General features: G+C 55.1%; 2 protein-coding genes and 1 long non-coding RNA gene across 4 annotated transcripts; all 3 read right to left on the bottom strand.

Annotated features, from left to right (window-relative positions):
* Positions 1-15,144: 15,144 nt before the first annotated feature.
* Positions 15,145-16,747, bottom strand: MGAT3 (beta-1,4-mannosyl-glycoprotein 4-beta-N-acetylglucosaminyltransferase). Its single transcript, XM_047067378.1, is given in 2 exon segments — positions 15,145-15,999; positions 16,001-16,747. Coding segments are annotated over 2 exon segments (1,602 nt in total).
* A 37,551-nt stretch (positions 16,748-54,298) lies between these two features.
* LOC124502708 (uncharacterized) lies at positions 54,299-67,156 on the bottom strand. Its single transcript, XR_006959984.1, has 3 exons — positions 67,088-67,156; positions 66,587-66,773; positions 54,299-54,758 (listed from the first exon to the last, which is right to left on the bottom strand). It is a non-coding gene; the product is annotated as an uncharacterized LOC124502708 (long non-coding RNA).
* A 6,812-nt stretch (positions 67,157-73,968) lies between these two features.
* Positions 73,969-106,867, bottom strand: TAB1 (TGF-beta activated kinase 1 (MAP3K7) binding protein 1). Of its 2 annotated transcripts, none has more exons than XM_047064990.1 (11): positions 106,813-106,867; positions 91,861-91,997; positions 91,360-91,513; positions 85,292-85,378; positions 84,614-84,752; positions 83,695-83,808; positions 82,989-83,100; positions 80,667-80,811; positions 78,880-79,102; positions 77,669-77,831; positions 73,969-75,787 (listed from the first exon to the last, which is right to left on the bottom strand). In XM_047064990.1, exons 1-11 carry the CDS (start codon positions 106,843-106,845, stop codon positions 75,580-75,582), a joined length of 1,515 nt encoding a protein of 504 aa, XP_046920946.1. In that variant the 5' UTR covers positions 106,846-106,867; the 3' UTR covers positions 73,969-75,579. The 2 variants fall into 2 exon arrangements, with proteins under 2 accessions (XP_046920946.1, XP_046920947.1); XM_047064991.1 differs by having other exon boundaries at positions 77,669-77,825.
* Between the last annotated feature and the right edge of the window lie 16,519 nt (positions 106,868-123,386).

Here is a 123,386-nt window from a genome sequence, read left to right as displayed (position 1 = left end):
AATGAACAAAACGTTTTTGCTGAGTGACCGTGAGAATCAACACTGTTGTTCCCAAGCAGTCTATTGTTCAGCATTTAGTGAGCACCTAGCGTGAGCCAGGGTTAGAGGTGGGGATGCAGATGTAAAACACGCAGTTCCTGTCCTCAAGAAGGCGGGGGGGGGGGCAGGGGGGTGGAGACAGACAGGTACGCAGGTGCTAGGAGAGAAGCCTTCACAGGTGCTCTGGGAACCAGAAGATCCTGTGACCCAGTGAAGAAGCAAGGTTGGGTGAGCACCCACTGGCTACGGAAGCGAAGGGTTGAGACCCAAAGCTGGACCGTGAGCATGCTAAGGTTTCTCGGAAAGGAAGTGATAGCCGGTGAGGCGTGCTTCAGGCACTGGCACCGTTAGTCTGGAGTCGGCCACGGGTTCAAGTCCCAGCTCTGCTACCTGACCGCTGGGTGTCCTTCAGCAACGTGCTCAACCTCTCTGAGTCTTGGTTTCTACACTCCAAAATGGGGACTCATTAAAGTACCTAAGCAATCAGACCTTGAAAGTGACTCATGCTAAGATGGAGAAAGAGAGAAGCAGTGTATATCTGTGTATATATTAAGTGTGTATCTGCAATGAGAATTAAAACTATGGCTAAGGCCTTAGGGAGTCCAGGTGATGGTAGGGGGGCAGGAGTGGTCCGGGCAGAGGATGGAGTCTCGGCCCATTGCAGAGTTCAAAGGACTAGAGCCAGAGAACTCAGGAGAGGCCCGAGATGAGGCTGGGGAGGAAGGCAGCAGGCCACAGCCAGGAATTTGACCCTGAGCCAACAGCAAGGGAAAGTCCCAGCCACGATCAGACTTCCGTCTTAGAAAGAGCTGCCTGGCCCTTTTACGGGGACTAGATTGACAGGCTGAGACCTGCAGGAGCTGGGCCCCAGGCCACTTCGGCGCCCCTTGAGAGAGCCATCAGCGGACGGTAGGAGTGAGCCCAATGCTTCCTGTGTGCCGACATCTCTTGCACACACAACCCCTAACCCTCATCACAGCCGTGTGAGGATGAGAATGTCCCTGTGCCAGGTACATCCAAGGAGGCAGGACCTTAAAAAGCCATAAGCAGCAGGACTAGGATCTGAACTCCGCTCTGGGGCTTGAACCGTCCCGGGATAGATGAAGTGACTAGAGGCAAGGGTGGAGGAAGAAGACAAGGACAAGGAGCCCCTGGGGACACTGACAGCTAAGGCCCAGGAAGCAAAGGACACTGCAGAAGACGGGGGTGTCATGGAGGCCTGGGGAGAGGAGAGGGTGGCCACGGAGGCCAGGGCCCCAGCCAGTTTGCCCAGTTAGGTGCTGGTCTCAGACCGGTTCACTGAGAACCCAGGGGCTATAGAGAGTAATTGGGGAGGTGGAAAGGGAGACCGTGACTTTGCTGGCAGGAGAAAGGGTGAGATGAGAGGACAGTTGAAGAAAAAGCGGTGGGGTTGGGCTGGGGGTGTGCTGGTACCGGTCCAGCCTGGGGAGGGGAAGAGAGGAGCCAGTTGAGGCAGAGGAGTTGGAAGTGCCAGAGGGAGTGAGCCCTCAAGGGAGTGAATTCCCCGAGGCTGCTTACTGAGGGGGGTGGGGAGGGGAGGGGGCACGCAGGGCAGCTCCAGGCTCCCCTGCTGGAGGCAGAGAGGGTGAGTGCCTGCAGCCTGGGTCTTTCCAGCCTCCAGCCCTTTGCTTTGCCCAGCAATGTAGTAAGGCACACAACATTGCGACCCTCTTTAAATGCTGGGTGCGGGGCGCCTGGGTGGCGCAGTCGGTTGAACGTCCGACTTCAGCCAGGTCACGATCTCGCGGTCCGTGAGTTCGAGCCCCGCGTCAGGCTCTGGGCTGATGGCTCAGAGCCTGGAGCCTGTTTCCGATTCTGTGTCTCCCTCTCTCTCTGCCCCTCCCCCGTTCATGCTCTGTCTCTCTCTGTCCCCAAAAAAATAAATAAACGTTGAAAAAAAAATTTGAAAAAAATAAATGCTGGGTGCTTTGAATGGGAGGGAAATGGCTACTGAATGACAAGACGGAAAGCTCACCCCAGCCCACCCCCCCTCCACCTCCCAACCTTGCCAGGGGAGGACCCAGGGTGGAGTAAGGGTGCAGACACTCCTTTTACCCGCTCTGCTGGAGTAATGGAGGAGTTGGCAGTAACCGTAACGGATCAGCGAAGCTCTGGGACGTGAGCCTGCCAGGGACCTGGAAATCTCTCAGAGCGAGCCGCCTCCCTCCCGATGGAGTTTGCTGTCATCAGATGTCATCGATCCTGTATTCACCGAACCAAAACCTGATATCCCTGGCCAGGAGTGAGATTCCCCCATTAGCCTGTGAAATCTTTGCTGCCCACATAGTGCCAGGTGGTGTTGAGAAGGGCACAGAGACTGTAAGCTCATTCACGGAATACCCTCCCCTTGGCAGGCAGCAGGAGTGGGGGCCAGGACTGGCAGATGGGCAGGCTTAGAGCCCAGCTCCCAGCTCCCCCACTTGCCACGTGTACCACCTCTGTGAGGTTCAGAACGTAGGAGAAGGGTGGGGAGGCTGAGTACAGTGTCCAGCCCAGGGCAGTCGCTCAGTGAATCTCAGCCAGTGTCCCTTTACATCCTTTCTACCCATTGACCCACTGGATACCAGTGACCCACTTTACAGATGAGGCAGCACCACTCAGGCTGATTACAGCCTCCGTCTCCTCCAGGGGCAAACAGGTGTATGTGCGGGACTGTTCTCGCCCCACAAAGAGCTTTGTAAGACCCAGAAAATTATAAGAGCTTTCCGCATTTGCTTAAATGCTTAAGACATCTGGCAGCGTTGGGCTCCCCAGCCCCCTCTTCTGCTAAGGAGCAGCTAATCCCTTTGGACAGTTTGCACAGCAGCCTGTGTGGGCTGGCAGTGCAGTGGCCCTGCCCGGAGGGTGGATTGGCGGGGGAGGCTGGAAGAGGGAGAAGGGAGAGCAAGGTATGATTTCCAGGTCAGAGTCTGGGACGTACGGCAACACAGTAATTAAGACAAGATATACTCCAGAGGTTGCGCAGAGCTTGGGATGACGCTGAGTGTGGTTTGGAGGAGTCGTGATGTTTGCACATGCTCTTGGTCCTTTGAGTCTTAGAACTTGACCCGCCGATGTCCTTGGGCTGGGCTGATTGGCAGAACAGCCTTTCCTCCCCCAGGTGTCTCGGCAATTCCACAGCTGGTACGGGCGGGAGGATGGGAGGACCCTCTCTAAATACGGCGCCATGATGGGAAAGCCAGTCTCACATCCGAGGATGGTCAGAGGAGGAAACCGGCCAGGAGAGCAGGCAGAAACAGGAGGCCTGAGGCCCCTCTTCTCAGATCAGTGAGGTGAAACCCAGGACCAGATTGGTGAAACCCAGGACAGCCTGGTCCTGTTCTTTTTCTTTAACGCTGTTTTTTAATGTCTATTTTTCAGAGAGAGAAAAAGAGTGCGAGCAGGGGAGGGGCAGAGAGAGACACAGGATCTGAAGCAGGCTCCAGGCTCCGAGCTGTCAGCACAAAGCGCAACACGAGGCTCGAACCCACGAACCGTGAGATCGTGACCAAAGCTGAAATTGGATGCTTAACTGACTGAGCCACCTCGGCACCCCCCCTTTTTTTTTATGTTTTCTTATTATTTTGAGAGAGAGAGAGAAAGAGAAGAGAGTGCATGGGGGAGTGGGGAAGGGGCAGAGAGAGGGAGACAGAGAATCCCAAGCAGGCTCCCTGCTGTCAGCGCAGAGCCCGAAACGCAGCTCGATCCCACGAACCTGTGAGATCCTGACATGAGCTGAAACCAAGAACATGCTCAGGAACTTCCAAGAGTGTTGACGACGCCACCCGGCAAAGCCTCCCGCTGACGCAGAGCCGTGGGCCTCTGCCCTCAGTGACTCCGAGGGGGACGAATGGACCCTAAGGAAGGTGGCGGCCCTGGTCTGCCAGAGTGAGGGGGTCTCTGGGGCCTGACTGGGGACGTGCCGGTGGGTGGATATCAACGTCAGCCACCACTACTGACGCAAGTGGGGCTGGGAGCCGGCCGCCCGAGGAGGGATGAGCTGTTACGCGCCCGCCGTGTCACTACAGCTCAACAGGATCCGGTGAGCGCCACGGGGCCCCAGCGGAAGTCACACCCAGCCCCACCAGGTAGGGAACAGACGCTCCAGAGGTGTTCACCTTCCGGGCTCCGCCACGTCCTGTGCAGGCTCTGGAACCTTCCTTTCCTCGTCTGCCGAAGGGGGAGAAGAGCACGTCGCCCTTTGCGCCACATGCCTTCACCACACGGATGTCCCCCTCGCGTGGCCTTCATCATTCTGTGTATTTCCTGGTCTCGGTTTTCCTTTCTCTTCATAATGTTCTGTGATTCTATTATATATACACACACATGTATGTGTATATACATCCTTCCATTCTGCGGCGTCTGCTTTATACGCCCTCTGAAATCCCACCTGGCGTCCAGTTGGGTAAAAGAAAGGAAGGAAAGGAGGGAAGGCCGGCCCGCACCGCCGGTTGTGGACATGCCTGGCTCTCCCACTAGGAGGCAGCACAGCACCGTGCGAAGGGTGGTGGAGGCCCTCGTCCTCTAAGTCCCATGGGGAGCTGTGTGGCTTTCAGCAATTTATACCCTTAATCTCCCCGGATCCTAGCCTCCCCACCCCTACAACCTTGCAGGCTGGTAAGGCGTAACCCCCTCCCCCCCGCCCCCAGATGCCACATAGATTACATGAAGTAACGTATGGAAAGTGCCTGATTCCACTTCCAGGGGGCATTTAACGATGTCTGGAGACACGCGTGGTTGTCACACTCGGGGGAGCGGATTCATCCGGTAAGTAGGGGCCAGGGATGCTGCTAACACCCTGCAATGCATCGGGACAGGCCCCCCAACACAGAATCATCTGGCCACGAGGTCACTAGCGCCGAGGTCGAGAAACCGTGGCCTTACTTGCAAGTCGATTTTCAGCTCCTAGAGGGCAGCAAGTGTGTCTTCTCCGTTTCTGTATCTTCCTTGGGGCCTGTCATACGGCGTGCAGTCAGTGAGCGAGTGCAGGGTTGAGCTGAAAGGTTAAGTACTGGCAGAAGAGGTGGCATGGGTACAGTGGGTGGGAAGAGGGGTGACCGACTAGAAAAACTCACTGTCATGGAGTGGGGTTGCACACCTAACTGCATTAGCATGGCGGCTTCCTGAGAGATGAGTCTGATTTGCAAAAATGAAATTGGTTCTAAGCATCCTAATCAGGTTGTTTTAAATGCTGGCGATCGAGGGGACTCTTCGAGAACTTTCTAATTTTTTTTTAATGTTTGTTTATTTTTGAGAGAGAGAGAGAGAGCAGGGGAGGGGCAGAGAGAGAGGGAGACACAGAATCTGAAACAGGCTCCAGGCTCTGAGCTGCCGGCACAGGGCTCGAACTCACGAACTGCGAGATCACGACCTGAGCCGAAGCTGGATGCTTAACCGACTGAGCCCCCCCAGGTGTCCCTCAAGAGCGTTCTAGAACTGAGCGACCCCGTTTGGAGCCTCTGCCCCAGGACACTGTCACAATGGGCTGGAATGACAGAGTCAGGTTTCCTGCCTCCTACAAATCTCAAGAATGTTGTTTCTTTTTCCCACCACCAACCTGCACCCCAGACCCTGGCCAATATTTACAGAACCAAATGGCAAAGAGTCTGAAAGTCTCATTACTGGACAGCAGTGGACTGGCTGGCAGAGCAGATCAGGGAGCGGAGACAGCTATTTTTGACTAGTTGATGGGCGGTCACGTGGATAAGGGCCTGGCCGTGTCCCATGTGAACTTCTAGAAGGCAGAGCATCCAAACTGGGGCCTGGCATGAGGCATCCTGGGTCTTCGGAAAGGTCGCTGCATGGGACATGCTGAATGTTCTCATTATGGCATGGGGACTGATCCAGTGTGATATCAAAGGAAGTGGCAAATCTTGGCCAAGAGGCGTGGCCACAGCTAATCCTGTGGGCAAGGCCCTTCAGGGGAGGAAGCTTGGGCCATAGAACACCTACTGCCCTCAGATGGCAGGTTGTATGTGACAGGACCCCAGTGCTTGGGCAGGCAGAGTGGGGTGTTCAGGGAGCAGGGTCTCTGGTGGGTGTTGGACAGCGTAGGAGACAGTCCTGGGTTCAAATCCCAGTGCCTCCACTTATTAGTGGCACTCGCCTGTTAGTTGCTCATTCCCCAAATAGATGTTGAGTCGTGCTAGGAACTGTTTGCTCCCAAGCGTGGGAGACCACACCCAAAAGCAGGCAATCCTAAGACCACGTGGAAAGGGCAGCACTGGAGACGTCCGAGGCATAATGGGAGCCCAGAGGATCAGCACCTAATCTGGGTGTGGGGAGGTAGAGGTGGGGCCGTCCTAGCAAGGCCTCCTGGAGAACCTGACACCTGAGCCTGAAAGAGTGAGCAAGCGTTAGAAACAAAATGGCAGCAGAAGGTTCTGGGCTAAGAGAACAGTGTGCCTGAACTCAGAGAAGAAGGTTTTCTTGAGAGGAGTTAGAATGTTTTCCGCTGTAAATAGCAGAAAGCCCAGCTCAAAGTGTCTTTCACAAAGGGAATGTATTGGCTCGTGTAATTGAGAAGTCCTAACAGTGTGGCTTTTAGGGAAGGTTCCACACACCAGCTAGTGCTATCAGCTGTATGCTCCTCCCTCTCCTTTTATTTCTGGTGGTGAGGGCTCTTTCCCCTTTCCTCATCAAATTTTAAAAAAAAAATAGTTATTTATTTGGGGGAGAGCGCAAGCGGGGGACGGGCGGAGAGAGGGGGACAGGCAGAGGGACAGGGGGACAGAGGATCCGAAGCGGGCTCTGTGCTGACAGCGGCCAGCCCGATGCAGGGCTCGAACTCACGAACCATGAGAACATGACCTGAGCCAAAGTCGGACGCTCAACCGACGGAGCCACGCAGGCGCCCCTCCCCATCATTCTTTTTTTTTTTAATTTTTTTTCAATGTTTATTTATTTTGGGACAGAGAGAGACAGAGCATGAACGGGGGAGGGGCAGAGAGAGAGGAAGACACAGAATCGGAAACAGGCTCCAGGCTCCGAGCCATCAGCCCAGAGCCCGACGCGGGGCTCGAACTCACGGACCGCGAGATCGTGACCTGGCTGAAGTCGGACGCTTAACCGACTGCGCCACCCAGGCGCCCCAATCTCCCCATCATTCTTGAAGAAAAGAACTTCTTTTCCAGAAGCTTCCAGCAGTTTTTTTTCTTCTGTATCACTAGTCTGGATTGGGCCACTCGTCCATCCCTAAAGTAATCGCCCTGACCAGGCAGTGGGTTGTACAAACTGGCGGAGCCTTTCAGGGCTACCTTAGGAGCTGGGTGTGTGCATGTGTGAGTGTGCACGTGTGTCCGTGTCAATCCCCACCAAAGCACACGATCGAGAAATTCTGGTAGGAAGAGATGCCGAGAAGAGGAACCGTAAATGTCCACTGCAGCCAGCATTTACTGAGTGCCTACTGTGTGCCCAGCTCTCTGGAGCTGCTTTTCGTTTGAGGTGACCTTGACACCTTGGGGACTCATCTAATGAGCAGTTGGATCCATGGGCTCTATGCTCACCAGGGAGGACTCTGGAGAGGCTGGGCCAGCCCTACCTCTGCAGGAGTCCAGAACAGTAGGCAGAGCAGTGGGCCCAGGATGAGGCCCTGGGGAGCCCCCTTATTGAAGGGGCGCATGGGGTAAAAGGATGCCAGGAAGGCACCCGAGAAGGAACATCAAGAAGGAGGTAGAGGAAGTCACAGCGGCTGAGGAAGGGGGTGTGGAGAAGGGATGCGTGACCCGTGTGTCAGGTGCACCACGTGAGGAAATGGGGGGTGCGGCCAGAGTCATGATGACCGCTCCCACTTTTGAAGCTCTCCCGATTCTCCAGGCTCTGTTCCAAGTTCTGAGTGCCCTCACAACCGCTCTAGAGTCTGTCCCATGAAGGTCTTTGTTTCACAGACAAGGATGCGGGAGACCGACTTGGCCAGGGGCCGGTGAAAGACCTGATGGAGGCAACTAAGGTTGTGCCAGTGGTGACCTTGATGCCCCCCATTTCTTTTGGGCATCCTCCTTCCTCTGGTCGAAGAAGGCTAATGAGCATAGCCCGCCCAGCCCCTCAGTCTCACTGATTGGCCCCGGGATGATCACATGACTTTATCCAAGTCAATGGCCTGCAGGCCCGGGACTTTTAGGGGAGAGGAGCTCTATTTCTTCTGTGCTAAGTACCCAAGATGGGATGCCGCGAGGCCTGGAGCTGCTGCAGCCATCTTGCAGGCATGAGGGTTTTAAGGCTGTCGGAGAATAGGGACAACACAGGATAGGAAGTGGAGCTGAGCCGAGCCACAGAGAGAGCTGGACGACAGTGTGGGAGTGAGCTCCACCTCCAGCTGTAGCTGAAGCCTTTCTTGTTACTAAACTAACATGTCAGCGAGCCAATAAACTCCGCTGCTTGCCTCGTTTGGGTCGGGCTTTCGTCATTAACTGAAAGCCAACTGCGTCCGTCACCTATGGCCACAATCAGGCTGCGTAACAAACCACCCCCGGTGGCTAAAGCAATTGAGCTCACGAGACTGGATTTATGTTTAGGTTGAACTGGGCTGGGAAGCTCTTCTGGTCTTGGCTGGGCTCACACAACACGTTGGGCGGCCGGGATGACGGGAACAATGAGGCCACACGCCGAGGCCCCGGTGGAAGGACTTGTGCCACTGTTGATGGTTTGCCGCAGTAGCTTTCAGCAGTCTAGGATAGGTGTCTGAGAGGTGGTTTGTGGTACCGATGTAGGGTCGGACTTTTCCTACAAACGCAGGAAACGAGGAGCATACGAGAGGTCAGGTTTGCGGGCGGATTGTCCCTCCACTTGAATTTGCGTGATGCTTCCCTGAGGTGAGATTCAAGCAATGTTTTTATGGCAGGAGGCAGGGGGCCTGTTTGTGTGAAGCCCTGTGTGTCTCCTGCATAAGCACTGACTGGCTGACAGGCTCATTCTTTTGTGAATTATCCCTTCCTCTGTCACCAATAATCCAGGTCAGGCCTGAGCAGGTGGGCACATCCTTGAAGCAGCTGCCCACGTGCTGCCAGGCAGAAGAACCGTTCAGTTGAGCCTAGATCGAATTGTGGAACCGTCAGCAAATCAATTGTTGTGTTAGATTTCAGGGTGGTTTGTGTTGAAGCAGTAAATATTTGATGGGGTAAACTACAAAATGAAACTTAAAAAAATTATTGTAATTTAAAAGCATTAGTTTCCTGCTATAACTGAGTGTCTGGGAATTCACTAGAACAGCACAGGAGGGGTCGAGGATGCTGGCCAGAGAGCTGGCCCCAGGGGAAGGCTTTTCACTGCTGTGAATGGTAACCACAGATGCGTGGATGTTCCATGATGTGGGGTGCCCAGGTGGGGACTCCCAGTGGGCTCCAGGATGTCAGGGCTTCAGGGTTTGTTTTTGTTTTTTAATGTTTATTTATTTGAGAGAGAGAGAGAGAGGCAGATTGTGAGTAGGGGAGGGGCAGAGAGTGAGGGAGACACAGAATCCGAAGCAGGCTCCAGGCTCCGAGCTGTCAGCACCGAGCCCGACGCGGGGCTTGAACTCACAAACCACAAGATCATGACCAGAGCCAGAGTCAGACACTTAACCAACTGAGCCACCCAGGCGCCCCTGTTTTTGTTTTTTTTTTAAGTTTATTTACTTATTTTGATGGGGAGGGCGGGAAGGGAAGAGAGAAGGAGGGAGAATCCCAAGCAGGCTCCACACTGTCAGCACAGAGCCCGACGTAGGGCTCAAACCCACAAACCATGAGATCATGACCTGAGTCGAAGTCAAGTTGGACTGAACCACCCAGGCGCCCCAGGGCTTGGGAGTTTCAACTGCCCACAGCTCAAGCCCCGAGCTGGAGGGCAACTCTAGAAGCACTTCAGTGGTTGCTGTTACCCAGTCACCGGGCTTGCTCTGGTCTCCCCCATCCTGATGGAGCTTTACAGGTTGTAAACCACTTCCCTTTCTTTTATGTTGTCCTCTAGATGCAGTAAAGCTCTCTATGGACCATTTTTATAAGCAGATTGCGTCTGGAGAGAATAGGTGTCCCCCCCCAAGGCCGCGGAGCCCGCCAGAACAGTACATCCAGCTCCCTGGATGGCCCGTGGAGGAAGACAGTCGTATCTGATGTGCACAGCCGCTCACAGCCGGCTTCCTCGGCTCTGACGACTTCACGCCAGCCCTCACCTCACCGCACTGACGTGGCGCTTACCTGTTGGTGTTTCCCACTGTCCGTAATCCTCCTGACAGCAGGGACTGCCTTCGCTCGGCGTCCCCTCACCCGGCACCACGCCTGGCTTGATTAGGAGCTCGGATGGTGTTTGAACATCAGTGTGGAACGTCACGAGCATCCTCACGCCTCCTGCCTTCATCTTCCTTCCCCCCCCCGCCCCCCGCCACGGACGCTGACACAGGGAGGGGCGCGTGGCATTCACTGCCTTAACGTACCCAAGCCTCCCTCCCCACAGCTGTAAAATGGGAGTGATGGGGAGGGAGATCTCTTAGCCCAGAGCCTGGCACAGAATAGGCGCTTAATAAATAACGTCTGTAAAAGTCTATGATGAGGACGATTCATTCTGGGACATGATTTAAGGGTTATACACTTGATCTCAAGTGGAGAGGGGTTACCGTCACCCCCTTTTGGCTAGGTGGGATGTCTGTATCTCCTCCACTCCCCCCCCAAGCCTGTGGAATTACACTCCCCACCCCCCCCCCAACCCCGCAAGCACCTGCAGCAGGTGCCTTCCTGGGCATTGGCAGCACGGCCGGAGGCCACGTATCTGAGTTATGCATGTGACACCCTGCGCACCTTGTGGCTGCTCAGGGGACATCAGCCCCTGCCGTGGCCACCGACACTTCTGTCTCTCCTCCCTGTCTCCAGCCTCCGTCTCCCCATCTAACAGGGAGGCCGCACAGCCACCCCACGGGGGACTGAGGCCGAGTTCAAAGTGTGCCTGCTATCACCATCTGAGACCCTCCTTGGAAAATACCCAGAGGGTTCCTTCCCGAGGACGATACCATCGTCCATGGGCTTGATGGAAGCCTCCAGGAAGGCCCCCGCATTCCCTGGCTCCAGGCACCATCTGAGCATAAGTCCATGGGAGAGACAGTGCCGTCTTCACGTGCTCCAAAGGGCTGGCGACAGGACCAGTGCCGGGAATCCAGGTGCGGTCCCTCTTCTGCCACCAAGTGGCTGTGTGACCTTAGAACCTGTGACAGGGAAGCACCTGGATGGCTTAGTGGGTGGAACTTGTGAATCTTGATCTTGGGGTGGTAGGTTTGAGCCCCACATTGGGTGTAGATTACTTTTTTAAAAATCCTGAAAGAAAAAGAAGAAAGAAAGAAAGACAGAAAGAAAGAAAGAAAGAAAGACAGAAAGAAAAAGAAAGAAAGGGAAAGAAGGGAAGGAAAGGAAGGAAGGAAGAAAAGAAAGAGAAAAAGAAAAAGAAAGGAAGGAAAGAAGAAAAGTGAAAGAAAGAACGAACCTGTGACAGGCAAAGAGGGGAAGAACACTGAAGCGGGAGGGTTTGTCCGGACACCCTGAGGTCAGGACTGAGAACCGCTCTCCTTTGGGGGTAGACACGAGAACCTTCATCTGGCGCTCCGGCGAGGTACAGGTCCACCCCGGGGAGGGGGTGTGTGTGTGGCCAGTCCTGGACCTACCTCGTCTTTCTGCGCCCCTCCTTCCAGCTGGTTCCACCAGGTGGGGTGGGGAAGGGGAGGATGCGCCCCTGGTTGTGCGTGGGTGCGTGCACTCCTCGGTGAGGGGCTCGGCACGCCCCACTCCTGCCCAGCGTCCGTCCGTCTGTGGGGAGGCTCACACCCCGTGGGCCCGGCGCTGGCGGCGAGGAAGTTTTTAGGAAGACCTGAGCCACCCCCTCGCACCCCTCCCTGACCCAGAGCACCCCCAAACTGGCCCCGCACGCGCACCTTTCAGACTTTGTAGCTGTTTTTATTATTAATATTATCTTTTCCTTTAAGCATCCCTTTAAGGGTGAAATGAAATCCAACCATTTACAGAGAAAATGATTTCAGAATGTACATATTGATTTTCCCTTACAAAAAAAATAATACTATTATCATTGGCGTCCTTAAATTATACATTTCCCAGGGCCTTGCCTTCTGCTTGGGGAAGTCCTGTATCCCCTCCCCAACCGTCACCCTTGCCCCCAAAGCTCTCCCACACCCGCCCCTGGGAATGGACATGACCTGTGGGCCGGCTGAGCCTCCTGAGTCTAGAGGTCGTAGGGCCAGTGGTTCCCAGGGAAAGACACCTGGTTATGGCGACAGGGCCAGCAGTGCGCCCGCCCTCACACATTCACAGTTTGGTTTCCTTTCATACTGGGGGAGTGGCCCGGGGCTCCCCTGCCCGCCCCCCGACCCCCCACCCCCCAGAATTCCCAGTGTATGAATGTGAGTATATGTGAAACTCTTCAACCCCACGCCTTGCCCCCCGCCCCCCCCCCTCCACTGATGGCTGCTGTCTCCACCCAATGGCCAGGTCTCCACTCGGCAGTGACCGCGAACAGGGTTCTGGGTCTGAGAGGGAAGGTGGGTCCTGGCAGATCTGAGCTCCTCCCCTCTTCCTTCCCCTGCCCCGGAGCTGGTGAACTGGAGGCCAGGGACCCCTGCCAGCCTGGGGAGGGGGCATGCCCATAGCAGCCGAGGGTGCCAGGGGCACGAGGTGAGGAAGCCCTCAGGAGGGAGGCCCTGGGCTGGGACTCAGGCCCGATTCAGGAGCCCCCAGAGACTGCCTGTCCGGGGGGTGAGCAGAGGTGGCTGGGAAGACAGGCCCCGGTCTGGGTTGGCCCAGAGCCACAGGGACATCCTGATTTCTTTTGCCACTTCTCCGATCCAAGAGGGACTAGGGGGACTGCTGTAACTCCAAGGGAGGGGTTCCCTCAGGGCACCCTAAAGACTTGCTTGGGGTGGGAGACTGGAGGCCATAGGGCCCTGCCACCTGATTCATGCCTGCCGGCCGGACGCTGCCCTGCGGCCAGCTCCCCAGACCACACCCACGCCAGACAGTTCTCTGGACAGAGCTGAGGCAGGGGAGACCCCCTCCCCTTCTGGCCCGTCAGGAAACCCCAACGAGACCCCCAGAGACAGTCCTGGCTGGAGGCTGGGTGGGATGGGATGGAAGGATATGGTGGGGACCAAAACAGGCCGGGGAGGTAGTGAGCTCTCAGCTGTTCAGCCCTCGGGCCCGGAGGATTCTCATTCCTTGGACTGAAAGACAGACAGACAGACAGACCCCGCATCCCCCTTTAGCCTTGCTTGCTAGGCTCCCCGAGGGCTTTGCGCCTCAGTCACTTTGGGGGAGCTGTGAGGGGCTGTGGCCACAGTCTCCAGGTCCCGGGGAAGGGGAGGCCTGGGCCCTGTCCCCACATCCATACAGAAGCATCTATTTACAGGGACACCCCAATACAGACACACACAAGTACACACCAAACATGCACACATGCCCATAAATACACACACGCACACACAAACGTGTCCCGCTCGACAGGCAGGCTCTGCATCCTGGCACGGCTGGGTGAACATCTGTGGGGGCCTCAGGAGGGCGGTGTCTCACCCCTCCTTCAACTGCAGGCTCTCACTGCCCGCCCCCCCCCAGCTCTGGACTGGCAGTGAATGGGGGCAGGAGCAGGTGCGTCTAAGAGCTCTGAACTTGAGAGGAGGATCCCAGGACTGTGTTAGTCATTCTGACGCTCTCTCCCCATGGCCCTCCCTCTGTGCCAAAGATGCTCCTGGTCTCCGTGCTCTCCTCCTTCCTTTACTAAGAGGACTCTCAAGCTGAGGCTGGGCACGTGGCTGAACACGCCCTTTCCCAGCTTCCCTTGCAGCTGCTTGTGACCACGTGACTAAGACCCGGCCAGTGAGATGCGATCGGAAGTGACCATGCCATGCTGGCTCATGCCCTTAACGGGAAAGGACATGTGCTTCTCTTGCCCTTCTCTGCTTCTCCCAGGCTGGGATGCACATGTGAGGGTGGGAGCTGAAGCCACCGCTCTGTCCAGAACTGGAAGGTGTGTATGCGGGAAAAAGCAGAGCTGCCCTACTGGATCTGGACCATCTCCCTCTGGACAGTTAAGCTAGAAACAAGCTTGTCTTGCTTCAACCATTGTGTTTGGGGGCCTCTTAATGGCAGCAGCTTAGAATCTAACCGATACATCCCCTGCCCCCATGAGATAAACTGAGGGGAATGAGATGACATAACTGACCTCAAAGTCCTTCCTGGTCCCAGGCAGCCTGTGGGCCCTTCCTGGCTCTAGCCAGCCCCGAGCAGGGGCACAAGGGTGACTCTATCAGAGACGGTGGAGGGCTGGGGCTGTGGGTCCCAGTGGGAAGGCGTGATGGGGAACCTCTGCCTCCCCTAGGCCCCCTCCCAGGCCGGCCTGACGGTCCAGCCTCCGGCTCCCATCCCACCCCGAGAACTGGAGTCTTGGCCTTGCGAGGGCTGAGCGGGCAGCCCACAAGACGACAGTATAAAAAGAAAGACGGAATGTCAAGGCCAGGTTTGGAACCAAAAGCAAGACTCCCCGGGCTTCGGCAGACTCCAGGCCCTACCCCACGGGTGCTATCCAGCGCAGGGGTGTCCTGCGGGCAGAGCTCTCTGCTCCCTCCGGCTCAGCCCTTCCGAGGACACTGCGCTTCCTCCCAGCTGGACGCTCCTTTACATCCCTCCCACCTTGCTGTCCCCTCTTCCTCCTGCACCCGGATGCACCCATTTACAGAGCCCCAGGACCTCCCGGCCTGCCCACCTTCCCGCTGCAGGTCCAAAGCCCCAGGAGGCCCAACGGCAGGTTTCTCCCCGGCCGGGGCCGCACCTCCCACGTGGCTGGCCTGGGGAGCTTCTCCTGCGGGTCCCCTTCCCCGACCCTGCCCGCCCTCCCTGGCTGCCCAGTAACCGTCATGCACTCTCCGTTGGCACCTCCTGGCCACAGCACTCTGGGTGGACGGAAGGGCTGGACTCCCCTCTCCCGACGAGGAAGGATGCTTTGTGAGCTCACAGGCCTGGCCCTGGGTTCCCAAGGGCTCGGTCGTCTCGGGAACCAGGCAGCCGGCAGAGGGAGGCAGGGAAACAGCGGGAGGGGCTGCCGCCATCCCCCCGCCCCGCCCGCCGGCTCTTTGAAGATCTCGCAGCCTTAGCCTTCCACCACATCCGATCTGCCCCTGGCGGGCGGCCTTCCCTCGGGCCCCCTGTTCCGCCGCCCACCTTCCGCTGTGCCCTTGGGCTCCCGGTAGGGGTTGTCCAGCAGGTAGCGGAACTGGGCGTAGTTGCTGAGCAGGTACTTAGGGGCGTACATGTGTTCGCTGGGGTCGGCCGGCGGGTACTCCTGCCGCGTGCCGTCGAACCAGCCGCCCGTGCGGATCAGGCTCCGGATGTAATTGAGGTCCCGCTTGTCCTCGTAGTCGCCCCAGCGGGGGAAGTCGCCGTTCTGGGCGGACACGAGCTTGAAGTAGATGCCCTCGGGCGTGAAGCACCAGGAGCAGTGCCAGCCGGCGAAGTGCAGGGGGCTGCCCAGCGACCACTGCACCAGGATGTGGCCGGTGCGGTTCTCGTACTGGCGGAAGTTGGGCATGGTGTAGTACTGGCGGCGGCGCAGGCGGATGCCGTCCAGCCCGTACACCGTCTGCAGCATGTCCACGGTGCAGCCCGACACCACCTCCAGGGTGCCCGGCTGCTTCCAGAAGAAGCCGTAGAGCGACTTGCGCATGTGGAAGGCGAAGGGCTCCGTCCAGCCGTCGTACAGCTTGAGGAAGAGCACGCCGTCGCGCGCGGGGATCTCGTCGGCGTCGTCGATGATGAAGACGTCGTCGGGCCGCAGGTTGCGCAGCCGCGACACGCCGTCCTGCGTCAGGAAGGTGCGCAGGTAGTCGTCGGCGATCCAGCCGTCCTGCCGCCCGCCCGGCGGGAAGTGGTCCAGGAAGACGTAGAGCACCTTGTGCCGGATGTACTCGAAGGTGCCGTTGGTCAGCATCTCGCGGAACTTGAGCGGCCCGCGGCTCCCCGTACGCCGTGAAGTTGGACTCGCACACCACGAACGCGTCCACCACGTCGCCCAGCTCGTGGAAGCGCACGTCCAGCAGGTCGAACTCGTGGTTGACGTTGATGGCGTTGATGACCCGCCGCGGCACCTCCCGGGGCACCAGGCGCTCCTTGGTGGGCAGGTTGGAGTACTGCACCACGGTGGGCACGCCGCAGCTGGGCCCGTGCCAGCCCGGGAGGCACACGCACTCCACCCACTTGCGCCGCGCGCCGCGGGCCCCCGGGCGCTCGCGGGTGCTCAGCAGGTGCCGCGCGGGGCCCCGGGCCGAGGAGCCGTCGGCGCCCTCGGCCTTCTCGTCGGGCCGCCCCGAGGGGGGCTTCTCCAGCATCTTGGTGCCCGGTTTGAAGCAGACGCCGCCGGCCTTGGTGCGGACGAAATACTCGGTGGTGTCCTCGGGCAGCACGAAGTCCACCCGGTGGAGCTCCTCGGTGGCCTTGCTCGGCGACAGGGGCTGGAGCAGGGGCGAGTGGGAATAGAGCGGCGTTCGCAGCAGGTCGGGGCTACCCGGCTCCGGGCTGGCCTGGGGCGTGACGGGGGCATTGTTCCAGAAGAAGCTGGACACGAGGTTCGGGCTGAGGGAGGCCAGTTCCCGGGGGAAGGTGACATAGGACAGGGTCTTAAAGAAGTGCAGGAAGGAGATGAGGCACAGGCCGGCCATACAGAACATGAGAAAGAGCTTGTAGCGTCTCATCTTCATTCTGCAGTAAAGAGGGAGACAGCAGACGGGTCAGGGGGTCTGCAGACCCGGGTGACCAGAGCCCGAGGCCCCTCTCCTAAGGAAGGGAGCCTGAGGAAGCCTTTGCCGCCACCGTGTCTGTGAACGTCCTGGCCAGTGCCTGGCGCCCTTGCATGAGGTCACTTCCTGTCCCCCAGAAGTCTAGCCCGGGAATCCCACTCTGTACCAAGTACCCCTGGAAGCCCCCCAGCCCCACCCCGTCAAGGAAATTCCCCTCCTGGCTCAGGACCTCCTCCCTGTTGGCTCAGCCCTGCCCCCCCAGAGACTGCCAGGTCAAACACCCCCCCTCCTCCCCTGAAGTCTGATCTTCTACCCCGCCTGCCCACCCTGACCCGACCAGCTGCACCGCTAGGCTTTGCTCCAGCAGCAACAACACCCGGCAGGGCTGAACTTGCCCCGGGGGGCTCCCAGGCCCCAAGGGAGGGAGTGCGGCCGCCGACTTGCCCCCCACCCCGCCCTGCCCCGGAACCGCCCAGGGTGCTGTTCTTTTTTCCGTTGATGTGGATATGTTGACACATCTAGTTCCTTTTCACTGAAAAATATTCACAGGCCTCAAGGAAACACATTGAACTCTAACACACTTAAGAGTAAGTACAGGTGCCCGTTTCACTCCCCCCTCTCCAGACCGGTCTCCCCACACAGCTTGACCTGTCTGACGTGTGTTGCTGGGTTTTATAGGCAACAATTCTGTTCTTGGTTTCCTATTTTTCGTAAATAGTATCATACTGGACACTAAGCGCACTCGAGTTGTTTTCCCCAATCAATGACAGATGAAACAGACTTTCGTATCAGTAGTAATAAATCTGCCGTTTCCTTTTAAATCCCACATAATATTCCACGGTTATTTTGAATGAATCACTGTCTATTCATGAGTGAGTCATGACTACAACCATTCTCTATTCATTTATGCAGTGTGATTTATCGATTCGTTTGCTTTTATTTATTTATTTATTTAGGAGAGAGAGAGAGAGAGAGAGAGAGAGCGCGCACCAGCAGGGAAGAGGAGCAGAGGGGCAGCGGGGGGAGAAAGAAAGAAAGAGAATCTTAAGCAGGCTCCTCCTTCAGTCGGGGCTCGATCCCATGACCCTGGGATCGTGACCTGGGCCTAAATCAAGAGTGGGACGGTCAACGGACTGGGCCACCCGGGTGCCCCAATTTTATCAATTAGTTGATGGCTGTGGAATGGACAGCCTTGTATACTGTCTTTTACAGTTTAAGTAAATGTTCCAGACACTCCTCACTCGGTCTCCCCTAGGGCTAATGTCTTATATATCACCATGGTACATTTGTCATAACTAAAAAATGGAAATGGCCACATTACTATTAACTAAAGCCCACACTTTATTCAGATGTGCTACTTATCTCGTGAATGAGCCTGTGTAGCGAGACGGCACTTCTGACTGTAAGCGTCCAGCTCACTTTGTCCCGGGGCCCAGGGAGACGGGCAGGCAGGCTGGAGGCTACACCCATTTGGCCGAGTAGGACCAACGACTTGGTTGGATGACCTACAGGGTCGCTGGAGGGGCTAGGACAGAAACCGGGCTTTGGCATCTGGTGTTTTCATTTCCCCTTCCGTAGATCCCTATGAGTGAGACACTGCCCTTCCACCTAGAACATTCTTTCCCTGAAAATGTTCCTTTCTGTGGCTTCTCTTCCCGTCTCCGGGTCATTTGGGCGCCTTCCTGCCATACTCTGCCCTCCACTTCCTAACTCTGAAGACAGCAGGGTAGAAAGAGGCACACTTGTCTTCAAACTTCTGTGACCTCAAGAACAGCTCACCATCCTAAACGTCAGTTTCTACACCTGTGAAATGGGTACAGTGTTCCTGGTGGGCAGCAGGTGCTCAATAAACTTCCATGCTTTCAATGCTGGAAGATTCCAACGTTAATTTTCTCTAAGCTGCGTGGTCATAACGCACAGAATCATGACATGTTTGACCTAGAAAACATTTTAAGAATCACCTCCTTCAATCCTTTAATTTTCTAGAGGAGGAAACCAGGACCTAGGGGGCTTCAGGGACCTGCCTGAGGTTACAAAGCAGGGGCAGGAACCCGGGTGGCTTGACTCCCGTGCTACACCCCCTTCCCGGCCTCACCTTGGCGAGGAGTCCTGAGCAAGCTAGTGAGAACAGTGGGGTCGCCAATCCCACTGGCCAGGGTACTTGTGCTGTCGGGTCCAAGGGGACCCACCTCCTCTAGTTTGAACGCCTGGGCGCTCTTGGAGCCTGCCCAAGGGTGGCCTGCACAGCTGACTGCAGACAGGCAGGACAATCGGGGGTGGGGGCCTGACCTCTGCTAAATGTCAGCTTGCCCTAGGGCCAGGGTGGGAGGGGCCGGTCTCCACTGGCTTTTGGGAAGACAGGAGGGAGGGGCTGCCCCTTGGCAACCTTCTGAAGCAGGTCGTCTTGGCTCCTCTCTCTATCCAGCCCTACTCTGGCAAAGTGAGACCAGGTAGACCAGGCCAGCAGGGTGGGTGCAGGGGCACAGGGGTGAGGCCCGATACAGGCGGGTAGATAGGAGTTCTTGCTGTGGCGGACACCGGGCAGAAGGCAACACTGAAGACTGATGTCAGCACAGCGGAAGCCTCCACGGTGACCCGCCAGAGGGCTTTGAGGACCTACTCAGGCAGCCCTGATCCTTCCGGCAGGCTATTTCCACCCCCGCCTTGGAACCTGCCTCCGTGGAGCACACCCCGATCCTGGCCCCCGCTGGACTGAGCTGGCCCATGAGCCGTGGAGGGCAGGGTCAGGCTACCACTCAGACTAATTCCTGCAGCCGAGGTCACACTGACCCAGCTGCCCCTCGGTTCCCGGGCCAGGCTGGCTTTCAGGATCTCGTTACGCCTGGCCAGACGTGCCCTGCGGAAGACAGACTCACCTGTGCCTGGGATCCCCCTTTCATGGGGGCTTTCAGCGGGCGGCCCCCTGATGAGGCCCGGGCCTGGCTTGCTGCTGGGCATGAAGGAGCCGAGTGGGGCTCCCGTGTTGCTCCGGCGGCTGGGGAGACTCAGGTGGTCGGCCTGGAGCAAGTCAGTGCCTCACAGACCAGACTTCCTGCGGGCGCCTTCGCTTCTGGCTTCGCTCTTACTCTTCTTGTCCTGATCCCTTCTTACCTGATCTTCATGTATTTTGATAAGTGCTCCAAATACATTTTTTTTTTTTTGACTGAGTGGCATATAAATAGGAAACTGAATAAATAAAGCATCGGCACCTGTGGTCTCCTGTCTCATCCACCCTGGGAGGCTACTGTAACCACCCATTTCACAGATGGGGAAACAGACTCGGAAAGGTGACGAGACTTTTCCCAAAGGACATTAAGCAGGTGGCGACGTCAGGACCCGCACCCACTTCCGCTCTCATGCCAGCACCTCTCTCCCTCCTTACAGCCAAGGCTAGATCCCTCCAGGTGGCCCAGCTGTGAGCGAAATCCACGGAACCAAACCAGGCCCCAGCTGACAGCATTTCTACCTCTGTCCGAACGCCTCCTCGAGAAACACCCAGCGGTAACAATAAAGCCGATGGTCGCTGACGCTTACAAGCCAGCGATTGTCCCGAGCACATTACACACTTGACCTCACTGGATCCTCTCAACAGGAAGCAGGTGCTATGCTATTGCCATCCCCATTTTACAGATGAAGAGACTGGGGAGAGAGAGATGATATAATTTGCCCACCGTCACACAATTAGGGAGGGTCAGGCTCTGTGGGATCAGCTATGGTAAACCTGTCCTGAGCCTCCTCCATCTGCCACACTCAACCCAAGGAGGGTGACACTCATGAAGAGTCTACTGGTGACCAGGGAGGACAACCCAGTGGATGGAACAGGCACCGTCGCAACTGACCCACACGCTACCCCACGGGCTGCTCACCCAACCCATATCTTCCATTCATTCAGCAACTGCTTATCAAGAGCCCGCTATGTCCCAGGCACCGTGCAAGGCCCTGGGGACACAGGGGACAAGGCAGACGAGGACCCTCACCTCCATGCAGCACACATGGGGGTGAGTTAGGCAAGGGACTGCAATAAACTAGAAATCAACGAGTCAGGTAATAACTTTAGCAAGGGTAGTGCTCTGGAGAAAAAGCAGGGTAAAGGATTAGGAGGTCACATGGCTTCACTGACAAACGGGGGCCAGTGCAGGCCTCACTGAGAAGAGGAGACTTAAGGAAGAGAAAGACTTGAAGACGACAAGAGAGCAGGGGATGAAGGTTCTGGGCAGAAGGAACAGCCGGCGCTCAGGAGGGAGGGATGCGCCCAGATCACACACAGCCTGGGGCCACAGCAGGAAATGTCGCTTTCACGGAAGGATTCTGATCAGAGGAGGAACATGACCCGACTTGGGTCTGAGGAGGCTCACTCGGGCTGCTCTTTTGAGAACACACTGTTGCCTGAAGAATGGAGCGGGGAGAATAATGAAGAGGCCCCAGCACTGCCCAGGCAAGACAAGAGTGGCTTTCACCAGGGTGGGGGAGAGGGCTGCAGAAAGTGCTCAGATTCTGCTGGATTTGCCAAAGACCTGGATGTGAAGTGTGAGCAAGGGGTCAGGACCTAGAAGGATGGGGTAGTCTTTGACGGGGGTGGGGGCCACCCCTCAACAGCCTTCATGGAGATGGTAAACGGCAGAGCTGGGCTTTGAGACGGGCTGTCTCTGCAGGGTCCTCGCTCTAACCCTCACCACGGCATCCTGCCCAGCAGATGCAAACATGGAGGCTGAGTGAGGGGCGTGGCCAGTCACACAGCTGGCTAATGGCAGAGTCTGGCTGTTGACCTTGGTCTCTGGACCCAAATCTCATGTCCTTTCCATAGTATGCTTGGTCTAGAAGCTTCACGGTTTGGATGGGAGTGGAGGTGAGCAATACTTTGGATCTGGGAGTAGGAGCTGGGCTGGGGGGCACTGTCCAGCTCACCGCTCTCCAACCTCTACTCCTGCCTCCTGGCATGTTTGAGTGCCTCTAAGAACTCAGGACTCCAAGAGGGGTGTGGTGGTCAGGACCTGTCTGGAGAAACAAGTTTAACTGAGGAAGGACTTGGGGTCTCTAATGGGCTCGCCCATGGCCCTCCAAGGCCCTGGGCACACAGCTCCCTGAGGGCAAAACCCCTGTCTGAGTCCCTCCTCCTACAGAGAATGATCTTAGGCAACTCAGAGGCCACAACTTAGGCCCTTACTCATCTCAGTGAAATTCACCCAATACTTCTCAGGTGCTTGCTGTGTGTCAGGGCTGGCCTCGCTTGAAACCAAGTGCCTCCTGTCCCAGGTCAGAACCTGGAGGAACCATCCCGAGCTCTCCCAACCCTCTTCCCGACTCCCTGCATCAGCCTCTGGGCTCATAAAGCCACTGTGAACCCGAGCCTCAACTCCCTGATCTACGAAATGGATATAAGCATTCCTGTCCTGCCCACTTTTCTGTTTGTGGCTTAAGCAACAGAAATTTATTTTCAGTTCTTGAGGCCAGAAGTCTGAGACCAAAGTGTCAGCAGACTTGATTCCTTCTGAAGAGGGAGAATCTGCTTCATGCCTCTCCTCTAGCGTCTGGTGGTTTCGCTGGTCATCTCTGGCATCCTTAGCTTGTAGAAGCATCACCCCATCTCTGCCTTCACCGTCCCATGGTATCCTCCCTGTGTGCACGTCTATGTGCACAAATTTCTCCTATCAGGACACTAGTCATATTGGATTAGGGGCCCACTCTGCTCTAATATGACCTCATCTCAATTTGACTAATTACAGCTGTACTGAACCCATTTCTGTCCTGCCCACTTCAAATGAGACACCAAATCGGGGAGACCAATCCATAGCCCTGTCCTGTTCGCAACGCTCACCACGCTGGGCTCACCTCCCCTGACATCTGTCTCCCCAGCGGGACTACCAGCTCCCTGGGGCAGGGAGCTGTACAAAAAGCTCAAACAAAAAGCACCCTGCATTGAGGTCTCCTCAGTGTGTTCACCATCACTTCCGTGCACACAGACTCTGGAACCAGACTGCCTGGTCCAAATCCTGGCTCTGCCATCCCCTATCTGTGCAGCCTTGGGCAAGTTCACAACTTTCCTCCTTTTTCATCTGTAAAGTGAGGGTTCAGTAATACTCCATGTAAAGCACTTGGCACATAGTGAGTGCTAAATAAACTTTAACTCTTCTTACTCCCATTGCTATGCCCCAGCCTGGCAGAGAGCAGAGAGAACCTTCGGGTAAGGGCGTGGCTGGAGCAAAGGCTTGGAGGTGAGCCTCTGGCAAAGCCTGGGCCCTGGTGGGTGCTGTCGTGTCCCAGAGGGGAACGGAGCAGGGCAGGGGCTCAGTAAGTGAAGCCTAGGCTGAACCTGAGCCTGACAGTGGAGGGGCTGAGAAGCAGCTCCCCACTTCCCGGGATGCTGGGGAAAGGAGGAAGAAAGAACTTCTGTCAGGCTCTCTAGGAGCTTCCCCAGGCCGCCCCCCACCCCCAACCCCATACACACATACTCCATGAGTTGTACCCAGCCCCAAGGAGCCTGGGTCTCCTGCATGAAGTTGGCAGGGGATGGGCTGGATGCTTCCTGGTAGCCAGATAATCAGGGACAGGGGAGGCTAAGGCTGATCTTGACCCAGGACAGTGACAGGATCAGCCCAACCTGGGCCTCCTCTTCTTGTGCTGACTTGTGGCTGTAGCCATGCCCCAGAAGGTACCCCTGGGCAGGTTTTCTTCTTTCCCTCCCTCTTCCCACGTCTTCCTTCTCCTCCTTGTGCCCCCTTTCTTTGGGCTCTGCTTAGAAGGTTGATTGGGTGAGGGAGGGAATCAGATGAACTCAAACCCCACAACCCAGCAACGACCTCAGGGTCAGGGCTCAGGCTGAGTCCAGTGGGGGCTCTTGGCCAGAGAGAAGACAGGTGCTCCCTGGAGACCACAAGCTACATCTGTGGGCCTTACCAGGCTGGCAGCAGCCTCCTGGGTGCAGACACACCCTGACAACTGTCATCGGGTGATGAGAGGTTCCCATGGAGCTCTCCATGGTCCTGAGCTTGCCTGCGCTGACCAGGGTCCTAGCTCAGCCCTGGGAATGCCCTCTGCCAGCCTCTCACTGGCCCCTGCCAGCCTCCTCTGTGGTTCAGTGGCTCATGTCCTAATGGTCACTTGCCTTGCCCACCATCCTCTGACCCCCTTCCCTGCCTGCCTCATGACACCCGATCCCTGGTGTCCTCAGTTCTGGAACAGCCATGGGGCACTCAACTCCTACAACTGGAAGAAGGGACCAGCTGCACTCTATGTCCAGCAGCAGAGAGATCTGACACCTAGTAGGTGTTCAGGACGCTCTGGGAAATGTCCACTGGGGAAACCTTGGAGGTTCCACAGCCCACCTTGTCTCCACTCTTGGGCAGGAACTGGCCCATCTAAAACCCCCGGCCTGGGAGCACCTTTGAATGCAACCTCACGGCCTCTCCAGGAATTGGTGCATCTGCTTGAAAGGGCATCTTGATTTTGCGCTGAAGTCTGCCTCCCTGTGCTCACCTCTACCCTACATTCTAGTCCTACCCCATGTGACCCAAGGGCTCCGCCCATCTCCATGGGGGAGGCAGGAGGTGTATCTTTGCATCAAACTGCCTAAGACACAGAGCAGGCACGGCGGTTGTGATGTCAGATCTGAACACTGCCTATGATTTTGACAAGTTATCTTACCTCTCCCTGCCTCAGTTCCCCTTCTCTGTAAAACGGAGGTGTAATACTCCCTACCTCATAAGGCTGTTTTGAGAATCAAATGAGTTAATCCATGCAAAGGACTAGTAACTGTGCCTAAGCATACAGTTAGTGCTCAGTGAGCAGTGGCCTCCATTGTTACTGGAAGTCAGAAAGATTTCATTTGAATCCCAAAGCTGTAATTTCCTGTGTGCTCTTAAGCAAGTTACTTAGCTTCTCTGAGCCTCAGTCTTAGATGAAGAAGGAAGACATCCTCTCCCATGCAGTCCTGTGGGAGATCTGGATGAGCCATGGTGTCCAAGCATCCTGCAAGGAGCCTAGCAACTGGTAGATGCTCTAAAAATGCCTGTCTCTTTTCTTCAGTTTGGCTTTCCTGCCAGACAACCAAATGGAGATGATACAACTGAACATGCCAGGCCTTGCTCCTGGCCAGCTTTGTTAAAGGACTGGGCCAATTGGAAGGCTGCTTACTACTGACTGGCACCCAACACCCTACAAGGCATTCTCAGTGACTCATCTGGCTTTCGGAACCCAGGGAATGTGGAGCCCACAGAGGTCCAGACTCCTCTCCCAGGGTCAGAAGGGTCCCGGTGTAAGAATATTGGCCACACCCTCACCCGAGGCTCATGCCAAGTGCCCATCTGGCCTCTGCTTGTCCAATTCTTAGCACCACCCATTCCAAGCACGTTGGGCTGCTAGAAATCTTCCTTCTGTTGACCTAAATCAGCTTCCCTGGAGCTGCTGCTACTGCTTCCGGGTCCTTCCTTGGGGTTAAGCAGAGCAAGTCAGCGCCGCAGGGATCAGAAGACTCTGGGACTAAATAAGTGTCCTTCCAATATGAGGTTCCATGATCCCACATAGGGAGACGGGCAGAGGAGGCAGCTACGGAGTACAACCACTTCCGGAGTCCTGGCAAGATGTGAGAAACGGCTGACGCTGTATCTATTTCTTTACCCCTCATTTTATCCATTTCTTCGGCTCATGTCCATCAGGCAAAGCTCCATAAGGATCAAGCCGACACGCGAGGGTCACCCTACAGCCAGCACATCATCCAGGCCACTGGTGAGCATTTACCAAGACCTTGCAGTGTGCCGGGCACTGCCTCCGCAATGGCTGGAGAAATTGGGGCCCGATTCCTGGGGCCAACCCTGGAGGAAGGTACGTGAGTCTTCACTTTATAAATGAGGAAATGGATGCTTCAGGAGGTTAAGCTACTCGCTCAGGTACACAAGGCTGGTGGGAATGAAGCAGATGGAAACCAAGATTCCCCAAGCCTCCTGCACCTGCTGACAGGCAGACCTGGGACCCAGTGGGGCTGCAGATTTGGGGATTCTGCCCCAGGCTAAACACAAATGGCTTGGCTGAGGGAGGGTCTGGTGTATCATGACGCCCAGTCCCCAGGACTTCTACTCCCCGGTCTCTCCAGGGAGAAGTCAGCTTAAAGGGCCAGCCCTGGCCAAGGACCCCATCTGCCCAGCAACTAGAAAGTCCTGGCAAACCTTGTTCACCATGGGGCAGGTGGGAGAGCTGCTGCTCCTATCCACAGATAAGGAAACCAAGGCCCGAAGGAGATGCACAGCTACGATGGGAGCCAGTTCTTGACCAGCCAGATGGGGCACCCAGGCCACTCCCCTGGGCACAAAGATCCGGGCCCTACTCTTTCTGCTGGTACAGCTCCAGAGCAGGGGCCCGGCTGAAAGCTCAGCCAATGCCCATGCCCAGGAGCTCTTTCCGTGATGAACCCTCCCCCTCCCCATACTCCACAATGAGCCAGCGTGCCCTGGGCCTCTCTCCTTCCTCCAAACCCCTCCTCTCCAGAACTCCGCCTGGTCCCAGCCCCCTGCCAGCTGCTGGAGAACTTTCCCACGGTGTGGTTAGCATGTGCCTGAGAAAGTTAGTTCCCAAGGCTGGGACCTGCCCTCAGCGACCTGGGGCCTCCTCTTTCCCCACTGGTCATTGGCCCACCGAGAATATCAGTGTCTGCTCCCCAGAGGCCCATGGGTAGTGAAGATATAGAACATTTCCACCATCGCGGCATGTTCTATTGGATAGCACCGAGGCTAAACAGATCAGTCATCCTCAGGCATCAGCCAATGGGGTGGCTTTGCTCAGAAGCCTGCAGTGGTTCCCAGTGCCCAGCACTGAGGCTCGTGGCTGTTGTGACCCCTGCCTCCTGAGATCTGCCCCTACCTTCCCTCATTCATGTTAACATGGTGGTCACCACTTATCACGTGCTTAAATAACGTGCCAGCTGTCAGCTGGGGGTTTTACACATACTTGACCCTCCCAGCCATCATGGGGGTAGGACTTATTATCCCCGCTTTACCCAGGAAGAAACTGGAGCTCAGAGGGCAAAGCCACCTGCAGAACATTCCTCTGCCCACCTGTACACATCCACTGCTCTGTAGGGCCTGAGAGCCACACAGCCTCCACTTACAGTGGGGGGGCGGGGGTGGAGATGTTGGCCTCATCCCCAGGCCACTGAAGGCTCTGAGTGGGGCAACCCCCTAAGCCTGTGCCTGAGGGTGGCCCATGTCAGCTTCCAGAGCCATCCAAGAGCACACTCTGCGCTGTCCAACACACCCGCCATTAGCCCCATGTGGCTGCCGAGCACTTGAAATTGACTGGGAGACTGAGGAGCTAATTTACAACGTAACTTAATTTGAATTTTAGGTTAATAGCCGCGTGTGCTAACAGCTACTGCATTGGAGCCCACAGGTTTGGACCAGACTGGGGAGAACAGGGCAGGGAGATGGGATGACAGCACCAGCCCTGTGGGAATGGGGGGGTTGGCCACGGGAGGGGGCAGCGTGATCGGAGGAGAGGATGCTCATCGGGACAGCTGCGGTGCAGGAGGCGAGGACGCAGCCTGTGGCCTCCGGCCTGGGACACAGGACCAGGGTGGGGAGGGGTAGCGAGCTGCCGTGACAAAGTGACAGAGGGAGTGAGCAGCAGGAGGGTCACGGCCTCACGGGCAAGAGGTGGGCTGGAGGTAGGACCTGGGGAAAGTCTGGGAAGGAGGAAAGGGAGGAAGAGAGCCACAGTGCCTGGGGGTGGAGGGATGGGAGGGAGGGGGCTGGGCCTCATTCTGCCGAGGCGGCTGGAGGCACTGCGACGGAGCTGTGGTGTTCAGGTCACAAGGCTGTGGTGAAGATCTCACTTTATTTTTTAAAGCTTATTTATTTTGAGAGAGAGAGAGAGAGAGACAGAGAGAGCCTGCATATGTGAGTGGGGGAGGGGCAGAGAGCGAGAATCCCGAGCAGGCTCCATGCTGTCCGTGCAGAGCCTGACGTGGGGCTCGAACACACGAACTGATCATGACCCGGGCCAAAATCAAGAGTGGGACGCTTAAATGACTGCACCGCCCAGGCGCCCCAGGATTTTAAATACAAGTGCCTGCAGCACTGCCTGGAAGAGAGACCACCAGGTAGGTGCTTGTGAAACAACATCTGATGAGGGGCATGTGATGAATGTCACAGGAGGGAGACTGAGGCATCTGTCTCTGGGAAGCAGACTCTTGGTGGGTGGCTTTGGGGAGGAGAAGATGGGAATAGACACAGACATACACAAACATCGCACGTAAAGGGCTATGTGGGCACTGAGAACAGGTGTTCCCAAATCAGGTTCCGTGGAACCTCACGGAGTCCTCCTGGGACCAGAGAATGAGGTGAGGGGGGGAGAGGAGAGAGGTAACAAAGCCAGGGACAACCCCCCCCCCAAAAAAAAACCATCAAAAAGATGCTCTCTCAACTTCTCAATTTCATACATTGGCGTTCCTCGTAAGATTTTGTTTGCGGAAAACTTTTCTACACCAAAAACCGGTCTGAAAACCCCAGCCAGGCAGAGAAGGAACCGTGTGAACCTCAAAGGGCAGAGCACTGATGAGTGCCCACCCACGGTGGTGGTGGGCATGCATTTCAGAAGCCCCCCTCCCCGCCCCTGCCCGGGGGGGCTCTGATGGCCTCACACACACAGCCTGGAAAGGAAAGTCACCAATTGGGCCTGGAGGAACAGCCATCCCAGGAGTGGGGAGTGGTTTTGCCCGAGTCCCCTTAGCGGTCCAGGGAGGGAAGGTGGACGGGTCCCAGCAGGAGTGCAGGCACTGTCGGGCCGGGGTAGGAGGAGCAGGTGGCGGCCACCCAAGTATGACCGCCAGCCACTGTGCCAGGGGCCATGTCTCCGCCAACCCCTGCTTCTGCCCCGTCACAGCAAACCTCAGCAGTGTTCGGTCTTGTCCCCTGCCCTGTTCATTCCATTCCCACACTGTGCGCGCTCCAAGTCAGGCTGACCCTGTGTTCCCGGCGCCCAGCACGGGGCCCAGCCCAGACGTTCAGTGGATGTTTGGGACAAGCCAGAGGGGTGAGCACTAAGGTAGAACGGGGATCTGGCTGTGTCCCCGTCAGCAGGGCCACATCCAGTCACGGGCTTGCCCGGTGAAGAATCAAGGGGCATAGCTACCCTGGTGGGGACTGGGCCGGGGTGGAGGGAAGGCGCCCAGGGGCTGGGAGGACCACAGTCAGTCACGGCGCTTGTGTCCTTCCCTAGGGTCGGTGGAGAGAGCAGATCGGTCCTGGCTTTTGGAGTTGGGGTTGCAGCGGGGCTCGGGATACACAGATGAAGTCCCGCCCCTAGAGCTCAGTCCGGTGGCGGGACAGAGGACGAATGATGAAAACGAACGACAGATGCCAGGTGTCAGGGGGGACCTCCCGAAGACAGGACGTTTCAGCTGAGACCCAAGAAGGAGCCACCTCACAGAGTGGGAACAGCATGTCAGGCAGAAGGCTGACAAAGGCCTGTGGGTTGGAAACTCCCAGTGCAGTGACAGCAAAGGCGGGGGGGGGGGGGTGTTTGAGTCCTTGAAGAGCATGTGGAGCCCAAGGGGGTGACAAGGACCCCCGGCGCTTCGGGGACTGCTTGGGCAGAAGCCTGACACCCCTTCTCATCCCTCTTGAGTCAGTAATCTGGATGCAGCGAAACCCTCTAACTGGGCAGGGCTGGACAGGTCTGGGGAGCAGTTGGCCCGGAACATTCCTTCCAGAAGATGGCGCCTCCATCATCATCACCTTCATGGCAGCTGGCACGTTCTGAGTGGCCTAGGTGCCTTCCTCCATTTGTCCTCACAGCCACCGGGTGGTGAGGAGACAGGCACAGGGGGTGAGGGACCTGCCTGAGACTCACGCCCACTCACCACCTCTGGGGGTCCTCACTCTGGAGGCAAGGTCTAGACCGCTGCCTTCAGCCTTGCCCAGAGCAAGGAGCCCTCTCACCTCCACCTTAGCCCCCGGCGGGAGCCCGCAGGCCTGCCATTTGTGAGTCCCCAGCCTCCCTGGTTCCAGCAGGTGACTGGATCTGTTACGAGAGCGCTGGGCCCAGGAGAGCCGCATCGCCAAAATCCTTTCTGTCTGAGGCTCCCCTCCACCTGGGGCCCCCCCAGGGCAGCGCTCTGGCTGCAGAACAGTGACGTAAACCCACAAAGCCCAGGGGTTCACAAAGCCCAGGGTTTCCTGAAAGCCCGCAGGAGCCCCAGGGCCCCTTCCCTCTCCCCACCTGGTGACAGCAGAAACAGATCACCCTGGACAGGGTCCGGTGTAGGGATCTCCAGGTCTCACCTGGAGATCTCACCAGGAGACCTCCCTGGTGAGGCGTGGACTTCAGAAGGTTCTAGGGGGCCTGAAGTCCCTCAGGGAACCCGGCTCATGCCTGTACTGCAGACCCCCCGCCCATGAGTACTGTCCTCCTAAGACTCACAATGTTTTCCCTAGTCCTGCTGGCCTGGAACTTCTGGAATTCTCAATCATCTTGGGAGGGTCCCATGCCAGCCGCACCCATACTCCGGGGGTTTCTGTCTACTAGCTGTTTGCCCCACCCCTCAGCGGCCTGTCACCACACAGGGGGAAAGAGAGGGCATGCCTGAGGCCCGTCCCGGCGCTGCCCTCTGGCAGAATGCTAATTGCTTCAGCTCCCTTCTCGAATTGCATCCCTATATCAGCCCCTTGGCTGTTACAGACAGGAAACAGGTTCGGAGGGTCTGAGTGACCAGCCTGGCTGGCCCTGTGAGTGGCAGCAGTGTGTCTGACCCAACCCTAGGGCCTCCCGCTCCCCACCACGCCACCCTGCCTCGGTCCCCGCCTGGCCTCTCCCTGCCGGGGCCCATCTTGCCCTCCCCTGACCCGGTACCTGCCTCGGGTCCCCGAGGTGGCACACCACAGGTGAGGCACAGTGTCCCGTTCCAGCTGCCACAACCCGTGCCGGGCCGCTGTGGCTCGATGACAGCGGTTTCCTCGCTGGAGGCTGTCTCCTGCCCCCAGGCTGAGCACAAGCGGCAGTTAGGTGGCCATGTCCCGGGGACAGCCAAACTTGGCCCGGCCTCAGCTCTGGCCTTCACCTGGGCAGGTTTCCCGGCCCCACCTCTCCCCAGCTGGGTCACCTCGCTCAGGGCTCCAGTCCCCTCATCTGTACAAGGTAGAAACAGGTGGCCCAGGGGCAGTGAGGGCAGCCCCACCCCGCTGGAGCTGCTCTAAAGTGCCGGGTGCCGGGGCACATGGGTGCCGGGACGTGGGCGCGCTCTCAGTTTCCACCTTACTTACAGGGTGAGGGGCCTGGTAAACCACGTGCCTGTCTCCTCTTGGAGCCTCGCCTGCTCCCTCTGGGTGGCAGGTCACCCTGAACGGTTCCCATACTCCCAAGGCACTGCTGGGCATTTTTGGTAGGGCACTGATGGGCAGTGGAGGAGTGGGGTACAGGTGGAAAAGGTTGGACGTGCTCTCTACCGGGGGGAACCCGGTGTCCCAAACCCAGTGTGGGCGTCGGGTGGCCAGAAGCGGAGCCTGAATCCTGACTGTCCCCAGAAACCCTGCACCGTTCACCTGCGAGTGGGCTCAGTACTCAACAGCCCGTGGCCCGGATGAGACACTGGGGGCCCAGAGGAGACCAACTGTCCAGCCTGGCCCCGGGCCCAAGTCCAGCATTGCAAGGCGTTCATTCCTGGCGGTGGGGATGACCCTCTCCGGGCTCCTTCTGAAGAGGGTGAAGACAGAAATCAGAGCCTGGCCGAGAAGAGCTCTGGGGGACTCCTCCTCCTTCACACCCAGCTTAGCCCTTGCCTCCCCTGGGGAGCTGCCCTCAAGCCCAGCAAACTCAGAAGCCCGCCATCAGCCTGCAGAGAAACGTCCCGTCGGCCGGCCGTGCGGGCTGAGAGGGCCTGAGTCCCGCTCTCGGTGCCTGACAGTGAACGTCAGCTGAGAGGATGCCAGTGTGGGAGGACCGCCCTGTCATCTCCGCGGTGCGGGCCGGCTGGGTGGGGCAGGGGTGGGTCCTGGGTGCCAGGAGGGGGAAGGAATGAGAAAAAGAGAAGCGCAGGGTCCAGCCAGGGTGAGGCCAAGGGGGCGGGGGGCGGGGGAGGGGGCACGAGCCTGTAACGACTCATCGGGCAGATCATTAACACGCACGGAGCAGCCAATTAGAGGAAAGTCAAAAACCCAGCTTCTTCTAATCCATGAACAGAATATGGTGCCAGTCCTTCCACAAAGTTCACTGACCCAGACCCCACGCAGGCTCATTGCTCACGCCCCTGTGGGGCCTGCTGAGGCTCCTGCACTTCTGCCTTGCGGCTCCCTGCCCAGCTCCTGGCCCCTCAGCCTCCGAGACCCAAATAACCCACCCACTGGGGGAGAGCAGACAAGCCCGGGAGGCAGGGGCGGGGAGCGGCTCTGCCCGCCTCCTCCCCTGCCACGTCTGTGGATTGGCGATCACCATGAGAAAAGCGAGGCCCGCGAGGCTGGGGCTGGCCTCCCCGAGAAAGGAAACTCCCTCGAAGGCCGGAGATGCTGTTCAAGAGTCCCCAGCCCCACCTCTCAGGGCACCACAATGGGCAGCAACTCCCTGGAATCTGGACTCAAATCCTGCCTGTGCCCCCGCCCCATGTGATCTTGGGCAGGTGGCTTAATATCCCTAGGCCTCCGAGTCCCCATCTGCACTGTGGGACCACCCCAGCCCCTCACCCCATGACGAATGACTTAACAGGGTCACATCCAAAGAGCCTCAGCACCGACCAGTCCTCTGAGCTCCTCCTGAGCTGAAAAGTTCACCCTGTGCCACCCAACCATGGCCTCACCATGTGCCTGGTGTCATGGGCAAGGCCCGCCGGAGTGTCCTTCCAAAATGCACCCGGAACTCAGCCCCGCTCCTCCTCCTCACTGGCCTCCCTCCTGCCCCCTTTTTTCTCCGTCTTGAAATTATTTTTGAACAAGGGGCCCTATATTTTCTTTTCATTATTTTCTTTTATTTTTTTTAATGTTTATTTTTGAGAGAGAGAGAGACCGAGCGTGAGCAGGGGAGGGGCAGAGAGAGAGAGGGAAACGCGGAATCCGAAGCAGGCTCCAGGCTCTGAGCTGTCAGCACAGAGCCCGACGCGGGGCTCGAACTCACGAACTTGGAGATCGTGACCTGAGCCGAAGTGGTCAACCAAGTGAGCCACCCAAGTGCCCCTATTTTATTTTATTTGAGACAGAGAGAGCGAGAGAGAAAGAGAGCACACAAGAGTGGGGGGGGGGGGCAGAGGGAGAGAGAGAAGAGAATCTTAAGCAAGCTTCGGGCCAGACGCAGGGCTCAATCCCATAACCCTGGACTCCTGACCTGAGCAGAAATCAAGAGTCGCAGGCTTAACTCACTGAGCCACCCAGGCGCCCCTCGGGGCCCCACATTCTCATTTGGCACTGGGCCCCACAAATTCTGTCACTGCAAAGTCCCCACCAGGCCATGTCCCCCCTCCCCGCACCCCACTCAACCTCCTTCCACAAGACCCTCCCCCCCGACCCCACCCGCACACCGGTCTCGCTCAGAATGAAATCCACACTCCTCTCTGGGCCCACAGGCCCCGCCAATCTGGTCCCCGAATCTTTGCTGCCCTCGCCTCCCTCGTCCACTCGGCTCCAGTCACAGTCCCCACCTTTCCGTCTCAGGGTCCTCCCACTGGCTGACTCCTCGGCCTGGAATGTGGCTGCCCGCTCAGAGGGGCCCTCCTGGCCCTCCAGCTAGAGCGGCTGTCCCCTGCCCAGGTCGTCTGCTCCCCAGCACTCACAGCGGAAGCTAGCCGGCTCCTCTCCTTGTTTACGTGTTCGTGGCCTGTCTCCCCCACCCACACCCCGGGGCTCAGAATGTCAACAGGAGAGCAGGGTCATCTAAGCCTGTAAGCCTCGGTCACCGGTCACGGCTGCTCCCCACCCCCTAGGACAAAGCCTGGCCCGGAGCAGACGCTCCATAAACAACTGGTGCGCGACGACGGACCTTGCCTGAGAAGTGATGACAGACTCTGAGTGACAAGTACCGTCTAGTGTGGGGCGGCAGGCCCGGCCAGTGCGAGCCCATACCCGGCAGGGTGTTCTCCCCTGATCCCAGGCCCAGAGAACCCGCCCCCCCCACCTGGATCCTCAGTGCCGCTGAGATCAGCACAGGGTGTTGGGCAGTGCCAGCCCCTCCCACCAGGCTCCCCCCTCCCCCAGGGGGACAATGTACAAAGGGCCACTTCAGCACGGAGCTGCGTCTCTAGCCCACAGGCCTGAGGTGGGGGAGGGGAGGGGAGGGCGTGCGCCAGCCCTCGGCTGTCCTCATGGAGCCTGCTCTAGCACAGGGCCAGGAGGGTGACAGATTCAGAGAGGCTTTGTTCCAGGAGCTGCGCCTTGAGACGTGGGGGAGATGCCCTTGCACAGCGCGGGGACGAGACACATCAATGCACGGGGTCGGCGTGCCCGGGCAGAGGGCGGTCCCCGTGGACCCAGGCAGCAGGAGTGGAGTGGCGCTCCCCCACGTGGACAGGGCACAGTTGCGAGGTGCAACAGGGCACTCAAGAGGCTAAAGTGCCCGCGGGGTTAAGGGAGAGAGAGGAGCAGACCCGGCGGGGTCTGGGCCAGGCTGGAGGGCAGAGGCCTGGGCTCAGAGTCGGCTCCCATCCTGCCTGGGACCCTCCGCCGCAAAACCAGGCACAAAGAACTCGCTCAAATAGTGGTTCCGGAAACCTGAGCTGATAACCCGAGATGTGACCATCCACCCAGTCTCCCAGGCCAGGAGCCCGGCAGTCATCCTGAATCTGGCTTCGCGCTGACCTCGCGCTCCCCATCGCCAGGCCCGTCTCTTCCACGCCCCGGTACTTGTCCCACCCGGCCCCCTGTGCCACTGCCCCACGCTGCCTGTGCCACCATCCACGCTCACCTGGACAACAGCAGCAGCCTTGCCAGGGAAGGGGCTCCTGGCTTGCGCCCCACGAGCCAAGCAAAAGCCACATCCTATGCTTGGAACACCTGCCCCCGGGATAAAGTCCAAATCCTCTAGGAGGCTCCAAGTTTCTGTGTAATCTTTCACTCCCTGCCCAGGTAGGCTCAGCTGAACTGCACTTCCCCCAGGCTGAGGAAGGACTGAGCCGCCTCACCCCTGGCCTGCCCCCCAGAGCTCCTCACCCGACACTGGGTGGTGCTGCCCAACTCTCCTGGGGCCCCAGCACAGAGCCTGATGCAAAGGAGGTGCTGACCTTGGCCTGTTGAAGGAATAAACGACAGCCCCCCCCCCCGCCCCCAAATCCACACACCCGCACCTTCAGTCAGTGCTGCTGGGCTCTCAGAACTGGTCTGGGGTTTGGAAAAGTCTAGTCCTGCCTGGGCAAGGCACACCCCAACGAGGTGGCTTGTGTACATGAACTCGACGGGTCCCCTGCAATGGGAGGGGAGCGGTGGAGAGCAGAGACACGGGGAAGGACTCCAGCCTTCAAAGCGCTCTGAGCAGGATGGCTGATGGTCCCGAGGAGACGCGGCAAGGAAGAGGGGGAAACAGGAAGTGATCTCGGTTCACCCCTGGGTGCTCAGTGCCTGGCACCATGCCCGGCTGCTGCTGGCTCAAAGGATGGGCTGGAACCCTGGCTCTGCCCCCCGCCCCCAACTCTGGAATCCTACTCTCTTGGAGGCAGAAAAGCGGGGGCTGGTAACGCCGCCTCACAGGGATCTGGGGAAGTGACGAGGCTGCTCCTGGCCCAGAACCTACGGCTCCAGCTCTCTGGGAGCCCGAGCAAGGTCGTCCACCTCCTTCAGGAGAGGCGGCCTGGAGCAGGTGCACCTGGGGAGCCTCCGTGGAGCTGGAACAATGAGCCCTTTCTCTTTTTCCTTCCCAATCCACCTCTGCCCACCCCTGCCTTCAAGGGGCCGCAGCACCCTCGGCTCAGGACCCGACCGTCTCCACCGGGGGACACTCAAGAAGCCCTCACCAAATGGCACAGGGCACCATGCAGGGCTGTAGGCACCGGGCCCCTGCTCCTTCATATGGAGCCGCCAGTCTGTTCTTGCTCCTCTGATTAGTCTTTTCCCTCTGCTAGATCCCGAGAGCATTCCAGAAAAGGGCTGCAAGTGCCCAAATGTCCCACTGAGTGTGAGAAAGAAGAGAAAGGAACAGCAGTGACCAGACCATCACCACAAGGGGCCAGAGTCATTCAGGAGTCAGGTGGCCAGGGTCCAGGCCTTAGCCATGCCACTAGCTTCCCGGGAGAGCCTGAGCACCAGGTGAAGTGCTCCATCTGGTCTGACCGTCACGTGGCCATTTCACAGATGGGGAAACTGAGGTTTGGAGAGGGGACAGGACGCGCCCGAGGTCAGGCAGCAGCGAGCTGTGGGGAGGGCCTGGCTCAGCAGAGACCACGTGCGTGCCACTGCAGCCCACCAATGCTCAAGGCCTCCCCGTTCCTGCCGGACCTCAGTTTCCCCCACTGACCACCGGGGGCACAGACTGGATCTTCCAGCTTCCGGCTGACTTGAGTGTTTCAGGTTCTGGAAGGCCCACATTCTAGGTCCGCTGCTCCATTTTCCTCCTCTAAGTTCCATGATCCCGCTTCTCTGGTCTGGATCACGAGGTTCTACTTTCCAGGTGCTGTGTTCTCGTGCCTGGTCCCCAAGTTCGCCCAAGGTCTGCAGCCCAGGCAGGTTCTCCAGCCCACATGCTTCATTTTCATTCCCTGTATTCTCTCCCAGCCCCCAGCAGTCGGGGCCCACAGGTCACCACCCAGAGCTCCAGTTCCGTCGGCCCTCGGGGCTGCTTTAGGGCAGTAAAATGGGCGGGGAGGGCCGTCCCAGACCCTGGATCGCTGGGCTGAAGGGGATGCCGGAGATCATCCTCACAGCTGGGCAAGAACACCCTTCCCCACTCTTCCCCGTGTCTCCAGGACCACTTTTCTGACCACCCCCCAGCCCTGCCGGCCTCTGCCCCCACCGGTCCGCACCGCGACAGCCCCCGAGACGGCACTTCCCGAGGACAGAGACCTTGGGTCATTTTTCTTTGGGGTCAGAGCCTGGTACTTCCTTACTGGGTGTCTGTCAAACACTTGCAGAATGAATTAACCAGGTGTGCCCGGGGTCCCGGCAGGATTACACATTGTCACAGCCTCAAAGACCAGAGTTCACATATGACGGAGACGCTCACGCTGTGTGTGCGTGCAGGTGATGTGCACAAAACATGTGCTCCAACACACAGACACGTCACACCCTCAAGTCAGCAGATCTGTGCCCCTGGCACCTAGCCTGGGCCCTGGCACTTGCTGAATAACAGTTGACCGAATGAATGGGTGCTCTGTACTAGGTACATGGGGGAGACGGAGATCGCATCCTCACCCAGGATCAAGTCTCAGCTGTGATTCCAAAGACCATTTCCACGAGGTCGAACTTGACTACATGGTAGGAGGACCCCCTGGAAGGGCACTTCGGGGCCGGAGTCGGTAAGGAAGGCAGTCAACGGTGCTATGCACCCAACTGGGCACCCGGATGGAGGTGAAGCAAACAGCCTAGGGTCACCTCTGGCTGGGAGGGGCAGAGGGCAGCCTGGGGTGGGGTGGGGTGGCTTTCCAGGTGGAGGTGGGAAGGCGAGGGCCCCGAGGCCTAACCCACACGACAGGAAGGACATCAGAGGCTTGAACGGAATTCTGGGTGTGCTGCATCCCAGTAGGCCCCAGGTCTGGACTCTTCGCTGACCCAATTTCCAAGAAAGAGAGACACACAGGCTGAGCTGTCTGCTACAGGCGCACCTGTTCTGGAGGATGTGCCTGGGGCCAGGGTCCCTCTGGAAGCCACTCCCACATGGTGACCCCAGAGTCTCATGAATGGGGAGCTGGTTGTTCTCAGGGCACCTTTTCTTGGACTTCTCTCCTTTCCATGGTAACTTCATTTTTCTGGTTGTAAAGGTTTCACCTACAACCTAGGAAATGTGAAAATCCCAGCGAAAGAAGGGTAATATCACCCACCATCCCCGGGGCTAACATTTTGGCCTAAGTTCTCACCGGCTTTTTTTCCTGCGCACCTTTTTGCAGGAATGAGCTATCGATGTGGATTTCCTGCCAGCTTTTGGACAGCAAGCATTTTCTCTAAGGAGCTTTGTCCTCCGCATGGGAAGACCGAGTGCAGACCTGAGCCCTGGGGACTTTGCTCTCCTGGGCTTCTTCCCATCCCCCCCCAGACCTGACCTGGATCTTGCAGAGAAATGCTCCAGCTGGGGACCGGAGTGGGGGAGGGGTACGGCCACACAGCCCTGGGCTCTCCTCCTACAAGCCACAAAGGGACTACCAACCACTCTCCAGGGTGCTCTAGGTCACTCCCCAGCACCTCGGGCCTCAACGTTCCCTCTGTGAAATGGGCATGTTTGGCTAGCTATCTGGCCTCAAGGCTCCCCAGCCTGGTCTCCTCTCTGGGCTGCGGGGACAGTCGCCTGAACTGGGCTGCACCTTACAGCTGCTTTCCCTGCCCACTCCACTGGCATCTCCGACCAGGCCCTCAAGGTTCTCAGCATCCCGTGGAGAAACCAGATGGAAATCCTGGCAGGGCGGACCAGCCGGGCCCTTGGGGTGGGGGTCAGGCAGGGGGCTTCCTGGAGGGGTCTCAAAGGATGAGCCAGCACCTGCCAGGAGAGGAGGGGAAGGCCACTGCAGCTGGGGATAGCATCTGCAAAGGCCCTGGGGGTGTAGGGGGGGAAGCCAGCACCTGGATTTCTAGTCTGGGTGGGGTGCTGGTGCATTTCGCCCTCCCCACATGCCAGTACCTGGAGGCAGACCACAGAGTCTGTTACATCCCCCCCCTGGTGGCTGCAGGGCCACTGCCCGTACTCAGGTATGGCCCCGAACATCTGTGACAGCAGTAACACGCCGGGCCCCGCAGCAGTCCTGGACACCGCTGAGAGGCGGTTTGCCCGGGGGCCCTTTGGGGCCAGGCTCTGTGGTTTCATGGCTGTGACAGAGGTCATCCCGCACAGACAGAATCCCCCTGCCCCATTCCCTGGACCTCTCGGCCGTGGTGGAGCCTCACACCCTCTGCTTTAATCCTTACGGCAGGTATGACCTTGGACCCGTCACCCACACCCTGTGGGCCTTGGCTCAAAGACTGAAGACTGATCTGGGCTGTTCCAAGGTCCAGGTGGGACCAGAGCTGGCTCTGCCTGAACTGACCACAGGGGTTCCCAAACACCTACTATGTGCCAGAGCCCCCAACACTGCCTCTTTGTTTCTCTCTCCCGCCAGCCCGGAGGCGGGATCTCTTCCCACCACTGCCCCTCACAGACACAGAAGGCCCCTGGATGCAGGTTTTCTGACCCCGGGATGTGGGCATAGGTGAAAACGTAGAGCCAAACCTCCAAGCCACAGCTAGAACCAACTCAGATGATGTGTTACCGCTTCATAAACTGTAGAGTGCAGACTCATTTATTTTTTTTTGCACAACGGGCAAGGCTCCGTTTTGCAGGACCCCCTCCCAGCTGTGTGACCCCACCAAGTCACCTGTCTAGGGCTCAGTTTCCATTGAACGAAATAAGGATTACATCAGCACCCCCTTCCCAGGGCTCCTGAGATACTGAAATGAAATCGAGCAAGAAAGCACCAGCCCCTCACTCCCATCCGAGCCATAAATGAGTTCGGACCATTAATATTCACGGTCCTCAGAGATGGCCGGGAAGGCGCCTTCTCAATCTTTCACCCAAACCCGCCAATCTGCACTGCTTCCGGAAGTGGCCCTCACCCCGTCACACGACAGATCACCATTCAACAAGCAGTTAAGAAACAGTCATCAAATGCCTTTTCCATGTTAGGCAAGGTGCCAGCCCCAGAGAGTGCCTGTGCACCCGGCCTGGAAGCCTCACCTGTCATCGGCAGCCCTCCCTTGTTCCCCCTTCCCCGGCCACCATCGCTCACCCACCACGATTCGCCCAGGCTGTGTGCCAGGCCCGGGCTAGCAAGAGTGGGGCCACGAGCGACTGGTCCAGAGTGTTACACAAGCTCTGTGGGGTCTGTGGCCAGCTGGGACCTGTTTCCAGAAGGAAACAGCAGCAGCAGGTGTCTGGATAAAGGCAAAATGGGGCGTGGGGGGTCAGTGTGGTGTGTGTGCAGAGCTGGGTTAGGGTAGCAGGGGGCAGAGGCTGGGAACACAAGCGGGGGCAGGGTCATAGGGATCTGGGTTAAGGGCAAGGGAGTCTCTTAAAGCAGCCTGGACTCCACTGGGTCGGGCAGTGGTTCTGGGAGTCCGCAGGCCTCTCTATCCCCAGGACAACATTTTAAAAATTGGGTTTCCAACCCCCTCTCCCGCAGTGGGATTCTGACTCAGCGGGGTGTGGCGGGGCCTGGGAAATCTGTATTTTCCCCAAGCCGCCCAGGTGAGGCTACACGAGGCTTCCAGAGACAGTGCCCCAGGACTATGGGAAAGAAGGAAGTGGCAATCAGGGCCACAAGGAGGGTGGCCTGGAGGCCAGGACACCAGTGACGTGGCTGTCTCGGGCGTCCAGGCTTCAGAGACCGTTCCCTTCTGAGTGACTGAGGGGCCTATCGGATGGGCCCCATCGGGCTCTGGGGGTCCTACAGGCTGGATACGATCCCAGCCCTGCCACTTCCTGGCCCTGAGCCCCAGGCACCCTCAAACTGCCAAATGGGGATAATAATAGTACCTACTTCGAGGGAAGTTAGCAGGCGTCGCTGGGATAATGCAGACAAAGTGCTTGGCCCAGCGCCCGGCACATAGTAAGTGCTCGATAAATAGCAGCAAATTATTATGACTCAGAGGTCGAGGTGGGGTAGAACAGCCTGGGAAGTCATCCATTATGGGTCTCTGTCAACCAGAATCCTGGAGACCGCCTCTGGCCACCCTCCCTCGCTCAGACCCCCATCTGGGCTGCTGCTTCTGGGAAGTTCTCAGCCTGCCAGGAGAGGGCAACGGGAGGGCAGACCCGGAGGAGGCCCCAGTGTCAGCGCAGACTCTGGCCTCCTGCCTTGACCCTCACCCTGCCCCTCCCAGGGGATTCCTACTTCGGTGGGAACCAAAGTCTAGAGCCAAACAGGCTCTAAATTCATAAAGCCACAGAGTAATTAGGTGTGTGCATGATTCTTATTTCCAACTTTATTTTTCTAGATAAAATGAAAATAAGTGGGCCAACAGGGGAATTTCCACTTGGGGCGGTGCGAGAAAAAGTATTTGGGGACCCCGTTAACTTCCTGGGTTACAGGCAGGACTGTGGGCCCATGTCAGCCCCACTCTAGACCACAGGAGGGTGGTCCACTACCCTTCTAACCATGCCTGCTTTCGGCCCCGCTCACAACCTCACTTCCCCTTCTGTCAGGTGTGGCTAAGCAGGGTCCCTGTGACCATCCCTCCATGGTGTGAGGCTGCCCTCTGGAGGGTCAGTCTCCTCCCACAGGGATGGAAAGGGAGGAGGAATGGGTAAAAGAACAGGGATGCTCCCTGGGGCTGAAAGTCATTCACTCACTCATTCATTCATTCATTCATTCGAGCTCCTACAGGATGGGGAACTCACGGCCAAGTGGAACACGCCACAGCAAACACGTTCAAGAAAGAGAAGTGGTTCTCTGCCCAGCCCACAGCAAGGAGCCTCCCTGCACATCGAACGGATGCTCAAGCCGAGAGGCCAAGGATGGGTCGTCGTTAACAAGACAGAGCCTCCATTTCCCCATCTGCGAAAGGGATTATCACGGTACCTCTATCACGGGTTGCTGTACAGATGCAATGTTAGCTGCCAATATTTTTATGGGCAGGCAGGGTGCACACGAGAGGGGCCGTGAGGCCAGAGGAAGAGCAGAAGGGGAGAAGGGTCTGTGGGATTTGGGGTGGAGGAGGCTTTTGAAGGGTGACAGAGTTTCAGGGGACATAGGAAGAGGTGGGTGGAACAGACATTCAGGCAGAGGGAACAGCACAAGCAAGGGAATAGAATCTGACGTTTGAGACCCGTCTGGACCATTTCTCAGAGCTCTGTCAGGTTAATGCCTGGGATCCAGCTAGGTCATTCTGTGCAGACAGCCCAAACCAGGCCAAGGTCAAGAGGATCCAGAGCAGAAGTGACGCAGGGTCAGAGGTGCAGAGGTTCCCAGAAAGGGAGGACACCAGTCCTCCTTCCCCTCTGCCCGCCATCTCACCACGGGTTACTTATTCAGAGTGGTCTCTTGTCCTGGCCTCAGCCTGTCTGATGCCTCCCCTCTCTCAGCTACAGTATGGCCTGGCAACTCCCCAAGTCTCTGGAGCCTTCTCTCCTTATTCACCCATCATTTATTAAGCACCTACTGAATGCCTGGGTGCTGAAGCTGGCATGGACCAGCTCCCACTGCGAGATGGTGACGCTGTTGGTAGCCTCAAATGGGCCTTGCCGGAAGATTTACACCACGGAAACCTGCCAACGCTGTTGATCAGGTACCTTTTTCTCCCAGAGGGCCTGTTGCCAGCACACCATTGCCCCCTGCCCGAGCAACGGACACAGAAAGGCAGGCCCCCGCCTATAGGGACTCACAGACAAAAGGAAGACGATAGCAGGCTGTGTAGTCTTCCAGGAGGCAGGGGTGACCTGGGAGACCCATTCTGGAAGAGGGGGCGTAAATGCCCACTAGAAACCGAACCAAGCTGTTCAAATAGCACTGGTGTGCCTCGTTCCCATTTTAGAGGCAAGGAAACAGAGGCACAGAGAGGCAGAGTCACCAGTCCACAGTCACACAGTAAGAAGTGGCAGAGTTGAGATTTGAACGTGGGACACTGGATCTGGAATCTTTGCTTTTAACTTCTGCCCTTGACCGTCCCACGCTGCCATTATTGCAACTCTCCTCCCCGTCCCCCCGCCACCCCTAAGCAGCCAGCACAGGGCTACGCAAGACCATGGGTGCCCGACTGGTTTTGCTGCCCAACTAGATTCCATTCTCCTGGGGTAAGGTCTGTGTCCTCTCCACCCGGCTGCCCATGACAGTGCCCCTCACAGGAGAATAGTGTGTTTGTTGGTCTCAGTGTCTGAAGAACCTTCTAGAAGGGAACCCTGGTCCCCCATGTGCCGGGCTAGAGCTGACTAGGAGGAAGGGGTGCGTCGTGCAGCATGGAGAACAAAGAGGCTTTGGCCTTGGGGAACACAGCAGGGTCCGTTGAATGCCATGGCTAAGGTGTCCGTAGGGGCACAAGGAGGACCACCCCGCCCCAGCCACTGCCCACTGCTTCTCTCTTCTTCCAGAATAGCGTAAGCACGCGGACTTGCAGTTCCCCCAGCCCCTGGCTTCCCCGGGTCACATCCAGCCCTCCCAGGATCCTCATCGCCACCGGGTAAAGTGAGCCTGGCCCACCGGCTGACCTCAACACCCCCCCCCCCCCGCCCCGGCCGTTTTCCAGGTAAACATACTAGCAGCGGCCAAGGATCTCCCGAGGCCTCCTCAGGTGCTGGGCTCCCTGCGCTCATCACCTCACGCAGACCTCCCCACAACCCTGTGGAGGAGTCTCCCCATTTGACAGACGCGAACACTGAGACTCGGAACGCAGACTTGGCTTGGGGCGGTCCAGCCACCAGCAGATGTGGGCCAGGCAGCCCTGACCACAGCAGACGCCCTGGGCAGGCTCCGGAGGGGCTGCTGAGCCAGATGGCAGCACTCCCGGCCCCATCAGCGCCTCGCGGTCCTCGGGAGCTCGCTCGTGCCAGCTCCCTGGGATGGCCCGACACCTCACCTCCACCTGGCCCTCCTTCGCTTCGTTCGCGTGGGTCACTCCCGTGCCTGACCAGACCCCCCTTCCACAACTCTCCACCCCGACCAGGCGCTCACACCTCAGAGCCTCTGCGCGCGCCATTCCCTCTACCTAGAGTGCCCTTCCCTTCAGTACTGAGCGAGCGAACTGTTCCAGCAAGTTCTCTCTCCTCCCTGGGCTGGCAGAACCTCTTCCAAACTTTCCAAAGACCCTGTGCCTAACTCCTCAGCACCCGGAGGCCTGGATCTTCAGGACCTGCCTGGGGAGCTGACCCGCCAGTATCCACAGCTCCCCATCAAGGCAGGTCTGGACTGGTGTCCCAGGAGTGGCAAGGAGTGTTACGGGGATGGGGGCAGGGCCAATGCTGGGGGGCCACGGAGGGGTCTCCAGAGCCAGGAGAGTCACCTGACTTTCCCGCTACCAGGGCTGGCTGAGACCCACCTCTGCTTCTCGTGCGTGGCACCCCAGCTCAGGCTCCACCGTTCCCACTTACGCCCAAGCTCCCCTCCCCACCCCCGCTTCCAGAACTCACTATTTGCAGATATTTATAGCGCCCTCCCCCAGCCAGGTTCCCTCCCCCGCCCCGGGCAGTGCAGCGAAAAGAGCGGGAGCCTCGCCACCCCCCCCCCCGCCCCAACCCCGCCGAAAGGACTAGGGGTGCTCTCCCCACGCCCCTCCGCCTGGTCCCCACAAGCAGCCACAGTCCCAGCCTCCGCACCCGCCCTGCTCCGGGACCGCGCCTGGGCCTCCGCCGCCGCAGCCCGGGGTCGGGTGGGGAAGGCGGGCGCTGAGGCCTCCCACCCCCAGCCCCGCGCCGCGCCGGAGGCTTCGGGGGGGGGGTGGGGGGCACAGCGCACAAAGCGCCGCTCGAGCCCCGCGCCTCGGGGACGCCCCCCGCCCAGGCCGAGGGAGGGGATCGAAGGGATGAGGCTTTGCCCTCCGGGGCCGGGGAAAGCTCCGCGGAGCAGCCGGGTTGGGGGAGGGGGCGTCGGGGCCGAGTAGCCTCCCCGGCATCCCGCCCCCCCCCCACCCCGTCTCGACGCCCCCAACCCCCGGGCCCGGCGTTCCCGCCCCCGCCCCTAGGGTCACGCTCAGGGAGGGAGGGGGCTGTGGGAGCCGTGACGGGGTGGGGGGCGCCGCGAGCGCGGAGGAGGCGGCGCGGAGATGGAGGCGGAGGGCCCGGAGTGCGGGGATGGAGGGGCTGCGGCGCGGGCCCCCCGGGACGCCAGGGTCAACTCACCCATCGCCCGCCGGGTCTCAGCAGCGGCGGCAGCAGCGGCGGCGGCGGCTCCGCGGCCCCCGGGGCCCCCGGCGGGGAGATGCTGGCGTCCGCCGCAGCCTCTCGCCCCATCCCGGGCTCCGGCGGCGGCTGCGGCGGGCGCCCGGCATCGCGGGCGGCGCGGCCCCGGCCCGGCCCCGATCCCCGCCCCCCGCCCCCACCTCCACCCCGTCCCGCGGGCCAGGCGCGGCCGCCTGGCTGCACCCCGGGGCCGCGGCGGGGGGCCGGCGAGCGGACGGCCGCGGGGGAGGGGCCCCCCCGGGAGGCGCGCGTGGGGGGGGGGAGGGGTGCGGAGGCGAGGCCCGAGCGCGGCGCGCAGAGGTGCCCGCTCCCGCCGGGCTCGGCGACTCCGGCTCCCGCCGGGCTCGGCGGCTCCGGCCCCCGCCCCACCCCCACCGGAGCCCCCTCCCCTCCGCTCGCCGCGCCGCGCTGGGCCGGGGGGCGCCTCGGGCCGCAGTCTCCGGCCGCCGCCGCCGCCGCTCCGCGCCTCCCGCGTGTGCGATCGAATGTGTGTGTGTGTGTGTGCGCGCCCCTGCCTGTGACCGTGCGTGCGCCGGCCCACGGCCCGGTGCGTCCTGGGCGGCTGTGTGTGCGATGGGGGGCGGGGCGGGTCAGAGTGTGTGTGTGTGTGTGTGTGTGTGTGTGTGTGTGTGTGTGTCTGGCGTGCGCAAGGGTCCGCGTGTCTGGTTCTGGTGTGTGCGTGGATGTGTGCGCCCGTGTTCTGCTGTGTGCATGGGACTGTGTGACCTACAGCTCCCGGGAGTGCATGGGCGTGTACATCTGTGTTATGGTGTGTGCCCAGATCCGGCGGCCCTTCCTGCGTGTACCTGAGCCGTGATTGTGTACACACATCCGTGACCGCGCGGAGAGGCCTCTGGGGCCTGTGTGCGTGCGTGGCTCTGGGCAGCTGTGCTTATGTGTACACCCATCTATGGTCGTGTGCAGAGGCCTGGTCTTCTGTTGTGGTGCGTGCACGGCGCTAGGCCTTTTACCGAGACCACACAGGTCTGTGTCTGTGCAGGTGGCCAGAGTATACTGCCGGGGGTCCACGGGCTTTGTCCGCCTGTATCCTTCCGACTCCCTCCATCGCTGTATATGCCCAGAGTCATCGTGGCCCCGTGACTCCTCGCCCTGGAACTCCAGGGAGTAAACCTCCCCCTCCCTCGCTCCCCTCAGCGGGCACTAAAAGTCCCATGGTCCGTCGCCTGCCCACCTCTTGGGTCTCCTCTCCTGCCATCTGAACACCATTGGTTCTCCAAGCGCCCACCACTTCACACTCGCTCCTCCTGATCTTGCTCCGGGCTCCCAGGCGGCCTCCACGCGCTTCCCGCCCTTCTGGAAGTTCCTTCCGCCCAGGGACTCCGGCCTGAAGCAGTCACTTCCGGCCCCCGTGCGGGGTACCCTGGGTATACAGCGAACAGGCCTCTGAACCGTAGGCGAAGGTGCATGGGGAAGGCAGGGAGACGCCTCAAAGCTAGGTCCCGGCAAATGTCCTCAAGGGTGGTCCCACTGGTCTTTGCTAGGCCTTTGGAGCTGCCTCTGGCTGGGCTTCCTGCTCCGCGTGCCCCCTGCCCACCATCTATCCTTGGCAAGCAGTCGGTATGACTCCTCTCCAGCGTTCATTTGAGCAGGTCGCATTCCCCCTGACCCCTCAATGGTTCCCACGTGCCCTCAGCTTAAGCTCAGTGCCTGGGCAGGGCAGAAGGAGGCCCTGGTGACCTGGTTCTGTCCCTTCGCCAGCCTCATCCCCACCCCTCCTCTCCCTGGAGATTCCCTCTAAACCAACAGTAGGCAAACTATTTTCTGTAAGGACCAGCTAGTCAATATTTTAGGCTTTTCTGCCGGCAGAGTTTCTGTCTCAACTACTCAACTCAGCCACTGTAATAGAAAATCAACCCTAGACCATAGCTGAAGGAATGAGCATGGTGGTGTCCCAATAAAACTTTATTTTAACGACACTAAAATGTGAATTTCATGTAATTTCCCTGTGTTCTGAATTATTCTTCTTTTGGTTTTCTTTCCCCCCCACCTCTCCATGCCTCTCCCCGTGCCTCTGCCTGGGGAATCTTGTCATCTGGAAAGGACCATCTCAAAGACGCTTTCCTCGCCCTTGACTTCCCCGGGAGAATCTGCTCTTCCTCCTGCAGCAACTTGGGCATCCCTCCTGGCCCACGAGAGAAGCACAGTTTCAGGTCTGGCTTGCTCTGGGCGTCTCGGAAACCTCGACGCTGGCCCATGAGTACCAAGCTGGGAAAAAAAACACCGTAGCCCTCAATTTTCACAGCTGCCATCCAAGGACGCCCAGGGTAAGGAGACTGGGAGGCCCTGGAACCTGCAATCACACCCAGGTTGGCCAGGGTACGCACAGCGAGCCGTCGGTAGCATTCATTTCTCGCCTAGTATGTGTTCTTTCTCCCCGTGATGAGCAGGGGCTCCCCCCAGCCCTATGAGTAGGAAAGATCCTGATCAAGACCTGAGCCACAAATATGCCTTTTGGTCCCTTGACATTTTGTCATTGATTTGGCTGAATAGGTAATAGCTGTACACAGTGCAAATTTGAAAATTATTGAAAGATGTCCAGTGGAAAGTAAGATTCCAGCCTCGGCCCCGGCCTCTCATTTTCCCTCATGACTTTTTTTTTTTTTTTGATGCAGTTCGTTTGATGTGAAGCCATTTTGTTGTGACCTAAAAACGAATCCATTACATGTATAGCTTGTCTCCCTTTTGGTTTTTTAAAATAAGGTGTGAACCAGATGTTTCCTCCTGTCCTTGAACCTCCAGGCCCTGCCCGTGATATGGCGTGAGAAGTAAATCTGTGGGGAGGGTCCCACGGCTCAGGTGTAACCGGGTTCAGGAACCAGAGAGGTCTGGCTTGGGTCTGGGTCTTCTCGTACAAGCGGTTTAGCTCTCAGTTTCCTCATCTGTGAAATGGGGATAAGGAAGCCTCCCTTCTAAAGCTGCTTAGAGGGTGAGATGGGTCTCTGTACGCAAGGTGCCCTCCTCAGGGCCCGCCAGCCAGACTGTCTCAGCTGGTACCATGACCGCCGGGCCACTGTCTCCAGAGCACCCAGTGTCAGGCTGGGTCCAAGGGAAGCACTCAATAAACATTTGCCAGGAAAAAAAAAAAAAAAAATGAATGACTGAATGCCATCTGTGTGCATATCAGCTGTGCTTAAAAAAAAAACAGTCGCTGTTCATTTGGACCTGTCCGAAATGGCCACTTTAGGGAAGCTATGTCCCCCAGGCCCTGCTTCAGTGGGCTATACCCTGTATCCTTCACGAGGGCACCCCCATCCACACGTGGGTGCTCTCAAGCCCGTGCAGGGGTAGGTGACCCCCCCCCCAGAACACTTGTGTGGAACAAGTGTGGGATTGCCCTGCGCGTCCTGGAGCTGGCCAGGTCAGACTCTGGGGGCCCGCTCCCTGGGTTCCATCCTCCCCCCAGTTCCGTCTTTGTTCTCCTGACCTTTCTAGATTCCAAGCTTCTTGTGAGGCCGCAAGGGAGTCGGCCTTGGCGGGGCCATACCAAAGTCAGCCCCCGTCTGCCCAATGCACTCTGGCAGTCTCACCGTGTTGGGGATTGTGGGTGGCCAGCCTGCCCTCCCAGCCCAACAGAAATGACAACTGACGGGCTCAGCCACACACAACTGGCCAAAAGGCAAGGCCAGCCAACCAGGCCCCACCTCTTCAGGCTCCCTGTACCAGGAGCCCATCGCTGAGAGAGCTGGCTAGGAGGGGAGACACCCCTCTGTTTCTTCAGCACTGAGAGAGGACTGGCGCACAGGAGGTGCTTAGCAAGTGGAGAGGCAGAATACTGGCGTGATTAATCCAGCTCTGCTGTGTGTCCCAGTCATTTCAGTGCCCTAAACCTCACTTTCCTTATCTGTAAAATGGGAATAATCACCACCTACCATCACACTGATATCAGTGGAATCTGGACCCCACCCTCCTCTCCCTCCTCGCCACGTCTGGTCTATCTGTAAAGCCACAGAAAGGGCCGTAGGGGAGGGGGTGGGGGCTTGCTAGGTGGTCCTCCTTCCCCAACCTCTCCCCCAGAGTAGACAGGGAAACTGTGGGCCCCTGGAGCTAAAGAAGCTCAGATACAAGATTAGCCAGTCCGAGGCGGTGTCACCTTACAGCTCCGCAGTCCCTTCACCTGGGGCCGATTTGGCTCTGTGAACAATCGCTAGGTCTGTTATCCCTTTCGGCAGCTGCTGCCTGGCCCACGGGAGCCACATTCTTCTTTCCCCGGGTCATCTCACTCCTGGCCCTGGGTGCCGGAGGTGAGGAGTCCCTGACCCCTGCTGAGGGCCAAGCACCGGCCCTCGCCAAGGCTCCTGGCTGGCAGAGTGAGCTGGCTCAAAGCCTTTGGCTTCTTCATCTGCAGAATGGGCTGGAGGGTGGCCGCCCGCTTACATGCCGGTCATCAGCAGAGGTATTCAATGCAGGCTCGGTTCCCTCCCCTCTCTATCACCTGCTGTCCAAAGCGCAGAGCCCTCCTGTCCCGCCCTCACCTACCCCTCACCTACCCGCACTCCATCCCCCGCCCCCCATAAATGAGCCCTTCCCAAAAGCACCCTCAGGCAGCTCTCCCAAATGCTTGTAAGTTTCTCTGACCTTTCTCAGCCCTGCACCTTAGCGTGTATCAGTCTTCCTGCCCAGAAAGCCTTTCTGGCCAATCTACTCATCCTTCAGGACCCAACCCAGGCGTGTCCTCCCCTCAGAGGCCACTCCGACTTCTGGTTCCCACAGGGCTCGCTCAAGCCCCATTTGGAGAGTTCCCACCTCAAGGTCTTTGCTGCTCCCGGACTTTGCCCGCAGGGACCTTCCCAGCCCATCTCTAAGTATACATTCCACCCATCTCAGACTCTAGGGCAAACCTCCTCTCCTCCCTTGCCAAAGTGCTTACGGAAAGCCCTGCAGGGAGGCCAGGATACCCGACAGGAAGTGCTCAGGATCCCAGCCTCCCTGCCTGGCCCCTTTGGCCCGACGACGAGACGGGGTTTGCTCTGGCGCCTAGCTCAGCGCTGGGAGACGGAGGGCTGTAAGGCCGGGGTCTCCTGATGCTTCAGGCTTGTCTGGGCCAGGTCCTGCGGGTCAAGTCCTCTCTGCCTCCGGGACCTTGGACAAGTCTCCTTCTCTCTGCAAGCCTCAGTTAAGAAGAGGGGATGGACTAGACAGGGGGCCAGGAATCTCCGAAAATTCCCAGGCGTGTGGCGTGTGTGTTTGTGAGCACGTGGGAGTGTACGTGCACACACAGAAACATCCGTGTCAGTATACGCGTGCGTGGATGTGATTGTGTGCTTGCTCGTGGGAATGTGTGTGTGTTCACACACGCCCGTTTTTCTGGGAGAGGGTCTACGGTTACTGGATTCTCAAAGGGTTCAGGACCTGGGTGAGGGACACCCGGGCTCTCCCCCACAATTCCTTGGTGCTCCTCCCTCCGAAGGGGCTCCTGTGGGCTCCGGAATTGCCCATCGGTCCTCCAGGGCCCTGGCCTGCGTCCTTGTCATAGCTTCCCCATGCCTGTTCCTCTCCCCGCGGAACAGTCAGCGTGACTCCGCAAAGCACAAGTCACACCACCTCCCTCTGCTGCTCAAATCATGCTGTGGCTCCCATCTCTCCCAAAGTGAGGCCAGGGTGCTTCGGGGGTCACGAGTCCCCGCCTGGTCTAGGCTGGAGCCTCCCTGGCCCCCTCCCTCCACACTCCCCGAGCTCATCAACTTACTGTGCTGCCTGTTGCCTTCGTCTGGACTTCTTTTCCCCCAGGGACCCATGGGGCTCCTCCTTTTCCAGTCTCCACCCAAATGCGGGCGCTCCCCAAGCACCCCAGTTAGGTGCAGCTCCCCCGTCCCTTCGCCTGACCCCCTTCCATCTCCATAGCGCTTTTCTCCATCTGGCATACTAGGTAAATTCCTACGCTTCTTCTTTTGCTGGTCTCCCCCACCAAACATATCCCCCACCAGGGCAGGGCTCTGTCTGTCCTGCCCCCGCTGCTGTTGGCCCAGCACCTGGCGCAGCCCAGCCCAGTACGTAGTAGGTGCTCAGTAAATACTACTGCATAGGAAAGAAGCATCAGAGGCGTGAGGGCTGGTGGGAACCCAGAGAAAGAAGCACCAGCCTTCCAGCAGGGGAGGCCTGGAGACCGAAACAGCCCTTTTATTCAGGCCAGGGCCGCTGTGTGGTTGCAAACGGGTGTAACCCAAGATGCCCATCACCTTTGGTACTATGAGCCGCACACTTAGCTGGGCCCTGGCAACCACTCCTAGAAGCTCAGGAACCTGCTCTGTCTCCAAGCCCTCTGCCTCCCCACCCCGCCCCCCCTCCCCCGACTCCAGAAGCCCCTGCGGGCCTCACGTGCTGGCTCCCCAGGTGAGGAAACTGACAGAGCCCACTCGATGGCCGAGAGGCAGAGCTGGGACCCGGACTCCAGAGCCAAGGCTTTGGCCACCAGGCACCAGGTCTTCTCCCTCGCGGCGGCCAACCCCACAGAGAGAGCGGAAGGCGAGCATATGGTGTGGGGAGGTTATATCCACTCATTGATTGAGAGCCTACTGTATGCCGGGCTCTGGGCTCCAGGCTGCAGCAGAGGCAGAGGGGACTCAGACTCAGCCCTGCCCCCAGGAGAACCCAGGCCAGTGGATGAGACAGAAATTCGGCCGAGAGGCGGCCACATGGTCCACCTGGGGGACTGGGAGAGTAGAGGAGGCATCGGCCAGACCTCGAAGGTTGGGGCAGATTTAGAAACCCAGCAAAAGAGGGGAAAGGGCATCCAGGCTGCGCACGGATGGGGAAGGGACTAGTCGTAGCTGGAAAGTGTGCGGGGGGTGGGGGGGGCGTTGGAGCGAGCGATTCAGCCTAAGGACCCCCACAAGCTCCAAGGACACCACGGGTGCTGAGGGATGGATTGAGTCAGCAGGTGGGAGCCGAGCAGGTGACACCCACTGAAGCGCACGGCCAACCCGGGAGGGTGGCCCGCCGGCGTGAGCCTCGGGGGGCTGGGTCCCACGAGGTGGGGCCCCACAGAGGTGAGGCCCCAGCACAGCGACGCTGACTCACGGCCTGTCTGTCCGACGGTGGCTCTGGCTCCTGGGCCCCATCGGTGGGGTCCCGTCCTCACGGCTGCCGGGCCGAGTCCCTGCCCGCGGCCCCGCGGCCACATCTCCCAGGCCCAGATGGTGAGTGACCCTTGGAACAGCCGGTCTGAAGTCACTTGTCGGAGCCTGAAAGCCCCAGGCCCAGAGGCGATCCACGAGGCCGGTAGGTCTTGTCCTTTTGACGACCACGAATGGTAATAGCCCCTTGGTCAGGGTCCAGGCCGTCTGGCTGGAGCCAGGCTGATGGGTGGGGCTGGAAGAGGAGAGAAATTCACCCAGGAAATGTAGGTGCCCTCAACTTCTGAGGCCGCTAGAACTGCCCAGATATGGCGGATTGAGCCTCACACCTGTGACCTGGGCGGGGCCCTAAGGGCACCTCCTCCGGCGCCCTGGCCCCGCGGAGTGACACGAGACACTCACTCTCCGTCACCGCAGCTCTTTATTGTGGGACAGCTTTGGCTCTGAGGAATCCCAGATGCCGCCGCCTGGGGCCGGTCCGAGCAAAGCCAGTCCTTCAAAAATTCGGCCGAGAGTCGCTGGCCGAGAGTCACTTCTGCCCCCAGGCTCTTTAGCGACGCCTCCTGTGACAGGGTTTCCAGACCTTTCCGGGCCAGCCACTCTCCCTTCTGCCCCCGCCCTCCCCCAGACAGGGTCTGACTGGCACAGACACACAGAGGGCCTCTCACGTCCCCCGACCGGCCTGTCCTCTGGTTTGCACAACCTGCTTTTGTGGTAGGGTTTCTGGCCACTTCTGTGCCCTTTCTGCGAGGTGGAAGACTCGGGTGTAGGTGCCCACAAAATTCGGGTTTAAAGAGACCTCAGCCACATTGTGGTGTAGGACTGCGGATTAGAACATGGAGGAAGAAGGCAGGGCTCGAGTTCGGCTACGGTTGCAGCTTTAGGCCATTTTCGTCTCTCTGTGCCTCAGTTTCCTCTTTTGTAACATGGGAATAAGGACCATATCTACTGAGGAGGGCTGTTGTCGAGAATCGGTTAGTTTAGGCAGGCCCAGTGCTTAGGCCACAGCGAGGGCCACCACTGCTACTGCTCGTAGGTGGTCCGTGCTCAGAATCTTCCCTCAGTGAATTCTTTCCTTCTGGAATCTTCTAGTTGGGAAGGCCATTGAGTTCCAGCCTGCTCCATTGCACCAGTGAGGAAACAGGGATCGGAGAGAGGCTGGGGCCTGCCCAGGGCCAAAAGAATCTAGCTGCTAGGATAAGACCCCATCACCATGGCCTTCGATCCATGGCAGTGCACGGGGCCCAAGGTCCCGAGGCCCAGACCACGTGCCTAGGCTCTGCACTGATGCTCGTCAGAGGGTCTGGGCCCTGCCCCCAGCCAGGACCAGAGCTGCAGAGGCTGGGGCCCCCACAACCTAAAGAGGCCCTGCCAGGGCCGGAGCTTATGCAGAAGAGACATCCTACTTCTGGTACCTTCTCTGGAGAGCAGAGCACCCACCCTCAGCCCGGGACCAGGAACTTCAATGAATCCAGACTTTCTGGGGCCTACTGGCCCTACGCCTTCTGGCAGGGAAGCTGGTGGCCTGGGCGAGCTATGGAGAAAGCTGGGGAAGGAGTCAGGAGCCAGAGTTCTAGAAGAGTCCACACCCCTTGACTCATTAAGAGTCACTGGCACAATGAGGGGCTCGGCCCTGGGAATTCCTCAAAGGAGACCGGCACCTCCCAGGTCACAAAGCCAGTATCTAGAACTTGTCCCCCACAAGGCATGTCACCTGGGGAGAGGAGGAAGTAACTGAGGCTGGGGAAGGTGGAGGGTAGGGGAGGCCATGCAGCAGGTCAAGGTGAGGCCTCGCTGAGCAGGGAGCCTCCTGCCCAAGGGCCTAACCATCCTATCTATGGCCGTAAGCCTGCAGGTGCAGACGTGTGCCCCACCCTGGCCCCCTCATCCCTTCTGCCCCAGGGTGGCCTGTCCTGGCAGAGTGGGGTTGGGGAAGGTCAGAGCCCAGGGACTGAGTCCAAGGCTCAGTGTCCATGGGAGGGAACACCGCAGGCCAGGCTGTCTGGGTGCCCGCCAGGATTCCCGGCACGCCCCTCGGGAGCCACTGGACCACCTCTGCCAGCTCTTTACCGGGCCCTCCAGGCGCCCACCCGGGCTGCCAGCATTCACCTAGGGCTTGCGGTCACACCAGAGTCAAGAACCCTTGTGCACTGCCGGTGGGAAGGCAAAATATCGCAGCCAGTGTGGAAAACAGTAAGGCAGCTCCTCAAAACTTTAAACATGGAATTTCCACATGGTTCAGCAATCCCACTTCTGGGTACAATACACCCCCAAATTGAAAGCTGGGTCTTTTTTTTTTTTTTTTTAAGGTTTATTCATTTATTTTGAGAGACAGCGCACATGAGCCCGGGAAGGGCAGAGAGAGAGGGAGAGAGAGAGAGAATCCCAAGCAGGCTCCTTGCGGCTAGCGCTGAGCCCGATGCGGGGCTTCGATCCCACGAACTGACATCATGACCTGAGCCGAAACCAAGAGTCTGTCGCTTAACCGACAGAGCCACCCAGGTGCCCCTGAAAGCAGGGTTTTGGAACAAATATTGATGCCCCGTGTTCATAGCGTCAGTATCCACAATACCCAAAAGGCAGAAGCAGCCCAAGGGTCCACTGATGGATGAACTGTCCGTACATACTTGGGAATACCATTCAGCCTTAAAAAGAAAGGAAATACTGACGTGTGCTCCTACATGGGTGAACCTTGAAGACGTTATACAGAGTGAAATAAGCCAGTCACGAAAGGACCAAATGCTGTATGATTCATCCCACTTACATGAGGTCTCTGGCAGAGTCAAGTTCATAGAGACACAAAGAGTGGTGATTGCCGGGAGATGGGAGATGATTGTTGAACGGGCGTGGTTCCAGTTGGGGAAGACGAAGGGTCCTGGAGAGGGATGCCGGTGAAAGTCGCACCGTACGCGGTCAAGTTTCTGGTAGGCATATTTTACGGTAATGATTAAAAAAAAAAAAGGAATTAGGAGGTGGGGAGCAGGCGCTGGGGGGTTGGATAGAGCATGGGCTCTGGAGTGATGATGAACTGTGTGACCTCAGGCAAGTTACTTGACCTTTCTGTGCCTTCATGTCCTTAGCTGTAAAAGTGAAATGAACAACAGACACATGCACACACGCGTGCACGCGTGCGCGCGCACACACACACACACACACACACCCTGGCCCTTGTTGTTGGCAGGATTATAGGAGCTCCTAGCTGCAAAGTGCTTAGAACGCACCTGCACAGAGTGGTCACGGTTGCCCTTCTCTTTTCTCTTTTTTTTCAGATGAGGAAACTGAGGCACAGAGAGGTAAGTAAACCTTTCCAAGATCACACAGCTGAAGAGTGGCAGGACAAGGGTTGAGCTCCAGAGCCTGGGCTGGGTGGCCACTGGGAAGTTCCTGAGGTCTTTGGAGGGCGGAGGGTGGGGAAGGATTTGCATGGTCTCCTCCCCACCAACGTTTTTTCAGAACCTGTGAGGCTGGGGTGGGAGGACCAGGGCAGGGCAGGGCAGGGCAGGGCAGGGCAGGTGGAGGGCAAGGGCCACAGCATTTGTTCCCTGCAAAGCAGAGGCAGGGTCCTTAGAGGGTTGTCACCAACAGGATGAGCAGGCCGGGCCTCATTCCTCACCAGGGCTCAGCCCCCTTACCCCTTGGGGGCTGGGAGCAGGGCAGCTGGGCCCAGGGAGGGAAAGACCCAGAAGTCTGAGGAGAGAGGCCTTCCTGTCCCACTGCAGAACGTCCTGGGCCCTCCCTCCTCCGCATTCCCATGGGTCACCACCAACACTCTCCCGCTCTTGTGACACAGGAGTCTGTCGGCAGGTAGTGGCCCGCTCTCAGGGCAGGATCCTTGGGTGGAAAAATGGCTGCCCGAACGACCGCCAACAACTCCTCCCGTCGCTGTGGCTCGGCCGTACAGTCCACGATATCGCCTCCCCAGGGTCTGGGTGGCCTGTGCGCGACTCTGATCACTAGGATACTTGGAAGTGACTGAGAGGTTTCAGGCCTAGGCCTTAAGAGGCTTTACAGCATCCATTTTCTCCAACTTTGAAGCCAGAGGCCGTGTAAGGAAATAGGGTGACCCCATTAGAGAAAGGCTTGCATGGAGGGAGGGGTCCTAGAAACCATGAAGGGAGGAGAGAGGCCCAGCCCGTCCCTGGTCGCTGAGCCACCCCCACTACAGCCCCAGACACGTGAGGGAGGCTGGTCGGGCACCCCATATGACGACGCACGCAGTAGGGATGAGGGGTCCCTGCCGAGCCCCGCCCAGACTGCAGAATCATGAGCAAACCCATACTGCTGGTTGCTCGGGGCCACGATGCCTGGGGTGTGTTTGTTACACGGCATTAGATAACTGATACACTTCAAGTCATGAAGTCTTGTTTCTCAAGTCTTAGGATCACAGCAACATGACAGACTGTTACATCCACCCGACTCCTGAAACAATGCTGTGGGCACCAGTGACAGTCACAACAAAGTTTACTGCCATGAGAGGCAAGGCCAACCGATCGGGACCAACACTCTTGACCAGAGTGCTGTCTCGAACAGCTGAGTTTTCAGAGCTGACCACATCGTCTTATCATCACCTGGGAACAGAACCAAGAAATAGTTCCCAGATGGGGGTGGACACAGTTCTGACTTGCCCTTGCCCCAATCCAATCAAACACTAATCCAGTTGATTTTCCTTGAACTTTTGTTCCCTTGATTGATAGGACAAGGCTGTTATCTCTTAATCTACAGTGTTAAAACAAAGCTGTTATTTCTCAAGCCTATAGGTTAGCCCTACACTACAATTTAACCCTTACAAGACCAAGTTCAAGTCTCACTTCCACTGCCGATCTGGGCAAGTCACATCACCTCTCTGGGGCTTGGTTACCCCCCAAACAGCGATACCGACAGGCACCACCTGGCTTGGGGTGAGGGCGCAGAGCGAGTACATGTGGCGAAGGGAGCGCCAACCGGCCCGGAGGTTGTGCTTGAGAAGCGAGAGCCCAGTATGGAGGCCCGGCCTCTCTGGCTCCCTGGGCCAGCAGCCCTGCCCCACAGAATGATGCCTCTTCCTGACTGGAACCGTGGCTGGTCCGACTGCTTTCCACGCCACCTGCTGAGGTGGATGGGGGGGGGGGGGACGGCAAAGTGGGTCATTTTTCTCCATCTCAGGGAAGTCATCAGACTCCAGGAGTTTGGGTTTTTTGAGTTGAAAAGCGCTCCAGGACCGAATCAAGCAGACCCCTCCCCAACTGGCCCAAATTTCTAGGGAATGGAGACACCGAACTTCACGAGCACTGTGTCTACACATGAACGATATCATTGCTGAACCTCCAGCCATCTAGTGAGGCAGATGCTTATGGCCCCAACTGACAGAAGAGAAGGTTGAGGCCCAGAGACAAAGTGACTTCCCCACGATCACGGAGCTTGTGACTCACCCTGGTCCTGGTGGCTGCACATATGTCCTCCTCCCCACCCCCGTTGACCTCGGTCCTTTCCTGCTCTGGGACAGCCACCGATGAGCGAGTGGCCACCAGCCAAGGCTAAGAGGCCAACTGCAGGGGTCACATAGGCCATCCACTGTCATACCTCTGCCAGTGCCACCAGACCCCCGCTGCCCACCTGTCCCCCACTGGGCTCACTGGGTCAGGTGTGGACAGGCTCAGGAAGTCCACAGAACCCAGGGGCAGTGGGAGCCCACCAGCCCAGAGCAGAGTGGCATCCAGCCCCCAGCTCTCCCCTTCTCACGGGGCACCTCCCCCTTCCCCCACTGGCCCATTTTTGGCTCTCCTGTTGGACAAACTGCCAGAAAGTGGGGGGGGGGGGCTGTGTGCAGCTACTCCCAAGGGACCGTGGGGCCAAATTTCTACACAGGAAGGGCTTGTGCAGGGTGGGGTGATCTTAAGGAAGGGATGTTTTGTTTGGTTTTGAAGTAAGCTCTATGCCCAGCATGGGGCTCGAACTCATGACCCCGTGATCAAGAGCCGCATGCTCTCCTGACTAAGCCAGCCAGGCGCCCCAGGAAGAAATGCATCTTAAGCTGCCCTCATAGCAAGCAAGTCTCTTGGGGCTGATGGAGACGGGGGTTACCCAGACCCCCTGAAGACCACCCTGGTGCCATTAAGACTGCTGTCCACAGATGCCTGTCCACAGTGGGGGGTCCCCATCAACCTGGCCTCGGCTTTGCCCTCCCTCTCCCCCACCCCTCCCTCCTTCCTGTTGGCCTGGACACACGCATTGCTCACTGCTTGACGTCTCCTGGAAGCCTTGTCCCCAAATGCTGGCCTTGCCTTTATCTTGTTGGTCATCTCCGCACAGGAAGGAGCCTGGGTGGGTGCCAGGGCTGCCTAAGTAGATTATGTCACTCACCCCAGGGCGGTGGGTGGTTCAAAGCAACTGGGTCCTCGGGCTAGCCCCCGGGGGGCCCGGTCCCCGAGCTATCTTTGCAACCAGACCCCAAAGAGGAAGCAGAGGCCCAGAGACGGGAGTGACGGGTTCACGCCACACAGTGAGGGGGATGGAGCTGAGCCCAGAATCCCGTCCAGCTGCACCCCGCCCCCCAAAGCTGCTTCCGGACCACATTCTCAGCAACTCACAGCAAATGGCTCCTATGGAGCTTAACGAGGCATGTGAGGTGACCCCCACCACCCACCCCCCGTTTCCAGTGGCCACGGCTCCTCGGCCTCCAAGACTATCACCAACTGGAAAATATTCGTGCCCAGTAGAGGACGGTTGACCCACCGTGATCTGCTCTTCCTACCCCCTTCGGAGGGACCACCTCTACTGTAGTGTGGAAACTGAGGCGCAGAGAGGTTTGGAACACCCAGAGCTGGCAAATATGGAGCCAGCCCTGAACTTCAGGTCTCCTGCTTTCCCGCCGTTTCCTCTGGCACCCAACTCAGAGCAGGGAGTGTCTGCGAGCCACGAAGCCAGCCTCGTCTGTCCCCTCCGCCTCCAGCCGGAAGGTCACATCGATGAGGAGTGTGGGGAAAGCTGAGGGCAAAGTAGACCTAACACCAGCGACCCCACCCCCACCCCACCCCCAGGGTGGGATATGTGTGATATTCCTCAGACACTCCCACCTACCCAAGAACAAAGGAAAGGGGTTAAAGTGCTTGCCATGGTGATGTGGGAAACTGAGGCAAATGAAAAATGAAATTATGTCAACTGCCCCAGGACCTATGCTGGCAATCCTACTCCAAGCCTATGGCCCCCGATAAGCATCTGAAGGCTCTCACGACTGAGGTGTTATTAAACAGTTAACAGCTAACCCCCCAAGGTCCTGGAAACCTTGCTTCCAAAATACCTTAGAGACACTCTATCCCTGAGCCCCTCCCAACCTGAGGGAGTGTAATGAGTTCCCATCACGACCCCAGGGCAGCTCTTCCAGCCCACGGGTCCTGTCCTCGTGCTTTAATAAAATGACCTCTGTGCACCAAAGGCGTCTTCAAGAATTCTTTCTTGGCCGGCGGCTCCAGACCACCCCGCCATCACCCCAAACCTTCATCATATGCCGCCCAGTTTGTCGGACTAGAGTCTTTTCATCTGGACTCTGAGCTTCGGTGCACATTTGGTGAGTATACCTTCTCTTCCTTTCCTCTCATTTCAGGGGCCTTTTGAGGAGGGTGGTCCTATTGGGTCACTTTCGTGTCGATTGCTCAGGCTGCAATCCTCTAGCCCGTGGCAACTCTTCTGGGAGGAGAAATCCTGCCTTTTGGCTGCAAGTTAGTACCCTGGCCGGGATGGTAATAAGACCCAGGAACCTGATGCCCTCTCTTTAGTCCTGTCCATCTTCAGAGTTGTCTGTCTTGGGCACGGGACAGCCACCTAAGCCACCAGGACGCCTGCCAATCTTAAGACTCCCGCGTGAGGTTTCCTCCTCACTGATCTAACGTGATCCCCTCATCTCTGGTCTAGCCGCTTCTGTCAGGGAGACCTCCACTGAGAGCTGGTGGAAACCAGCACCCGATTGAATTAAGACCCAACCGGGGACTATTTCCTAGGGAAGTTGTCTATAAAGCGTCATCACGGAGGCAGCTTAGCTCCTAGAAGGAGGTCACTCTCTGCTGGTTTCAAGGACTTGGCAATGGGCTGGAGGCAGTAAGGGAATTTAATTTTTCATTTGCCTGAGTTTCCCACAACACCATGGCAAGCGCTTAAACCCTTTTCCTTTGTTCTTGGGTAGCCGGGAGAGTCCGAGGAATATCCCACATATCCCACATATCCATATGTGTTGGAATGTCGCTTAGATTATGATGGATTTCTGTCTTTACCGCTTTCTGTCAATGTCCTCTGCTCGCTACTACTTAAAATTGGGTAATTCCCCCTTGTAAAACTTTTCTAGTGTTTTCCATGGGTTAAAAATGACAGGTTGTTCAAGCAACTAAGGCATGGCCTCTGCGGCATGTTCTTCAAAGACTAATCAGGGCATGACCATCAGGGAATGTTCTTCAAGGCACAGCCTTTTAGGGCACGGCTTTCAAGGTATTTTGGTCCATACGCCAGGCACCCATCTGTAGTCCAGAATGCAATGGGGAAGTGGGGGGACACTAACATCCCTCATTCAGGAGCCCTTAGTCGGCTGGTTGGTGGTCATAGCAATTTCTTTCGAGGGACACCTGGGTCGCTTTGACACCAGGAACCTCTGACATATCCTGCTCATAGGACACCACCCACGTCGGAGGGGATTCTTAGGGGTAATGGACTTTCTCTCTCTCTCTCCTTTTCCCTGTAGGAGCATGGGAGCTTCTCTTCGGTCCCCGAGAGATGCCTTTTTAACCCACTGGAAACAATCTGGCTTCCAATATGTAGAAAGGATTGATTTCCTGTAACCCTGAGTGGCCTTAGTAAACGGAAAATGTATGGAGGTACCCTAGGGCCAGGCCTTCACGGCTACCTGGCTCCAATGGCCTCTTGCAGAACGTGTTTGGTCAGTAACCAGGCCAGTAAACTCCCTCCTGATATATTGGATGGTAATTGTCTAAACAGGCCTCCTCTTAATAGAACCCAGGTCGCTGGAGGAAACACAGACCATCCCTGACAAAGGGGACGCCGACTCTCTCTCTCTGTTCCTCTGCCTAATAGATGTGAGGGCTTCTCCCTCATCCAGTTCCCGGGTTACCAGCTATAATTGGAGCCAACTGTGGCCAGTCCACCTTGGGATGGGGACTTTAAGGAATATTCCCAAGCAGCTGCTGAAGCTCCATTTGTTTTGGGGAAATTCCTGGTCTTTTCTGGCCTGATGTGGACTCCATATTTCCACTTTGGTGGAAGAAACATGGCGTCTGCTCCTCTGTCGGAGCTCAGGTTTTGAATCGGGTTTTCCTTCTCTGCTTCTGCTAGCACCTTGCCTTTCCTTCCCTCCCGTCCCCCTCCAGTTTCTGCACCAACTTGGGTGTGGTCTACATAACTGGTTCCTATCTATACCATCCTCAATGCCTCAGGCACCATTGGCTCCCCCTCCCACCCTCGAGGTCAAGGAGCAAAGAGCACCCCCTTGGACCACCCACTTCAGATACCCCCACTGGTGTCCCAGGTGAAAACTGACAATGGGGATAAATTGATTGACTTTTAAGTGGACGCGGGGGAAACATATTCGGTGTTTAAACTGATTTCAGTTTGGGGTGCCTGGGTGGCTCAGTCGGTTAAGCGTCCGGCTTCGGCTCAGGTCATGATCTCGCGGTCCGTGAGTTCGAGCCCTGCGTCGGGCTCTGTGCTGACAGCTCAGAGCCTGGAGCCTGTTTCAGATTCTGTGTCTCCCTCTCTCTCTGCCCCTCCCCTATTCACGCTCTGTCTCTCTCTGTCTCAAAAATAAATAAACATTAAAAAAAAATTTAAACTAATTTCAGTTTGTTGGACCTGGTCTTTAAAGTTATCAGCATTAAATATGAAACTTTCATTCTACCAAGGTTGACTAAAGGTCAGATAAGCTCATGTTATCTCTGTTGCAATTTGTTAGCAAAAAGATGACTTAAAATGATAGTTAATTTTGTCTGTCTCAAAGTTTTCATGGGTAATTGTTAAGATAGCTTTCAAAGTCTTTGGTAACCTGAAACTTTAAAGTTTTGGTTGCATGACAAACCAGATTAAATTCATTGGACATCTAGGTCTTTTCCAGATAGGATGGAGCGCTAAAGCTTTGATTACCGAACGTAGGTTTGTACTTATTGCACAGAAACTAAGGCTATTTGGGTCTATCGGAAAACATGCTTTGTGCTTAATTGGCTCATGAATTTACCATCTAAAAAATTCTGGTGTAAACACCTCTTGATTACTGAGTCCTCAATTGGAGACTAAGGTTTCCTAAGAGTTAAAATTCTGCTAAGTGTACTTAAGACTGATGGAAATAAGGAAAGCAACCCTGTATGTAGGAAAGTGGGAGATATGTAAGAAAAATATAAGGAATGGAAATACATTTTTTGTTGAGGGTAAAAGAAAGTAATTCTGTCCTAAACGAGACTGGTTGTTGGAGAGAAATGGCTTTGGGACGAAGTTTGAAGGCAAAGGAAAGTTGTAGAAGGTTCGTGAAGGGAAATCTTCGGAAAGGAATTGTGCTCAGGACAGACTAAGGTTGAGATGAATGGAATTGTAAAAGTACACTGGTATAAGGTTGAAATTCTGCTTTTCTCTCTGTTCAGAAGACAAAGTTTTCTTGGACTGTTGATCTGCTCTTGATAAGAAAATGTAAATAAAGGCTTTTTTTTCTCTTTGGTCGGCCGGAGATACCAAAGCTTTAGGTTTCTTCTTTATCAGGTCTTTGATTACTTAGTTAAAACTTCTCAATGTTAAAGGAGCTAGGTTTTGCTAACAACGATATAATGCTATCCATTCGCCTTCAGGATCTTTTATTGCCACTTTGGTTGAATAAACAAAGTTTTAAGATTTGTAATGATCTGTAATCCTATTTTGGACGTGCTTTATGGGTTTTTAAAGTTTTAACAAACTTCCCAGGATTTAAACGGTAAATTAAGTCTTTTGACCAATTAGGCCCTTTTATTTGGGATGCTAAGTTACTTGGAAACCACTGTCATACAACGGTAAACCTTAGGTTGTATTGCACAAGTAAATGTTGTAACTGCCCAAATATGTATGCAATTCCTAAAGTTTTAATGTTTCGGTATAAGGTCATCACTTCATATTCTGATTACTTGAAGTGTTATGTGTCACAGAAATAACTGAATTTGTCAATTGCATCATAATGAACTCTCATCAGATCTTTAACAATGTCCGTTTCTGAGATTTGGTCATTTATAATTGTTCTTATTCTCTCACAAAACGTGTTTCTCCTTCAAGGAGATTTATAAAAAGAACTTTTGGGACAAATACAGGTATTTGACATCTTTAAGATTAATACCAAAATGGGTAAGAATTTCCAGAACTAAAAAGCTGCATTCACACCGAACAAGAATTCGAAACATGGGACTCAATGAACTGAGGAAGATTATAGTCTTGTGACTCTTGTTGGAAATAATGGCTGGTTCTCTGTTTCCTCTTCCAGATTAAGGAAACTTTCTCTTACGATATCTGTGATATACAGAAATGTCATCAAGTACTCAGTTGTAAACTGAAGCATTTATCTTTTCTCTCTCCCCAAACCCTCTGAAATGCAAAAGCTCTCCAATGAATATCCTTTCCTTCGCGGCAATTACAATTGTTTGCATAAGTTCAATAAGAATCTGTTCATCTTGTCACAGGTCACCGTTGGAAATACTGGTTATTTTACCAAGGCTTTGACTGGAATGTCCTATTTGAGATTAACACGCATAGACTCAGATATGACCAGACAGCTTTAAGGAACTAAGGTTGGCTTTATGAAACACGGAGCCATAAAGTCCCTTGGAAATGTTGGCCGGATACCTTGCTTACAGAGTTCCCAGCACCCTCCCCAGGTGAGCAAAGAAGGTCACTTCCTGGCAGGTGCAGGGACCTCAGGGTATCTTGGAGACCTCGTGAAGAGGAATTCGTCCAATTCCACGGGTACTGCAGGCCTTGTCTGATGGCAAGTGCTTGGCTTGGCTTCTGGCCTGGAGAGGCTACAAAAGTTCAGTCTGGAGATTCCTTATAAAGGGTTCCAGCAAAGCAAACTTTCAAAGATCCTCATGAGCAATCGTTATTCTTGCTGAATTTATGTAAATACTTAGGCCAGGTTTGTTAAGACTGGACTTGTTCTACAAATGCATGGGTGTCGACTTGGCTATCTCTGGAAAGGGGGGTTTTTAGAGAGAAAAACTACGTTTCAACAACGCACCGTTATGGATGTTAAATTCTAGTTCTGATCATCTTGAAATGTTTGTTGTTTGCCTAGACTAGACAGCTTGAGGTAAACTTCAGAAAAATTGTCACAATATGTCACGTATAGACCATCTTCTGTGCTGCTTGTTGTTCTGTGGGGATAATAATATGACCCCATGGGCATATGATTATTTAAACAACCGGAAAATGGGATGGATTCCCCCAATACTTGTATCCAAAGACTTTTCTCACTGGAGACCTTTCGATAGATAAAGACTATCGTCTTTATTACTCACTTGAGGCCTGGTTAATTCATAAATCTCTAACCATGCAAGCCATACCCTCCCTAAACCTGATCTGACAGTTACTAGAAACCCACCCCATATAAACCCAGGAGATCTGGTTTATTCAAAAGATGGAAAGTCTAAGACAACAGGGGACTTAACTCCAAAATAAAAGGGCCCCTACTGGGCCGAATTAGGCAGTAAAGTGAGAGGGGCATTCTTCGTGGGCTCTTGTATCTAAAATAAAACTTGCAGCCCCCTTCCAGGAAATCAATTAGCAACCTTACGTGCCTTCTTTTTCCCGGGAATCTGTGCGAGCCCTCAAACTTCCCTTAGGATGGTTGTACCTTTCTTTTTCATTCTCCTTTCCCAATTTCTACTGATAATTCCTTCTTACAATGGGCCGTCCCACAGGGTCACAGCAGACCTTTGAGTTACAGGCCAGAAAGACCAATCTGATTCCTGGGGCCTGTTCCCACTCTCATCCGAGGATGCTTCAAGCCTGACATCTAAAAATCTCACGGGCAGCCCTGGGAGACACGGGGTTTGTAGTTTGCTGTAACCATTAACCCGTATGTTTCTTGTTTCTGTAAAAGTACCTCTTATTCATTGCCTGATTGCTTACTGAACAAAACAGAGTCTATAGGATGGCTAAACACCACTTGTCATATGGTTAAGGCCTAAACGACTCTCAAAATAGCATTATGTTATCAAATACTAGAAGTAACTCGAATGCGGGAAACAGTTCTATAAAATAGAATGGCATTACACATTTTAGCTGCTGCACGAGGTGGAACTTATATTCTCCTAAAAACAAAATGCTGGGGCGCCGGGGTGGCTCAGTCAGTTAAGTATCCGACTCTCGGTTTCGGCTCAGGTCATGACCATGACCTCAGGGTTTCGTGAGTTCCAGTACCACATCCAGCTCTGTGCTGACGGTGCAGAACCCGCTTGGGATTTTCTCTCTCTCTCTCTCTGTCCCTCCCCTACTCATGCTGTCCCTGTCCCTCTCAAAATGAATAAATAAACTTAAAAAATTTAAAAACAAAACAAACACCCCCACCCCCCCAAACGCTGTATATACATTCCAGATTACCGCAAAAATATTTCTGGATTTCTAATTGACATAAATACTCAAATTGGTGCATTAAACAATCCCTCTTTCTCCTTGAATGATTGGTTAAACATCTAGATTGGAGGACTTTTGTCAGCTACCGAAGGACTTTCCTTTGGGCTAATCTTTCTAGTTATTCTAATTATGTTTTGCTGTTTTCTCCCGTGTCTCTCTGCCTGGTCCCAAGACCCCATCAGTGCAATGACTTCAAGCCAACAGATGATCCTTTCTACTCAAGGAGGTGCATACACGTTGCCCACGTTGGATTCAGCTGCCTCTATGTTTTTGTCACTCCTCGGTATGTTCCCCGACTGACCAATATTGACTTATAGGTAGGGATGTCTCTGAGGCCCTCCACCTTCAGCCACCTTAAAGATTTAAGGGTCAAAACTGTTCAGGGGGGATATGATGAGGGAGCATGGGGCAAGCTGAGGGCAAAGTGCAGCTAACAGCAACCCCCCGCCCCCCAGGTGGGATGTGTGTGATATTCCTCGGACGCTCAAGAGCAAAGGAAAGGGGTTAAAGTGCTTGCCATGGTGATGTGGGAAACTGAGGCAAATAAAATGAAATTCCCTTACTGCCTCCAGCCCATTGCCAAGTCCTTGAAACAGGCAGAGTGACCACCCTCTAGGGGCTCAGCTGCCTTGGTGATGACACTTTGCTAGGGGGCAAAAGAGAACCTTGGCTTAACATTGTCCCAACCTCCAGGATCCTGTAAATCTACTTCCTTTAAGTCAACTGCCCCAGGACCTATGCTGGCAATCCTACTCCAAGCCTATGGCCCCCGATAAGCATCTGAAGGCTCTCACGACTGAGGTGTTATTAAACAGTTAACAGCTAACCCCTCAAGGTCCTGGAAACCTTGCTTCCAAAATACCTTAGAGACACTCTATCCCTGAGCCCCTCCCAACCCGAGGGTGTGTAATGAGTTCCCATCACGACCCCAGGGCAGCTCTTCCAGCCCACGGGTCCTGTCCTCGTGCTTTAATAAAATGACCTTTGTGCACCAAAGGCGTCTTCAAGAATTCTTTCTTGGCCAGCGGCTCCGGACCACCCACCATCACCCCAAAACTTCGTCAACGTGGCAGACCCCAAAGGGGTCTGTCACCTGGTCTCCTGGCCAGAGCAGGGCACAGGCCAGGCCTCTTACCTTTGTGTTTGTAAACAACTATGAGATTCTGGGTCTCCCGCTCTGGAACCGGCATAAGGGCTGCTTCTAAATGGGGCCAGGATGACATTGACTTCTCCCGCCCTGGGCTGCCCCGTTCCAGCCGCCCAGGGGGATTCTGGGCCTCGCCGATCTCTGCAGTGTTCTCTCCCATCACTTTGAGCCCGTCCTACAGGAAGAGAAGCGGAAGCTCAGAACTGGACCATGTCCTGTCTGAGATCTCACAGCCACACCTTGTCATGTGATGGCCAAGTGGGGACAGAGGCCTGGGCATGTGCCTCAGGAGCACATCCCCAAGCTTTGTGGCCTTGGGCAAGCTGCCGGACCTTGGGCAAGCTGCCCGACCTGGCGCTCCCTTTTCCTGAGGCCACACTGAACATGGCTTTCCTTTCACTGGGGCTGCGGGGTGGCCAGGGTACGAAGCTCACAGCAGGCCTGACCAGCCAGGCAGCCTTCCCCAGAGGGCCTGGATCCTGGACTTACCTGAGGGCCCAGAGGTGTCATAAGGACCCCTCCTGGCGATTTCTTTTGTTTTCCTCCTGGCCCTTGCTGCTTGCCATCATATGATACACTCACCATTTCCTGGTTTATTGTCCTTCTCCCCACTGGGCAGGGCCAAAGCTTTGTTCCTCATCTGTGGGATCCTAGTCAGGCACGCAATGCTATTTACTAAGTGAATGGCTGTGGGGGAGGGCAGCCTGAGGCCAGTCAGAGGTGTGGTGATGCCGGGAGAGGTGATGGTGGCCCGGCCGGGGGAGGTGGGGCCGGAGGAGGAACTGATACTGTCCCGGGTGGGTGGGTGGGTGCCGGGGAGGAGGAGGGTGACGGGGCCGACTGCTCAGTGGGGTGTTTGATGGGGAAGGCTGGCCCCTTGGCAGACCACCCCCGACAGCTGGGCTCAGGCTGGGTCCCAGGCGTGACATCACCGCTGGGCAGAGCTGGCGCCTTGTCTCATCCCCCTCGACATCCTCTGGGGCGAGGGTTTGGTGCTTAGCCCTGAGGTACGCCCGTCCGCACCCCATCTTCCACTCTTCAAACTCCATACCCTCGACCCCCTCCTCCTGGAAGCCTTCCCTGATTCTCCTGCTCCTCACCTCCTCCTGCCCAAGAATTCCTCCTTCCTCTATGCCTGCACCACTCACTCACTCAGGAAACTGTTCTGAGACTGGCCCCGGATGCTGGCGCCTTGGGGGTGCAGAGATGACCGTGGCTCAAGGGACACAAACCTAGAAAGCAAATCACAGCCTGACTTCAAACCCAGGCAACGCATGAACGCTCTTTTAAAGAAAGTATTTCTCGTGGATCCTGGAGTGGTCCTCCATCACTTTTATTACAGTGTTTCTTTTTGTTTTTTAATGTTTTTATTTATCGAGACCCAGAGAGACAGAGCATGGGTGGGGGAGGGGCAGAGAGAGAGCCCTCATTCGACTTTCTGTCTCTATGAACTTGGCTACTCCCGCTCCAGGTGCTGCGTATGAGCGAACCCTACCGTATTTGTCCTTTGGTGATGGGCTTATATCACTTGCCATAATGTCCTCAAGGTTCGTGCACGTGGTAGCAGGAGTCAGAATTTCCTTGCTTTTTTTTTTTTTTTTTTTTTATCCCCCAAGGAAACTCTACCCCCCACATGGGGCTCAAACCCACGACTCTGACTCCAAGATCAAGAGTCGCACGCTCCCCTGACTGAGACAGTCAGGCGCCCCAGAATTTCCTTCCTTTTTAAGGCTGAATAGTACCCTATTGTACGCACACACCACGTTTTGCTTTTCCATTCATTCATTCATTCATCCACGGGCCTCAGAGGCTGTTTTCACCTTTTCGCTATTGTGAATAACGCTGCTTCGTGCACGAGTATCTGCTCCAGTTCTCGTTCTCGCTTGTGTTGGGTGTGTACCCAGGTACGGAATTGCTGTAATTGTATGTTTAACTTGGGGCTTATTTCTAAGGCGATTGTTCAGATGCATCCTAAATAGGATTAGAGCCGATTTACTTTTTAATTCATAGATTCAACACCCACTAAATTTGAACCGCTCATACTTTGCAAGATTATGTCCTGAGACTCCAGTGACACACCCAACAGCTGCACCATCCAGTGCGGCTGAGCTTGAGCCGCGAGCGGCTATGGAGTGTTCTAGAACGTGGCTGACTGCACTTAGATGTTCTGTGTGCTGAAATACACCTGTATTTCTTTTCTTTTCTTTCTTTTCTTTTTTTTCTTTTCTTTCCTTTCCTTTTCTTTCTTTCTTTTCTTTCTTTCCTTCTTTCTCTTTCTTTCTTTCCCTTTCTTTCTTTCTTTCTTTCTGGAACGTGGCTGACTGCATTTAGATGTTCTGTGTGCTGAAATACACCTGCATTTCTTTCTTTTTCTTTCTTTCGCTCTGGAACGCGGCTGACTGCATTTTAGATGTCCTGTGTGCTGAAATACACCTGTATTTCTTTCTTCTTTCTTTCTTTCTTTCTTTTCTTTCCTTTCTTTTTTTAAATTTATTTTGTGAGAGAAAAAGCGCAAGTGAGCAGGGGAGGAGAGAGAGAATCCAAGCAGACTCCGCACTGACAGTGTGGAGTCCAATGTGGGGCTCCAACTCACGAACCGAGATCATGACCTGAGCCAAGATCGGGAATCGGACGCTTAACCGACTGAGCCACCCAGGCGCCGCAAAATACACCTGTATTTCAAAGACTTAATATGGAGGAGAGATCTTATTAGTAACATTTATGTTGAGTACACGTCAAAATGGTAATGTTTGGGCTGTCCTGGGTTCAAGAAACTATAGCATTAAAACAACATTTGTTTCGTTTCACTTTTTAAAACGTGAGCCCCTGGAGAATCCAACATGGCATGTCTGACTTGCATTGTCTTCCTGCTGGATGCTTAACCTACCAGATTAATCCAGGTGCTTTCCCAGCCTGGAGGAGCCGCCTAGAGCTCAGAAGACTTGGCTGGTCCTCTCATTTATTTCTAATTGAGGTGAAGTTCACATACTATACAATTATTTTATTTTATTTTATTTTATTTTATTTTATTTTATTTTATTTATTTTTTAATGTTTATTTATTTTTGGGAGAGAGAGAGACAGAGTGTGAGCGGGGAAGGGGCAGAGAGAGAGGGAGACCCAGAATCCGAAGCAAGCTCCAGGCTCTGAGCTGTCAGCACAGAGCCCGACGTGGGGCTTGAACCCACGAACCGTGAGATCATGACCTGAGCCGAAGTCAGTTGCTTAACTGCCTGAGCCATCCAGGCGCCCCAAGCCATTTTAAAGTATACAGTTCCAAGTGGCACTTAGCACAGTCACGGTGTTGGGCCACCCCCACCTCTGTCCAGATTTCGACTTTCTCATCCCCTAGAAAAACACGCCCGTTAAATAATCACTCACCATTCTCCTCTCCCCCAGCCCCTGACAACCACTAATCTGCTTCCTGTCTCTGGATTTGCCTACTCTAGACACCTCATTTAAAAGGAATAATACAGTAGATGACCTTTTAGGATCGCCTTCTCTCACTGTCCTCCGGGCTCATCCATGTCGGAGCAGGTGTCAGAACCTCAGTCCTTTTTATGGTTGACTACTACCCTGTCGTGTGGGTATGCCACCACGTGGGTGCCATCATCTGCTGACGGATGACTGGGTTGTTTCTGCCGTAGCTACTTGAGTAACGCTGCAGCGGACATTTGTGTATACTTTCTGCGTGGTTGTATTGTTTTCATTTCCTGGAATTGCTGAGTCACATGCTAACGGCCGCTTCTTCTTGTCTTTTTATTTATTTTTATTAGTATTACTCTTTTAAATGGGAGATCAAGAAGATCCCTTTCCAATTTTTTAAAAAAATGTTTATTTATTTATCGTGGAGAGAGAGCGCAAGCGGTGGAGGAGCAGAGAGAGACGGAGACAGAATCCGAAGCAGGCTCCGGGCTCCGAGCTGTCAGCACAGAGCCCGATGCAGAGCTCGAACTTACAAACAGTGAGCTCATGACCTGAGCTGAAGTCGGACGCTCAACCGACGGAGCCACCCAGGTGTCCCAATAAATAATTTTAAATGCTATTTTTGAAGAAAAAAAAAAAAAAAGTTGCTTTTGTAGTAAAAAAAATTTTTTGATATTATGAATTTGACTGCAGAATTCACCTAGATATTCAAAATAAATTGAGACATCTAATTTGTTAGAAACCCCCAAGCTCTGGGGGTACTGGGGTGGGAGCAGTCTTCTATAAGGTAATGGTGTTTCCTGTAAAAAAATTCCAGAAGCTCTTCCCTAGGCAATTCATCTATCCTTCCACGTTACACTTCTTAGACACTGCCCGTGAGGTGACTGAGGGAGAGTCTAGGGTGGAGGGGGCCGAGGGGGGGGTCTCAGGGCTGGGGGAGAGAGAGGGAGGAACGAAGCCTATGCTCCACACACTCCCGGCAGGTGCCGGGAAGCAGAAGGCGGGAGCTATGGAAGGTTCTTGAGCTCGGCCCTGTCTGGACCACAGGATGGCTTTGCTGAGGTGACAAGCATGGGAGCTTGATCACGGAAGGTGTGGAAACAGTCTGGGGCTCTGAGGCCCACCCTGTCCGTGCCCTGGCCCACTATGTGACCTGGGAGGAACAAAGGCAAGGTGCCAGACTGCACAACTGACCCACACGGCCTGCTGTCCTCTGACCTCCCTGAGGGTCTCAAAGGCAGGAATGGAGTCTGTGAACTCGTGTCACTATTCTTCAAAGCCGGCTGCCAGACACTGTGTCTGTCCTGGAGGAGGCCGCCCAGGCTCATGGAAATGTCAAGTGCCCGTCTTTGCTCTGGGCTGACATCACCTCTGCGTGGGAACAAAGCGCGTGCTCATGCCGAGCCTGTCTGGTTTGGCAGTGATCTGTGTTCTTGTTTGGTTTCAAAATAGGGGGCCCAGAAGGCAAAACCATGAAAGATGCCCTTGTTGGAAGAAATGTTCAGGAGCCCAGCTGATGGCCTCCCTCTGGGCTTTGGCTGAGAAGAGGCAAGAGTCACACACCCAGTCCCCAACGTCTGGGTTCCTAGGGGAGGCTGGAGGCCCCCCTGCTACCTGGGAAACCCCAGGTAGAGCCCTCATTATACGACTTTATCGTGGGGGGCGGGGAGTGGGGGGAAAGGGGCAGCAATCTCGGCTAACGCTCTTGTAACACAGCGCAGTCCATTTCCACATTTGCAGGGAAGGGCCATTCTCACTTCTCATAGCTTTGGCGACTCAGCATGTCAGGCGATCTTATGAAGAAGTCGGTTGGATCCTCACATTACAGACGAGGAAACAGAGGCTCAGCATGAGCAAGCAACTTGTCCAAGGTCACGCAGGTCATCCCAAACTCACTTAACATACATGTGAGGGGCTCCTATGTGGCTGGCACTGACCTTGGGGCTCGGACCCAATGGAATAAGGTAGACAAAGTTCCCCCTCTCACAGCGTGGACATCTTCGTGGGTGAGAGAGACAACACAGGTAAACAAGCCAGAACGTCAAGAGATTCTGTGAAGCGGATTAAACAGGGAGATGTGGCAGGATGTGGCTGGCGTGGGACCAGGGCAGGCCTCTGCCAGGAGGCAGCATTTGAGCTGAGGTCTGAATGACAGGAAGGAGCCAGCCGTGTAAAGAGCCCGATCAGGTGCTTTTCCCTAGGACGTTCCGGCAGCCCGAGTGGCCCCCGACGGGTCTCACTACCAGCGTCAGCAGCGGTGGGGATCCCCCGCCAACAGGTGCATCGTGGAGTCGGCTCTGCGGTCCAGCTGCAGGGCCAGTCGGTGAGAACTCGAGGGACCAGATGAAGGCTGGAAACAGGAGAACAGATCCTAGTGAGGATGGCCCGAGACAGTCCACGGAGCTCCTGGTGTTGCCGGGTGTCCCCCCTGCCTGCTCACCTGCCTCGGGTCCCGGGATGGACGGCAGCTCGCGAAGGCCTAAGAGCCTCAGACAAGCCTCAGTTCTGTCCTGTGAGGGGACCAGATGTCTTCAAGGGACAGGTGGACACAGGCGGTGGCTGGGCTTTCTCTGGTTCTTTTTGATCCAGGCCCCAGGGAAACAGTGCTCTCCCCAGTGAGGTGGGGGGGGATGGTTAAAGGTCAAGGCTGGAGGGAGGGGGGGCCCTGCTGGCTTGGCCCAGCGCCGGCCTTGGCCGTCTGCCTGCCTTGTGCGTCAGTGCGGGCCTGTGGCCTCGCAGCTTTGCCTGGCTGCCCTGGTTCTCCTCCTGGAACTGACCCTTGCCGTTTCTGAAATCCTAAGATTCCTCAACTACCCCTCTCTGCTTCATGGCTTAATCCACCGAAGGGAACCAGGAGGCTGATCCGGTGCCCCTTTCGGCCCCAGGAGGCAGGCTCAAGGACTGAATGACACCGAGGGTGGGGAACAGGGAACACAAAGCCGGCAGAGGGCAGTGCCTTGCCCCCACTCCTGGGACGGAGCAGGTGCTACGAGAGACCCAGGGGGCCTAGGGCTTGGCTAGGGCCACTTGTGGCGGGGATTATGCCCACCTGTCTGTGCCTCAGTCGCTCTGAGAGAAGGTACCCACACCACCTCCCTCTCAGGGTGCTGGGCTGACACCGGCCTCCAGAAGGACTCGGGGGCCAGCAGTGCTATGGGCCTCCCGAGGGACAGCTGGAGAAGCTGAGGAGGGGGAGAGAGCCTGGAAGACGGTTCTGCAGGCTCTCGGCCCAGAGCCCCTTCCCGGCAGAGGGGCGGGGGCATCGGGAGCCTCAGACGCCACCATCCAAACCCTGACCTTTTGCTTTTGTTTCTAAGCAGACGCTCTTGTTAGAGGGGGAAGTTCTTAATTCCTATAAAGCAGGAAGAGGCCAGTATTTATGGAAAGTCCTCCACCCAAACAAAACCAAAACAAAGCAGAGCAACTCCCTGGATGTCCACGAACTGCTGACAGGGGGAGGGCAGTGTCCTAGTGACCTGCAGCTCTGTCGGCCACACCACTGCCCACAGGGCCTAGAGAACTGTCACCCTCTCCAGATGTGCGGGGACAGGGATGCCGGACAACCTAGCGCTCTCCCCTTGGGCGGTGAGGCTGGCAGGTCGGGTCCCACCAGAAGGCTGGGCCTCGCATCCGCGCTCCGCCACCGCCCAGCAAGCGAGCTGGGGCCTCCGGCTGCCGACGGGGACGGGGAGGCTCCACCTCCCGAGGCCGCGGCGACGGGAGGCCTCAGTAACTGCACTTTTTTTTTTTTAATTTTTATTTTTAGAGAAAGAGAGGGAGGGAGCAGGGGAGAGAGAATCTCAAGCGGGCTCCACGCTCACCATGAGGCCTGATGCAGGGCTTGATCCCATGGCCCTGGGATCAGGACCTGAGCCGAAATCAAGAGTCAGATGCTCTACGGACGGCGCCAGCCCGGCGCCCCCGAAGCACTGTGAACGCACGTTGTGCAAGACCACCAGTTATCCTTCCTTTATTGCAGTAAAAAAGTGATTCTATTTCTAGAACCAAACAGCATCACAGAGACATTCCTAGGAGCCTGACAAGAAAAGAACGCTCTTTGTTCGCAAGCCCTTGTGTCACCTGCGCAACAGACACAGCTCTGTGGTCACGGTCCCCGCCAAGAGGCGCCGGTCCTCCTCGGGCACGGCCCCCTCGGAAACTGCCCCCTGCCCCCCAGCGCAGCACCCTGGGCCCCGCTCGGCCGCGGGAAGCACCGCAGAGCGAGCAGGGCCTTGGCACTGGCCTCCGATCATCCGGGGTCTGGGCACCCTGGAGGCCGCACGCGGCGGTGGCCCCTGGTGAGCTGGGTCTGGGGCGTCGTGGGCCAGGGGCCTGGGAGCCAGGGCGGGGCAGAGGGGCCCGGGGAGGCCTCAGACCCCGGAGAAAAGGTCTGAGTGCGGCTCCATCACCCACTGTGGGAGTCGGGCGGGCTGTGGGCCTCCTGCCTCCTCTTCCCAAGCGGGGGGCGGCACTCCCGGCCCACAGCCCTGGCGGCAGCCTCTGCCCACCGACAGCAGAGAGCACGTGTGATACGGTCTCAGGGCCTGGGCCGGTCTGCTCCCGTCCCCAAGTGTCTGTCAAAGCGGTGCGTGTCTCTGAAGCCCTCGGTCACCCGCGGCAGCTGGTGTCCAAAACCTCTTCCCTTCTGGAAGTGTTCCCCACTGTTCTTTCAAACGAGCCCCCAGGCCTGACTCGTGACCTGTTTTTTCCTTACAGCCGATAGAACTTGTCGTTGGCGGTAAAGCCGGCTAATTTTAGCAGCTCCCCGGTCCGGGGCCTTCCTCGGCCCGGGAAGGGAGACAGCAGAGCCAGCTCACCCCGACCCAGGGCCTCCCCGTTCCTGGAGGGGCCTGACGAGAGCGGCCACCGTCCCCGCTCGGTCTGCGCGCATCCTGCCCCCTCTGGGGGGCTCCTGTTGGATCAGTTCCCTCTCGTTCCTTTCCGCCGGACCTGCCCCTGTGCAGGCCACCCCAGGCTCCCGGCGCTTCCCCTGGTCTCCCCGAACATTTGCCGCTGAAAACCACTCAGGCAGGCCCAGAGACGGGGGCAGGCTTTGAAGGTGCAGATGCCAACCAGGGTTCCACGCCGGAGGCTGAAGAAGAAAGGGGGGGGAACACCGCCCACTGGTGAGGGGGCAGTCGCAGTGGCCACGGGCTCTTCCAGGGGAAGGTGGTGGCCTTGAGAAAGACGTGGCTGCCGGGCTCGTGGCATGCAGGGTCGCAGGAGAACTCCCCACGCTCCGTCCCAAGTGGCGGGCTTGCGGGCCAGCGCGGTTCCTGCACTGAGCCAGTGTTCTGAGACCACAGTGGTCCTGAGTCTGCCCGAGGAAGTGGCCTCCGGCCCTCTGTGCGGTGACAAGTCTGCACTGGTACTCTCTCAGAGAATGTTCTCTGCAGCACCAAGCACTGTGGGCTGAGAGTATGGTGCAGGCTCAGGACCGGGCACACCGGCCCCCACGGGCACAGGCAAGTGGTAGGAAAAGGACCATCCCGCCCCAGAGCTGGGCCCCCTTGTCCCCATGCAAGGTCCTGCGTGGGCCACATTCCGCGGTCAGGGCTATGGCGCCGTCATCACACTCTGCTCGCCATGGTCCACGCTCCAGAGACGGTAAAACTCGGCAAAGTCCACGTAGGGCTCGACCCGGCCATCCTCCCCGGGCGGGAGCGAGTGGGCAGGCCGGGAGCGGAAGAGGCCCCCGTCTGAGCTGGAGCTGCTGCTCTGGGTGTGCGTGTTGGTGGACTGCAGGGTCAGGGTCGGGCTCTGGCTGTGGGGACAGGGGAGACTCAGTCAGGGACCCTGGCTTCTACCCTACGACAGAGAGGCCCCTGCCTCAGCCGGCCCCTCAGGCCACAAGAGCCAGACCAGCCAGAGGTTCTTAGGAGCTACTGACATAAAAAAAAAAAAAAAATCAAATGTCTCTTCCAAGTTCTAGCTATAGGCGGCTACTTAAGTTAACTAGAATTTGGGGCACCTGGGTGGCTCAGTCGGTTGTGGGTCTGACTTCGGCCCAGGCCTGATCTCGCGGTTCGTGAGTTCAAGCCCCAAGTCAGGCTCTGTGCTGACATCTCGGAGCCTGGAACCTGCTTCAGATTCTGTGTCTCCTTCTCTCTCTGCCCCTCCCCCACTCACACTGTGTCTCTGTGTCTCCGTGTGTGTCTCTCTCTCTCTCTCAAAAATAAACATTAAAAAAAAAAAAGTCAAGTTAACTAGAATTTAATAGAATGGATCACCCGGTTCAAGGGCTTGATGGCCATGCACCCTAGTGGCTCCTGTATAGGACACGGGACATTCCCACCCTCAGAGCCGCACTGAGCTAGAGGGGGTCCATTCCAGCTTCTCCAGATCCCACTGATCATAGCCAGGAAGGATTCTTCTCCCAAAAAACTCACTCACTCCTTCTCTCCCTCACACTGGCTGGGTAGGGACGGGCCCCTGTCGTCAGAGCTCCCTGGGCACCCCCCCCACCCCCCGGGCACCCCCCCACCCCCCGTCACAGAACGCCTAACAGCCGGGTATCACCTGCCCACCCGCCCTCCTGCACACTCCCAGCACTGCCCAGCCCCCAGCACCAGCCCGCCCACAGTGGGCCCTGACTAGTGCTCAGATGCAGGGCCCCGAAGAGTCAGAGGTGCGGAAGGACGGCTGGCTCTCCCGCCTGCCCTGTGACCACTGCTATCACACTCTGCCTCTGTGGGCACCGCTCACCCTGCAGGGGTGGGGGGGGGGGGCGCTCCAATGCACTCACGATGCCTGCAGCTCAGCAGCCCGGCAGGACCCCTGGGCGCACAGGGGTGGGAGCGGGGGCACGTGGGGGCGGGGAGATGGGAAGGCCCCCTGGGAGGCAGTGGCCACTCCCTCCCAAAGGGCCTTTCCGATTGGCCGCATCCTCCGAGTGGGCTGGCTGTGGCATCCCTGTTATTCTGTGCCGGGCTGGAATGTGGAAACCGGAGCCCTGGGTCCCCTGGCGGGGTGGGGGGTGGGGGGGGTGGACATTCCACGGAAGTAGAGGTGGGGGAGAGACACCAGACCTGTGAGGCAGGTCTGCAGTGAGGAGGGGCCAGCCCACTCACTCCTGGGCTCCGGGCCTCCCGCTGCCTCCACCGCTCCCCCTGCTTTCAACTAGACAACTCCCTTTAAAGCTAAAATGAGACACTTCAGTCAGAGCACCGGCTCTGGCAAGCAGCAAGCCGGGACAGGCCAGACAATGTCCCCCAAGCACGACGCCACCGGGGAGGCAGACCTGCATCGCGTGCTCCAAGACGGGCAAAGATGAGAAAAGAGAAAAGAACAGAACCTTCCCATAAGTGAAAACTAATCTGTGGGACCCACAGGAAAACACGACCAGCGGGCCGTCCGCATCGGCGGCCCGTCTCCTCCCAGCCCCCCGCATCTGCTCTGCCCCGAACCTCCACCCCTCCCAGGCCTGGCTTCAGTGAGCTGTGGGAACCCGCAGGGCTGTGTCCTCCGCCTCTACATCTGGGGGAAGCCCGGGGAAGGGGCCGGGGAATTTGAGAGGTACGGGGCACTAGCACACCCCACCCAACGTGGCTCGGCCGGGACTCGGCCCCACGGCCGTTCGTGTCCAGGTCCGAGGGTCCTCCCGGGAGGTGGGCCCGAGGGTGCCCGGGGTGAGGTGAGGGCTTACTTGGTGAGGGTGGGGGTGGCCTCATCCAGGGTGGAGGCGCTGTGGGCCCCATTGACCAGCTGGCCCTGGGAAGGCATGACGAGAGAGAGGGTCACGCTGGTCTTGCTGGTGCTCTGGGCGCTGGAGTATGGCACGGACACGGGATACACGCGGCCTCCTGTAGCTCAGGGAGAGAGAGAGAGAGAGAGAGAGAGCAGTGGGCTGCAGGCAGCAGCTGGGGGGGGGGGTGGTCCCTGGGGTGGTGGGAACAGGGCTACTGCAGGGCCTAACAGGGACAGCGTCTGAGGTGCCGAGGAGGGAGGCATGGTCCTCTGCCCCTTGGGACAGCGAAGGGACATCTGTCTCACGGCAGACTCTTCCAGGCGGGCAGGGAGATCCTCTCGGCAACAAAGCACGGCCGCTGCTCAAAGCGGGAAGAGTGAGTGCCGAGCAGGCTCAAGGAAAGGGTTACTGCCTGGCTTCCCACGACGCTTTCAGCCAAGGGGTAGGCTGAGGTCGGCCCAATGAAAATATGGTTGCAATAACAACAAGCTAGAGAAAACTCCAGTAACCCCAGTGTCCGTGGGAGAACAAATTCATCTGTGCTGCCTGCGTGCTAAGGCTGGCTCGTTTGAAAAAAAAGGAAGCGCAGCCCCTAGGAACCGGTGGTCGTGACACCGAGCAGCACTGGGAGAGACACAAAAAAGAACCATCGCCTCTCTTCCCGAGCAAGCCGACTGCAGAATTACAAAGGCAGAAAAGAAAGCGTCTCGCCCCACCCCCGACACTGTCCAGGGTCAGAGCCAGGTTTCGGGGTACCCTCTGACCACAGGCCTGACCTCGCCTCTGTCTCTTCCTTCTAGAACCTCAGTTCTTCAGTAGAAGGGATGCCATCTGTCTCTAGGGTTTTAGGGACTAAAGGAACTACATGGGTAGAGTGCCAGGCACACACCAGTGGCAGCCGTCACCCCTGTTATGTGGCTTCGAGGCTTGGCAAAGTGCTTGTCCACACACTCAGGTCTTTAGGAGGTAGGCGGGCAGGTGCTATAATCCACACTCACAGGCAAAAGGGGAAAAAAAAAAGCTGAACTCAGCTCGGAGAGGCTTAAAGTCAGAGAGCCTGGATCGTAGCCAGGCCAGGCCCCTGGCTCCGTGTCTACTGCCGGCAGCAAAACCCCCCACAGCCCCAGCCGGCTTCCTCCCACGGCCTCCTGTCCATGCTGTGCGCATACCTGGGGCCGGGGACGCTGCGGGCTGGCTCATCTCGCCTAGTGGGTAGCCGAAGTTCCTCACCAGCAAGGTCATGTCCTCGTGCCTGGGGCAGAACTTGGCACGCTCCCCACCACTGGCAAAGGTGTCACCGTGGATGCGCTTCACCCGGTCCACCACGGCCTGGGCCACCGCATCCAGGGAAGTCTGCTTGGCGAACTCAGTGTCGATCATGGCGGCGATCTCCTGGAGGAGGGGGGTGAACCTGGTGAGGAGTGGGGTGGGGCCCCTGGAGTGTGGGCCACAACTCCAGAGCCTCATCAGGATGCTTACGGGGCATCAGCCAAACAGGTGAAGGAAGTCACCACCAGTCAAGCCTGTAAGCCGAGCTTTTCAAGGTATTCAGGATAATTCTTCTGGAACTTTCTCATTAGTAAAGGTGTGACCTTGTGATTTCTCCAAGTATTGGCCTCCACACCAAAACAATGGGGGCTAATGTCCACCTCGCTACGTTATTAAGGGAATTAAAAAACACAATGGATGGGAGGACATTCTGGAGACCACTAAAAAGTGCCGAATGAACTGTCGTTATTACTAAGCTTCCCTTCCTGGAACTTACTGTAGGCTATGATATGCCGTTTATACTAGAAAGTGGGAATACAGAGTGAAGGTAGGCCCTGTCCTCAGAGAAATCCACTATCCAGTTTTTTCTAGAACCCAGCGAAAGCCACTAGATAATTCTACGGCAAAAACCAAAACTAAAAAATCACACTGACAGTAAGATCACAAACACAAACTCCTCTACGGGATGGCTGGCCAGAGTCTCTTAGAAGTAAAGTAGGGGGGCTGGGGCAGGTCACAGGAAGTGACTGAGCCCCATCCGGGGTGGGCTCGGCTCTGTCGCTGTCACTTCAGGCAAGACCCTGAACTCTGTGAGCCCCAAGTTCCTTACCTCAATGTGTCAGTGAGCCCCTGCCTCCTGTGTTACAAGGCTACTGGCAGGGACGATAAGATAAAACAGGTGAAAAATCTTGAACACGGGTTATCAGGAGACAGGCATAAGTTTTCCGCGCGATTTTTAATTAGAAAGGACAAAGTAGAAAAAGTTACCTTCCTACAGGAATTACAAATGGAAGGAGAAACACAGCCTGAATTTACTATCCAAGGTCAGGTAAAGGCAGCCTCCCTACAAAACCATCCTGAAGTGACTGTCTCAAAGCCATGCTTTAGTGACAACTATCTGACACGTGTGTTCCAAGTGCAGCGAAAATAAGCAGCTCCCACTGGCTGGGGAACCTATCACACCTGGCCCTCAACACAATCCCCAAAAGCTAGGTGTTATCACCCCATCTCGGAGATGAGAAGCAAACTATAATCCGGGGGCACAGCTCAGAGGGGAGGGAAGGGGAGGGAGGGGAAGGGACCGAGGGAGGCTGAGGCACAGACCACACCCCTCTGGGCTCTCGTCCTCCGTCCAGGGCCCTTCCTAGACAGACTTCAGAACAATTTGCCCATGGACATTCACTTCCTTCTCTCCCTCTTCCCTTCCGGCTGTGCTCAGCGCCGTGGGGACTGACCCTGCTTCAAGCCCAGAACAAGCACAGCTTTGGGTGGGATGGGTGTTCTTGGAGCTCTGAGCCTTTTCTCCCCCCGGCTTTGAATGCAGAGAAGCTGTCCAGGGCTGGCATTCGAGAGCTAGAGCTCTGGGTCCCGAAGCACTTTGGAGCCAAGCAGAAGGGCTGGCTGGGCCCCCGGGGGAGCTTGCCACCCTGCGGGCCGGCTGGCAGGGCTCTGCCTGGGCCCGGCTCACCTGGTTGGCCTGCCCAGGCCCGTGGGCTGCCTCCAGGGCCTTGTACAGCCCCTCCGACATCAGCACCAGGAAGCCGGTCACCCCCTCCAGGGGCTGTGCACCGTGGATCTCGGGTTCTGCAATGATAGGCTTGGACTTGGCAGCACTGTAGGAAGAGAGTTGGGGGAGAGCCGTGCTCAGAAGGGCCCCCAGAGGACATTTTTCTGCTAAGGGCCAGAATCTACCCAGAATGTAAACTAAAACACACATCTGACAAGAGGAAAAGAAACAGGAAAGAGAAAACCAGGAAGACAGACCTGTCTTCTGAGGGTGTCTTAAAGGAAAGCTCTGAGGGCCAGGAAAGCGAGTGGGGCAGCTGGGTCAGGACAGCGAAGGTCGGGCACCCACTCCCGACCCTGGTCGACATCTCCTGTCCACAGAGCCTGTGCAGTGGCAGTGAGGACGGCGAGAGGCGGTGGATTGCTTTCAGAAGCCCACTCCTCCTGGGCTCTTCCAGAACAAGTATCCAAGCCGACTTAGATGCCACGTACGCGTCCCCCCCGCACTGGGACCCTTAACGGAGGCGCTGGCAGAGTCAGCAAATGTCACAGAACTCTAACACGTGCGTGTGCGCACGGAGCCAAGCAGAAGGGTTCCCGGCAACAGCACTCAGAGGAGCAAAGTCTGGAAACGTCCTGGGAGCCCATGAGCAGGGGCCGGTGAGGTGAGCGCTGATTCAGCCACACTCTGGGACTCCGCAGCCCACACCCCGCCCTCAGGGACAGAGGAGCGGCACCCATCAGGGAATAAGTGAGGTGCGGCGCTCTGGAAAGCAGATGCCAGCACTTGTGGGTGCTTTAAAAAGGATGCTTTCGGGGCGCCTGGGTGGCTCAGTCAGTAGAGCGTCCGACTTCGGCTCAGGTCATGATCTCACGGTCTGTGAGTTCGAGCCCCGCGTCAGGCTCTGTGCTGACAGCTCAGAGCCTGGAGCCTGCTACAGATTCTGTGTCTCCCTCTCTCTCTGCTCCTGCCCTGCTCATGCTCTGTCTCTCTCTCTCTCTCTCTCTCTCTCTCAAAAATAAACATTAAAAAGGATGCTTGCCCCGTCCATGCACACGCACACGCACACGCACACACACACACACACGCACATGTGCAGGTGGACACGATACACAAGAAACCAGCAGCTTCTGGGGAAGGAGTCCAGCCTTGCAGCGGGAGGAAAACTTACTTTTCATTGTATACCCTTGGCGCTATTTGAATTGTTCCAAACTACATGTGTACCTTCCAATTAAGCAAACAGAACTCCTAAGCAAACAGAACCCCACAAATCAGAGACAAAAGTTTCCAAACTCAATTGCCTAAATTTGGTGAGAGTAAGGAGTTTTAATTCCTGCTTTCTGGGCCACGACAAGCCTGGCTCTGACGCCAGGGTGTTTGGTATGATTCCCCCATGGCTCCCCCATCAAATACTGCGATGGCAACACACACACGCACACACAAGCCTATTTTCCCAGTCAATGTTAAGGATGTTGCTCTGGATTCAGGAGGCCTGGGTTCGAGTCCTGCCTCAGCCCCCTGCTAGCCCTGTGACCAGGCAGGCTACCATTTCCTCACAAGAACACAGCTTTGGGACAACAAGCTCACAAGACCTGAGTAGGGACTGAGTAAGAACACACGTAAAGAGCTGGGCACAGGCTTGGTACAATGAAGGCCCACGATCATCATCGCGGCCCATCTGCTGCTACAAGCACTGGGTGGCACCCACAAGGGCAGTGTCCTCCGAGGGCTGTGTGCAATTTGTCTCACACCTCTGCCCCGGCCCCAGCCACGGACAGCACTGACCAGCAGGTCTTTGGTCCGTCCCTATCCACACCAGGCAGCTCGTGCCAACACTGGCCTCTTGTGTCAGGCCCTGTGGCACTGGTCGCCACGCTTGGCTTTGACCCAGCTCCCCAACATGACCCAGTGTGATAACCCTGCTTGTAACCAGAGTCCGGACACCAAGATAAGGGCCTGAGCTTAGGATTCCCACCGTAAGTTCCCGCTTTGCTGCTCCTGGCAGCACCTTTTAAAATAACCACTTAGAATTAAGGCTTCCAAAAGCAGTGACCTCCACCCCAACCACCTTGAAAGTAATAGGTGCTTGCTACCCTACGCTAGAACCCCAACTCCTGGTTCGCTGGGTTTAGGGCCACACGCCAACATCTCTGGGAGGAAGAAAGGTCTTCTTGGGCTCTGAATTACCTCAAACTACCTTTTGTCCCTAGAGCCTAAAGTCTGCTTTTGCCCAGGCCCTCTGGCCTTACAAACAAACAGGGGGCAGCTGGATGAGCCACCTACCTCAGTAGGTCGATGTCAGTATAGCCGTACTTGACCTTGTAATCCCCGATGCGCCTGGTGCTCTCCTGCCCACAGATGACCCCCACTTGCTTGATCTTTCCTGCATCCAAACCTGCCAGAGGGAGGACAACAGGATCCCAGATCCTGTCCGTCATGAGAAACTCAAACAAGGGGATCCAGACACAGCCACAAAAACAAGGCAACGAAGACCCAGCGAACAGAGAATGAAGTCACACCAGGACGCCCTGGAGAGCGGCTACCCCGAAGCGCCCCGGGGTCCCCAGAGCCCAGCCCCATCAGAACGCCCCCTCACTCAGCAGCCTGGGCTGCAGAGCTCCCCGGGAAGTTGGGGGGAGGGGGCAGCTAGGCCGAGGTGGCTGCAATCCTGGGACTTCTTTGGCCTTTTAGTCTCCGCCGATCACAGTACCTACCGCACGCTCACTACTCTTGCGAACACTTTACACATACGGACTCTCGACCCTCACAACGCCCCAAGACAGGTGTTACTATGATTCTCATTACACAGATGGGGAAACTGAGGCACAGAAAACTTAGGAAATTCTGCGTATCACCAGCTAGTAAGGGGCAGAGCTGGGATCCACCCCCAAGGTCACAGCCCAAGCAAGCCCTTCACGCCTCTCTCTACATGGACACCGGAAGAGGACGCAGGGGGAGCCGTGGAGGGGTCGGCCCTACCCTCGCTCACCCAGCTGAGAGAGGCGGAAGAGCTCGTCCTCGTTCTCCGTGGTGTGGTCCACGTTCAGCTGGGTCACCTGCAGCCCGTCCACCGTGGATTTGCATAAAAGGGCACGGTTCGTACCTGCAGCAGAATTTGAGCGGCTGAGCAAAGTCTGGGTGCAGCGAGGGGCAGGACACGTTGAGCAGAGAGAGAAAAGTCAGGCATCTCACACAAGGAAATCCTTGAAACGAGCAAAGAAAATAGGCTTAGACCACTGGGGTGAGTCACCAGTCAGGGCGTGCTGATGATATTAAGGAATTAGGTTAAACTTTTCCAGTGTCATCCTAGGATGATTAGGATTTTAGTAAGAGACCTTTTCTCTAGGGAGACATACTGAAATATCTACAAAGAGAAAACGACACGATGTCTGGGGTTTGTGGGGACAAAGGGCTGCAGAGGAAATGAGACTGGCCCCAAGGAGGTGATCGCTGTGGCCGGGGTATGGGCACACGGGGGTTCGCTACGTGCTTATCTTTTTACATTTTTTAATTCTGTCCACAATGAAATCCAAATGTCCCTGTGGGCCCTCACCCAGCCCGTCTCGCCGCCCTTTGTGGGATGCCGAGTGGGTGTTCTAGAGCCAGGCATCCTCTTCCTGAAGAGGAAGCCACTGAGGCGACCCAGAGAGGGGGCGCAACTCGCCCAGAGTCAGTTGGGGCAGGGCAGGGACTAAAGCCGGGACGCCTGCCTCCTAGCTGGTACCTCCAGCTCCCCGGGCTGGGACTGGGACGCTCCTGCGGAGAAACAGGGAGGCATACCCAACAGTCTCAGGAGACGCGGGCTGGAGGGCTGACGTGTCTGGGAAGCGGACAGTCCAAAGAACACACAGACCTTGAGGCTACCTCTTGCCCAGCACTCCCCGCCCGGGGACGGGTAGGCGGCTCACCGACATTGGCGACATAGAGCCTGTTGTTGAGAAGGACCGCCACAACAGCCATGGCTCCTCCCGAAATCTCCCTCTCCAGTGCCTTGAGTCTTTCGAGGATCTTCTGGTACTGAGGAAGCAGCTGGTGCTGAGGGACACCCTACAGGCCGTCATCAGGAGGTCAGAGCAGGCCGGGTCCTCGGAGACCATCTCACCAGCCACCCCCTCCCTTCAAAGGCAAGGATCTGAGGTCCGGGCCAGGATGAAGCCGCACTGTAGCCCCAGGCAGGCTTCTTGCGGGAAAGCCAGACATGACCCGACTTGTGCCGTCAGTTCTGAAAGTGCCGGTGGCTGATGTGAGCGGGTGGGTGACGAGGCTACGCACAGGGTGAGGTCGGGGACTGAACCGGAAGGGCCTTTCCTCATATTCTTCACTGCCCGCCCCATGCTGGGCCGGAGTGAAGCTGCCTGCACGGGCCAGGGAGGCCTCTTGCAAGGGCCCCTGCGAACGCATCGTCCCCCAGTCCCTCGGGCAGGAACGAGTCTGTCACCCGGTCCCCTGAATCCTGCTGCTCTGGCCCAGTCGTGTCAGTGGCCTGACAGTGACATGGAAGGGAAGTCCCTGCTCCTAGCAAAGCCAGGCCTTGGTGTGCTCCCCCCACCCCCCACCCCCGGCCGGGGAGCAGGCCGGGGAATTACCTCTGGCAGCTGGGACTGGAGGCTGGCCTTCTCAGCCAATGCGTCATCGATGGACTCCAGGAAGCTCCTCTCCACCACATCAAAGGCCTGGAGGCAGAGGACAGGGAGGGGTGTCAGGGCACAGGTCAGTTCAAAATGCCACCGTCACCAGATACTGAAATGCGTCCTATTAATAGTGACAAACTCTGTATTAATTGCAGGTGGTCACGTGATGCGGGCTTCACAGGGGGCTCTGCAAGGCTACGTCTCCTAGAGAGCAACCTCCGGCAGAGACATCAGCTCCACGGGGCTGGTCGCTGCTAAGGTGGCACCGTGGAGACCAGAGAGGCAGGAGGCGGCGCAGGAGTTACCAGCAAGGCTGGGAATCCGGTCACCGGGGGTGAAGCCCACGTCCGCCACCCGCCCGCTGGGCAGTCTCCACCTCCTCATCCACGTGGGAGGCAAGCGCTACTCTGAAGGTGACGGAGACAATCCACCCTGTGCCCCCAAACCCCGGCTCAGAGTAAGTCTAGATCAGTGCCACCTAGTATCGCTACTACGTCCTGCCAGTCCCTCGACGCCGGTCACATGGCTGCCTTTGAGGGGGGGAGGGTGCAGCCAGAGTCACTGGCGCGGGGCCCCGAGGCCACGGAGGCCTCTGGCCCAGGTGCTGATGCTGGAAAACGGCCGAGAACAGTTTTCGAGGAACAGGAATCCATCCTTCTCATCTTAAAGTAAGTGCCTCTGGACGAGCTTCCAACAAGAGGTGCCAGGAACAAGAGCTCCAGAACGGCCCACGGAAACCAGAACCGGCCAATGAGCACCCGCGAGGAGCAGGGCCCGGCGGTGCCGGCAGCCACCGGAGACTGAGCACCCGAGCCTCACCTGGAGGAACGGGATCGCCCTCGGTTACCCTGTTTCCGCCCGAGCTCAGCCCCCGCCCACTGCACCCGTGGGTCTGAGGCTGCATCCCTAACGCCCCTCCCCCAGGAGCATCTCCTCCACAGCCCACCCTGCAGGTCAAGGGGAAGGACCGCAGCTGGCTGGCTGCCCAGTCCTGCGCTCTGGGAAGGTGGGGAGCCCCTGTTCTCATAAAACAACTTTGTCTTTCTGAGTTGCTGCCTCGGCGTCTGACAGTGTGATAACCCTGCTCGTAACCAGAGTCTGGACACCAAGATAAGGGTCTGAGCTTAGGATTCCCGCCGTCAGTTCCCGCGTCGCTGCTTCTGGCAGCACCTTTTAAAATAACCACTTAGAATTAAGGCTACAAAAAGTAGTGAGCTCCACCGCGACCAACCTGGAAGTAATAGGTGCTTGCTACCCTGCTCTTTATCTCCCGCTGGCTCTGGACTCAGGAGGGAGGACTGTCCTCCTCCCCAGGCAAGGGGCGCCCCCTTGCTTCGGGATCTGTAAGTAATAATAAATCTGTGACACTACTTCCTTTCTGGGGTGGTACTGAGACTGTGCCTTCAATCAAAACAGCCCCCACGGGTCTCACATCCCCAGAGGGGACATGTGCTTGGATGCTGAGGGAGCTACCTGCTGACCCCGTGTCATCAGGTTATAATCTACGTAATCTTAATTCAATATCCCAGCTCTGGCTTCTCAATACCATTGGTGACAAGGAGAGCATCTCCTTTTTTTTTTTTTAAATTTAATTTGAGAGAGAGAGAATGAATCTTAAGCAGGCTCCGTGCTCAGCACAGAGCCCAACGCTGGGCTCCATCCCACAACCCTGGGATCGTGGCCTGAGCTGAAATCAAGAGCCGGCCGCTCACCCAACTGAGCCTCCCAGGTGCCCTGCAGTCTGTACCCTGTACGATGCCTCAGGGCTGTGAATGGCTCACAAACTTCCTCTCCCGGACGGACAGGGCTCTCTGGAAGGAAGCACTGCTTGCTGGCAGTCCGTAGCGTTGCTTGGCACTGCCTCTGGGTGTTGCCACAAATCCCCACCCTAAGTTGTTACGCTGTAAAAGATCGGACTCCCCTGCAGCGGCCAACCGGCAGGCCCCAATCTGAGGTGGCTGCGTTTCCCATTAGTCTCTAAAGGAGACCCCACTGGGTGTCTGGTCTGGAGGTGACTGGTTACGATCGCACGCGAAAGCTGAGCCACAGTGAGCTAACTAGGACGGAAGGACTCTGCCTCCTTCCCAGCAGGGGCGCAGACCGTATGGCCCAGGAAGCCAAAGAGAGTTCCCCTAGGTTAGTGCTGGAAAGGGAGGCCGGCGGCTGGGGCCACTGTGCTGGTGGTTGGGGCTGGGTGTTAAGCTTGGGCAGCCGGCCCCAACCCGTGACAGAGGCAACTCCACCAGGGGCATCCCGGCACCCCGGGCCAGCGCCTCCGGTGTTGCTGCCTTCCCTGCCGCTGTCGCAGATCGTCCCCTAACCCCGCGGGATACTGGCAGTCCCACCCTGGTGTGGTAGAGCAAAACGCACCCTCGCTAAAAGCAGGGCCCCCGAGCACACGGTACCAGCTCCTCCCAAGTCCCCAAAGGAGGATGAAAATCGACTAGACTCTTGTAAGAACCCCCCTCACGTGGCTTGGGCCTTACTGGGCACAGTGGCATATTGCACCCAACTGCTCTTGCTACATTCCCGGGGCCGGGGGCCTCTCCCAAAGGCACTGGTGAGCGCTGCGCTGGTTGAGGTGGACCTAACTCCCGGGAGATGTACTGGGGCACCCTAGGGCAGGACGCAGCAGCCCCCATCCCAGGCGCTCCCTGCTACCGTCCGTCGAACTGAGATGTCCAACAACGACCAGTGTGAACCAGAAATGGAGACAGGGGACTATACCACGCTAGCAGTGCAAGGTTTTCTAGAAAAATGTGCCCAAAGTGGGGAGGAGAAGGGTGCTGATTGGCTCTTCTGGGACTTTGGAACAGGCTCCCACCTGCTATTTGCGGCGGCTGAGATGCGCCAGTTGGCTGGGTGGCCCAAGACTCCACAATCCATACTTCGTTAAAAACACAAAAACAAAATAAAAAAACCCTGGGTATTGAGGACCCATTTTATCAGGGACACCCTAGAGGACCCCTGGACTTGTCACCACAGCAAGGGGGCCAAATGTGTCAGGCCACAAGGGCAGGAGACAGACAAAATAAAAAAGGGGGTGGGCTCTGAGGAAGAGATCCCCGCAAGCTTGCAGAGCCCTTGGAGATAAGGAGAAAGAAGGTCCCGTGTCCTGACTCAGATTTTGGCACTGGGCCCATCCCTCCGTTGACATCAGAGTTCAGGCTCACCGTAAGCGGACAACCCTGGATGAGACACCTCCTCTCAGCCAGAGACCGGGATGGGTCAGCGGGTCCGTCATTTTGCTAAGTGGTACGTTTCCACACTCCCTGACCGTGTCCAACCCAGGGGAGGCACCCTGGGGGCCAGAATCTCAAGAGTTTTACTTAAAGGGTAAGCCCCCCCCCCCCAAAAGGCCATGCTGTTACAACTTATAGAAACGTCAGATACAGTACCGCAGGCATTAGGTGGTACCAATGCTGTAGCTAGACACGAAAAAGAATTTTTCTGAAGCCCAAATCTCGTTTGCCGGTAAAGGTGAACAGGCCCCACTCCTCCTACAGCCAGGAACCCAACGGAGGGGCCCTAGGGGATACAGGGACTTCTGGGCCCCTTTTAGGTCCCCACTGAGGGGCGGCCTGCAACGCGGCTCCCTCCCGTACAAGATGACCCACGTGCCTCTCCATATTGGCAGCTCTGGAGATCAGGGACCCTGATGACTTCCTCTCGGGACAGCCAGGACCCAAGTTAGAGGCCTCTGCTCAGGTGCCGCTGACGCCGTCACCTCTTGGCACGGCCCAGCCCCGGCAGCAGGATCTGGGTCCCGTACCCTGACTTTTGAGAGGGGCGGCTACAAGGCCCCTGCCCAGGAACCCAGCAGTCTCCTGGAGCCTGTCCCTCCTCCAGGGGACAATTACCCGTATACTTCTCTGATTACCCACTGGGACACGTAAAAGAGAAATTTTACCGCTCTTGTCGACGCCTTCTGGGAACCCCTCTAAACATCAGTGAGGGGCACCCTTTAAATTACAAGGCGTATCAGGCAGGCTACGGAAAGCGTTCGACCTCCATTGGATGTGACCCACCTGCAGCACAGAGGTTGGGCTATCGCCCCACATAAGATTCAAGGGCCGCTCACAAGTGTTAAATTTCTGGGCCTCGATTGGTCCTCTGAAGGCTGGGAAACTCCACTTGAGGTTAAACACTAACTGTCAACGCTTCAGCCCCCGCCATGCTGCGGCAAGCCCGCCACAGCCTTCGCACTGCGGACGCATACCTCGCTTGCCACTACCCTCTCTGCAGCCACACACGGGGCCCCCACGCTTCGGTGGAGAGGAGCCCAACAGCAAGCTCTGTAGCTGGCACAGAGGTCAACTCATCAGGCCCTCCAGCTCCTTCTTCCAGGTGGAAGCGCTGGCCGCCACGAACCACGCGTCCCAGGACTACGGCCTAACCGCGGCTCCCTCTGGCCTGCCCACGGGCTTCCAGACCGGAAGGCTGCACTCCACAGCCACCCACTTCACCCCCAGAACATCGCAGTCTGGCTCCTTAATGGGCTTTGCTAGAAACAGGGGCCCTCGCCGACCGGAGCTGCCATCCTCACGCTTCTAATCAGATCGCGGGCAAGGGACGGCTCCCCACGTGGCTCCGCGCAGCCACAGAGGCCCATTCCCGAAAGCGGACAGGGCACCCCCAGGAAGGGGCTGACTCTGCGGAGGCGGGTCTTTCCGGAGGGCAGGAGGACGTGGCTTCCGAGGTCCTCGGCCCCCTGCCCACGGGCCGTGAGGAAGTGGTGACGGAGGCGCCCCCAGCCCCGCCTGGGCCTCTAGCAGGCCGAGCCAGCCGCCGCCAAGAGCTGGCGTGCGAGAGGGGAGTCCGGCTGCTCCGTGCACGGCAGCGCCGCCACCGTCCGTGGCAGGGCGGGGCCAGCTCAGCTCGCTGGGCTCGCGGCAGCACAGTTGGCTGTGTAGAGCACTGCTGCCCGTGGCCGGCCTCTTGTCCGTGTCTCTGCTGACTCCCGGGCAGCTGCTGACAGGCTCGCGGTCCGGTCAGGCCGACGGCAGGGGGATGATTTTCACATCCCGTCTGGGGTGCTCCGTGTGGAGGGTACCGGGGCAATCAAAGCCTTTCGCACTTCAACACGAATGCTACCTCGAGGTGTTTTCCCTCGCCCGAATCCCAGTCACCATACACTTGGGGCTCTCGACCGGCTCCACCCACCCCTCAGCCCCCCGCAATCAGTCCTCAGCTCCACCGCGCCAGCCTTTCTTAGTTACCGCTTCTTCACTCTTTATTCCTCGGCCTGATGGTCCCCAAAGGTCCTCTGTCTCTTTGGATCACGGGGTAGCTACCGCCACAATGGCCTGGGTGCACTGGGCGCAGGGCTGTCCTGCTCTGGGGGCGCCTCTCACAAAATGCACCGCTTTGAATCGCAGATGACGTCCCCAAACCAAACGCTGGAAACTGCCGTTCTTTGGTCCCGGGAGGGGACGAGCCTCTTAGCTGCCGCCAGGTTGAATTCACTGGGCGGCTCCCTCCCTCCGTCCCCACTACCCACTTCACTATGACTTGTGTGATACTCGCACTGGTTTACTGCCTGCTACACCCACCCCGAGCGCCTCTGCGGGTAGGAGCCTCCCTGTCTTGCTTTTCTGAGTACACCCCGCTCCCATTCAGGCCTCCCAACACCACGGACTCGGATCCTCAGAGCAAGGATCTCATTTCACTGCCCAACAGGGCATCCGGTGAACTTTCATTTCGGCCACAGGCCTCTGGCATTACTGGATGCCACGGTGGACTTTGAGAATCCTCGCTCCTTAAGTTCCCGGGCAGTAGACGGCTCCTACGTGGACTTCCTCGCTGCCAGGGGCACCTGCCACTTGAAATGCTAAGCCCCGTGGCCACCGCTCTCCTCACACCCGGCCGCCGGGAGAGGCTCCCACCGCTGCTCTGCGGGAAAGAAGGTGCTGGCAGCGTCTTCAGACCAACCCCGGCTGACCCCGCACTTTGCGGTCGCAGGGCTGAGCTCCCGGGGGAGCCGACCGGCCGGGGTCACGGTCGGCCAGCCTGACCCCCGCTACCTGCAGCAGCACACGCCGCACGTCCGCCTCGGTGTGCTCCGCGCTGAGCTGGCCCAGCAGGAGCTCTGCAGACAGCCGCTGGGCCACGAAGCTGGTCACCCGGTTGCCATCATAGCCGTTGAAGACCCCGTACAGGAAGCAGTTGTTCTCACTCCTGACAGAGAAGGGGGAGCGGCTTGAGACGAGGGGCTCGCAGAAGAGGGACGCCGGTTCCCAAGTGGAGGGGAGGAGGGAAAGGACTGGGGGAGACCAGAGATACAGCAGCGGTGGCTTCGGATGCCCACCGGGGTTCCCCCACTCTGACCATCATTCCACCCCGGCATGGCCTTCCAGGACACTCCCTGACACCACTGTAGCAGGCCCTCGGTCGGCCTGAGGTCCAGAAGTGCAAGGGACAGCAGGAGATGCCCCCCCGTGGGTCACAGCTCAGTGGCAAGCCCCACTCGGGACGGGTGCAAACTTGCCTCCGAGGCTCAGGAGGGCACTGCCGACAGCGCTCACCTGAACTTGAGCCAGCTGTCCTCCGGTGGGTGGCTCTCGGTGCCCTTGCCATCAGCAGAGTAGCTGCGGTTGGAGGCTGAACCAACCCCAGAGAGGTGGCAGAGCGGCAGGTCGTCTGTCCAGCTTGGCTGCTGCTCCTGAGGACACCAGGAAACCAGAAAGTGTCACCTCCTTCATGAGGACGGACCCCACCTCACCTTCTTTCTCTTCCCCAACAGAAACATGGCAGCCCCAGAGCCCCACAGACGGTTCTGCTTCCTTCCGGAAAACAGTGCTTGGATGAACAAACACCTGCAGAAGGGTTTGCATGTTTTTATGGGTAGTCCACAATGCCGTTCCCCAGGAAACCTGGAAAAAACTAGAGTTCCCAAATTCTAGGCTCCGCAGTGGTTTCTAAGCAGGAGCTGTGTTACGAAACATGAGTGAGACACACAAAAGAAGCAGTCTCTTGGGAGAAAGCTCTTTGGTGGCTCCCCACCGCTCCCTGCCGTGGCTCTGACTCCAACCCCTTGGGCACCAGTTAAAACTGGAGATTTCCAGGCCCAACCCCCCGAATGTCTGGTCCTGGTGGGGCCCAGGATGCCTGCGTTGCAGGCAGCTCCTCCCGGGTGGCCGATTCGGGAGGCCCGACGGCGCTTGAGAAACTGCCTTTACGAGCCAGCTTCAGTCATTCGCCATGCCCTTGGCATCTCTCCCCTCGGTCCCTGCTCCGCTCTGGCACCCTCTCGCATCTGCTCCGTGCCACATCCCTCTCTCCCAGTACGAGTGCCTGCAGCACCTCACTCTTTTCCCTCTGCAAGAATATACTCCTTACCCTTGTCTAGCAATTCTCCACGTCCTTCAGAACTCTGGCTCAGGAGTCACCACCTCCAGGAAGTCTTCCTTCAGGAAGACCCCCTCCCGCTGCCACTGCTCTGGCTCGGCTGACAGCCCTTCTCATGCACCCCTCCTACACCTGGCTCCCCTACTCCTGCCTGTCTGCATCTGACTGCCTTTGTACCCCTTGGATCTCAAAACAGGCAGTCCAGCTTTAAACCTCACATACACGCGTGAGCACTTATGCAGAGCCGTCCAGGCCCAGCCCAAACACAGATTCTGAATTTCCGAAATCTCCTAGGAGTGCACTCCGAAGTCCCAGAAACGGCTCTGACACAAGGCCCAGGTATGAGCCATTCTTCTCACTGAAAGCCTCCCCATACCAGGCCCCTATCTGAGAGCTGTGCCTGGTTCCCAAGAGCCTTCCCAGGACCACCCGGCCTGGAAATGATGGGGAGCGTCGAAGGTCAACTGCAAAGAGGGTACCACTTGGATCGAACGGAACGCTGTACTGAAATACCAACAGGCACGTATCCTGTGCACAATTTCTTGTGAGGTAGTAGTAAGTCTTCAAAAAAGGATGTGAAAACCACTTCAGCAGGCTCTTGCAATCAGATATGCAAATGGCCTGTGGTTAGCTTTTGTGGCAAATTTTATCTTCTGTTTATTTACATACTGACAGTGAGTGCGTTTATGGCTTTTTAAAATTGCTTTGATGCTGCATTGATTCTAGCGGGTTCTGTCTGTCTTGCACCCTGGAGCAGCTTCTGCAGGGTGCAGGAGTTTATTTTTATTTTTAAATTAACACATAGTAAAATGGACTTTTTTTTTGGCATGCCGGTCTAGGAGTTTTCACACGTGTTTTGGGTGATTGCCGCCACAAGATGTGGGAAGAGCCCCGTCATCCCAAAACGTACCCGTGAGTTGCCCCTTCGTAGCCACCCCTCCCCTAACGCCCAACAAGCAGACTTGTGCTCAGTCACTACATTCGCTGTCTTTTCAAGAATCTCCTAAGTGAAATTAGGCAGTACGCGGCTTTTTTTCTTTTTATTGTGATGAAACACACATAACAAAATTCACCATCTTAATCGTTTTTGAATGTACAGTCCGGTGGTACTAAATACATTCGGCGCTGGGCGGCCAGCCCTGCCATCCGTCCCCATAGCTCTTTCCCTCCTTTTGTAAATCTGAAACCCTGTCCCCACTAAACACAAACTCCCCTCACTTCCCCAGCCCCTGATGCCCACCACCACCACACTCTAGGTCTTGTAAGGCATAACCTTTTAAGACTGGTTCCCCTCACTCCGCATGATGCCTTGGAGACCAACCCCCATCCCCCCCCCCCCACCAAGTCACTGCGGGCGGCAAGTCTGTCCCTTCATCGCAGAGAGCCTCCCGTCAGATGGATGCAGAAGCCTGTCCACTCATCCACTGAAGGGCATCTGGGCTATTTCCAGTTTTCGGCAATTATGAAGAGAGCTGGCATAAACGTTCACGGGCAGGTTTTGGTGTGAACATAACATTTCACGTCTCTGGAGTAGGGATGAGACTGCGGCTTAATTTTGTAAGAAGCTGCCAATCTGTTTCCCAAAGCGGTGTACCATCTGCATTCCCACCGGTAGCGGGCGAGAGTTCCAGGTGCTCCACACCCTCGCCCCGCCGTGGTCCTATTAAATGCAGACATTCTGAGAAGTGTGCAGCCGATGCCATCGCGCCTTTGATTTGCATTTCCCTAACGGCTAATGACGGTGTTGAGCATTTTTTTCATGTGCTTATTTGCCATCGACACAACTCTGGAGAAGAGTCTGTTGTAAGTCTTTTTTTGTTTGTTTTTTAGAGAAAGCAAGTGCTAGTGGGGGCAGGGGCAGAGAGAGAGGGAGAGAGAATCTCGAGCAGGCTCCGTGTCCAGCGCAGGGCCTGCCGTGGGGCTCAGTCCACCACAAGATCATGACTTGAGCCAAAATCAAGGGAGATGCTGAACCGAATGAGCCACCCAGGTGCCCATTATGCCAATTTTTTAATTGGGTTATTTGTTGAGTTCTGAGAGCCCTTTGTGTTTTTTGGACCAAGTCCTTTGTTGGACATGTGATCTGCAAGTATGTCTTCCCAGTCTGTAGTTTGTCATTTCATTCACTTCCTGGTACCTTTTGCGAAGCAAGAGTTTTCAGTTTTTATGAAGTCCATTTTATCAGCTTTCTCTCTCATGGCGCACACTTCTGGTGTCTTAAGAATTCTGCCCAGCCCCAGAGACCTTCTAGGTTTTTCTTCAGATAGTTTCACGGTTTTACATTTAGACTTGTGATCCATTTGGGGTTAATCTCTGCATAAACCGGGAAGTTTCGGTCTAAGTTGTTTTGGGCTTTGTTTTGCACATACAGATAGCCAATTGTTGTAACACTGTTTCTTGAGAAGACGGCCCTGTCTCCATTAAATGACCTCTGCACTTCTTTCAAAAATTAACTGGCCATACTCGTGTGGGTCCGTCTCTGGACTCTAGTCTGTTCCATGGATCCAGGTGTCTATCCCTCCACCAATTCCATGCTCTGGATTGCCAGACCTTTATAAATCTAGAGTTTATTTTTTTTTTTTTACATTTATTTATTTTTGGGACAGAGAGAGACAGAGCATGAACGGGGGAGGGGCAGAGAGAGAGGGAGACACAGAATCGGAAACAGGCTCCAGGCTCCGAGCCATCAGCCCAGAGCCCGACGCGGGGCTCGAACTCCCGGACCGCGAGATCGTGACCTGGCTGGAGTCGGACGCTTAACCGACTGCGCCACCCAGGCGCCCCTATAAATCTAGAGTTTAAATCTGGATGTAAGTCTATATTATAAAATCTACACCTTCTTTATAATCTATGTTATAAAATCGGGTAGTGGGTTGCCTCTAATTTTATTCTTTTTCAAAACTGTTTCAGCGATCCTAGCTCCTTTGCCTCCCACGTAAATTTTAGAATTGGCCTGTCTATATCTACACGGAAGACTTGCTGGGATTTTGACTGGAACTGTTTATAGGTCAATTTAGGACATCTGACATCCTCACCGTGCTGAATTTTGCAATCCACCAACATGGTATGTCTTTAAATTTACTTACGTCTTCTTTATAGGACATCTACACAATTTCACCACAAGGGCTGAAAAGCCACTTGAAAACAAAAAATGTGACCAAAACCTAGCCATAGAAAAGAAACAGCAAGAGCTGAAATTCTGTTCAGCTCCTGACGACACCAGGCACTCAGCACTTTTAGGTCAAGTGACATACGGGAAGAAAAATTGTCACAGTAACGCAAATTGTTTCTAGCTGCAATCTCGACCTGTCTCATTTGAGAGTGATACAAATGTCTCTCTTAATATAAATGTGAAATTAATTAGGTCTTTGGACTCCACATATGACATTATGCAATTATAGTGTATTCAATTAATACCACCATGTATTCAATAAACATCTACTGGGCATTTATACAAGGCTGACATCATTCTAGGCACTGGGGCCACAGTGCAGGACATAATTGAGGGTCCTTGTTTGAAGCCTCCTTTCTAGGGAAAGAGAAACTTCCAACATGTTAATATAATAAATATTGTATTACAATACAATATTAGAATACAATACATATTATAAAATATTTCGGACAGAGATACGAGCCACAGAAAAAATAATTAGGGTAAGGGGACAGAGAGTGATGGTGAGGGCTTTTAGATGAAATGGTCAGAAGAGGCCTCTCCAGGGGCCCCTGGGTGGCTCAGTCAGTTGGGCATCTGACTCTTGATTTCGGCTAAGGTCATGATCTCACGGTTCATGAGATCGAGCCCCACATTGGCTCTGCTCTGATAGGGTGGAGCCTGCTTGGGTTTCTCTCTCTCTCTCTCTCTCTCTCTCTCTCTCTGCCCCTCCCCTGCTCACTCTCTCTCAAAATAAATAAATAAACATTAAAAAAAAAGAAGAGGCCTCCCTGAAGAGGTGACCTCTGAGCCATACCCAAATGATCACGGAGCAGTAGCCCTTTCAGAAAGTGGGAAAGGGGCCTTCCAAGCAGAGGAAATGGCATGTGCAAAGACCCTGAGGTAGCAAAACAAGTGTGTGAGGTTTAAGTAAATGCAAGAAGGCCAGCATAGCCTCTGCAGTGACCAGAGGGGAAAATGGCTTGCTACCGTGTTCATATATATGCGTGCGCCTATGTGCCTAGGTGGGGACAGGGTAGGGCCTTCCTTCCATGCCACTGAAAAGAGTTCACTGCCAAGGAATTAATTATTTTTCAACGAACTGCTTTGTTGCCAATTATCGCTTAGGTCTTAGGTCTGGTTAGCATGCCTCCACTGTCAGAGACCTCACAAAGGTTGGGCAACTTGGCAAATAAATTTCCCAAAGAATCTTTTTCTAGGGTCTGTCTCCTGCCTGCAACTCAAATGCAACTAAGCAAAAGATTAAGCACAGAAGCACCTCCCCAGTCTGGAGTGTCTCAGGGCCTCCTCCTGAAAAGATGGGTCGAGACCACTCTTCAGCACCCTGAAGCGCCACAGCTGTTTCGAAGCATGCAGGAGAAGATGTTCATTCATACTTTTTAGAATCCTATCTGTGATTAAAAATGAGATTCAGACGGGGTGCCTGGGTGGCTCAGTTGGTTGAGCATCAGACTCCGGGTTTCGGTTCAGGTCACGATCTCACGGCTTCCTGGGTTTGAGCCCCGTGTCTGCTTGGGATTCTCTCTCTCACCCTCTCTCTCTGCCCCTCCCCTACTTGCACTGTCTCTGTCACTCTCAAAATAAATAAATGAACTTAAAAAAAGATAAGATTAAGAGGGACTGAACTCGACCTCTAGTAGGAAATGAACAATACAAATGTGTCGCCCGTGATGCAAAACCTGTCATCGATGCTGCAATCACGAGACTCCCTCTGCCATTCCCTAACTCCCATGAGGGTCAGACACAGGCTTCCAGGGACTCGAATCTTTACAACAAATTCATACTTTCCAGCAAAAAGTAACTATTACCCGAGCAATGTATGGGCCCCACTTGACACTGTGAGATACACTCTGACAAACACTAATGAGAGAGGCTCTTTCGAGGAAGGAAGGAAATGAACTAGAGTAGGTGACTGAGGAACTCACCACCTGGGTGTTTCAAGGCACAAAAACAACTCACTCGCCCAACGGGCGCCCGTGACACTGCTCTCAGGGGCGGGCTGATACCGCGCGGGCCGCCGCAGCCACGCTCAGCTCGCACGGAGTAACGAGCTGTCCCAAATCAGAAAGACTCCAGGACGGTGGTCCACCTCCTGACAAGCACCCGGTTCTTCAGACAGGATTGATGACTAGTGCCCGGACACCTCTATGATGTTAAGTGCTCTTCTTTTAAAAAATGATTTTCATGTTTTTAAATTTTATTTTTGAGAGAGAGAGACAGAGCACGAGCGGGGGAGGCACAGAGAGAGAGGGAGACACAGACTCCGAAGCAGGCTCAGGCTCTGAGCTGTCAGCACAGTGCACACACGGGACTAAACTCATAAACCGTGAGATCGTGACCTGAGCCGATGTCGGACTCTCGACCGACTGAGTCTCCCAGTGCCCCTAAGAGCTCTTTTTGAAATGTGATTTTCATAATGATGAGCTAGTAATATTTTGGAAATATAGCTGACTCTTGAACAACGCAGGGGCTGGGGCACCAACCTCCTGCGCAGTCAAAAGTCTGTAACTTTTGAGTCCCCCAAAACTTAACTATTAATAGAGGCTACCTTCCACTGGAAGCCTTACCAATGACATAAACAATCAACACATGTTTTGTATGTTACCTGTATTGTGTACTGACTTCTTACAATCAAGTAAGCTGGAAAAAAGAAAACACTAAGAAAATCATAAGGAGGGGAGCCTGGGTGGCTCAGTTGGTTGAGCGTCTGACTCTTGGTTTCGGCTCAGGTCACAATCTCACGGTTCGTGAGTTTGAGCCCCATATCCGGCTCTGCACTGAAAGCAGAGAGCCTGCTTGGGATTTCTCTCTCCCTCTCTCTCTGCCCCTCCCCTACTTGTGCACTCTCTCAAAAAATAAATAAATAAATAAATAAATAAACATTAAAAAAAATAAAAAATAAATTAAAAAAGAAAATCATAAGGAAAAGAACATACATTTATTTATAGTACTATGTTTATCGAAGAAAAAATCCGCACATAGGTAAATCACTGTAGTTCAAACTCATGTTGTTCAAGGACCAACCACATATTATTTCATTAGCTGGCAACTGGTGTTCAGGTCAATGGCTGTGGATTCCAGTGCTATTGTTTATTTAAGGAGAGTCTTTGTCCGTTGATAATAACACTCAAGAAAACAGTACTCAAGGGGCGCCTGGGTGGCGCAGTCGGTTAAGCGTCCGACTTCAGCCAGGTCACGATCTCGCGGTCCGTGAGTTCGAGCCCCGCGTCGGGCTCTGGGCTGATGGCTCAGAGCCTGGAGCCTGTTTCCAGTTCTGTGTCTCCCTCTCTCTCTGCCCCTCCCCCGTTCATGCTCTGTCTCTCTCTGTCCCAAAAATAAATAAACGTTGAAAAAAAAAATTTAAAAAAAAAAAAAAGAAAACAGTACTCAATGGACACTTTCTTAACCTGCCAGTCGGTACTAAAGCCAGCATCTACTGAGTGGGGGAGACACAAGAGGCATTCTTGTTAAGATTAGAAACATGGCGAGGATGCCCACCTCCTCCGGTACCTAACACTGAACTGGAGGCGTCAGCTCACGCAATTAGATAAAAGAGGCAGAGCTTAAGAGCCGGAGAAGTACAATTCCCTCTATTTGCAGTTGATAGTATTTGGAAAACCTAAAGAATTAATTTGAAAACTCAAAAGAAGTCAGAAGGGTGGCAGGATAGAAAAATCAAGACACAAAACCCAAGAACCTTCATACACGTAAAGAAGAGATTGGCATCTAGCCTCTGCGTGAAAATTCCCACTGGCTGTTAACTAAAATAACGGTCTTTTCCCCCTGCGGTTCTATCCAGGCGGTCTCCCCCAACCGCACTCCTATAGAGGATTTTTTTCAACCTGAATTGACTTTAGTGGGATTATACCCTACTGCTTTCATCTCAGCCTTCCAGCTTGTTGACATAATTTTGAATTTCACCCTTTCACAGATTAACAATCTCACTCAGCTGTCTATCCTGTGCAGCCAAGGCCTTCTACACAGCGTTCTGCGTGATCTCGAAAAACCTGTGACCAGAACAAAAGGAGTGGGAAGCCAACCTACTTCTTGCAGGAGGGTGTCTGCACCAACACAGGAGGGAAGTAACACTTCCCCCAGAGGTCTGCTCTACTTGAAAGGCCAGATGTATTCTGGGGACCCCAAATGAAGAGGCTACTGACCCCAGAGGTACAGTCGCACAAACAAGCACACACTTTAGAACAAATCGACTATTTATAAACGTGAAACTTGCTGAGCAAAGTCCTCCTTATTTCACACAGGCACTCTTTAAACATAAAGTTCCTAGCCACCTGAGTTTGGGTGGCGATTAAAAGATTACCCAAAAGTATCTTAAAATGTATCCACAGTGAGTGAGGCAAGGCCTCCCCTTTTCTGTCTTTCCCAGCCCCATCCACCTCCAAAGGCCCTGCTCAAATCCAACGGGAGCCATAGGCCCGTGTTTCCCAAACCTCCACCATCCACTCACTATCTTCAAGAAATCATCTGCTTCGTAATTTTTCTTTAACCTGCCACATTTTCTTGGGGCGCCTGGGTGGCTCAGTTGGCTAAACGTCTGACTTTGGCTCAGGTCATGATCTCATGGTTGGTGGGTTTGAGCCCCATGTAGGGCTCTGTGCTGATAGCTCCAAGCCTGGAGCCGGCTTCGGATTCTGTCTCCCTCTCTGTGTGCCCCTCCCCCGCTTGTACGCGTGCCTCTCTCACTCTCAAAAATAAATAAATAAGCTTAAAAAATAAAATAAAATAAACTGTCACATTTTCTTTTACTCAAGTGACTTCATTTTGAACACAAACTTTTTCACTATTATAAGCAGAAAATGAATATTACTTGCTGTATCTTGCAGATAATAAAAAATGAAAACAAAACAAGGTTATCAGATTCCAGCTGAACCTACTGCCTGCTGTAGACTCTGAGCTGGAGCCCTGTTCTCTCTGCTTAAAAAAATTTTTTTTAACGTTTATTTATTTTTGAGACAGAGACAGAGCATGAACAGGGGAGGGTCAGAGAGAGGGAGACACAGAATCCGAAGCAAGCTACAGGCTCCGAGCTGTCAGCACAGAGCCCGACGCCGGGCTCGAACTCACGGACTGTGAGATCATGACCTGAGCCGAAGTCGGACGCTTAACCGACTGAGCCACCCAGGCGCCCCCTCTCTGTTTAAAAAAAAAAAAAAAAAAAAAAAAAAAAAAAAAAAAGCAGGGGTAGGATGCCTGACTAGCTCAGTTGGTGGAACATGTGATTCTTGATCTAGGGGTTGGGAGTTTGAGCCCCATGTTGCATGTAGAGATTACTTAAAAAAAAAAAAAAAAAGCGGGGGCGGGGGGCACCTGGGTGGCTCAGTTGCTTAAGCGTCCAACTCTTGATTTCGGCTCATGTCGTGATCTCCCAGTTCATGAGTTCGAGCCCTGAGTCGGGCTCTGAACTGGCACGTCATTAGGATTCTTCCTCTCCCTCTCTCTGCCACTCCCCCCCTCGCGGTCTCTTTCAAAATAAATAAATATAAACTTTTTTTTTTAAGTGGGGGAGAAGACTTGCAAGAATCAGAAAGGTGCTGGGGCACCTGGGTGGCTCAGTCAGTTAACTGTCCAACTTCGGCTCAGATCATGATCTCACCATTTGTGAGTTCAAGCCCCGCATCAGGCTCTGTGCTGACAGCTCAGAGCCTGGAGCCTGCTTCGGATTCTGCGTCTCCCTCTCTCTCCACCCCCTGTTGCTCGTGCTGTTTCTCTCTCTCTCAAAAATAAACACACATTAAAAAAAAAAAAAAAAAAGAATCAGAAAGGTATTAAGGATATATCAGGACCAAACCAAGTCTTTCTCCTGACATCATCAGAGTGTGAAAGAGAACAGAAAAGCACATAACTTGTGTGCTATATAACAATGACTTTCATGCCAGCACATACCAAACCTCCTCATTGTATGTGTCCCAGACTCAGGGACAATGCAGCCCAAGGTGCCAGGGTCCCTTCCCTGAGAAATCTATCCTGGTGGCTCACTACACACACCGGTTATTAACCATTTGGCCTTCTGGCAACTCTCATGCTATAGCTTGGAACTGTTGTGTTGCTGTTTTTTTTTTTAAGTGTATTTATTTAAGTAATCTCTATACCCAACGTGGGGCTTGAATTCACGGCCCTGAGATCAAGAGTCATGTGCTCCACCAACTGAGCCAGGCAGGTGCCCCTGTTTTATTGTGGTTTTTGTTTTGTTTGTTTTTGTAACCTGGTATTGTTAATTAGCCACTGATTCCAAGACATATATTTTCTATTTTTTAATCCCTGAAGTTGGTGTGTTTCAAGTTAATTGGCAGTGGGTTTTCTTTCTTAGTGGTATATAAAATAGTGATGGGTCCTTATCATTAATGGTGTCTTAGATCCAATGACCTATGGACCATTTCTCATATACTTGTGAGCTATTCCTTGAGAGGAAGGACCTGCTTGGAATGCAGTCCCCATAGGAACTCAGACATTCCATGACAAGTGGCCAGAGAATTCCAGGAGTTTGTACCCACATAGGAGTATGAGAGTACCTGGTCTTCCCCGATTTCAGCAGTGGCCCCGAAGTCCCTCTGACACTGCTGTGGCTGGGTGAGTTGCCATCCTGTTGTCCCAGCTCTGCCCACTCCACCGGGGACTAGCCATGCCAAGCATCCAATGCCGACTCCACCCCACTGCCAAGTCTCTTGCTTCCTTCCTCCACACGCCTGAACAATTTTCGGAAAGGCCGCATATTTCCTATTCACACAAACCGCCCCCTTCCCCACCCCCGCACACACTGACGCATACCTTCTCCACACCCACAAATGCCAGGCCTGCCAGCACCGGCGGCAAGGGGCGCCTGGGGAGCCAAGACGGGGGCCCCCCACGCTCACACAGCCTCGTCACAGAGCCGCGTAAATACGCACCTCGGAGAGCGTGCACCCCTGTAACTCTTTGGTGGGTTACAAGTTAATTTCTCGGAAGAAATTTAACACAAAAGGCAGTGAGAAAGAAGTCTGTTTCAAAAAGCCTAATTTTGACTTGATTGTGTGAGGGAATTCCCCAAATTCGTATTCTGGCATGAAAACTTTCTACAGTGATCCAGTTGTACGGACCCGGTGAAGGGTGTCACAAACACCTTGTGCACATGTATGGAAGCCGTTTCATATACATATGTTACCGCGTCACATAATAGGCCAGAAAAGTCCCCACAGAGATTCATCTCAAACTCCTGGGCAGCAGAAGTGGATAAAGCACGGTTCCAACTTCAGGCCACAGCTTGAATATCAAATTATGGTATGAAAAGGCTGAGTGTTTTTGTGGTGAAAGCACCCAGATTCCTTGGAGGCAAAAAGGAAGCTCAGAATGAGAGAATAATGCCCCCAGGAAGATGGCTCGTGGGGGGGGGGGGGGCAGCTGTTCTTTCTCTCCCAAAAGCTGAAAATACCCGGTGCCTCCTGCCATCTCTCTTTCTGAATGACCCCCTTTTCCTTCCCCACTTCTCTGGGACCAGCTCGACCCCTGCCCACCCCCCCGTTTCAGCAGGCTTTTCATCAAAGGCCCTCTATGTTTTCATCACAAATATAGTCCTAATACATGCTTAAAGGGGCTGCTAATAATTGTGGGGCAGTTACTGTGTGCAGCAGCAGCTGGGCCACATTCTGACGGCGGAGGGGACGGCTGTGGGTGATGGCCTAGCGGATGTTTTTATTTTAATGGGTGCGTATTTATTATGGATGTTAGAAAAAATATTTAGCCAGCACCTGTGACCTCATGGATGTGGTCGCTCGAGTGATGTTTCTAAGTGAAAAAAAAATTAATTTCAAGTCGATTTTCATTTTATGACTAAGTACAGCAAAGCCCAGGCAGAAACCACACTCTTGATTCTCCCAGCCCCAAATGCGCTCCAGGGTCCCTCATCTCGGTGAAGGGCACCGCTGTTGTGCCAAGTGAAATCCTGTAGTCCTTCTTCCCTCTCCCTCTGTCACGCACCCCACATCGGATCCAGCAGCAAATCACACCCGCTCGTCCTCCAAAATACAGCCAGAACCTGCTACTTCTCCCCACTCCTCTGCCGTCGCTCCTGCCTGGACGCCCGGGAGCGCCACGCAGCAGGTCCCAAGCTTCCACTCTCTCTCCACTCAAACCTGTTTTGACACAGGCTCTTTCTCCAACCACAAACCAGATCGCGTGCTCCTCCTAAACACTGCCAAGTTTCGGGGCGCCTGGGTGGCTCTGTGGGTTAGGCGTCCGACTCTTGATTTCGGCTCAGGTCATGAGCTCCTGGTTCGTTTCGTGCAAGCCCCGCGTCCGGCTGGCTCTGTGCTGACAGTGCGGAGCCTGCTTGGAATTCTCTCTCTGCCCCTCCCCTACCTGCTCTCTCTCCCTCTCTCAAAATAAAGAAACAAACATCAAAACCAAAAAAACACCAGCAAGTTTCATAGTACACTTAGAATAGAGCCTAAAGAAGTCCACACCAGGGTCCACAAGGCCCCTTGGCCCTTGGTTACTACCACTCCCCCAACACGCTCTACTCCAGCCACGCTGGCCTCCGTGGTGCTCCCCAAACACACAAGCCTCTGCATCCCTCTTCCCTCAGGCAGGAATACCCCTCCCAAGCCCCCTACTGCATCCCATCAAATGGTGGGAGGTCTCATCCAAATAGTCTGTCTAAGATGGCCCCTCTGCCCTTCTATGAAGCACCACCTGACGCTACAGATATTATTATATCGTAATCTGTATTTATTTGTTGTTACGGTCTCCCTTATCAGAACACAGGCTTCACGAGGGAAGTGTCCCCCATACCCACACAGTGCCTGCCACAGAGTAAGAGCTCAGTGACACTTGAGTGTTCAGAACTGAAGGTGGCACTTCATGGCTGGACTGTGACTACGCTAGGCTAGGGACTGTAACGTGTGAGTTCATTTAATTCTAACAACACTCCTGGGAGTCCCTTCGGCTGGGAACCAAGGTTCGGGGATGTTAAGTGACTTGTCCGAGTCCATTCGAAACCTGTGTTTTTTGTTAGGCCGCGAAGGACCCAAGTTCCTCTGAACACACCAAGCTACCTTCAAAAGCTCTTCTTCTGTTCAAAAGACCTTTTAAGGGACCACGCTGCCTGGGGACCTCTGCCATCTGGATACCCGTGAGGGTATCCTTGGGTGACAGCTACCCGACCTTGTGTGGTAGCCCTCACAGCCATCTGCTCAATGACGGTATCTGAGCTGATCTTACCACAGGACAGCGGAGAGCCGGTCAGCGAGCCACACACACTGCCCGGACACTCAGACGCCCTGTGAACAGGGATGTCTTGATCACCATTAGGATGGGAGGGCTCTCGTGTGGGCATCACTGCCACCCCCTGGCCTTTCATCACGAGGCTATGTGCTTAAAGCTGCTTATCCATCTTCCAAAGATTCCGTTACCACCCAGGAACACGTTCCGGAGCTGGCAAAGCCTGGCTTCTGTCTAACCTGAGTCCCCTGGGCTCCATCACACCTAGAAGAGGGGGAAGCTGGAAGGCACTCTCCTCAGCAAGCCGAGTCCCTCCAGAGCAGTTACCGCTTCCAACATTCGCCACGGTCCAGCCCAGATGTCTGGAATTTTTACAACAGGGAAATTTATACAGGGGCCCTGCCCTCTGGGAGCTTCCAGAGCAGAGGGGCCAGGCCCACTTAACTCAATGACAAGGCTGACCTGCAGAGCGCCGGTAAAAGAAAGGCGCAGCCAAAGGTGTGGAGGGGGAGAGAGCAATCCCCACAGGGGAGCCCTGGGAATTGCTGTCCCAGAAGAGCAGTTTCAAAGCCCATCTACACAAAGCCTGTCCTTAGTATACAGCACTGAAGGTCACCCTTCCCCAATTCTTATGCTTTAAGTCCCTCAAGGGCAGGGCCAACGGCTGCTGTAAGGCCAAGGCCAAGCACTGGGCAGGGCTACAAATGCTTTACTATTTTACAAATATTTACTGAATGCCTGGCACCTAGTGGTGGAAAGAGCTGGTGATACTATTCACTGTGGATCACAAGTACAGGAGGCAGGCAAATCCGCAGGTCAAGTACGACAGCTTGCCACATCTGGGGTGGACCCAGGGGACCAGCACCCTACGGTGGCAGGTCCGATCCAAGATGTGTATGCATCCATGTGCACGTGTCAGGAGGACGCGGGGGCTGTAAGACACCAGCGACAAATCCATGAAGGTCCAGACTGGGGGTAAGGGTGAGTCTCGGGACCATCCTCCCCACTGCTTGCTTTCACCTTACAGTTAAGGAAACCGAGGCATGACCAATTAGAGCCAGGACCAGGACCCAGGCTGCCACTCGAGTCATTCCTCCGGTATCACCTGGAGGTTAACCCTGTTCCTGGAATCAGGCAGTCTGATGTTAACCCTGACTCTGCCACTTACTGGCTGTGTGGCCTTGGACAAACGACCACCGTTTGTCCTCATCTGTGCCTCCGTTTCCTCATCTGTCAAACGGGAATAAGAGTACCCACCTCCCAGGGCTGTGATGAAAATTCAGCTTATAACGTAAAGCAACTGGCGGAAAACCTGGAGGGTGATGAGCGGTACACCACGGGCTGCTGCTGCTGCTGCTGTAACTGTTATTACCGCACGGCTGCTCAGCGCCCGGGGTGGGCTCACCGGGCCCCGACTATCTCCGCCACCGCGCGCCACGTTCCCTTCCGGCCCCGGGACGCTCCCCACCCTCAACGCGCCCCTGACGCTCGGGGTCGCTGAGATCGCGAATCCCAGCCCCTGACCGCCCGGAGGCAGCGCGCACGCGCGGGCTACGCGGGGCCGCACGCGCCGCCGGCCGCGGGAACGGGGGGGGGGGGCGGCCCCGAGTCGGGAGGGGGAGGGCAGCGGCTACACCTTGTCAGGGAGAGGGAGGCTGCCCAGCGGCGGAGAGGGAGCCGCGCCTGCACCCGACAGGCCGCCCCCTGGGGTCCCAACCCCCAGCCCGGAGAGCGGGTCGTTCCTCACACTCTGCAGCAGGCTCCTCCTCTGCGCCGCCATCTTGGAGGGACCCCCGCGGGTGAGCCCGCCTCCCAGCAGAGCAGGCGAGAAGGGCGGCTAGAGCGGCCTGAAGGGGGCACGCTCACAGCGCCACCCCACGGCCAAAGCGGGATGGGGCCGTGAGCTGTCTTCCCCTTTTTCTGTCCTGGGAGGAAAAAAGGGAAGGCCTCCTTCCCTACGTGATTGCGTCTCGCCAATTTTATTTGCGCATTTTCTCCAGGATGCTTTTCAGGTGGGGCTCCTAAGACACCAGATTTGGGTTCTTCAGGGACTCATTGGGCGTGGGGTCCGGTGAATTATTCATTCACTCGATAAATATTCGTTGGGTGACCATGCCTGGCCCAATAGGGATAAAGCAGCAAGCAAGACACCCTCAGAAAGCTCACCTTTCAGTTGGGGGGGGACATCGTTTGCGTACATAAATCATTTCGAGCCGGGCTAAATGCTAGGAAGAGAAGTTTATGGATGTGGCATAGGAGCGTAGGGCGGGTCAGGCAGAGGGGACAGCTAGCGCACAAGGCAGGAGAAAAGGGAGCATGTGAGTGTGGGTTCAAGGAAGCATGCGTGTCACACAAGGTCTCTCTGTGGCTGGAACAGAGATGGAGGGGGAATGAGATGAAGGGCCCTGGGGTAGGTTCTGACCTTGCCCAGCCCTGGGCAGGAGTTGGCCTATTCATGTGGAGGACAAAGGAAAGTTGTTGACTTCTGAGCAAGCCACAGACATGATCCCATTGGTAGAAAGATCCCTTTGACTACTGTGTACAAAACAGATGTTATGGGGGTATTGGAGTGAAGACCAATTAAGGGAATGTTGTGCTAGCTCGAGGCAAGAGATGATGGTGGTTTGAGTCAGCTGCCCCTGCCAAGTGGATGGATTTTATTTAGGAGATGAAATTGTCAGGGCTTGATTTGTGGATTGGTTGTGGTTGATGATGGAAAGAGATTTGTCAAAGATGCACCCAGATTTCTAGAAAGAACAGCTAAAAAATCTTGGGGTGGGGGGAGAAGGATTGAATGACCTTGAGTTCAGTTTGGGCATGTTGAGTTTAGGTGCTTTTAAGACCTGCAAGAAAAGAAGTCAAATCAGTCCTGAGATCAAGAGGACTAGAGAAGACTGACGAGGTTTTGGGGTGTTGGGTTCAGAGCTGACAGGCAAGAAAGAATTCTGGAAGACGTCTTTACTGCAAAAAGATGATTTTATTCAAGCACAGGGACAGGACCCGTGGGCAGGAAGAGCTGCATGGGGTCGTGCAAAGTGACTGCTTATATACTGTGGAGGTGGGGGAGGTAAAGGCAAAAGAAGTTTCTTAAAGGGATTTCCATTTGCTAAAGAGAATTTACAGATTACTGGAGGCCCAGCTCTTGTCAAGCTAAAGTTGGCTTTCCCTCTAGCAAAGCATTATCATTAATAGTAGGGAGCTCCTGAAGATTAGGCTATTAATGGCATATTTGTAAACTGATGCAGACTCTTAGCAAACAAATTTAGCCATTTGTTTTCTGTCCTCTCCTTTGTCTTAGGCATCCAGGAATGCCTGAGGAATATCACATATCCCACTTTGGGGCGGAGGGGGCTGGCTTCCTGGTGTAACTTGCCTTATGCTCCCTCATCAAAGACAACAGCAGAGGAGCCCCTAGAGAGGTTGGGAAGCAGAGGCCAGGCCTGGAACCCAGGATGAGGAGTGCATGGGTAACAATGTAACATGCTTTTGAGAGATCTAGTTAGAAGATTACTGAAGAAAGTCCCTTAGGTTGTGCTCCCCAGAGGCCCTTGAAGAGAAAGGGAACCCAGATTGAATGTGTTTTCTTTTAGGTTGGGAGAAACTGGGACCTATTTAAATGCTGAAGAAAAGGCTTACCAGAGAAGAGCTGACGATTCAGTAGAAGGGACGGGAGGCAATCTAGGACTGGGATGGTGACATACCATCGTCTACCAACATAGCTCCACGTGGCCCAAGATGACCGTTTGAGCTACAGCGATTTTGTCTGAGGTCAGCCAGCAAGAAGGAAAGAGGAAGGGAGGAAGATGGCATTTCTCTTTCTCTCTCTTTCTCCTTCTTTAAAAAAAATTTTTTTAATGTTTACTTACTTTTGAAAGAGAGAGAGAGAGAGAGTATGAGTTGGGGGAGGGAAAGAGAGAGAAGGAGACACAGAATCCGAAGCAGGCTCCAGGCTCTGAGCTGTCAGCACAGAGCCTGACGCGGGGCTTGAACCCACCAACCATGAGATCACGACCTGAGGCAGAGTGGGACGGGCGACTGAGGCCACCCAGGCACCCCTCTTTCTTCTTTTTTTAGATTGAACATTTACTTACCAGCAGCCTTCCCTTTTAGGCGACTTCCAGAAGTTCCCCGTGACGCTTCTTACATCTCAGTGGCTATACCTACCCCCATGGCCACATCGGCTGAAAGGGAGGTGAGGAAATGCAGGCTTTGGACGGAGCTACAGTTTCTGTTACTAAAGGAGTAAGACATAGATACCAGGACGTTAGGAACAGTCTGTGCCATAAAGGGAAGTGGGAGGGACCAGGTGGTTTGTCTGTTGAGGTAGAGTCTGGAAAGATTCAGGCATTGGAGCCCAGCCCACTGCATTCTAATCCCTACCCATATCCTGTCACCTGTGTGACCTTGAACAAGCCCACGGGAGCCTTTACGGTATCCTCTGTAAAATGGGATTGACAGCCTACCTGGCCGAATGACTACAAGGATTGAATGAGATGCGGTGGAAGGACCAGACCTGTGGCAGCCCGTTTGTTACATGTTTGTTACACATTTGTTACATGTTTGTTACATTTAAATTACAATTTCTTTCTTTTTTTTTTTTTTCCACGATGAGAAACACACCCTGAGGACCTGCTGTGTTCATAGTATTTCTTTCTCACTCCAACCAGCTATTACGATCATCCTTACTTTGTCAAACAGGAAACTCCAGTTCAGCAAGTCACCCAACAAATAGACGCTAGGATTTGAATCCAGGTCCTGTGACTCTGTGATGTTGTGATACCATGAGAAATATACATTCGGTCTTCATCCCTGGTTCTTGGCTTCCAAATCCTTGGGTGATAGGGGTTCCAGCAGCATCTTTTGTTATGATACTTGGTCTCCCCTCCTAGTTTCCACAAGGGTTTTGGAACTTTCTGAGTGATAGAAGCGATGGGAGTATCTTCAGTTATTCACGAAAAGCCCCTTCGGCCATCCTGGAGTTTATGACATGGCTGGTGGCTAGAAGTCCCTAGATAACTTCAGGCAGGGACAGGTTGCCAGAGGGTCCAATCATGGGATTAGAGGGTTGAACCTTTCAGCCACTCTCGCCCCCACTGCTGCTGGGGTGGGGAGTGGGGAGGAGGCTGGGGATTGAGTTAATCACCAACGGCCACCGAGTTCATCAATCATGCCTGTGTAATGGAATCTCCACAAAACCCTAAATAAAGGGGTTTGGAGAGCTTCTGGTGAATGCATCTGCATGCCGGGAGGTTGGTTCACCCCAGCCTCTGTGGGCCCAAGCACTCTCTGGACCCTTCCATGTCTCCTCCTATGTACCTATTCATCTGACTGTTCATTTATATTTTTTATAATATCCTTTTTTAAAAACATTTAATGTTTATTTATTTTTGAGAGAGAGAGAGAGGGAGAGAGAGAAAATGGGGGCAGGGCAGAGAGAGAGAGACAGAGACAGATCTGAAGCAGGCTCCAGGCTCTGAGCTGTCAGCACAGAGCCCGATGCGGGGCTCGAACTCATGGACCACACAAGATCATGACCCAAGCCGAAGTCAGACGCTTAACCAACTGAGCCCCCCGGGCGCCCCTTTCATAATATCCTTTTTGATAAATCAGCAAAGTAACAAGTACTTTCCTGAATTCTGTGAGCTGTTAGAGCAAATCATGGAACCTGAGGAGGGGGGTCACTAGGACCCCCTGATATGTAGTCAGATTGGACAGAAGTGTGGGTAGCCTGGGGACCCACCACTTAGGACAGGATTCCGAAGTAGGGAGCAGTCTCGTGGGACTCAGCCAGTAACCTGTGGGGTCTGGTAATACTTCTGGTAGTACACACAGACGTTTGTCGTCAGAAGGATTCCGCTCTTGTAGATAAAAGCACCCTGGTGGTAGGCTCCAAGGCCTTTGCTGGCAACCCTCCCAACCCTTCACAGCTCAGCCTCTGCCAAGTGCTTGGAGGCCCCCGGACGACCACGTGGTCCCTGCGTCCATCTGGCGGCTGCCGTTTCCACATTTGACCACGCGGTGACCTTCTACTCATCATCAAGGCTCCTAGCGAATGAAAGCCCTTCCGAGAAACTGTTTTGTTGTTGATTTTTACAGAGTTTGTTAATGTTGACTTGCTTCTGAGAGAGACAGAGAGAGCAGAAGTGCAGAGAGAAGGAGACACAGAATCCGAAGCGGGCTCCAGGCTCCGAGCTGTCAGCACGGAGCCCGACGTGGGGCTCGAACCCACGAACCGTGAGATCGTGACCTGAGCCGAAGTTGGACGCCCAACTGACTGAGCCACCCAGGCGCCCCTGTTTTTGTTTTTTTTTTTTAATTCACATCTCAAGAATTACTCCTTCGGTCCATTTCAATCACTTAAAATCATAGTTCTTGTTTGCGGAGACCCCCCTCCCCCCCTTCCCCCCCCCTCCCCCCCCCCCCCCCGCCGGGAGACAGGGACTATGGCAGTTCAGCTCTGGGTCTCCTCACAGGCTCCAGAGAAGTTGCTCAGCAAACGTGTGTGACAGCAAATTGGTCGAAGAGTCAGGGATTAATAGATACCTTGGTGCATGAGGCAGCTGGGGGACAGGCCATCTGTGCCAAGGTCCCCAAGTGATTTAGAGGGGGGAGCCGGGACCATGACTTGGGGCTTCCCTCCCCCCCACCACCTCTTTCCACACCTGACCACCTCAGTAATGCACAATGGTGAATCCTCCTTCCCCAATTCCTCCGGCCTGGTTTTCCAGGCAGCAAGAAGGCACTGAGTTCATCATGGCGTCGGGAGTAACGAGCACAGTCAATGCTTCCTGTTTGCAGGACCCCGGGCTCCCCAGGGGAGGGCGTGGAGACAGATCTGTGGACAGACCCCCTTCTCCTCTGGGGACGGCGTGCCTGGGAACCCTGTGGCGGTGTAGATCCTGTTTGCCCCATCACACTGGGGTTTGCACTCAATCCAAGACGTACCAGAGGAACAAACATACCACAACTACAGCCCTTGATAACCATTCAGACGGCCAGAGAGAGCTCCAGGCCCTATCACCGAAGCCCAGATGGAAGGGCTGTCTGGCAGGGACCCGGGTCCCAATGCACGTGAAGCGCACACGTGGCCCAGAATATCAGATAACCCCGTGCCACTGCATTGTGACCTTTCCAAACCCCAGCCAGCAGAAGAGAAAACAGCCATGAAGCACATTGGCCCCCTTCTGGGAGCCGAGAGGGCTGGGCACGGAAGGTCAGAGAGGCCCCTTGTCATAAGGTTTGCTTTCTAGGCCTCCAGCCATCTCCCGGAGGGGCCTGCGGCTTCCATCGAGCCTTTGTGCGGCTTCACAGACAGCCGCCGCGGCAAACGCTGGTTGGCAGACAGCAGCTTGGAAAGGTGGCTTTAAGGACACCGAAGAATGTTTTGAAGGTATCATACCACCCTCAGGCTCACCTTCGTCTGCACCTTCTCCCTTCTGCCCGGGAACCCAGGCAGGTGAACCCCGGCTGCCAAAGGAGAGCACCGGGACCACCTCGCACCGAGCTGTTGGCCTTTCTGGAGTTTTCTTGGCACAAGCATTCTGCCATGTGGCGGTGTGGCCTTTGTACGGATCATCTTAATGGATGCGTCACAGCCCTTGGACCGGATACACTCTCATTTTCGAATGTTCGCTAATAAGCCTGTTTCCAGTTGGGGGCTGTTTACGAATAGCTCTGCAACAAACAGTCATTTATGAGTTGAAAAGCCGTTTATTGAATTTCTTGGAGAAGCACAATGACGTATATGAAGGGGGGAGGGGAATGATTTGATTTATTTTAGCAAAGAGAAGAAGGAGAGCTGGGACCAGGGGGACAGAATCTGTGTGACCTGGGCTGGTGGGCATACGGAGATTCACGGTACTGCTCTCCCCCTCCCCCCCCCCTTTTTTTTGGTATATGTTTGAGATCTTTCATAATAAAAAAAATTAAAAATAAAAATGCAGACGTGGTCCCTGTTCTCAGCTCACAGTCCCATGGGGAAGCAGACAAGAAGCCCAGGCAGAGCAGTGTGACGAATGCCAGGATGAGGCCAGGGGACCCAGAGGAGGGCCGCTTACCTCTGACTTAGGGAATCAGAGAGGGCTTCAGGGAAGAGGGGACGGTGGAGGAGGTGGCCACGTGACACTGAAGGGAAGGGGGCGCTAGGCAGAGGTCCCTTCGGGAGCAAACAGCAGGTAGAGAAAGAAAGTGCTGCAGATAAAGCCTGGTGTGACGGACCATCTGGTCCGAGTGGAGGTGAGGGGAAGCCAGAGCCGGAGCAGAGGACGCGAGGGGCGGGGGTGGGGGGCAGTTCAGTGGCATTGCGTGAACCTTAGTGGCGCCCAGGTGGCGTCCAGGTGCCGGGCAGCTGGGGGACCAGGCCATCTGACCTGAGGACCGTCACTCCACTCAGATCACCACGACTCCCGAAAGCAGGACAGACTGCAGGTGGCGGAAGGGGGAATTTGCAGCTTTTTGCTTCTCCTGAATTACTCCTCTGAGATCGTTTCCAGAATGCTCATCCCCCACACGGTGCCCTCGATTTCTTTGCTATTTTTAGCCTACCTCTTTTCCAAGAGGCCATGACCTCTTTGAAGGCAGGGGCTAGGTTCTACTCGTCTCTGCAGCCCCAGCATTTAGCCCACAGCAGGTGCTGAATAAACGCTTGTGAACGAGTGAACCTCCATCGCGCGTTTACTCAGAGCAAGACACAACTGTCCACGCTTTACATGCATTGCTTCGTATGCCAGGGCTTCCTGACCACCCTCATGGAGGGTGTTACTGTCACCCCCTGGGTTAGTTCAGGTCCTCCAAGACAGGATTTGGGGGAGGTACCTGGAGGAGAAAAGGAAGGAGAGCCAGCGAAGGCGGGTCTGACTCCTATGGGAGGGTTGGGTGAGAAGATTCTCAGGGGGCAGGTAGTACCATCCTAGGAGCGTCAGAAAATCATCCAATCATTGGTTAGGGGAGTCCGGCACCCCGCCCCGTGGGAGCCGGCCAGCGTAGCTCCCCTTTGCTCAGGCCCCAGCTGGGGACAGCCCCATTGCTGCAACCTTGGCAGAAACCCCAGAGTGGATTCAGAGGAGCAACAGCTAGAGCCGGCTGTCAATGTCACGCACAGTCCCCATTTTGCAGGCGTGAAGACTGAGGCCTGAGAGGTAAGGTCACTTGCCCACGGCCGCACAGATAGGAAGGAGTTGAGCTCCTTTGCTTCAGAGGCCATCTTTGTGACCCCCCCCATTCCGTAACAGTGTTGTTATGCATTGGATCGAATTGTGCATTGAATTGTGTCCCCCAAATTCATATGTGGAAGGCCCAACCCCCAGTGCCTCGGAACGTGACCTCCTCTGGAAAGAGGGTCGCTGCAGACACAATTAGTTACGATGAGGTTGCACTGGAGTGGGTTGGGCCCCCAATCCAATGTGACTGGTGTCCTCATGGAAAGGGGCGATTTGGACACAGAGACCCACACAGGGAGAATGCCATGTGAACAAGGCAGAGAAAAGGGTGATGTGCCCTCAAGCCAAGGGACCGCTAGCAGCCCGCCAGAGCTGAGAACGAGCCTGGGACAGGTCCTCCCTCAGCAGGAACCAACCCCACTGACCCCTTAATCTCGGGCTTCTGGCCCCCAGGACCACGAGACAACACATTTCTGTTGTTTAAGCCCCCCAACTCGGGGTAACTTGGTTACAACGGTCCTGCCGAACTAACACAGCGTGAACCTCCTTGGAGGCAGCTAATGATGCAGAGATGTGCGAGCTGGGCTCCCGTGATGTGCTCTGCCCTCCACCCCAGCAGCATGAACCAGGATGGGATCCTTCCCAGATGTGGTTCCAGCCCCCATCCTTGGTCGGCTGTGCTCCTGGCTGATGAGCTATCTTATGAAAATGCATTCTAGTTTATCTCTCATGGCTCAAACCTCTAGAGGGTATCCGTGCAGGGGACTCTTTGGGCCAGCCATCCCCAGGCCCGGCTGTGGCCAGCCTCCTGTCCCCTCAGCTCTGTCTGTGAAGGTCCCCGCTTCCGAGCCCTCCGAGGGAAGCAGGTTCTTCCCGCCATCTGCCAGGCAGCCTGTTTCCCCACATGGTAGCTCCTCTTTCCAGGGACTCCAGACCCCACCCTCAGCTCCTCTAGGCCCCCACTGCCCGCCCTAGGCTTCAGGAGCCCAAGGAAAGGGGAGTTTGCTGGAAGATGGCCAAGAGCTGACAAAGAAGGCAAAAGGTGTGTTTCCTATGCACCCAGAGAGCTACGGAAAAACCAAGAACAGAGACTGAATTCATTCAACAAATTCTTGCCTAGTGCCTGCGATGCAACAGACCAGCACATGGGAAGGGAGACGAGTGTGAATCAGTGATTACTGAACCCATCGTAGGTTCAGTATAGAGGGACTGACACACTGGGTGGGGGTTGGGTGGAGAGAGAGGCAGAAATCCAAGAAGGCTTCTTGGAGGAGGCAACCACCTTGGGCAATTTACGTAACTTCTCTGAGCATCTGATCAATTATTTATTTTCTTTAGTAAGTAACTCGTAGGCAAAACTGTAGGGGTCAAAAGCAGAACTCTTAGGTCAAACTGTAGGGGTCAAAAACTGCTCCCAGGGGCAGGGGGAAGGAAGGTAAAGGGCCCCAAGGGAATTGTTGTTGTTGTTGTTGTTATGTTGGGAATGTTCTATGACTCGGTGATGATGGTGTTTCCACAACTGTATATTTTTGTCAAAAATTACCAAATTGTACACTTAAAAGTGGTGAGTTTTACTGTGTGTAAATTATACTTCAAGAAAACTGATTAACAAAATAGAAAATAACATTTTATTTTATTTTATTTTATTTTATTTGAAAGAGAGAGAGTGTGAGTGGGGGAGGGGCAGAGAGAGGGAGAGAGAGAATCCCAAGCAGGCTTCCCGTCACCAGCGTAGAGCCCGATGTGGGGCTCAAACTCACAAAACCATGAGATCATGACCGGAGCCGAAACCAAGAGTCATACGCTTAACTGACTGAGCCACCCAGGCGCCCCAAATATAAAAGAACTTTTAATGTGGTTTTATATCTAATAAAAATAATACATGTTTATTTATTTTTATATTTTTAATGTTTATTTATTTTTGAGAGAGAGAGAGAGAGGGGCAGAGAGAGAGGGAGACACAGAATCTGAAGCAGGCTCCAGGCTCTGAGCTGTCAGCACGGAGCCCGACGCGGGGCTCGAATTCACGAACTGTGAGATCATGACCTGAGCCAAAGTTGGACGCTTAACTGAGCCACCCAGGTACCCCAACACATGCTTTTTAAAATAATTAATTAAGGGGCGCCTGGGTGGCTCAGTCGGTTGAGCGTCCGACTTCAGCTCAGGTCACGATCTCGCGGTCCGTGAGTTCGAGCCCCGCGTCGGGCTCTGGGCTGATGGCTCAGAGCCTGGAGCCTGCTTCCGATTCTGTGTCTCCCTCTCTCTCTGCCCCTCCCCCGTTCATGCTCTGTCTCTCTCTGTCCCAAAAATAAATAAAAACGTTGAAAAAAAATAAAATAAAAATAAAATAATACATGTTTAACGCAGAAAATGAAAAAAACAAGAACAGAGAAAAAATATTAAATCACCCATATCCCAAGGCTACTTGGATATAACCACTATGATTAACATTTTGGTAAATGTCCTCTGAGACATTCATGTGTATATCAACATGTGTATCTCATGCTTTTACAAAAATTAGATATCACTAGACATATGATTTTATAACTGAATATTATAATTTTGGTGTTTCATTTCACTGTTCTTCTACAATACAGTTTTTCTTTCCCTCATGGTATCCTGTTTATAGTCACAGCCAAGCTTAATTAACCAGTTTCCCTTGTGTGATGCCCCTGTCTGTTCTTTCCCGTTTTTCGGGATTACACTCAAGTTGGTATTGGGCATCACTGTAGACCAGAATTTCTTGAACTTCTCTGTGTGAGAATGCTTCTGGCCGCCGGGAAAAGCCCCCTCTCAAAATAATATTTTAAAACAGTATGGAGGTTCCTCAAAAAACTAAAAATAGAACTACCCCACGACCCAGCAATTGCACTACTAGGCATTTATCCAAGGGATACAGGGGGGCTGTTTTGAAGGGACACGTGCACCCCCATGTTTAGAGCAGCACTATCAACAATAACCAAAGTGTGGGAAGAGCCCAAATGCCCATCGATGGATGAATGGATAAAGAAGATGTGGTACATAGATACAATGGAGTATTACTCGACAACCAAAAAGAATGAAATCTTGCCATTTGCAACTACGTGGATGGAACCGGAGGGTATTATGCTAAGTGAAATTAGTCAGAGAAAGACAAAAATCATATGACTTCACTCATATGAGGACTTTAAGAGACAAAACAGATGCACATAAGGGAAGGGAAGCAAAAATAATCTAAAAACAGGGAGGGGGGCCAAACAGAAGAGACTCCTAAATATGGAGAACGAACTGAGGGTTACGGGAGGGGTTGTGGGGGGGGGGATGGGCTAAGGGGGTCAGGGGCATTAAGGAATCTACTCCTGAAATCATTGTTGCACTAGATGCTAACTAATTTGGATGTAAATTTAAAAAAAAAATAAAATAAAATAAAATAAATATTTTAAAATGCATAGAATTATATACCAGCGTTTCAAAGGAAACCAATTACAGTATATTAAAACCTATTTATCAAAATATATTTAAAAAAATATTTTTCAAGTTTATTTTGAGAGAGAGATGGAGTGCACGTGAGTGGCAGAGGGGTAGAGAGAGAGAGGGAGAGGATCCCAAGCAAGCTCTGAGCTGTCGGTGCGGAGCCCAATGTGGGGCTCGATCCCACACACCATGAGATCACGACCTGAGCCGCAATCAAGAGAACGCTTAGCCGACTGAGCCACCCAGGCGCCCCTACCAAAATATAGTTTTTAATTTGTGCCACAGAGATCCAAAGGTGTGAGACACGTGGAGCAGAGCCACCCCAGCAGACCCACACCTACAGTGAAAAGCAGAGCAGCCCCGGTCCCACCGACCCGCAATCAGCCGAGCCCCACAATACTGGCAGACGTGTGTGGTCATTGTTTTAACCTACTTGAGTGTTGGAATCGTGTGTTTTAGGGCAAGGCTGTCTGATTCCGTGGGGGACGGGGGGGGGGGGGGGAGTAGCCTTCCCACGGAAAACATCCCCTAAGGTTATAGCTAAGCCTGGAGCTGAAATGGCAAATAAACATACGAAAAGAGGCTCCCCATCCCGCGTCAGCAGCAGATTGCAAATTGAACAACAATGAGATCACGACACACCTATTCGCGTGGCTAAATTCCAAAACGGTGATCACACCAAATACCGACGAGGATGTCGAGTGACAGGCATTTTCCTCCATCGCTGCTGGGAATGCAAAATGGCACAGACAGCTCGGAAGTTTGGTGGTTTCTTACAAAGCTAAACATAGTCTCACCGTATGGTCCGGCAGTTGTTCCTCTGAGTATTTACCCAAAGGAGTTGAAAGTGACATGCACACAAAAAGCTGCACACAGATATTTATGGAAGCTTTATTTGTAATTGCCAAAGCTGAAGGAACCAAGATGTCCTCTGACATCTGGATAAGTAACTGTGGAACGTGCGGGCAATGGAAGAACATCATGGATGAAAAGAAATGAGCTATCAAGCCATGAAAAGACATGGAGGAGATGTAAATGTGGACTGCTAAGTAAAGGAGTGAATTGAAAAGCTATGTACTGTATGATCCTAACTATATGACATTCTGGGAAAGGCAAAACTAGAAACAGTAAAAAAAAAAAAAAAAAAAAAAAAAAGAGGGCGTCTGGGTGACTCAGCAGGTTAAGTGTCTGTCTTCGGCTCAGGTCACGATCTCGCGGTTCGTGAATTCGAGCCCCACGTCCGGCTCTGTGCTGACAGCTCAGAGCCTGGAGCCTGCTTCACATTCTGTGTCTCCCTCTCCGTCCCTTCCCTGCTCACACACACACACACACACTGTCAAAAATAAATTAACATTACAAAATTACAAAAAAAAAAAAAAAAAGAAAGAAAAGAAAGAAAACCAGTGTTCCTAGGGGTTCAGGAAAAGAAAAGGAGGGGTGAATAAGTAATGCACTGGGGATGTGTAGGGCAGAGTGCCTACTCTGTATGATACCATATGGTGGATACATGACATGGTACGTTGGTCAAAACCCACAGAATATCCAACACCAAGAATGAACCCTGATGCTAATCATGGCCTTTACTTAACAGTAACGTGTCATTATTGGCTTATCAATGGTAAACAACGTCCCACACTAATGCAGGATGTTACCTAATAGGGTAAACTCTGGGGGCAGGGAGACAGGAAGCATATGGGAACTCTAGTTCCTGCTCCATTTTTATGTAAACCTTAACCTGATCTAAAAAATAAAGTCTATTATGAAGTGCAAAAAAAGAAAAAACGGGGGGGTGGGGAGAGCTGTAGCTAATAGATGTGCTTCTCCTCCCTAATGCATGTAACAGCAAGACCTCATAACTTTGAAACGGTAACGAGGGAGGGATCGAGATCTCCACTGGGATCCTGTTGGTGGAAACGCCACAGGTACTGCTGATTCTCCCGTGGTTTGCTGCCTACATCCGCAAGTGAAGGAAGTGCTAAATCTCATCTCGAGGTCTCTGAAAATAAAGGGGCAGTGTTTTTGCTCCCCCATCCAGCTTCACGGACTGCTTGTTGTAGAAGCAGTTTTGCCGGGTCGGAGTGTGCGCACTTGTAAGATTTTGCTGACAGTCGGGGAAGTGGTCTTCCAATTGGCAGGTGCGGTTTCCAGTCGATGTGGGAAACGAAGGCAAAAGAAACAAATTAGATTTCCTTGCAACTTACAGCCCGTTGACAGGTTGTTGAGACAGGCAGAGTGACTTTCCTCTAGGAGCTAAGCTGCCTGGAGGATGACACTTTGCTAAGGGCAAAAGGCAATCTTAGCTTAACGTTATCCCAGCCCCCGAGATCCTGTTTTAACACGTAAACATTCCTTTGGGAGCCTCATCTCTGTCTCCCAAGACGTGTGTCGCCTATCACCCTCCAAACATATGGCCCACTGATATAAGTCTGAAGGGTCCCATGATTGGGTTTTTACTAACCAGTAATAAATGACCTTTTCCTAAGGACAGCCAGACCCTCAAGGTCCTAGAAACCTCCTTTCCAAAATACCTTGGAGGCTTGTGCTGTCCCTAACCCCCTCCCAACTTCAAAGTATATAATCAGCCACTCTTCACAATCCCCAGGCAGCTCTTTCTGCCCACGGGTCCTGTCCCTGTGCTCTAATAAAACCACCTTTTGGGGGCCCCTGGGTGATTCAATCGGTGAAGCGTTCGACTCTTGATTTCAGCTCAGGTCATGATCTCACAGTCTGTGGGTTGGAGCCCCTCATCGGGCTCTGCGCTGACAGTGCGGAGCCTGCTTGGGTTTCTCTCTCTCCCTCTCTCTGCTCCTCCCCTGCTCGCGTGTGCACTCTCTCAAAATAAATAAACGTTTAAAAAAAAAATAAATACGAAATAAAATACAGAGATATTTTGCACCAAAGATATCTCAAGAATTCTTCCTTGGCCGTCGGCTCTGCACCCCACAGTCACCCAGCATTTAAAGCGCCTGCTCTCCTACCTCCAACCTGCAGCTAGGGGTCCTCAAATTCTTCATCCCGGGGCCACCCTGCTCTTTAACACTCAAACGGAAACAGCCTGAGCGGCTCTTCAGGACACCAGGATCTCACAGGTTTGCCTCCCCAGAGACCGCAGAGCAACACTTCCTTGCCCTGCCCTGCCCTGGCTGCTGCCTGGAACCCTGGCCACCTCCCTTTCCTCTGGATCGCCGCCCTGCTCCCCAGAAACGGGTCACCTCCTGCCATCTGGTGACATGTCCAGGCTTCAGCTCCCAGGATGGCGTCCCTGGGCTCAGCACCCTCCCAGAATTCCCTGAAACACGGCTCCCCCCGGCCTGGGGACATTTACTGCAGGTTTGGGGCGAACAGACGGCCGATTTAAACTAGAGGTCGCTGCTACCAAAGTCTGCAATCTCAGATTCTCCACGGGGGGGCACCCTGGTTGTCTCTTTTCTTAGCCCTCCTCCGCCTCAGTACAGGGACTCACTGGACCTCTACAAGCGTGCATGCTCTTGACCGGGGCCTCCCCGGAGTGTGGACCTCCGCAGCCCCCCACCCCAGCGGGAGGAGAAATCAGGCCTCCTGTCCGAAGCCTGCTTCCGCTTCTGCTCCCGCAGCTTTGACCGTGGGAACATTCGTTCTCTTCGGGGGCAACCCCCACCCTCCTCAAGAGCCTGGACAGGACGGACCATCACAGCATGTGGCTGCACACCCCAAGGTCAGGCCGGCTCCACCGCCTGCGGTCGGACAGCCCAGACCAGTGGCTTTAAAAAAAAAAAAAAAGAAAGAAAGAAAAGTTCTTTAACAGACCCAGCTTACATAACTTCAGAATACTCAACGCCTTACCTCACAGGCCGATAAAGAAACTTACTTAGCAGCTGTTACTTCACAGCTGCCTGCCCAAGAGGATCGATCCACGGAGGTGATCGTTCCAGAACAATCCAGAAGAGAAGATCGTCTCTGCAAGCAACTTCTCTCTCCTGCCCTAGAATGTAAAAGTCGTTTGTAATCTTTTTAAAAAAAAGTTTATTGGGGCGCCTGGGTGGCTCAGTCAGTTGGGCGTCCGACTTCAGCTCAGGTCACGATCTCGCGGTCCGTGAGTTCGAGCCCCGCGTCGGGCTCTGGGCTGATGGCTCAGAGCCTGGAGCCTGCTTCCGATTCTGTGTCTCCCTCTCTCTCTGCCCCTCCCCCGTTCATGCTCTGTCTCTCTCTGTCCCCAAAATAAATAAATGTTAACAAAAAAAAAAAAGTTTATTTATTTAAGCAATCTCTCCACCCAATGTGGGGCTCAAACTCACAACCCCCAAATCAAGTCAGTGCACGCCCCACTGACTGAGCCAGCCAGGTGCCCCTATTTATAACCTGTAAAGTGGCAGTTTCTAGCATCGGCAGTTTCAAGATGCATTTAATAAAATTATTCTATCATGGGGTGCCATGATAAAATAATTTGATTGAAGTGAATATTTGATAATTCGGTAGATTAAAAATGGTACCTCAGGGGCGCCTGGGTGGCTCAGTCGGTTAAGCGTCAGACTTTAGCTCAGGTCATGATCTTGCAGTTCGTGAGTTCGAGCCCCGCATCAGGCTCTGTGCTGACGGCTCGGAGCCTGGAGCCTGCTTCGGATTCTGTGTCTCCCTCTCTCTCTGCCCCTCCCCTGCTCATGCTCTGTCTCTCAAAAAATGAATAAACGTTAAAAAAAAATCGTTTTAATAGTACCTCAGTTTGATTTAATTCGCATTTCTATGATTATTTGGAAAACTGAACTTTTTTGGATATGTATATTGGCACGCTTGTGTTTCTTATTCTGTGAATTGTCTGTTTAGATCATGAACCTATATCTCTGTCTGTTAGCTTGTTGGAAATAGTTTTCCATTTAGTTTTCCACAAACTAAACATTTACATTCTGACTAACCAAGTCTCTCTATTTTCCTTTATGGTCTCTGTCTTCTGTGTTATGCTGAGAAATACCTACCTGACCCCGAGGGATGTAAACATTCACTTAACCGGTCAGTGTTGATTCCATTTGGAGTTTAATGCAGTGTAAAAGATCCAATCTGATCATTTCCATAAACATCAGCCAATTTCCTCTGGAAGCCTTTTATCAAATAATCTGGTCTTTCCCCCACTGCTTTGAAGTGCTGCTTTTATTTGGTTTGTAAACCTTATGTCCCCGGTTCTTTGTTTTTGAAATCCCTACCTCCCAGGGATATTACCAGGATTAAATGAAGTAACATCTTCAGAGTCCCTAGCATGGGCACGTAAAATCCTCTCCAAACATCTTGGTTCTCTTCCCTTCTCCTCTTCTCCAGACCATTACTCCCTCCTCATGCCATATGCTTCTACTGTTGACCTTGGGATTCTGGGAACAGTTCCAGCCACACAGAAGGTGCTTACTCAGGCTTTGCCGTTTGGCCCCCAAACTTCTTTTTGGCCTGTTAGCACCTCAGCCAAGGTGACCTTGTTCTGGAGGGCTGGATGGGTGAGCCGCCAGGGGAAGATGGTAATCACACAGTGCTGAGTCTGTGGTAGGGGTGGGGGGAGTCAGGGGAGACGTCCCAGGGGGAGGTGACGTTGGAGCCGGGTCTAGGAGGGGAGAGGAACTGGCAGGCAGAGAAGGGAGAAAGGGCATCCGTGGCCAAGGGAACAGCGTGATCCAAGCAGGGGAGTGTGTGGGGGCAATGGCAGAGGTCAAGAGTGGCAGGAGGCTGGGGATGACAAGTCAGGGAGGGGTGT

Source organism: Lynx rufus, unplaced genomic scaffold, assembly GCF_022079265.1.
Source record: "Lynx rufus isolate CCGP_SWC_20201006 ecotype Redwood Valley unplaced genomic scaffold, mLynRuf1.p SCAF_7, whole genome shotgun sequence".
Taxonomy (NCBI): Eukaryota; Metazoa; Chordata; class Mammalia; order Carnivora; family Felidae; genus Lynx; species Lynx rufus.
The sequence above is the reverse complement of the archived record's forward strand: the minus strand, read 5'-3'. Positions and strand labels throughout refer to the sequence as shown.

Excerpts from the sequence above, each read along its gene's own strand:
- TAB1 (XM_047064990.1), bottom strand. The coding sequence starts at position 106,845 with ATGGCGGCGCAGAGGAGGAGCCTGCTGCAGAGT. Across the intron at positions 91,514-91,860 it reads GACAGCTGGCTCAAGTTCAG|GAGTGAGAACAACTGCTTCC; the intron begins GTGAGCGCTGTC and ends CTTCTCTGTCAG. Across the intron at positions 83,101-83,694 it reads CTTCCGCCTCTCTCAGCTGG|GTTTGGATGCAGGAAAGATC; the intron begins GTGAGCGAGGGT and ends TCCCTCTGGCAG.